The sequence below is a fragment of the Copidosoma floridanum genome, unplaced genomic scaffold (assembly GCF_036245765.1).
Source record: "Copidosoma floridanum isolate Cflo_tuat_1 unplaced genomic scaffold, Cflo_Japanese_pri ptg000019l, whole genome shotgun sequence".
NCBI classification, from domain to species: domain Eukaryota; kingdom Metazoa; phylum Arthropoda; class Insecta; order Hymenoptera; family Encyrtidae; genus Copidosoma; species Copidosoma floridanum.
In genome coordinates, this window is record NW_028321896.1 from 13447745 (window position 1) to 13585000 (window position 137256).

Consider the following 137256-nt stretch of genomic DNA (forward strand, 5'->3'; position numbering starts at 1 on the left):
TTGTCCGCACACGCGAATGTACAGCTCGTCCAACTCGCTGGCGCTGTCCTCCCGGGCGGGGCACTTTTGTTTGTTCCTCGTGGACATCCTGGCCGTGAACGTGGACAGTTTCGCCTTGACGTTGTCGAGCTTGCAACGCATGCGATCGTCACGCGCGGTACAAGCCGGGTCGTCCGAAGAATCGCGGACGTCCTTCGGGTGTTGGCACGACTTTTCTGGAACGAGCGCCCGTTCGTTTTGTTTGGACGCAACGAGACAAAAGGGACGAGCAAATAAATCGAGCGACTTCTCTGACCGGGAGCCGTCAAACCCAACCGGCTTCTCCCTTTTTCCTCGGGAGCTCTCGGCTCCAAGGGAAGCCCCACCCGGCAAACCTCGTTACCAACCAGCTTGAGCTTACTTCCGCCCTTGCTCTGGCTGCACTCGGTTTTCCCCGAAGAACCACGCGTTGGGTCGCTGACTTTCCTTTGATCCTTGGCCGGAGGGGAGGCTAGGGTATCGGGAGCGGGGGTCGCTGGGCATGTTCCTTTCGGGGGCGCATTATCTTTGCGTTTCGTAGGTAGACCGGGGTTGACCTCGATTCCCGGTGCTGGCGCGTAGTTTTCAAACCTTCCGAAAGTACATGTGATTGGTGTAAAAATCACTCTTTTACACGAAACAATTGGTTTGGGGAGTCACTATTGTTCGAAAATTTGTGGGGGGTGGCGAGGGGAGTGGGGGGGGGGGGTGGGAATGTAAATGAGGTGCACCAGCGTTTACCTACGTCGATTGATAGTGTTGGATCCAGTGGTCGAGGGAGGCGTACAAGTCGCACGCGCGAGTAAAATCGAGGTGTAGCTCGGGTACGGGGCAGCCGAGGCTCCCGAGCTCGTAGCCGAGCTTGTCCAACCGGTTGGGCAGGAGTATCGAGTCGACAAAGATGCCGGCGAACCCGTCGCTCCTGAACCATCGCTCGAGCGTTGTCGAGGTTACGAGGCACAGGTCCAGGCCGTTCTTCAGTTCCGCGGGTGTTTTCGAGGTGCTGGCAAAGTGGCCCGCGAGGCCGATGGCTCGGCGCTCGATAGTGGGCCGGAACAGACGGCCCAGCGCGTCGATGTACGGCTCGTAGCGCTCGATGTCGAGTCCGTTCGCTTTGTCGAGTAGGTACTTGCAAATTTTGCCCTGCGCGGCCACGGGGTCGTGTTAGGTTGAGGTTATTTTTTGGCGCTGTTTTGCAATGCTCACCAGACACTTTTCCGTCGAGATTTCACTATCCCCCTCATCTGACATGTCAACTTAATTTGGTGACATTTTTCTTTCTTTCTTTCTTTTTTTCTTTCTTTTTCATCAACGATAAAAGAAAGAAATAATTTGGATACAAGTTGTACTACATCAGTCGGTCGTGTCGCTTGAAATTGGCGATTTCAGGATCGTTGGAGACGAGGACTTTATAAGCTTTTGCGTTCAGGACACTATACTGATATTTATCACCGGAACGACAAGTGTGAGTGTAATAAACGCCTTCAGAATTGAATGTTGCGAAACAACTTTTTGGTACATTCCAAAAAAATATCGTTTCGAGCTTTGAAATTAGATTGTAAGGATGCGTGCACCATGCAAAAAAATAAAATCTTGTAAAGATCTACAAGTTTTTATTGTAGAACGTCGATTTGTTCTGACTTTTTACTATAATCGTATTTTTTTTTTCACCATACGTTACATTCTGTATAATACAAATCAATACATACAAAAAAGTGTTTTTCTTCAAATTTATAAAACTTTTACACTCGACATTTTTATTAGAAATTTTTCTTTTTTTTTTTTCTTTTCAAGCTTGGTATGGTAAATTGGCGAGGAATTTTTTTTTCTCCTTCTGTTAATTGCAAACTAAGTCTACAAAATGAAATCAATTGTATGCAAAATATTCAAATGAGTCTGAAAACTTGATTAAGCTGTGTAGAGCCGATTATACGTATATAATATGTTATTATTTTCGAAGTAGAAAAATTTAAGATACTTTCTTTAAAAGCGTCTTTACCGTAAAATATCGTTTAACAAGAAATCCTTTGTAAAATACACGCACCATAAAGCATCCAACGAAAATCAATGAAAAAAAAACAGCATGTACGGCATATTATTAAATTGTAACGGTAACCAAATCAAAGTAAAAAGGTTGGACGCAAATACACCGGCAACGCAAAGCCCCGCTCGGCCATCCAAACTCCACCCACGCCACTCTCGCTTTCTCTATTGCGTCAGCGGGGCATAATTACAACGCCCGCGCGTGCAGTATTTATACCGAAAAACAAGAGGTCCACTCGAGTGGTGTACGCGAATGATTTTATGGAAAAAAATACCCTCGCAGTCTCTCGGTTCGTTTTACATCCCCCCTCGGGCCATCAAACGCGCAATAAACACTCGGCTGTCCTCGATGAAATTAACACTTCTCGTCGAGCAGTGAGAGAAAAAAAAAAAAAAAAGGTCCCAGCCAACGGGTCTCCGGAGGGACAAACTCGTCGCGAGGGGAGAAGCGCGCACCGGCTGATGGAAAAAAAAAAAGGCGGGGGATCTCCCATTTTCTCGAGATTAAATGAAAAGGCGGCTGTGCGGAGCGGCTCGTTGAGATAAGGGCGAGGGACAGAGGTGGCCGAGATACGTAGAGGCGTGCGAGAGACGTTGCCGCTGTACGGTGATGCTGCGCGGGAGGGGATCGATGCCCATGCTCGGGAACTCGTGGGGAGGAAAGGGGAGAGACCGCAGCCTATTGTTCCTCCGCGTATGTATTGGGGGTATATATTCGATTGTGTTTGCCCGGTGGTGTCTCTCGCGATGCGTCGCGAGGCTTTTAGAGGTGCTCCGATGACCTCTTGCGTAACGCCATGCGGAGGTGGTGGTTGCTCATTGTCTGCGTAATATGTGTACTTGATGAATATTCGTAAAAATGTGGATTATTTCATGGATTTTCAAATAGTTCGAGGGGAACATTTCCCGAGTAAAGTGCATTTTGCTTGCTGAAACGCATTGTTTATTCATCTCTATTAACGATAATACAATTTTTCTAGCAGCTATAAGTTTCGGGTGCTAAGGTTTATTTTAATGTATTTTTTGTAAACTAATTTTTAGCATAAATGATGCAATACATTATTAGCAGAAAAAAAAAAAAAAAAAAAAATCACGAATATCGTAGTCTTCGCGCCCAAATCCGACTGAAGGTCCCCGTGTTACAACACGTCATTGTACTGTTGGACTTGAATTGTTTTGATGTGATATTTACATCGATATTAGGTACATTTTTCTCTAATCTAAGCCATTTCGTATAGAAATAATTACAATTCTCGGAAGAATGACTTATTTTTCTTTATTTGTCAGTTGCTTCAATGTATTTAAGTAAAATTAAAATTGGAGGTTGGAACAAGACTGTCGAGACGAGAGAAGATGCCTATCATAAAGAATATTCGTAAGAAGATTACGCTGGGCGTTTGGGGAATGGATTAAAAAAAAAAAAAAAAAAAAAAAAAAAAACGAAATCGGATTATCTGACTGTGTCATTCGTAACAGTCGACAGTTCCATTTGTATCATTAGTTTTGTTGTCTCTAACAAAGCAGTACTTCGAAACCATCCCAGACAAAATGTACAGGATTCAATGTAATAATTTTACTTTGATTGACTTACTAATGTTTAAAAACTAGTATTAACGAGAGAAAAAAAAAAAAAAAAGAAAAGCTTTAAAAGCATGGACTTTGAAATACTCCAGCGATGGAGGGAAGTCGATGAAAAGTGGTCGGAGCAAGGGAGAAAGAAAAATCCCGCACGCGTGTCACGTATTTCTCCGTCATACCTCCGAAGAGCGAAATCGAACGTGCTCCCGGCCAATTGCGACTTTCTCCTATACGAAACGAAGGGAGAGCTTTTTATGCCCTACAAATTGAAACCTCATGCCGACTCTCGAGAATTTCTTTTCTACAAGGCCCCACCGTTCGAAGCAATAAAACTGCGAATAGTGGCTTTGTCGATACTTTGCTCAAAGAGTCATGTGGGAAATAATATTGATTGCGCCATATAGAAGGGACGGGAGAGTGAGTTACTCGTACAAGAGTGTAATTTGAGTTGGAAGCTGTGATTAAGGGAGGTGAGTGTATTTGTAGGCAAAGCGACAAAAACTGAGTGGTACATAATACATACATCGTCGGGTGGAAATGGTCACACGTGACTCGCGCGCGTGGGAGAATGCCAGGCGTAAAGGACTCGAGACACTACCCTGACGTATACAAAAACGACAGATTCCTGCTTGTTTGCTTGACACGTGCCATCAACTGTTCGTTGCGTTACCTGTGCATCATTTTATTTATTTTGCTGGGAGTGTTCAATTTTTTACGAGGAATTTCACAAACATATTCGAGTTGGGAGTCCTCGAAAATTGGAAAAATAGTTTTCGGGAGAAACATTTTTAGCTTCCACGTGCCTTCGGGAATATTACGAAATTCTTGAATATGAAATAAAAGAAGTGTGACGCGTTTCAGTTTTTCAATATCTTGTTTTTATTTTATTTATTGTTTGATTTCTTGAATGCCATAGTTGTGTGTCACTCAGAACCGTAAGGGTTTAGAAATAAATCACCCAAATCTTTTTTTCCTTACAATATGATGTAAAACATTTATAATAACCATTAATGAAAGAAAAGATGAAAAAAAAACGTTTGAGTGTAATTTATAAGGATGAGCACTAAAGTATAAAAAAAAATTTATAATATCCGTCAGATAAAATAGGTAGATTATCAGAAAATATTGGATGCACACTTTTTTCTTTGTAAATAACAAGTAGATCACAGGATAGAGTAAGTTAAAGTTGTCCCATTAATGTCGCGTTACGATGATAAAATGCATATAATATGTACCCTTACGACGTCATTTAGAAGTTAATCGAGTAACATGAACCCGCCCTGTATATGATCTACTTATTTATAGTATGCTATTGAAAAAACAGTGCAATTTATCAAAACCGAAATACCATCAACTGAAAAAAAAAAAAAAAAAAAAAAGGCAACAACTACACGTAAGCCAAAGCTCCTACGCGTTTATAGTTATATTCTTGAGGGAGCGAGAGTACCGAGCGTTTGAACTGAAATTCTCCCTTATCTACTTTCCGCGGTTCGCGAGTTCTCAGTTTCCCTCGGCGAGGGTTCTGTATATCACATCATTTTCACACGACCAGCCCAGGTCGTACTATTCTGCCGAATTTGCTACAAAGAAGTCGAGCGTAATCATATGCATCGTTTTTGGGAACTTTTGCGCGGTAGTTCGATCACAGTTGCTCAAGAAACTATAGCTCCACGCGAAACATATCTATTTTCCACTCGAAAAGAACAACGTACCCAGCAAAGGCCAATTCGCAGGGCAAAACATCCATCATATCGCAGAGAGCGAGTGTTGAACAATAAATCAGCCCCCACCTATACCTGGAAGTTGCATTTGTCGAGTGTTCCGTAACATCTGAATATCGCGAAATTGTAGATAGGGCCCAACAACCACTCCAAGTTCTGTTTTTTTTTGTTTTTTTTTCACAGTAAAACAATTGTCACATGTATTATATCAATGATTGAAAAAAAAAAGAGAGAGGTTTGCGTTTAATTTCTGCGTAGAGACGCGTATCCGTTACGCAACACAAAACGAGACCGAAATCGAACGAAGCAAGCCCTCTCGCAACTGCGAATCATCATTCATGCGAGGGGAAGCCTGGATGTTTGAGCGTGGGTGATTTCATACATGTATATAATATATACACATACACGCTACACACAGGAGTGGCACGTCGGAGAGAGAGAGCCTCGCTTTGATCATCGGGAGCGGTTGGGGTGGGTGGGAGCGAACTTGGAAGTTATCCCACCGCCACATCGGGGACAGCCGCACCAGCCGCGAATCCACCTCCCCCGTTATTTTATGATGCTCGAATATTGCGTTAGCCACCGTAATGGGGAAGGAGGGGGAGGAGCGATGCCTCCACTGTTTGTCGTTACTCTGCGTTCATTACGTATAATTGTACGTAGGGATGTGTACTCTTTTTGGTGATGCGCAGCTTTTTAGGTGCTTCGGGAACGAGCGACGAACGAAGTTATCATGAGTTTGCAGTGGTCTTTTTTTTTTCTCTTCAAATTTTATTTTTACCAATAAAATCCTTATATTAAACAGGTTTTGTGGGAATGGCGCGATTATCTCTGTACGTATCCTCCCAACTGATCCCAATCTGCACCATAATAGGACGAATTAATGTATACGTGTGGCAGATTTTTCAAAAAAACTTACAGTTACGAGCTCCCTCGTAACTCCCTCTCCCCGAGCCATTAAAAAAGTTTCTTTCGAGGCGTACACTCGAGGTCAGGGCTGACATTTTCCGCATGCCTCTGTGGATACATGAATTTGGTATTCGGATGAATTAAACATTTTTTTGGGACGGGCACGATGTACATTGTCAAAGTTGAAAAAGCTCTAAAGAAAATGTAACACCGAGTATAACGTACAGCTTCACAAATTACGGAGTTTCCGGAGATGTAAAAAAACCTTTCCCCCCCCCCCCCCAAGGTATTTTTATGGATGTAACCGTGTATCCATGTAACATATTTAGGAACACGGGTTTTCTTGCGGTAAAAAAAGGTATCGATCCTCGCTTGCGTATTTCTTGAAGTATATAGAAAAAGAAATGCGCGAGGCGTCAAAAAAAATTTTTTTCACAAGGACATTTCGTGTGAAACGAAATCATTCGTTGAGATTTTGAACGTCAATATCTTTTTTTATCAAAGACAAGAGTAAGCTCGTCTCGTTGTGACGGACCGAGTTAAAAATTAGTATAAAAAAAGTCACTGATCAAACGCAAGACTTGCATTTACGATACGTATCGTGTATGTATCGTACAAAATGTTATAAAATGCCAATTTAGTTACGTAAACGGACCCTACGTGATATCAAGGAAAAAATGTACGATTAATCCCCATATGAATAAGGGCCTCGTTGACGATCGATCGGGCAAGTAACATTTTTTCACGCAAAAAAAAGAACGGAATATAATGTACGAGTGACGAGAGAAGAGTAGAGTATAAAACAACGCGTCGGTAGTCGATATGCGTGTACATGCGCGCGAGGGAGTTTTCTTCCACGAGTATAATATATATAGTTGCTACGGGCACGGAAAGGACCGATCAATACCCTGAGCCGAGGAATGGGTTCATGCGCTCTTCCGTCCTCCCGCGGCTGCTGACGCCACGAATGCGCGCGGCTTGCTCCTCCTCTCTTATTGCACAGAGCGAGCTTGCAAGCCTCGCCAGCTGTGACAACAAACACGCTCGACAGTACGTATTTTTCTAGTGTTTTTATAATCATCGTTGGATCAATCGGTGCTTAAAGTGCTTAAAATGAGCTTTGGAAGTAAAATCATGGGATTCGGTGGTCGAAAGCTCCGATTGTGTCCACCAGCCATACTCCAAGTCCAAGGTACTGTTCCAATCCGATTAATTGTTGGTCCTGGTGTATCTGTTGCAGGATCGTCTCGCAACTCTTTGAAATGTATCGGTACGTTCTCGTCATCGGTGCCATCGTTGGGGCGCAAGCTTTCATGCACGACATGATGGGCCTGAGGGTAACTATATATATATATAACTTTAAAAGAAAAACAATATAAAATACATTGATGATGACTCTGTGGTGTACAATACGGTGTAAGCACCCTATCATTTTAATGAATCACTGACTCACGTTTCCGTGACATTCGACTGCGCAGTCCGATTCCGTGTCCCCGTACTTCAACGTGAACAACCTGATGCTGCGCGAGCTGCTCGAGCGCATGGGTAGCGAGCTCGCGGCAGCGGAGGCCGGCGACCCTTACATGGACAGCCGGGAGTCGTCCTCGGCCCTGCGCGGCCTCTCCGACAAGGAGATCCCGCTCGAGCTGCCCTTCGACTACGACAGCATCGACGCGCTCAATCCAAAGGCCAGCATCCGCGACCAGGAGTACCTGCAGCACAGCAGCCTCTGGAGCAACCAAGCTCTCAACAACAACAATCACAACAACTACAAGACCAACGACAGGCACAACAAAGTCCAGCCCGGGGTGGCTGCCGCCGCCGTTGGCAAGCAGAGCAAGGACGAGAAGACGGAGAGCCAGCTGCCGGCTTACTGCACGCCTCCCAACCCCTGTCCCGTTGGCTACACCAGTGAGCTAATGCCTGATAATGATCGTATTTTTGTTTCGACTCTTTAGTGCAACGTGCGTTTCACGATTCGCAGGCGAAAACAACTGCATCGAGAATTTCGAGAACACGGCAGCCTTCAGCCGTGAATACCAGAGCGCGCAGGATTGCATGTGCGACTCCGAGCACATGCTCGAGTGTCCAAGTGTCCCGGAGCCAGATGACAATTCTCTGTCCGCGATGTCCATGACCAACGCCGATTTCGATCAGATCGTCGAAAGATTCCAGGTGATAAATAGTGGACGTTCAATTGATGCATTTTGGAACACTGTATGCTGAAATTTGGTGGTTCTTTTTTTTGTTGTAGGAGGAAAACCCGTTCTTTCACGGAGAAAAATTGCCAATCGCAGCCAAGAAGGGCATTAACGTCGGCTTTTAAAAGTATTTTTCACGAGAAGTGTATTTTTTTTATTATTTTTTTTTTTTTTTAATGAGCCAGGCATCCAACAAAAGTCAGCACAGACGAGCGAAAATAGCGAGTATTCCAGTCAGTTCCTCGGAATTATACAAGTGAAGTACAAGGTTTGAATGATGAGACCAATTTTCAATAAGATAAATTAGTTGTCGAAAAAAAAAAAAAAAAAAAAAAAAAAAAATACTGTATGGAACAGTTGAAAAAACGAAAATAATTTTTTTATATTTTTCTCTGCCTCGGAAGACACGTATTGTACTCTCTGATGAAATATCGCGATAAACATTTTTCCTTCTCCAAACTTTCATATCAATAGTTATAAGGCATAAATTAATACAAACATACGGACTTGTTGTATTTGTCAGTTGAATTTTATTTTTGTAGATTATGACCAAAGAATATGCAGAATTTACCTATCATATAATGTCCAAAAATACACATACAAATATATTTTCAAGTGAAATAAATAACCATTGTCTTATTATTAACTGAATTCAATACTTTCTACGTACAAATGTAGTATTTACAAATGCCTATAAATACACAGATTGGTCTTGTATGCAAATGTATCAAATCAATAACACTTAGACGCTACTGCTTTCTGAAGCTTCTTAGTATAGGATATATGCTTCCCAATGCATCTTTTAGTTCTTGGCGATTTTTTGCACCTGAAATAAAAGAAGTAAGCGTCATTGATAATGAAACAAAATTTGTTTCACACAGAACACATATTAACATTGATTACATATTACCTGTCAATACTATTTTTCCATTTACAAAAATAAGTAACACAACACGTGGCAAGATCATTCGGTATATCAAACCAGGATATAACTCGGGTTCATAGCTGGAAAACTGTTGATGCATACTGTTCAAATATTCAAGTTTAATTGGAAACTTTACATCTGCAGTTGCCACGATGTTTTGTATCTTGAATTCACTGAATTTCACCTAGTCAGTAAAAACGCATGCATAATCAAACTGTTGACTCATATCATTCAATACATAAATGTCATCTACACTCACTGGAAAACCAATCTTTTGTATTATTCTGGCAAACTTTTTAGAAGCTAAAAACGAGTCTTCTTCGCATCTGGCTCCAGTGCACACCAATTTGCCAGAGCGAAAGATCAAAGCTGTGGCTTTAGGATTGCGTATTCGCATGATTAGACCTGTGAACCTGGCAGGATTGTACTCTGAATTTCTAGTCCTCGTATTGATGTAGGTCAACCTTAGTTCACATCCCAGATTGACCGTTGACACAACATTTCTGTAATAATCAAATGTAAACGCTATGCTGCGATAGAGATGTCTGCATGATGCAATAATGAGGATATATATGTCGGGAGCACGCCGCACGTGGATTGCTACTGCAAGCAGGCTTAGTTCTATTTGTTTATGTTGTACTTACTCTTTAGGTTTATGCACCTGTACGTACTAGGTACAGAGACATATGGGCAAACATATACAAAAGACTTACTGTAATTGAGGCTCCACGAGTTCTTTCCCAGCAATTATGGACGGTACGACAGCAGATATCGACGTCTGGGGATTGACGGGTACCACGGTCGTCGCCTGGGACGAGGAAGTACTCGGCCTCGGAACATTTGGCTGCGAAAGTACAAGCACTGGAGTCCATCAGAAACGTCCGGCTTAACCTCAATCTTCCTGACAGATTTATAGGTACTTACAGTGAGCGGTGGAGCCATGGAACCATCTTCGATAGCATTTTTTTCCGGACTGGCCATTGTTTCATCAGGTTGCACAGACGTCATTTTTTATTGCCAAACTATGCATCCGCCAATATTTGTTCTCTTTAAACACTTTGCAGTAGGTATACTTTGTAGGGATCAGGTAGGGATTAGAAGGGTACAAGTACTTGGTATAATTTTACAAGTAAACTTGAAACAAGGGACAACCGACCGCACAAAGAACGCTTCCCAAATACACTGTATAACTCTGCTGTATACTATCATGCCTATTATTAACTAGCAGATAAGATTAGTAAATTAGTATGACTTGGCTTACGAACTTTCAAATTCTTATCGAAAACATTTCGACGCCAACGTCGCCGACGTCCGACGAGTCTTTAAATCTCAGCTCACGACTCACGACAGTCACGACTCACGTCACTTACTTGTCACGATTCCCAATAGGGAGCGCTGATTCTGGGGGCAAACTTTTAAAACATTTTTCCTCGTACTTAGGTACCGCAGGATCTTTTATTTGTTGTTAAATCCTTAAGTCTTAATCTTTTTGGACATACGTCTACACAACATTTGAGAATACAACATTGTTTTCTTTGAAAAATCATTGAAAATAAAGAATTAAATATATTTGTAGAAAATCATTGGAACCAACTGGAAGGGCAAGGTTTGATGTGAAAGTGGTTGCTGTTAGCAACAATGCTCTCACCCCCTACATCTGTTTGTCTACGTGTGCTGAAATTGTTTCCAACCCAATAAAATGAGTTGAGATTATACACTTTGGTTTTTTTTCTTCTTTTTTCCGTTAAAAACAAACAATTGCGGGACCATGACAATGAATTCTTTGCCCACTTCGAATGACAACTCGGCGAACGTCGTCATTTTCGATATCTCCAAAAACGAAAAGAAACTCAACGAAGAGTACAAAGTGCTGCAGCGGAAGTTAAAACCGAAATGGAAATTCATCGAGTAAGTCAATATTTTGGAAATACGATTCGTAAAATGTCGATTCATTTTATTTTGTTCTGGAAAATTCACAGGAACACAGACGTGTTAACGGCAGAGTTTCTGTCGACCGGGAAAATTTTAATGCTGGCTGGTCCGCGGAACAAGTTCACAGAGTTGGAAATGAACTCGATAAGAACGTTTATCAACTCAGGTGGAAATGCCTTGGTCACGCTCGGCGAGGGTGGCGAGAAAAAATTCAACACAAACATCAACTTTATCCTCGAGGAATTTGGAATAATGATTAATAACGGTGAGTCGCAAGCTTTTTCAAATACTTGGAACGCAATGAAAGATAATCGGTGAACTTGCAGATTGCGTCGTGAGGATGAGTTATCATCAAACTTTGCATCCAAAGGAGTGTACCGTCAGCAAGGGCTTGTCTCACAAGTCGGTGTTTTCGAAAAATCACGAAGACCAAGAGTGAGTTTTTCAATCCATTTTACACTGGGTATAGTATAATGTATATTTGGTTTTATAAAGTGTTGTTTTTTGTGTCTTTTTTTAATTCGTAGATTAAAGTTTTTGTATCCGTACGGCGCAACGTTGAACGTCGTGAAACCATCGATAGTTGCTGTGTCGAGCGGGACGATAACGATTCCCACCAATCGGCCGATTTGCGCGTATTTCTCTTCAAAAACAACATCAGGAAAACTTGTGGTCTTGGGCTCGTCGAAGGTGCTTGCCGACGCTTACATAGACAAGGAAAAAAACGACCAGCTTCGAGAAATGATCTTCGGGTTTTTCGAATCCGAGCCCGTCGAAACATCCCAGATGCAAAGCGATGACGCCGACGTAATTACATTGACTATGTTTATACATTTTTGCGACAAAACATGTACATTGAAAAAAATCCATATTTGTGCCCTCATCCTCAGTACTGGGAGTACAACTTTGTGCCCGACATAACCCAACAAGCCGACAAACCACGGGTCTGCACTCAAGACTTGGACAGCGTCGACATACCCAGGGAGTACACAAAATTGTTCGAATACGATTTGTACTCGATTAATCTGGATATGGTGCCAGAAAGCTTGAAAGCCTACGACGAGCTCAACGTCAAGCACGAGCCTCTGAGCCTGATCGCTCCGAATTTCGAGACTCCGTTGCCACCGGTCCAGCCCTCCGTGAGTCTCGTCAATCAAAGCATCGTCGATTGCAATTGATCTCTTTTCTTTTCCTTCCAGGTGTTTCCTCCAACGTTTCAAGAACTTCCACCGCCAGCCTTGGAGTTGTACGATCTGGACGAGGCTTTCAGCTCGAATTATTTGAAGCTCTCGCAACTGACGAACAAATACGTCACCGATACGGACGCAACCAGCGAACGAGAATTGGATTACTACATCCGCGAGTTCGGCGCTATCATGCTAATCAGTAATTTCGAGACCCTAACGGCCAAGGAAATTTTGAATCACGTGTTTTTGAAGATCAGCAGTTACAAATCATCCCACAATTGATACTCGATTGGCAAATATTCGTTGTTGCATTCATATTTGACAGATTGGTGAAGATTGTGAGAATAAAGATGGTTATACTTTATTATTTTTCAAAAACTGTGGTTTTGTTTTTTCGTGGTTCAAAGTTAAGTATTCAGTACAGCCTATACCTATATATGATTCTTCGAAATTACGCGCTAAACTATTGTCTGGCTCTACCTTACCGGTTTTGGTGTAGTCAGCGCCATCTGTAACTTCAATTACGAAGCTCCGAGACAACTGCGATTCTGTCGATAAATGTAACTTCTTACTTTATCAAGTACGGATTTTTTATACCATGTACTACATATGTATACCATCTACAGTACTACAAACTACAACAAAAAAGAAGCTCCGAATGCTCCGAAACTGTGTTTTTATATTTTGTTACAGTAGACCAGTTTATTTTTGAGTTACAAGTATAAAATATTTGTAAACAAGATAATACAGTCATGTTATCGTGAAACTTCAGTATTTGTAGTATTATAAAGTAACGCGACATGTCAGTTTTTTTTGTAAACACGTAGGTACTGACGCCAAGGCGTCACAAAATTAAGGTTACGTCGCTCAAATTTAATTTTAATGTATAAAACATGATTCTTTGACAGCTTATTTTTAAGGTTTTTTTAAATTTTCATTTCGTTCGATACAGTGTTAGAATTTAAAAAATGGAATTCTTCGTCAAGTCATTCCTTTGTTGTTTAAATCATTTTCGCTTGTTTGTCTGTTGCATAACCTCGTTTTTAATCAGCGGCATAATTTAATAAAATGCTTGTTTTCATTCCAATTTTCAGTAGCCAAGACAGCGAACCCGAAGGCGACTCCAATGGCGACTTGCAAATCGCAGCCGCCGGGAACTCCGAAGCTCAGCAAGCATTGGACCAATTCTGGCCAAAAGTCACAGAGGAAATTAAAAAGATAACCACGGTGTGTTTTGATTCAACCAATAGAATCGGTTCGTTGTGATTGTTGCTACTGCCACGGATAATGACACGAAATTTTTTTGTAGATGGACTTGAAAACACAGTCTCTGCCTTTGGCAAGGATAAAAAAAATCATGAAATTGGACGGAGACGTGAAAATGATAAGTGCAGAAGCTCCAATGTTGTTTTCCAAGGCTGCTGAAATATTTATACATGAGTTGACTCTCAGGGCATGGGTGCACACAGAGGATAATAAGCGAAGGACTTTGCAAAGAAATGACATTGCCATGGCAATTACGAAATATGATCAATTTGATTTCTTGATCGACATTGTACCAAGAGATGAATTGAAGCAGAGTAAAGCACAGTCCGAAAATGCAGTCAGGACGCCCATGAATTCGGATCAAGTGCATTATTATTTTCAATTGGCACAGCAGCAGGCATCAGCTAATCAGACTGTACAAAGTAGTGGATCATCGGGACAACCAATACAAATAGTACAGCCTGGTACTGGTCAAATACAGACAATCAACATAGGAAATCCAGTTGATCAGGTATGATAAATTTTTTTAATCAATTGATACTTGAACTTTCGAGTAATCAAAAAAAATCTCAGGACTCGGGTCAAACCCAAACTATCACTGTGCAAACTCCTCAACAGACTACTGGACCGCAAGTTATCCAACTGCAACAGGCACAACAAGCCACAACAGCAGCAACGGGAGGGATACAAATAGTGCAACAAATAGTCACACCAACTGGGGAAATCCAGCAAATACCGGTAAATATAAATTAGAGTAACACTTTTTGTTTAATTTGTGTAAAAGATTGTACTGTTGCAAACGAGATGCAACCGTTAGAATGAGAAAATAATTCTTCTATTTAACGTAATCCAGCTCTAGTATAGAAAGTTTTATTTACTATTTTCTAAGATCTGACAAAGGTAAATGATATTAAATTGTATAATTCGTCTTTCCCTCGAAACTTAGCTATGTAACAGTCAGTAACTGTGGTGTCATTTCAAAACTGCTTAACCGATATAAGGCAATAACGACAACGTTGTTTTGGTTGTATAACACAAGTAAAATTAAAATTCACATGTTACACGATAAACATATGATACTACAAAAAGTAGCTGCTATTATTAAATCATGCCAGTTCAAATCTCCAAATTTACTTATTGCTTCAATTAACTTGGAAAGTTTAACATTATAATAATGAAATCAGATTTTCATCACTTGTCAAAATTTGTTTTAGATTCAATTGACACCCCAGCAGTTACAAATGATTAGAATGCAAGTTCAAGGAGGAAGCTCGCAGCCTATCATAATTCAAGCTGCTCCGATTCAAGCTCAGCCTCAATTGATCCAAGTAGCTCAGAGTGGGCAGACTCCAGTTTTTCTGCAGGCCAGCACAGTTGACACCGAGTAATACTTGATTTATTATGCGAAACGTACGGCTGTCCGTTATTTTGTAAATTTAATTGAAACTATAGTACTATAAGAAAACCTCGAAGTTATTATGATAATCGTGTAGGAGAAATCTAGTGACACTTGTTGTTCACATAAGTCATTGTCTTTGATCTTGAGAAACAAAAATATTTAACTTGAATAAATATTTTTCTAAGTCAACACGTGCCCGCACTTTTTGAAATTTAACATCAGTTAATAAATTCACAAAAAGCGATGGCCTACCAGAAAAAAAAAAAAAAAAAAAAAAAAAAAAAAAAAAAAAAAAAAGAACAAAACTGATCCACGGATGCAACGCGCAGACTAATGCCCACCCAGCTGTTAAGAAGAAAGCGTTCTTGACCATTACAGTCGGCCGGCTTAATTCGATCACGCTCGAGTTGAGAAAAATCGCCGGCCGGACGCACAGGTACCCGCTCCCCGGGTCGTACCTGTCAACCCTCGGATGCGTCGATGCGAGATGAGGCGTAAGTTCAAAATGAAAACAAAAGAGCAGACGCGGGAAAAAGAAGCGATGGGATGACAAAGAGAAGAGAGAGAGAGAGAAGCGCTCCGGAATGAAGATAAGCGCTTGGGCATCGTGTGTATCTGCTGTGGAAAGAAAAAGCGCTGTGGAGGTGTAATCTGATTCGCGTGGCGTTTTTCTCTCTCTCTTTTTGCCTCGCATGGCTGGACCTCTCTTTCTCCTTAGCTCGGGACTCTCGGGAGGTATGCCTATAGCCGTACATACGGAGGACGCGAGGATAAAGAAAGAGAGTCGCGGAGAGGCTGGTGCAACTTGGATTATGTTTCACCGTTGCTGCGGTTCCCCGTCTCCATCTCACTCTCTTTCTTTTTTAACCACGTCTTCCCTCCTGTCTCGGATCAGACTCTGCACGCGCAAGTGTATGCCCCTCCTCTCTTTTTGCGGGGATTATCACTCAGCTAGGTTTCTTTACTTTCTTGTTTTATCGTCGTTGCACAAGTTTGCGGGTACAGCAAAAGTCGAGAGGATGTGGAACTTTTTTTTCCAATTGGGCCAAACTTAATTATTGAAAATGATTCGGGTGTTTTACCGACTTGCCAGGGTAGATCAATATACCATCCCTTATAAGGCTTTTTTTTTTTTTACAATAATTAAGTATTGGCAGTGCACTTTCTTTTTCACCCGCAAAATTTGCAATAAAAAATCAGTACTTGGCGGATTACCATTATTCGATGGAGAGAAAACCATAACGAACCCCCGCTGTTAATCTAGTGAGAGAACATAACGTAAGTATATTGATTTAATTTCATAATAATGCGACAAGCGCGAAACAGTAAATGGTTAGATGTTTAATCAACAGTTAACTAATAGTATTCGTACTCATGCGTTGAGGAATAAAACTGATGTTACGTTCGAGCTTCGTTAGCTTGGAATCACTTGCGCGTATTGTATTAATCAACGGTTGCAAATATCAATTAAAGCTAGGGAGGAAAAATCGTTGATTTTTGGCTGGATAAAGTTCATTGGAAAAAAAAAAAAAAAGAAAGAAAGTTATAGGTATAAAGAGGAAGGAAACAAGCGCGAGCTTTTTGCACCATGGGCCCCTCAGGTATTATATACATATTTACGTACGCGCAAGGTGGGATTGAAATAAATTAGGGTGTAAGGGAAAGAGGGGGTCCGTGGGGAGGGTTTGGGGGGGCGCGCTCGTGATGATAACATCTCGCGAAGAGAGGATGCGTCTACGCGCCCGGAGAGATTCCAAACTCGAGAACCTGCCCGACTCTCAGCAAAACACATGTGTATATGTATATTTTCATCTACTGGCCGCAGGGGGGGGGGAGCCACGGGCTCTTATTTATATCATTTGATTTCGGGAGATGCATCGAGAAATTCCCGAGGATTCTTTTTTTCGTTTTTTTTTTGGTTTTTTTTTTTCTTCATCCGCCAAGATTTGTAATGGAAAAAGAAAGACCATACCGATATCTCTTTGCAAATAAAATCTGCTATACAAGTTTTGTGTACACGGTGTGTCAGAGAGTGCCCATCGGAAGCTTTTCCTTTTTCCACGACGAGCTGAAGTTTGAGCGAACGGCAAAGGAGACGAAAAAGATGAGGGAAAATAAAGAGGGATCTCATACGTATGGTACATACGAGTAAAAGGGAGACCGATGGAGATGTATCGGGCGCGGGAGGAAGACCCTGGCATCCTATTGTTGGGTCTATAAGGTATATATATATATACCCACGTTTGCAGGGAGGGTGGAACAAAGATATGTGTGTGCCCCATTTAACGCGACGTCGTGGAACACTGCATATGGGTGCATCGTATCAACCTCACACTATATACATAGTTGCCAGGGGGGGGGGGATTACGCGACTAGAGAAGAAAACGTATACCTATATATGTGTGGCGAGCACCGGGACCAACTCATCCCGAATACAATATTGTACGAAGGTGTACCTCATGGGTAAACGTTTTTCTCCAACTCCTCCGAGACGATGAAACAACTCGAAAGCATCCCTTGGAAAAAAAAAAAAGTAGTATAGGGGTTATTGGGCTAATAACTTCGAGAAATGTGAAAACCACCCCCGCGCGTATAGACAATAATCGTACTCCCGTGGAATTTTTCTCGCTACTGTAAGTATATGTACCACAGGACTCACGTACTGCACCGCGGTGTATATGTACATATACGCGGAAGAGAAGAGGAGCGGGCGCCCCCGAGGAGCACCGCGCCATCGCGATCTCGGGATTTCGCCGGTGGAAAGCTCCCCTCTTCCCCCCCCCGCTATATGTATACCACCTGTGTATATTCGTACCGTCGCTCGGGGGGCCCGCAACGTGTACCCAACATTACGGCATAAAAGCCTTCAGGGGAGCGGAGGGAGGGGTTGAAGCTAGCCCTCTCTCGAGAGGTCCCCATCGCCACCCCCTCGCTGTCTCTTGTGTGCGGGTGCTCACGGGCTCCGGGGACTGACTGTATATACATGTATATATATACGCATTCACCGGCGGACCACGAAATATACTCGGATTTCACGACATGTTTACAAAGATCGTGCAGATAAGTTGGGAATGGCTCCGGGGGCCCCTCATCTCTCTCACTCTCGCTCCTTTGCCACGGGCGTGTGTAGGTATAAGGTGACAGCTGCCTGCGGCGTCCGGACGAGTGTATAACCAGGCTTGTTCTCCCTATAGTGCGTGTGTGGGTGCCTCATCCCTCGTCATTCGTCATGTATATATACGGGGCTGTAGGTCGAGAGCACACACTTATACACACACGACGCACGTGTGCGATAGTCATATAGCTTGTGCTCGTTTAAAGGAGCGTGGGTGTGCAAGAGAAAATATATATATATATATGCTTGATACAGACTGTATTATAACATATATATTATAGTCCATGTGCATCTAATACTAACTTCTTATTACACGGAGCGTGGGCGGGTGTACGTACGATTTGGCTAAATGGGGGCAAATTTGAGTCGATTGCCTTCTTTTTTTTTTTTCTACCCCTGGCTCATCTCTCTCTCTTTCTCTCTGCTCTAATTATTATTATTATTTTATTTTTATTTTTATTCACCACCTATACTCTGCTCGGGGGTTGAAAAAATGCCTTTTCGTCCTCTCTTTAGTCCCTATACATGTCCCTCGCCATATCAGGCTGCACATATTGTATGCACGGCACTAAAAAACCCGCCCGTAGCTCAACGCCCGTACCATTGACAACCGATCATCTTAATGTATGTTAGGTATACCGCACATTCCGCGAATAGAAACAGTAGACGAGAGCTGCTTGTACATGGGTGGTCTGTAGGGGTTTAACTACTTGCATGAGGTTGTACCTGCACTCGGCTTGGCTTCCGTGTAACACCTACTTATAAGTATTCATGCACAAGCGTGCAATAGCTCCTCGCACACATCACCTCTACGTCTGATTTCTCGGCTTTCCTTTATTTCCTTTGCTGTTTTTTTTTTTTTTTTTTTTTTTTTAGCCTTTATGCCGTGTATAGGTTGGTTCTTGAGGTATAAGAAAACAGGGAGTTTCAGACGCCACATTGGGGTGCTCGCGTCTTACCTGATAAAGTGGGCTATTTTACAAGCAACGCGAAACAATAATATGTAGGCTAGTCCTGCTCGGCCCTCGGATTTGATTGTATATATACCTCGCGTGAGCTTCTATCTTCGTGCAAGTCTTGGAGGATCCAGGGACCGCGCAATTGATAATGCTTAGTTGCACGTTGGATCGCTAATGGAAAATGTGTTGTGGATGGTTTCGTTTCACTCCTGGGGGAGCCAAATCAATAATTACGCTAAAATATACATTTTGCAATCGTCAAAGTTATAATATGTAGTGCGTTGGGGAAAAGTAGATAAAAGCCATAAAAGCCATAAAGTAGATAAAAACGACTCTGTACGTCGTATTAGTCGTATTAGTTTTTAGAGACGAAATATTTTCGTTTGATTTTCAATTCAATTACAAAAATTTTATTAACGAAATTCCACAAAGAAATAATATCAAAGCAATAATATCAAAAGGAATACAAAATTTTTTTAAATAAGTACCTTTTTGCTCAAGCTTTTCCTTCAACACTAGATTTGTCAATTTTTTTTTTGTTCGAGCATATCCAGTTCAGCTACCGGGGTTTTGGTGGCATCGCCGTCAACTCGTTCGACACCAAGGACATCTGGCACGTAAAATTGCAGCATATTTTGCACACCATTTTTCAAAGTTTCGACAGAATTCGGACAACTCGTACAAGTACCTCGCATTTTCAATTTAACGATTCCATTTTCAAAACCCTGTACACAAAGGAATAAAAATGGCTATATATAGTCCAAGCCCAGTCTAATCCAATGGCTTACGAGGAGTAATTGGGTTTAACTGAGTTTGTAAATTCAACACAATTATTTTGTAGAACCATTAAATACAAAAATGATGCGTACCATGAAAACTAGATCTCCGCCGTCTTCTTGAGCCCTTGGCCTTACTTTCGTATCAATTACTTCTTTGATCTTTCGAACCACTTCGTCGTCCTCTCCATTAACTGTTAATGATAATAAGTAAGTATAAATTGAGAAAAAAAACTTTTTTGTTGATCAATTCAATTGTATGCATGAATAGTTACATGTATCCGATGAATCTTGAGGTTTTGGTAAAATTGATAAACCACTGGCAAAGAAGTCGGTCATGCTGGAAATAATTTCAGGCTTTAAAGATTGCCATTTTGAATCGTCGGTCTTGATGACGGTGATGAAATCAGGTCCGAAAAATACGTATTTTATTCCTTTAATGTTGAACAAGATTTTAGCGAGAGGTGAGCAATTTGCGTCTTTTGCATTAGAAAATTCTTTAGTTCTTCCAGGACCCAAAACTTCGACGTCAGGAACGAATTTTTTGCTGTTTGGATTAGGTGTGTCACATGCTTGGATAAATATACTACTTTTTGGCATTTGCCAGAAATTTACGTTTTTTTGATCAACCAGTAAATGTAATTTTGGTTTTGAATGACGTAATGCTATGGACATTTTCCTTGCAGTGCTATTTAAGTTTGGAAATTTTCAACGATATATATTTATACTTTACTTTTCATTTAGTTGATAAAAAAAAATTAAGTACAAATTAAAGTATTAATACCTCGTGCATTTACAGGCCAGGTTTGTCGACACAAATTTCGTCAAAGATACACCCATCTTGAGAAACATCATCTTATTGTGCTTTAATCTTGTGTATTATAAAAATTCGTACCTAATTTCGGATGATATACACATATATTATTGTTAAATACAATAACGAAATATACGTTGTCTGTTAGTTAAAAGTGATTGATGAATAATAACTTTTTTATACTAGCTTATAGAAAATACTTGACAAAAGTGGAAAGCAAACAAAGAAACCAATCAAGAGAATACGTGCGTAGTGAATGCCAAGTATGGAATCCCGGTCGTCTTCACGCGCGTAACGTACTAATAGTGTCTCATCCTTATCCAGTGTTGTCATGACCAATATTAATATATAGATGTTACTACAGTAACATATAATACCCAACACACGTTATAATTGCCTTTGTTTTTTTAATTATAAAGACGTTCTTTAACTTAATGTATACGCTAGAGTTTCAAAAGAAATCGTTAAATGAAGTCTAATAGTCTAGATTTTTTTTTTTTTTTTTTTTTTTTTTTTTTTTCACTGATGAACAAACCTTACTATTGGTATTGGAATGTACCTACTTGTTAATAATTAATTTAAAACATTTTTCTGCTGAAGACTTTTCTTTACACAATAACGAACACAACGATCTTCTATGAATGTACTTGAATTACGGTTAATATGTTTTACGTCGTTTACAACGTTAAGTAAGTTGGTATCGCTCATAAAACATCGCTTGCACTTGATGTGGTCGTTATTCTTGGATTATTATCTAAAGGACATATTATATATTGTATATTTTAACGATACGGAGTTATCGGGCTATCAGACCGCACGTGGACACAATTAGGGTGATAAGCTCGGGCGGAACGTACGTAATTTTTTTTTTTTTTTTTTTTTTTTTTCCTAATTAGTTATCAATTTTGACATTAGAAAATATTATTCAAACATTAATGAAGTTACGAATAATACACAATGTATTGCATCGAGGGTAAGGCCAAGTTAACCACACATGGGTATAGTGACTGGTACATTTATTATTATTATTATTATTTCGAAAGAAAAAAGAAGAAAAGAACCATTATTGTGTAAAGGTAGCGCGTAACGATCGTACGATTGCGCATCATCGTCCTGTAAACGGCCAAACAGATTTCAATCCGGTGTGGATCTTCCACGAAAAATTCCCATCCCCTGACGGTACATCTCTGCTCGACTCAGCGATCTGGTAAAGGGAAAGAGATGGGAACAATGTACAAGTGCAGAGGGAACACATCCACAATATACAGGCGACCTCCTGGATCCTCGCATCTCGCCCGTAAAAACGACGCGCTCGATCGACGGATCAACGAGATTCTTTCCCCGATGCGTCGCTCTATTTTCCCAAATACAATGTATTATATTATGCATTTGGGCGCGAGCGTCACCCTGTCCGTAAATTGTGCAACTACGTGCGTAAAAGCCCCGTAATCCCCCCATTGTCCGTAAACGTACATACAGCCAGGTTTAGTCGCACAGTGTTCACACGCTGTAATCCTGTTGAACGTTCGCGTTACTCGCCCGGGGAAACGATATAGCGTCGGTTGTTGCGTTTAATTGTCGCCCGTTGTTCGGCTTCCCATTCGTCCGGATCACCCCGTGCCGCACAGTTTTTCCTCCCGTTGATCCTATACTCGTCCGTTACGTCGATTCGATCGATCCAACGGGGGGAAATCATTGGAGCGTGTATGAACCCAACAAGCTCGCGTTCTCGAAGGGGTTGAAAAACACGCAAGGTCAGCTTATCGATGGTTTATTCCAGCAACGAAACGACGCGGTAACTGTAACGTTAAAAAATAAAAGCCCACCCCCGCCTGGCCTAACGAAGCGAGGGGCATTTCTTTTCTCGTAAAACGGGATTTTTTCCTTTAAGCTCGTTTTTTTTTCTTTTCTTCTCCGTCGTTGTAGCTTATACACACGTACATATCCTTATATTATGCTGGCGGCAACGTCAACGTAAAACTTTTAGCGAAACACGAGAGTCCATCAAAGCGGCGGGTGCTGCCGTTGGCCCCTCTCGTGCAAGGAAGGAGAGAGGGAGGCAAAAAGAATAGAGCTGCCAAGAAAGTCGACGTAAGGAGGGGGAAAGCTCTTTGCTCTATCCTGCGTGACATTTTCTTTTTTTTTTTTTTTTTTGTTTCATATAGTTCGCGTGCTCTCGCGTCGCGCGGCAACGATGCTGCACCGTCGGCGCATTTTTTTTTTTTTTTTTTTCGCGTCGCAAACCTCGTACGTTTCGGAAAGCTCTTGTGTGTAATGCGTTCCAAGGCGGAGAGAGGAGATAATGGCTTCCACCGTCTCTCTCCCAGTCCGGACACACGATACGTTAGCTGGAGCGGGAGTAAAGTGGAGCGCGTCGCGTACAGAGACGCCGGCTTAGTGCTCTTATGGGAAAGACAGAGCTGCCGAGCAAATTTGTTTTTGTTTTCCATCGCCAGTGCAAGGCTGGGTTTCTCCCTTGTTTATCAATAAATCTTGAGATTTGATAAAAAAAAAAAAGAAAAAATCGACTTTTCTTTTTTCCCTAACGAACACTGATTTCGCTATCATCGACTATCTTTCTCGACTTATCCATCCAAACAGCAAAGTACCAAGTATAGGTATTTACATATGTTAAGCCCTTCAACGTATACAATCCTGAGACAAGTGACAAACGTACACGTGAAAGAAGTATAATACTAAGTGGGTAAAGTAATCAGATTAGTTTTCAGCAGATCTGCGGTTACCCAACCCCCCCACACATATAAGCTGTTCCCTCCAAAGAGTGCACACGTATAGACCTGAGCGTTGCAACGTGGACTAATATGAGTTTAAACGCCGCGCGAGATCCGTACAAGATCCTCCGGTACCTTTTGGAAACTCGTAATCATCCGGTGCGTGCAGAACAACGCAATCGCGATATCGAGTGGCACAGAGGGTGGCATTCGAGCGACAACGAGCGGAAGAAAAGGTAAAACCAAACAAGAAGCTGTAAAAAAGGGGACACGGGAATCAGGCCGGAGGAGAAGAAGAAGAAAAAAAAAAACGCGCTCCTCGCCTAGTTCGTATACGTATATACACGTATGAACGGCATCAGGGCGGTGGTGGGATCAAGTATATATGCGTGTGTAGATATATGTGCCCGTAAAAAGCAAAGCAAGAGGGCGGAGGAGGGAAGAACAAGTTGTAAAGCGAGACGACAGTTATTATGATTGTTCAAGTATATATTGGAAGGGTAAACCAGTTTGGTCGCGTCGAAAGGTCCAGCGTCCGATATGTGTGTATATGCAAACGCGACGACCGGACACACGCCGCTGTTGCGGTAAAGCGACAGGTGCCCTGTGTGTGTGTGCCTGCAACTGCGTTACATATTACGTCTCTCGTGTAGTGTATACTTATACGTAGATGCACGTGAGAAAAAAAAAAAAAAAAAAAAAAAAAAAATACAAATCCGCCAAGTGAGACGCGCTCGGCTTTAGTTTCCGATTCGCGTATCAAATAGCTGCTTCGATACATGGTTAAACTGGCCGAGCGTGACTGTCGTTGGATGACAATACATTAATAAAATGGCCCAATGTATAATCAAAACCACTCTCATACTTCGCAAGCGTTGTTGTACATATTTTTTTTTCGCAGTAGAAAACTGCTTCTCGATGGACCAAGCCGTCACATCGTTAATGGTACAGTGTGACAATCGACCGAGGCCATCACTATCAATTGCGTTTAAAACGTGGTATCTTCGACAGGAATGAAAGTACCATTTGCGGATTAATTTTTGTCATTCATTGTTTGATGAAAAAACCTACGGAAAGGAAAAAGAAAAGGCCCTCGGTATAGTAGTGATGCCCGAAAACAAATGCCAATCGGATGGGCATGCTCGGACGCATAGAGGATCGCCAAGTCTCTTTGTATATCTCCCGCAAGTGAGATGGACGAGAATTTCCAAGGCACCCACGTGATGAATAGAAAAAAAAAAAAAAAAAGGCACCCGAAACGAGAAACGGTACGGAAAAAGAGAGAGAAAGAGTTGAAAAGGCTTCTTCTTACTGAACTACTCCGAGATCTCGGCACCGATAAGAGAGCTGCATTCCTCCAGAAAAGGACTTTTTTTTTTTGTTTCTTCGAGAGAGAGAGAGAGAGAGAGAGGAAAGAAAAAATGGTCCTCGAAAGCAGTGTCGCGTGCGTGTATATATACGGACCAACGGAAACCCAAGCCAACAATTAAGACGGCGCACGCGTCAATTGTCTATACACACGCTCTCGAGTCGTTCAATCGGCGAATGCCCATGTACAACACGCGTAATGTGCACAAAGGGCTTGGGTGCATCAAGCAGGGGAATATATATATATGCATCGGTCTCGTTTTCCCCGCTCTCTCTCTCTCTCTTTCCGAGTGAATCAGCTCGAATGAACACCGCCAATTATTCAAACGAGGGACGCGCTAATCTCTACCGTCTGCTCGGCCGTCTCCTCGTTTTCTTCTTTTTTAACCCTCTCGCAACTCCCTACAACAATACATTCATCTCAAAGCGACTGGTTGGCTCATACATCTACACTAGTTCACGGTGTCAAAGACGCGCACATATATTATTATATGATGATAAGCTTTGGTATCCGTTGAAACGCATCAAAACAAAATTATTGAATTACACACACGCGTACAAATGCCGATTTTTTTGGGGGTGCGGGGCGTTAATGGGCATTTTGTGAAACGGGCATCAGCAACGAGAGCTCGCGGTCTGCGAACGAGTAATCCGATATTCCCGAAATCCATGGTGGAATTCGAGGTGGGTAAAACGAGATGTAAACCATCATCGCTGAAGCAACGCAATGATGCACGAAATTGTACGGGAAAGGAAAGGAAAAATAATCAAACAAAAAAAAAAAAAAAACAACGTAATATCTCGTAACCAGTTGTACTTATGGTGTTTAATGTGTACTTGTGGTGTAAAAAATTGATCAATTGGCACATTCCTTTCATTCTCCAACTCTGCGCGTCGTAAATTATAATAATGATGAATCCACGAGTCCCGATTGAGCTGTAAAAACATGTAGGTATATATATAAGCCATATACATCAGCCCTCCCGATCATCATTTTCCATCATGCACTTTTGCCCCCCATTCGCCGTGGGCGTCCCCTTTTGTCCCTTCCGTTTCAGCTACGACCGGCCCTTATTCCCCCTACTTCTTCGACCACGATGTAATAGGTATATGTATCCTTCCATCACGTGTAATGTACCAACGTGTGTATACTGTATAGTCGTCGTCCATCACCCTTCCACTCTTCTCTCGCTCTCTCTTTCTCCCTCTAATTAAGCGAGTCCTATAAATATATATATACGTGAACCTATATATACATGTGTCCGAGAGAATTGGACGAAGAGAAGAGGGTCCACGTGACGTATATACCCCGACGGGGCGAGGGTGGCAGCGGTGGATTCTCTCTCTCTCTCTCTCTCTCGTGCATACATGACGTATCCTGAACAAACATACAACGCGCTAAAGAGAGAGAGAGAGAGAAGGGATGTATATGTATATGCGTACGCATTTTCGCGTGCTCCACGGGCTGCCGGAGCGCAGGAGTAGCATCAGAGCAAGCCCGCTCGCAGCATCACCGCCGGAGAAGAGCGCCGCACTGCACACACACACACACACACACTTGCATAGCCAGATTCGTTTCTCTTGCTTGCTCTCCCTGCATTATAAGTATATAAAGCTCTTTTCAATGCTGCAGAGCTAGCGCGCGCTTGTGTATTCGTATATATAATATACATCGGAGTCCCCTCCCTTCTGTCCTTCGTTCGTTCCTCCTTTTTCTCCCTCGTCCGACGGCCTTTTTTACGGGCTTTTGTACACGCGTCGTCGTCGTCGTCGGTCGGTCCTCGTTGACGTGCCCATACACAACTCTGGCATACGTACCAGGGTTTTACAGTGTGTTCTCTCTCTCTCCTCCAGCCTCCAGCCTGTCAGGAGAGTAGGTGCACACACGTACATCCCGCGTATATATACCCACCACTCGGCTTCTTCCCGGCTTCGGAGCGCGGCACAACCACGACCAGTTGTACACACGTCGAGGATCGATTCGCACGCCGAGCGCGCACATAGTTCATCCCCCGAAGATTATACTATATACCACGGCAAATATCAGCTGCTTTGGTTGTTTTTTTTTTTTTTATTTTTTTTTTTTTTATTCCCACTACCTTCCTCCCCCCTCCCTCCCCGCCTGGGGGTGAAACAGACAAGAGGGGTTGGTCCTCGTCCTTTGTAAGAAGAAGAAAGCATCAGCAGCGCAAGGACCCATCGACCTTTTTTCCTTTTTTTTTTTTTTTTTTTTTTTTTTTCTTTTTCTTTTGCTTGTTGCCCGTCACTGGAGCTCGCTCACCCCTTTCTACCCGAGTGCGCGTACTGCCGAGGTGGTGTACCTATATGGTCCTTCGTGTGCGGTATACACGAGGCCCGTGTCCATATGTACAACTGGAGTGCTTCGGAAAAATACGAATGAACAAGGGCACGCGTGTGCAGAAACGCGACGATCGTAAAATAACAAGAAGCTAGAAAGTGCCCCAACGCGATATATCGTATACATGTGTGACAAAAAAATAGTGATTAGATTGGCACGATCGTTGAAGGGGTGGTGGTGGTGGTGGTGGTGAAGAAAAAAGCCCCCAAGTGTAGCATGTGTATATTATATGTGCGCGAAATCAATCCGTAGGTGTGTAAGGGGCGCGCATATCCTTCGCGCGTCAAGTGTGATAAGAAGACGAAGGAAGGAGAAGCCCCGCCAAGGCGCTATACATACACGCACAGCGCCAAGAACGAGGGAGTGATGGAGGCGACGAGCGGGCCATACTAGTATAGACCCTCCCCCTCGCGTCTTGAGCAACAGTCGACCATATATTGTATACGTGTGTGTTTATATTTTGTGTATACACCAACCAGCAGTGTTGGGTTTACTTGCGGCGCTTGTTGGTTGCTGCTTACTGTACTCGAGTATACATCGTATACCTTGCGCTGCGCGTTGATCAACCCAAAACCCGCGTTTGAGTCCGTGGGGGTGCTTGTGAGCGTACTTTGGTGAGCGTTAGCGAGTGCCGGGGGTATACGGGGCGCGAGGATGTGCCACAGGTGCGGGCTGTGGGAGGAGAAGGAGCCCTTATCGCTGCTGCCGAGGAGCTGCGCCGCTCGCGGCCGACGCTCAGTGACCCGTTGTTGCCCCACTGGTGCGCACTGTGCCTAGTACAACGAACGATAGCGCGATCGAACACTTGTTTCTTTCTTCAACCTTTTCTTTTTTTTTTTTTTTTTTTTTTAATTTTAATTACCCGTGCCCACATCCCCCCCTTGGACGGGGCTTTCGGTTTTCTTCGGCTCCCCGCGACGGCCTTGACATCGGGACGGCGGTACAAGGTGGAGGAGGAGCTGTCATCGTTCTCCACGACACGAGGAACGAAAGGTTAGTTGGTGGCTTTATATATACGTAAAATTTAGTATCTGTATGAACAAAAAAACGCGCATTTGACAAGGTTTTTTTTTTTTTTGAGGGAAAACAGGAAAACTGAACATTTTTCGTGGGAAAATAAACACAGGTGGTTGTTTCGGGCAAATAGAAAAGAAAATAAATAAATAAATAAATAAGGGTACGGGTTGATGCAAAAGAGGTTTCGACGCTGCTCTGCGTGACATTGCGATGGTTTTATTGATAAAAAGCAGCGCGGCGTCGAGTGTCCGCGTTACGCGCGTTACTCATTGTTTTTTGTTTTCGTTCGTGGAATCGGCGTTCGTTCACCGCGGAGGAAACGAAACACTAAACCGGCCGCCGATCGACTTTAGATATTTTTCCAAGCGCGCACATCCGCCCGACTGATTAAAAAAAAAAAAAAAATTCAAAAGCTCTGCCTGCAAAAAAAAATACATTTCTTGGCTCACACCGAGACACATTAAAATCAGGCGGGAGAACGAGTCCTCGGGATGAGCCAACGCATCTATATATAGGATACCGAGCGCGTGTAGCTCGTCCTTCGGGAATTCCTTTCCGAGGCACGTGTGGTTTTTGCGGAAACGCCGCTTTGGACTGCGAGGGTTTGCGCTCCATGTGTTTGGCATACGCGAGCCACACGCGATGGACGAAGGGCTACGTGGAGAAAGTTATGTCCAGAGCAAAGAAAAAAAAAAAAACAAAGAGGGGCGACAGGAAAACGCGGAAAAACACACGTGGGAGCTACATGTGCCCCGTGAACGATGTGCCTTGTGTTACAGCTGACGCAGGACTACACAATAATGAATAAGTATACATTATATATAGTTTCTGAGCCAACGCAACAGCAGTTGCTTGTGCTTTTATTTTATTTCCCTCCCTTATCTTATCGTCCATGCAACCCTTGGACCGATGTTCTGTCGTTGGGTTGTACTGTACGTATTGTTACGTGAAAAGCTAACCAATTGTTCGTCGCAAACACGTATAAAAATATTCTCCACGCCAACAGTGGAGATAAAAACAGACCAAGTAGAAAGGTCGAGTGGAAGGAAAAAAAAAAACATGATGTAACACACCGAGCGCGGGAAAGGAAGCGCGAGTGCACAAAAATATGCATATACGCACGCATAATGTACACGCTTGCATGCACCTTGAACGCGTGCGTGCGTATACGAGTGTACACACGCGCACACGATGGCATCGTGTTTAATTCGGCTCGTTAGGACTTCAATGTATTTTAATTGGCCGAGCGTAACAGTCGTCGACGCGTTCAAGGTGCTGGTGCGGCCCCAGACGACGACGGCGAAGACGTAAGCCCCGACAAATGGATTTCGAGCCTCATCTCAATCGAGGCGCTGTCGGCCTAATCCGATTAAACACTCGGGACTTTTTTTTTTTCCCCCTTCGCCACACGCCGGCTCGGCCGCAGTTATTAAATCAAAATTTCATTCGCTGCGCTCGGTTGTTTACGACTTTAAGCGCTCGCTCGAGAGATACAATTAAATTAGTGGTGCGACCATCACAGGGGTGTGTTTTTCCCCCCCCCCCTACAATGACACACAATAAAATAATGAAAGCAAAGCTTAAAGGGCAGCGATCAAAATATGTCCCATCCGTTGTGAATTTTCAATCAACGCTCGAAACGGTGACGATTCCGAGCCACACGCGCGTACGATAAGACTCGAGAAGTTTCGTTTGCGATAGTTAATCTTTAACTTTGACTCTCTCTCTCTTTTTCTCCCCTCCCTCGTTCGCGTCGCATTCCTATCAACTTTTTCTCGCTCGGCGTCTCACGTGCGGTAAAATCTTGGACGTGGGTTTTTGCGAGGCGTCACAAATTCATGTTGGTTACACATCACCCCTTTGAAAGCCCAGATTGTTTGACAGACACGCCAAATGTATTAAAATGTTGTGCAATTTTCAAGAGTAACTCTATAGGTGTATGTTTGTAATAGTGTTCGGCGGAGGGCCAAGACGTATATATTATATATATAGCGATGGGGAGCCCGGCGCGAAGGAAAGGGCGGAGCGCACACTTGCTCGTCCTCGCTGACAAGATAGTGACTTGGCAACGGGCCGAGACAAGAAGGCGCACGTCGGGCCCTCCTCGATTGGCTGGGGCCGCGCGCCTCCGCAACACGCCTACCCTACCCCGCCCTCTCGCCTCTTCGCCAACGCGCGCGTATACACGTAAAAAAACGCGATCGGGAGACGATTGCGGCTCATCGGCGCTCGGCAATGCTTTTGACTATATAGAGGCTGACACCTTTTTCGCAATAAGCTCCGAGTAAAACAAAAAATCCACTTACTTATTTGTGTATATATATGCGCGACGAATTGTCCATACAAGTTGCGGTGTACACCAAAGCGACGACGCTTTTTATTTTTCACGAGGATTGTCTTGCTTGTAATGCGACGAGATTTTTTTAATTTTTTTTTTTTTTAACAATGTCACCAAAACATAGAAGACAATATAAAAAACTATATGTACTCGAAAAAAAATTCCTAATTTTGTGCCGATGGGTAACCTTTTTCGTACCTGCACCTACGAGGTACGACTACAAACATTTTATTCACAAAGTTGTTTATTTTTGAGTTCGTTTCAATACGTGTATACGTATTTGGCTTTATACTCTGCTATAGGTAACGTTGAAAAATGATTCCATCGGCGCAACGTACATGTTGAAAATAAAAATTCCCTTGAAAAATGGGGCGCCTAATATACAAACAGCTTGAATGAAAAACTTGAAATGACGAACGATTGAATTGTCGCGGGATATGAAAAAGTAAAATAGAGATAATAATCGGCTTGGCTTGCAGGAGGAGGAGGGAGTGATATGTTAACCGAAGACAATGACCCGACAAAACCGGCAGGGGTCCTCGACAGCGCTGGCAACGTGTCTTCGTCGACGGAGACCTCGATACAGCACCCTCGCAGCGCAAACAATGGTAGATAACGGTAGCACCATATCATATATATATACACCACTGATGGCGTTATAGTACACCCACTTCCTCTCCCTCACTCCCTATGCTGTCCCCTTGACTTCCCTTTATTTCTCCCCCCCCCTACCCTTGCGCTACTCGCCCTTATACACTCTGTACACTTTTGCTTTTCTTACAATCGATAATACTGCTCTCTCTATCTCTCTGCTCTTTAACGCTATACTCTTAATTGACGTTTTCGTAAAGAACGAAAAAGGAATGCTATATATACTTGACGATGATGGTTTTTCTTTTTGCAAACCGTTTGACTGATTTCCAATAAATCGAGCGAATGCTCGTCAATATTTTAGAAACGGAAGTCAAAAACGAGGTGCAGGACTTTCCGGAGACGGACAGCGTGCCCGGGGGCGAGCTGTACATCGACGAGAACGCCGAGGAGAAGGATCAGGAGTATCCGGACTCGATGGACAAGGCGGACTACAGCGCTTATTACGGCGCCAATTCCTTTTACAATAGGTTGATTCTCTTTTTTTTTTTTTTATTATTCACCTACCTCCCGTGTTTTTTAAAAATCGTACAGTCATACGACGAAAAATATTTTGGAACGAATGACTTGCATTCGAAATAAAGATTTTTGTTTTTAAAAATTAAATGATTAATCTACAATTTTTTGTGATGAATAATTATTATTTTTACAATTATTACGCAATGACATTTTCAGTATGTATTACATTACGAAGACGATAAATATTACTGAACAAGATTTAAGAAAATGTTGATATTTAAAGATTTTTCAAAATCACAAGGACATTAAACAAAAAAATATCGGCTTGTATCGTTTGAGAATTTACCCGTATTGTTTTATCAACGCGCAATTTGATCTGACGCGTCAACAACATGTATTGTAAAACCGCAGCATGTACAACTCGCCAACTTACGGAAGCACAACGGTCTCGAAGGGCTCGTCGTCCCTGCAGAGCCCGTACTTAGGTTCCTACACGACGCCAAGCTCAATGACCCAGTATTCATCCTACGCCAGCTACAACAGCGGCTCGACTACTTTTCCCTCCGTACCCCAGAACATGTCCTCGGCGTCGCAGGTAAACATTTACAATATGCTCTGGGTTTTTTTATTTTTTTTTATTTTTTTCTTTTTATTTTAACAATATTCGATTGTTCTCTGTTTTCGTAGAAGATAGACTACACGGCCTACAGTGCGTCGATATACGGAAACGACAGGGTGCCCCTGCAGTACTCGGGGTACTACTCGATGCCCGGCTACCACGCGACACCAACTTCGTTCAATATTAGCAACTTTACCGGTGAGGAATCCATACATATGAATTTATAAATGAAAAAAAAAAAAAAAACAAAAAAAACAACAACAACGTTTATCGTAGAATTTATAGACTCGCGTGTGATGTACAAACAGATGTAACCAGAGTACGCGCTTTTATTGCAGATTCAACGAAATCGGCGCTGACGTTGGACACAACTACTCACGACGCGAATGACCCGACCGCGAGGGAAACCACGAACGTGGAAGGTGAGGCAACACTCATTAAAAACCAACAACCATATACACGTTAACGTATCCCTCTGTGCGCGTTATTTTCCATTGTGCGCTTCGAATATACGTAATATAGACGCACACGCTGGTTCGGCAAAATTCTTGCACTTTGAGTCATCGCGCGACAGAGTATAGAGCAGATACTTAGTTGGATGTACGACCAGGGATGGCCGAGGGATCAGTAGTTCCCGGGCACCCCTCGATTACCGATCCGATAAAAGTTGTCGCAGTCGCGCGCGTACACATATCACCAGTAGGATATATACATAGGGTTAAAAGCAGCGTTAACCAAACATATATAATGTGCGGGTCGTCGGGTCAAGGTTGTTGGGGGGTAAAAACGGGGATTATTAACGGGAAGGATGGTGCGGCAGGTGGTGGCGGTGGGAAGCCGTGCAAACGCGGCGGCCGCCGGCAGAGCGGGAGCGGAAACAACGTCGGCTCGGCGGACACGACGGAGGCCGGACCCGAGCGGATATTCATCTGGGACCTCGACGAAACCATAGTCGTGTTCCAGAGCCTCCTCAAGGGACACTTTGCCTCGACGTACAACAAGGACCCCGCCACCCTAGCCCAGCTCGCCTACAGGATGGAGGAGATCGTATTCTACTTGGCCGACAACCACTTTTTCTACAACGACATCGAGGTGAGGTGACCCTTCATTCCCTATTATGTTTTTTATACAATTAGTGATAGCCGCTGGGGGGGGGGATGGCAGAGTTTGCGCTCGCAGGACTGCGACCAGGCGCACATAAACGACGTGTCATCGGACGACACGGGCCAGGACCTGTCGACGTACAACTTCGCGACGGACAACTTTTTGCAGCGGGACATAGCGAGCAACGGCATCTGCCTGACCTCGGGGGTCAGGGGTGGGGTCGACTGGATGCGGAAGCTGGCCTTTCGTTATCGCAAGATCAAGGAGACCTACACGACTTACCGCAACAACGTGGGGGGACTGCTTGGGGCCGTGAAGCGCGAGCAGTGGCTCAACCTCAGGGCCGAGATTGAACAGCAGACCGACAATTGGCTGACGATAGCCGCCAAGTGTCTCAGTTTGATAGACGAGCGCAGCCACTGCGTCAACGTGCTCGTCACCTCGGAGCAGCTCATACCCTCCCTGGCCAAGGTTCTGCTGTTCGGGCTCGGTGGCCTCTTTCCCATCGAGAACGTCTACTCGGCTTTGAAAACCGGTTGGTAGACCGTTTGATCTGCACTACGACAACTCGATCTATTATTTATTTTTTTTTTTTTTTTCCCCAGGCAAAGAAAACTGCTTCAGCAGGGTGGTGGCGAGATTCGGGCGTAATTGCACGTACGTGGTGATAGGCGACAGCTTGGACGAGGAAACAGCGGCGCAAAAGCACAACTTTCCCTTCTGGAGGATAAACAGCCACTCGGACCTGCTGGCGCTCAACAATGCCCTGGAAATGCAATTTCTTTAACGCGCGATGCTTTCTCTGTTTCGGTGGACACGTTACTCACGACAAACAATGACACTTGATACAATTATAAATATAGATCATAGGGAGTATATATATTATATATAGTATGTATACATATACATAGTGTGTTAAAAGGGATCGAGTGCAAACTGCCCGTGGCTTGGTTGCAATTTCAGTTTAACGACTTTTATTGGTTGTACACATGCTGATTCGAAGTACAAAAGTGTGCGCATTTTTTTTCTTTTTTTTTTTTTCTTTAGTTTGCAAGATGCGAATGTATACGCTAAGGTTCAAAGATAATAGCTTAAATCTGAACGGTCGGGTCACTGATACGTATAATAAGATGTTTCGCAACTTGTCAGTGCATGACTTATTGTATCGATAATTTAGTTAATAATGAGGAATGATGATATGCAATGCAAGAGTATGTCATTTGGACAGACGAGACCAAAAATATATAAAGGAATCATAACGATGGAATTTTAGTTGAATTTTATTATATAGCTCTGAGAGTGTCTATGAAAGTGATAAACCAAAATGAAAGTATAAAAATCGAAAGTAAGAAAAAGTTTATGTAGGACATTTTTTTTTAAGCAAAGGATAATTTAGTGTTGTCGGCGAGTTTCTATCTATTTATATACATATCCATCCACTGTGTATGAAATAGACGAGGGAGAAAATTAAAATAAAATTTTTGAAAGTATAAATATCTTCGTTGTCTTTAGATGCAACTACACTGTACTTAAAAATAGCATTCATTACGAGGGCGTAAAAAGTCAGCGAAGAAAGTACGATTTTTTCAATTTATTTTTCCAGTGCAATAGTGCACTTTATCATTATTACCTAAATTTTTCTGTGATTTTATAAGATAATATATATTTCCCTGCAATGAATTCTCTTTGGCGAAATAAATAAATGAAAACTATTACTCGTATCATTTAATATTTAAAATGTTAATAATGTAAAAAAACTATAGTTTTTACCTAATTTTACTACGTGATGCGTGAAAATGAACCTAAAATAAACATTTTTTACTATTACATAAAGTGCAACATTCCATACAATGTAAAATAAAGTTTTGTAGAAAATTTTTAAAACTATATTGCATTATTAAAAGCATACACATCAGCTAAAACATTTAAATTGTTTTTAGTGTATTAGACTTGGGACTTGACAGGTTGGAAAATATAAAAAATTCGATACAATAGTGATTCATTTTGTTATTTTAGAGCCACTATAAATAAAGAATTTTCGACAAAAATAAGAAGAAAATTTCATTTACTGATCGTTATTAAAATTTTTATTGAATTATAAAAATTAAATACTCCCCAGTAACGAAAGAAAAATTAATTTTTTTTTTTTAATTTCAGCTCCTCCGTTACTTTGTAACTTAATTATTAAAACATTTGTTAATTTATAACAAATTTTATTCTATAGCCTCATGTAAGTTAGAAAATCGTACAAAACTAAAATCATCCAATGAATATCATCACATTTTTTTCGAAAACATAACATCGACACTAGTAGGATTTTGTTAATTTCTCCAAGATGATTGAGGTCTTTTGTTGATTTGATTTTATGCTGCTACTGCATACGTTGGCGCAGTCATAACTCCGCAATTATTATTTTTTTGAGCCATCAGGATGTATCCATCATTACCCCAATAGTTGGACCATGAATTTTTAATCAGCCAATAACCTTGACCATTTAAAGTTCCGTAACCTACAGCTAATACTGCGTGATCCAGATTTTCTTCAGTGTTTCCTATGAAAAAAAAAAAAAAAAAAAAAAAAAAAAAAAAAAAAAAAAAAAAAAAAAAAAAAAAAAAGAAATTTACTAATTGAATCCGAACAATTTGGCTTGATTGTGATATAAACGAAATTTGAGTTATTTTATCTCACCACATGACGGTTCGTAGTAAACACCATTGGAGTAAAACGAAAAAGTTTTGTGAGATGCATCAATTGCCACGGAAACCGGGCCATGCTTGAAAATAGCAAGTTTCAGCGCATCCAAGTCGTTAGCCTTGACATTAACGAACCCTTTTAGTTTAGCTACCTTAGCTACGTTGTCAATATGACAGAGGCCGTCCTACGGATAATGTATAATTAAAATTGAAAATCGTTATGCACACGGATATGATTTGTGTTATTTCCAACAATGTGTTTGCTCACTTGGCCAAGGTAACCACCGTATTCGTCTTCGGTGGGTAAGCCACCATGTTTCATAATCCATTGGTAAGAACGGAAATCTTCACCTCCGTCACAGCCGTTGTTGCCGAAGCCCCAAGAACAATCTATGAGGGCCTAATTCACAAATATAAATTATTTTGGAAACCCAATGTAATCATAATTTCAATGTAAGGTTAAATTTAAAGTTTTTTGTTACACCCTGTCAAAAATACCAATGCGGAATCAATGCTGAAATCGATCGTAAATTACATCGTCGATTCTACGTTATTTCCACGTTAAATCAATATAATAATAATCATTAACTATAAAGTAAGGCTTTTTTGATATTATCATTTCAAAAATGTATAGTTTTCAATTTTTACACTAAATTGTCATAGTTGATTCAGTATTGAAAGGGGTAATATTTTGGCACTGATTTATGACTGAAAATAACTTTGATTTAACGCTGAATCAACAATGTAATTTGCAACTGATTTCAGTGTTGATTCAGCGTTGATTTTATAATAGGGCAACATTACCTGTTGTGAAAGTCTCACTAATCTTTTGTGCTTCATAAAGTAGGCACCTTCAACTGCTCCTGTTGAGCCAAAACTCCAGCATGAACCACATACAGACTGATCTGTATAATCATTTTTTAATATTATAAGGAGTTACTTTCTGTTGGAAAATTTCAGTGATATGTGTCAACATGTAAAATGTTTAAATTACCTTTGACAGGTGTCACAGCTCCGCTGATTCTCCAATCCCAAGTTTCAGGAAGATCATCCTTTTCTTTTGCAACATTATGTTCGAATGGCAGTAACCCCTCGGTAGATTTTTCAGATGGTTTTGTGTACTGCTTTCCATACAAATGTCTTAACTCTTCATTGAAACGATCGGCAAGATGATTCATTTTCAGTTGGAAAGACAAGCCAGCGCGGTTAAACGAGTGTATGTATCTGAGATTGTGTTTGAATTGAATTTTACGTTTGTGGTGCTCTAATTCGTTATCGTATGACTTGTTGTGCTGAGTTTTAAATTCATCAAAGATATTATTAACATGATGATCGTAGTTGTGAATGAATTCGTGCATTGGATTAAAAGTGTAAACGTGATCTATACCCGGACCGGGAAAACTGACGCAACTCGAGTCTGTAACGTAAATATAACGGTAAAATCATTTCATGTTAAACAACATTTAAATGTCACGTCAATAATGAACTTACTCTTCTCCACTTGAAATACATTATCGTTCGGCACTTCAAAATCATAATAATCGTACGTCAAATAGTAATGATCATAATGTGACCCCAAAAGTGTATTAAAACCACGCATTTCGTATTTGATTGGAACTGGTTCTTTTAATTTTGGTTGTTTGGATGATTTCTGAAAAAAATGATTTTCATACATTCAAGTTTTTATGAGAAGCAAATTTTACAAAAATGGTAAATTACCACGTAACGAATCCATAAAGTGTATTCGTTCTTCTTTTCTTCAATAACTTCGGTAAACTTCCATTTTTCAGCCATTATGCCGAAGATCATTTCTTCTCCGTTACACTAAAAATATTGTTACTTGATATTTGAAATAATTGTCAGATAAGTAATCATATCAATTATTATTTCATGTACGTCTTACCTCCATTCCAGTGGTATCAGGTATAATAGTTTGTGGTAGAATTTTCGTTTCCTTAGTTCCATTGACTTGTAGGCATGTTTGCTTATTTATTTCGTTTTCGGTGGTTACTGGAGCTATTTTGATAGAACTTCCGTAAGGCCCTTCAGTCGACAACTGGTAAGTTTTGACCATATCTACCGTAAAATCAATTTTTTGCCGTAAGTACTTGATACGTTTAAAAAATATTTATTACTTGAAATTATGTTTTACCTCCATAGTAGTCGATTCGACTTCTGCCATTTGAACCATCAAACCAAGCATAAAATGGTTCTTCAATTTCAGCATAAGGAATGTACAAAGTTCCTCTAGTGGTATAAGTGTTACTAAAAACTGGAGTTTTTACCGTACGACCCCAGCAAAGCCCTAAAAAATTTATGTAAAAAACATTTTTATTTATTTTTTTCATTATATTAAAAACCGTACAACTAAAATGTGAAAACATTCGTTGGAAATATATCAAAAGATTCCAGCATTACAATATAATTGAAAAGCTAAAATTATAAAAGTTATTACTTACCACATAAAAGTAGGATAACGTTAAAACCAATTAGTAACATTTTCATTTCGCTTCTGAAAAAAAGCGTTTTGATATATTGTTTTAGTTCACGCAGATAATATAATAAAGTTAACTTTGAGCAAAAAACATATTTATCAACTATCAGTCGCAACAGTAAAAAACATCCACCAAAAGTTGATGAAAGAAAAAACATTTGTGAGATTTTTATTTGTATACATTCCTATGCAGAACGTGATACTTAATAGTTTGAAATAATATTTACAATACTGAAAAAATATTTATTTAAGTGATTTTTTAACGGTAATAAATATGATAATTTTTCAAATAAAATAACGGTATAATAAATTAATTGAAAACTAATTATTAAGATCTTTAAAAAAACAATTCTTAAAATTACAACAGTTTCTGTTGTTCTTACGAACAATTCCTAAATGGATAACCAATCTTAGACCTATAAATATATTTTAAAAATGGAAAAAATTGTCTTACCTCCGATCTACCAGAGAAGCCACTCTGCATCAAACTGTTGCTGGCGTCAGATGTTTTCCTTTGTTGCCAGTTTCCGAACATAAAACTGCTTAGCAATGTACGTCTGGATATACGATTCGGAGTGACTAATACAGGCATGCAACGCTTATACATGTATTTATATGTATCAGTGAAAGGGCACAGTGTTGGCCTTTATTTACGTTGGAATTGTTGGAAACTTCCACTACTGAACTGAAACGATAGTATTTACAGCTGTATGTGGCTCTCGAACTTCAATGATAAATCAAATCTGCAACAGCAACTCCAGAATTTAATGTATTTAAAATTTTACCGATCCAAGCACATTTTTTTCGTGTTTTACAATAAAGTAGGAGTTAAATTTTGCTCACAAATTAGCTAAGAAAATTTTATAAACTGCGTTTTTGAGTTTTGTTGGGAACGTTAGTCATTTTTTAAGTAATATAAATTTATTTTTGTCATAAACAGCATTCGTGAATTTTTTTCGGCATATAAGCCTGATTGGACATCTTAAATATTTCTGGAGGAGTAAAAAGTCTATTCGACGATGACAATGTATCCAACCAATTTTTATTTGTAAAACCGAAATTTAATATTTTTAATAAGAAATTAAAATCAATTTTCTACAAAAAGTTAAAATTTTTCTTTACTCATTCGATAAACATTATAGAATAATTTTTGAATAAACTTATTCGTAATACAAATAGTTCTCAAAAAAAAAAAAAAAAAAAAAAAATTCTAGTTTAGAAATCTGAATTTTTGTTAATTCTTAAGTGAGTAAATTGTTAGTAGATAAACATTTTTCAGTTTAATGAAGCTTGTCGATTAAATCGTTAATACTTGTTTTTTGATATTAAGTGGTATTCATTACTTAAAATGAATTTTACTATCCTCAGCCATGCAAAGACATACCCAACTTCAAAAAATTTCACTCAATCTCGTCAAATTGAGACCATTTTTCACAATAAATTAATTTTATAAACTTTCGGCTATACAACATCGATACCTACTGTCAATTCAGATAAAGCAACGCTTAAATCACATTACTTAGATCTGAAATGTATGTATTTATATTTATATTAAATTAATCAGTATTATTAGACAATGATTTTGATATCAATAAAACTTAATAATACAAAAAATGAAACACATACGAATGAAATCCAATACATTTTTTCAATACTAAAAAAAGAAGGACAATACTAACAACTCACACTGCTAAGCTGTATCTTCGATAGAGGCTAGAGACACCATTATTTGAAACGATCGATAAAGTAGTGAGTGGCGGAAGTTTCAAACACAAAAAATCGACCCCAACATTGATTTTTATGTGACTGTAAAATACTATTACTAAATACTTAAGCTAATGCACGTAAAAATAAGTTTCAGGAACCAAAATGTTTTGTAAATGCACTTTTTCGGACTTTAAAAAATTTTCGTTTCTCTGTAATTGAATGCGACTTTTTGTTAGTAAGATGATAAGGTCAATATATTGAGAGTTTGAAAATATCCTATCTATACTTTGGGATGACAAAAAATAAATTATTTTCTATATTCAATTTGCAATAAGAAGGTTACCACGTAATTAAGATCACAGGCAGCCATTGTGAGACAATTATGTTAGACCCTATAATTGAGATACAGATTTATTTTTATAGCAATCATTAACCGTTTCCGATAAGTCAAAACTCGTGGAGAGCAAGATTTCTTTAAAATTAACTAATCCATCTAATATATTTGAATGCAAGTATTCTTTTAATAAGTTACTTTGATATTTAGGACATTTTATTGGTGCATAAAAGATCATCCACAATCTCACCACACTTATCTGACAAGATGATAAATGTATGCGTAATGTATGTGGTTGTTGGTGTTGGGTCTTCTGAAGGTTATTAGTATACAAAGTTGTATTGATAATCTTTATTTAGTTTAATAATTATTTTCACATAAAAAAATCAAAAAAATTTTCAATGTCACAAAAAAGCAGAGTCCTACATCTTTACAAGACCGTAAGTCAAGTTTTTTAAAACATTAAATAATAAACTGCTTTTAATTAAATATTGTAAGTTACATTTGACATAATGTTCAATATAAATATGTTATCAGCTACTATTTATGGGCAGAGACTATCCAAAAGGCTATGAATATTTCAGAAGTAGACTTAAAAAGGTTTTTGAGAAAAACAGTGGTGAAACTAATCCAGAAATAATTGAAAAAATGATTGCACATGGAAATTTTGTGATAAAAGAGTTAGAAACCTTGTATATGTTAAAAAAATATAGAACTTTAAAAAAAAGATATTGCGATACTTAGAAACACAATGTATTAAAAAAATATGTTTGTTATTCAATTAAGTAGTTTTATATGATTATGAAAGATATATATTTTATTACCTGTAAAAGAATTAAATAAAATTATATTTGGTGAACAAAATTTTTCTTCTTTTTTTAATTCAAAATCATCTGATGCATCAATTATGTGACAGGCAGTAAATATAACGTCGAACGTTGTCAGAGTCAGATGTTCATGTGTTAAGCATAGTACAATAACATAACCTATAAAAGAGCAGTAAAATGTGTGCATTGTCAAAATCAAAATAAATAAATATTTTAAATAAGTTAACCAATTAAATGTCCACATTATAATCAATTATGGCAGTGTGTGTTGCGGTAATTGGCAAAGATGTAAGTTTTACAGTGATAAATAGTAAATACACTAGCAAATGTTCATAATATCTTAGAGACATGAATAATTGCTTAATATACGAGAATCATACATTTTTAATACTAAGAGTTATCAAAAGGAACTGTTTTCTTATTTGTAGAACTCCCCAAAGTACATAAAGTGCACTGATGAAACAAATGCTCTACAATTTCATTACAAAATCCATACTTCTATAGATATTGTGGAGGAAAAATTGAATATTGGAAATAAGACAGCAGCAGACGTTAGAGAATTATTTTTAGGAATGCTTTACTCCACAGAAGAGTATAAAATGTGATAAAAATCTGCACATATACATGTATGAAACATTCTTACATATACAAAAAATAACAATTGTTTTTGTTTCTCAGATTTGGGTATGCAACCAATACAAAAATTAAATTTATAGTAGTTTTGCAATCTTCAAATGCTACTTTGAGGGACAATGAAGTGAGAATGGTAAAAATTCATGAATATAATTTAAAAAATTAAACAACAATTGATTTTACTAATAATGTAATTGTTGCTAGATGTTTCGTAAATTGCACATAGCTTATGCTAATGCAGTGAGTGATCCATTTTACATTCCTGGTGATCAAATCAAATCCAAGTATGTGTATTGTTGCAATTCATTAACTCTTTTTACTCTTGTTTTATATAAGCCAATAATTAATGTATATCTTTCAAGATCTTTCGACTCTGCTGTGATGGACATGATGGGGTTATGAGAAAAACCAAATTGAGATATAATATTGCGTTTAATTAAGAATGACATGTAAAACTTGTAAGTAAATTAATTTAAATTTTATTTACTCTTAATATAGTTAAATATAATACTTTATAAAATTCTGTAAAAAAAAAAAATAATAAATAACTATGTACATGACATAAAAAAAAATTGCAGTTTTTATTTTTTATTTGCATATAAGCTTTTATAACTACATCAAATCCAACTATTCCAAAAAATCGAGGAAAAAGTACTATGTAATTATTAAGGTTCTTAAAGTTCTGAGATTTTCATTGAATCATTCAAAAATTGTATGTTCAGTCATAACAGATAGTTAATATGGAAATGCATTTCTATTGAACAAATGAGGAAGCATTTCAAGGTAATACCAGTATACCACGCACGATTTCAACGAACAAATATTATTTTTGAACGAAATTGTGGGTAAAAATGAGTCACACAAACACTTACTTGATGAAGTAATACTAAAATAATCTTATTTTTCATGAAAGTTTTTTATGGTTTTAAATAAAAATTTAACAGACTCTACAGATACATGCTGTTTTCGCTAAATCTTTTTTCATTATTTTATTTTATTTTTATTTATTAGTACAATGACAGCAACTGGTGGCATTTTTATTAAAAAAATTATGTTCATATTTCGTAAAGATCAGTTCTTTAAGTAGATACTAATACACGGAAATTACTTTTTTTGATAAAAAGAAGAAATAAAATGTATAGAATTCAATATTATAATTTATTTCAAACAAATTAAAGTTACGTGATTTTTCATTTATGTGCTTCTTGATACAAGCACAGACGCACCAACTTTTTCAGATAATTAAAATACTTAAGGTTATTTAAATCTATTTTCGATTTTATCCTATGCTATTATTTATCTGGCACATTCAATAAATATTGAATATTTTTCTTCCCTCGTATAGTAACACAAATAATAATGTTGCAAAAAGTTAAAAAGTTACTTATTACAACGGCATCAGTGAGGACCAAGAAAAATTTCACACAACTGATTGCCTCAAAATTTTTAGATTATTAAAACACTTAAGTTTTTTTAAATCGTTTTTTTCATTCAATCTTTATTTTTAAATTAACATGGAAATGACTTTATTGATAAAAAGAAGAAATAAAATTTACAGAGTTCAATTTTATGTTTCATGCCACGCAACTCTAGCTCAGCACTTATTTGTAAAATGTATACTTAAGTATGTACAGGAATGTTAACTTGAGTTTGCAGGTTAAAATTTTTTTAAATTTTAAGGTTTTTTTTCATATTTCTTTGTCAGAAACAATAATTTTCATTTAAATTTTGAATAAAGTAATCATTTGAGTAAAAAATTGTCAATACTTGAAAAAAATGTTTAAAATACTTATATTTTGGAAAATTTTGTTCAAAAATTAGAGAAAAGAATCTGTAAACATTTTACCTCTATTTTTGCTTATACTTATGTATGGTGCGGAAACAGTATATTACATAGCAAGAGTGCGAAGCAGGTAATTGTCGCACAAGTATGTATGTTGGCACCCAAGCCAAGCGAGAACACATCGCGCCCATAAGTAGCGTAAGCTATTTTTACTTTAGTATTGGCAAAAATCAATGTGCGAAGTGGTTATTGTGGCAAAAATAGACGTTATTAAGATTGTCTTAGAAACGTACGAGAGGGTGATATTAAGGGATGGCGAATCGGTTATACTCCCGTATCGAGAAAAGGATAAAAAACCCATGATGTGTAAATAAGCTTAGATGTATGTAAAATCAGTACACAACACAAGCAGAAGTAAAAAAATTTTATAATTTGTTAAGCTCCATAGTTTAGAGAAATATATTTTTATTCAAGCAATGATCCACAGTGACCAAAGTTTCTGTTCTCATTAGCATTCTCTTGGGATAACTTAATTTCGAATTAATAAAATGTGTGTCTTTATCTATTAGTCTAGTTAGATACGCATATAATGTGCATATTTATAAATGTTAAAACCTATGAGATTCGTCAACAATGATTTGTTCTCTAAGGAATTGTAGTATTTGTTTTGATGTTATCTTTAATTTTTTTAGATAATTACCGTGAAATGTTAAAAAATTGTTCTATTTTTTAAAAATTTTTTCAGTGAATTTTTAATCTTGACTCAGATAAGTTGACGTAATACATTAATCATAAGCAATAACGTGAAGGAGAAAGATAAAAAAATTGATGACGATACCAGTAATGTGCAATAAAAAACAAAACAGGAATTCAGTTTATCCATTAACAGGAAAATAAGTAATGAAAAGAGGAAAAGTTGTGCATTCAACGAGATTCTGTGAAACACGTGTGTACTATCGCTTTTCAGTTTTTCCCCCTTTGTATTTTTGTATTCAAATTTTGCAGCACGTGACGAATAACATATCAGCTCGATTGCTTTGAGTATACCCAATATACGTCACACACATGTTTAGTAATGACATAAAAATTGTTGTTATGCACGATGAATTATATGATGATAATGGTTATGAAATTTACAATCAAAGCAGTAACATTACGAGAATCATAATTTATATAATATAAAACACATTAATTATATTAACCCTTTGCCGTTTCTTATTTTGTCATTGTTTTGAACCGCGGTACAAACAATTTATTTAAAAAAAAATTAATATTTTTTATTCAAAAGCTACAGTAAAATATATCATACTTAAGAAAATTAACAAAAATTTAATGAATGCTATCAACGAATTTCAATTAAAAATTCAACTTTAAAAAAAAAAACTGAAGAAAAGTAAAAAAAATGAAACTGACGCGCGAAGTAATTAATTGTTAACACGAATTAGCGATCATACGCACATTGATTCGAATAAATCGACGAAATGAAATTTATGCGACACCTCCCACTAACCGACGTAAGCACATACACTTGGAACAAATTACTACGAGCATGACCATCCAATGATGAACAGGAGAAGCTCATTATAGTTCTTAGACGAGGAAGAAAAACTTGAAATGGTCTATATAAAAGACCGAGCTTCGGCTCGCCTCGTGTAGTGCGCTTCAGGTATCTTCTCGAGCGATAACCATGCCAGGTCTTTTACCCGCTGTACTCCTCGGGACGGTGCTTTATGTACTGTTTCGCTTTTACGCCCGTTACAAGCTCGACTACTGGAAGCGCCGAGGGGTCGAGCAGCTGCCCAATACCGATCTTGTGTTTGGCAATTTCAAGGACGGCATCCTCTTCCGCAGAGCTCCGGGCTATCATCTCGGCGTGCTGCACAACTCCGCCGTTGACAAGAAAGCGCCCTACGTCGGCTTCTACATCTTCCACAAGCCGTGCCTGCTGCTCCGGGATCCCGAGATCATCAAGCAGGTCATGATCCGGGACTTTGACAACTTTTCCGATCGGCACTTTGCCGGCTCCCAACAGAAGGACAGCATCGGTATGAAAAATCTGTTTGGTCTGAAGAATCCTGCCTGGAAGTATCTGAGGTCCAAGATCACCCCGACGCTCACCAGGGGCAAGCTCAAGCAAATGCTGCCTCTGATGATGCAGACCGGGAAGCCCATGATGGACCACTTGGAGGAGCAAAACATTCAGTCGGACCGCGAGACTGTCATCGATGCCCAGGAATTGAACTACAAGTACACGACTGATCTCATTGCCAACGTTGCCCTCGGCACTCCCATGGACTCGTTTCATAATCCTAACGAAGAGTTCAGCAAATGCGGTAACTTTTTTTTTTTTTTTTCTTCCATTTTACACATTTACAGTACAAATTTTTAAATTGCATCAAACAAAGCAATCGAATACGCAGTTAAAGATACTAAAATTCAAGTTTCTTTTTTTTTTTTTTTGTTTACAACTACCGAGTTACAAGGTAACTTTAACAATGATAATATTAAATGGTAGTTTTCGTCACATGGAAGTTATCGCCGACGGGGCTTTTTTGCAGCCCGAGGGATGTAAGGCAGCTACGGTGCGATGGCGCTTATTTGACGAATCTTTTTTTTTTTCCTACCGAGGGCACACCTGATCCTCAAAAACACCCGAGGTAGGAAAACAACTAATTTCCTGTTCCACCGCAAAATGGCCCTGAAGACGATGGCACTTAACAGACGAAAACTGCTATTTCCATGACACAAACTTTTATGTTTACAAACGAAAGCTCAGTAAGCATCTGATTGTTAAAAAAAAAGCCTGAAGTTAGATGAAAAATTGTTGTTTCTATTACAATTTAATTCAGGATTTTTCGAAGGGTGCAGGGCAGATATTACGTAACAAGTTTAAGTTTGATTGAGATGGATTACTGTAGAACAATGTTCACATCCAAAAACGTGGCAAGCATAATCTATAACTGTTTCGACGACGGATCTACTATAAATGGTATACCATTTCGACGGACATTACCTTGCTTTTCAGTTTTAGATATAAAATTCCAAGTATTATCATTTTAGTAAAAAATACATTAATATCACATCAAAATTTCTATGACATTGATTATCAATACAAAGGCTGTATCGCCTCAGCAGCAATTAGGAAGTGGAAAAAAGAAATAATTACGAGTACAAGTGTAGTACAAGAAAGTATACAATCACGTGACATATTTATTTAATACGCTCTGTTAATAACTAAAATATATTTATAAATCTATTCAGGGGGAGGGAATGATGCATTTATGTGGGTGTGAGTATCTATATGTAGTTGACCAAAAGGTATCTATTTGATAATCTTATAACTTTATAAAGGTAAATTTTGGGAAACAGTAACATAGTACTTATGACCAGGAATAAGGTATGTTAAGCAAATAATTTTTGCAAATTTGGCCAATTTTCGCCATTTTTCTTTTCCATGTTTTTTTTTTTGCATCTAGTCATTATAATTTAATATAATTTTTTTAGCTTTTACAACGTTGAATGTTCATGACAGATTTTCAATACCATAATAAAGCCTAAATTTTTAAAAAAATAATTAATTATTTTACTTTGTATGATGATAGTTATTCGTTATACATAAAATAAATCGGTTAGATAGTCACGTTGACTATAGAACTAAACTAGGTCAAAGTAGTACGCATGAAAAAATTTGTTTAATTATTTTTTAATGTGAAGCTATTAAAATAATGCTCTTTTGTCGAATATTTTTTCATTTCAAATTACAGTGAACAATTTCTTCCATGGTTTCAAGAGAATGGTTGCTTTGGTTACTGTATTTTTCATGCCAGAGTTGGTTGAACTTATTGGACCAAGTATGTTATTCAACTCATCGTTTGTGAGAAAAGTATTCTGGGATGCTGTAAACAGTCGCGAACAAAGTGGCATCAAAAGAGGTGACTTTATCGACTCACTTATTCAATTGAAGAACGGAGAGCAAAATCCCGAATACAGTAAGTCATAAGACTTTCACAAAACTTGTCATCAATTCAATAACCAAACAAGATAAATTTGACAAATTCAACTTCAATGAAATAACTCTACTTCCAAGACATTATTTTTAATTATCATTATGATGAACGACTCCTAACCATATAATATCATGTACGATATGCCAAAACGAATGTAAAGCAATTATCTTCGTGTATGATGCATAGGGGATGTCGAATTCGCTCCCACGACTCAAAAAAAATGACGAATCCGCTCCCGAAAGATAATGGAATTTCTTATTTGTAGTCAAATTCGCTCCCGAGGTGGTAAAGGTTATGATTATTTATAGCCAAATTTGCTCATAATAGTATACACGGCGCAACACATAGGTACCTATAAACAGTAGCCGATAGAAGTCGATGAAATATTGTATCACGGTAAATAAGTTGCTGTTCGTTGACAGCTTGCTGTCGTTGTAGGCAGTCTACTTGTAAAAAGAAATTTATTTATTCCGTCTTGTGATATTTTTTTAGTTTCCATAATATATTAAGCAACGATATTTATCGCTGGAAATGTATATCCGGAAGTTGAAAAAGTTATAATAAGTTTGATCCATGCAACACAATAGTGGAGCGATTCATTGACCATCGGCATGATTGCCTTGACAAAGGTATTTTATCCCTTAGGTTTGCATTTTTTTTTTAATTTATTTATTTGCCATTCTTTACGTAGCTACTCCGAAGCGGAAAGAGTTAAGAAATAAGTTAAAATATTACGTGATAAACTGAAGAATAGAAAGGATACAGGAGGTTTAATAATTCAGGATGTAGATCGTGCGAGGCGAAATACATCCACTTGTACATAGATATTCGGTTGTCGATTCCATTTGGGTCAAAGTTGGTGGTGCAAAATACAACAGTTAGGGTTCAGAGTAGAATACAGGTGGCTGGATAGAGTGTGACCGGAAAAATAAGAATTTTTTCTAATTTTCTTTCGACTCGGCATCATTTGGAACGTTTTCAATTCGGGAGCGAATACGAGCACACATTAGAAATTCCACAATATTTCGGGAGCGACCAAAATTTCTTTATCCATAGGGAGCGAAGTGCACAACGGCCGATGCATGTTTTGTCAAACTGCTCAACAGAATTTCAATAATTGCAGAGTTTGAGGGTGAGAATCTGCTTTATCAATCCGGCACTTTCTTCTCGGGCTTCGAATCGAGTTCCACGACAACTGCCTTTACTCTCATGGAGCTGGCAGCTCACCCAGAATACCAGGAGAAGGCACGTCGAGACATCGAACGTGCGATCAAGGAGCACGGCTTGACTTACGAAGCGTTCAACGACATGAAATATCTAGACCAATGTATAGCTGAAGGTGTTAGGCTGCATCCACCTGTATCGACCATTGATCGATACACCAGACAAAACTACACGGTTCGTGTATTTCCTATGATTGATCAATAGGTTTAAAAAATGTTTTTCACGTGTCTCTCTTTACATTACCAAAAGAACTCATCGATGATAAATTTGTCTGGTACTGTTAATCCTTACTTACTTCGAAATTATAAACTTGCTAACGATAGTCTCGCACTACTTGATAGTAATTTGATTCCATGCGTTAGTAAATGTATATGGTTGTTTTTGCAGATTCCCGGTACTAACATCGTTATTGAGAAGGGAACCCCAATTTATGTCTCGCTCTACGGTATGCAAGAGGATCCTCGGTTCTTCGAGCAACCGGAAGTTTATGATCCAAGCAGATTCGATGACGAAAATCAAGTATCCGATGCTTACATCCCGTTTGGAATTGGACCTAGAATGTGTGTTGGTGAGTATTAGCGAATGACTTGATTTTTTTAATTTTAACATTATGTTTTTTTCTAAAAAAAACATCAAAAAATTTTCTTCTCTTCATTTCATTGATTTTTATTATGTTTTCAGGTATGAAAGTAGGTCAATTACACGCCAAAGTAGTTTTAGCTATGATTTTAAGTGAGTACATCGTTGTTCAAAAACCAGAAAATAAATTAGTACTGGATCCTAGATCGACATTTACAGCAGCAGCAGATGGAATAAACCTTCATTTTAGAAAAGTCATCAGATAGTGCTCGTCTTTTTTTCTTTTTTCTTTAATGTTCAATCCATTTTTTTCATTAATACTTATTTTCACTTGCGCACATAATTCACTTTAATGTAATAGTAATTACCTATGTTAAGAAAATTCTTCTGAACGTCTTAGAGTAGAAAGAATGTCCATTCTGAAGTGTAGTTGAATTTTCATCTAAGTCTTGGCTCATGGAAAGGGACCTTAAATAGTATTTGTTCATTAAATGATTGAATGAGTGTAGTGATAATCGGATAATTGTACTGCCAATGAAGTTGTATGGCAACTTTTCATCATACTATAAACCAAACATTGTAAAAATCTTTTAATGCTAATAGTGATAATGAATGAATTTAATGTAAGCCAATAAAACCGTTAATTTTTTTAATTCAGCAACTACTGTAATTATGATGTGCGTAAATTGTAATAAAATTATTTTGATACTACATATTTAGTTTTTACCTTTTACCTCTAATATATTAAAAATGAACAAAATTTGTACATTACAACGTACAATAAATAAATAAATCTATGTTTATCACACTTGTCGGTCTCGTTTAAAAAAATATTTATTTAGTATTTTCTTTTAAAAAAACATTCATAATTTAAAGTGTTTTTAACTCATATTTATACTTCGATTTCGTTGGTAATTTGCTTAATGTGAAAAGATCTAATGGAAACAGTATAAGAAATTTGCAACTATTTTTATGGTATCTTAGATAATGTCCATACATATAGACAGATATAAATAAGAAACGGTTTTACTTGTCTTTCGTGATTAATTCCTGTGCTTACCTTGGATTTGGCATTAGTTACAGCTTAAGAAATAAAAATCAATTACAATCGAAACACATTTCTTGAAATTATTGGAATCGTTTATTTCATTATTAAATTAGTACAAAAATGGTAATTTAAAACTAAATCTTTATACACAAGATAAACAAAAATTTGGTGATACATTTTCCGTTCATCTTAAATAAAATTAAACAATAAACTATTATTTATCTACCACTAGGTTGTTTAATCCAAAATCCCCAAGGTGCGTATTTTTCCCCGTCTTCTTCTTTCAACTCACCACGAAATACTTTTATTTTGACACGAGGGACATCTATATTGGATAAAGTAACGATTAAAATTTTATAATGGCCATTAATAAAATACGCTTTTGTAACTGAAATAAGTAGTAAACCTTACCTTCATAATTGTACGCTTCTGAAGACACATCGTTACCTTTAGTGCCATTTATAATAAAAAAGCAGAAAGTTAAATAAACAATAACCTTATTCTTCAACATGTTTTTAAATAATGAGGCAATGTCGACGCGCTTCACGAATTTATACGTCGTAAATGGCATATATATATAGGTATGAAGACTGTACTAGTCAATTTTTTGTTACTAACCGCAAAACTCTCGCGTTCGATACACTCATGGTACATTACTTTCCACGGGCTGGCTCGAAGAATCTGTTTTGTTTCTCTCGAGAAAGGTGATCTGAGTTTCTAATGACGAAAAAAAAAAAAAAAAAAAAAAAAAAAAAAAAAAAAAAACAGAAAACATTGAAAAGAATTGGAGGAAAGGATTGATGAATGCATAGGAGAGTTTGTCTTTCGTATTATATTAGTCATTGAAACAAATAATTGGCAACGCTTAAAATTTCATTATTATATATTTTTCAATCTCATAATATGGAAGCCCTGTTACACTTGTACCTGACAAACAATGCCTATTACAATGATAGTCAACTTTAACATCAAGATTGCAATAATTTTTTCAATGTGTCCTTAAAGTCTCTGATTTTTAATAATAATAATATAATCAACATTTCTATTGATTCTAAAACTTCAAGAAGGGATAATCAATGGAACAACAGATTAGAGGAGTACGAATTGAAGGCTTTTGTGGACATGTTGTTTAGTTTTTGGTCTACAGCCCTAAATTCTTCGTTTTTTTTAATAAATAGACATTATCATCTTATTATTTTAAGGAATACACTATGTCACAATGCAAATAATTACAAAACACGGCTGCATGTATTGCTCGATTTTGTACACAGTGTTAATCTACCGTATTTATTTATATTATTTCAAGATAAGATTCGAGTTTCCACGCTTGATTTTTTTTTTTTTTTTTTGATTTTTACTCTATTTCTCTTACAATTGCATCACTTTACATTTTACCTTTAGCAACATTTCAAAAAAATCATTTATGAACTAAAGTTTTTGAAATAATGGAAATCCGCTAGGATTCAAGTAGAAATTCACTACTTATCATTTATTTTTAGATAAAGACTTTTAATTCATAAACGTGAATTTTTGCTGTATCTACGTTTTTATTTGTTAACATTTCGGAGTAAAGAATCATTTTAAAAGAATAAATTTTTACTCTCTAAATTCGAAACTAAATTATTGCGTACCACTTCAATTTTCGATATTTGGTAAACAAATTTAGTATGTACAGAGAAAGTGAGCAAAAGAGAAAGAAATAGACAAAAATCTTTTTTGCTAAGAATTTTTTTTTTTTTTAAATTAAAGTGCGAATTAGCACAAGGAAAAAATATACCAACTGTTGATGAAAATTATTTAAGCATTCAGTATGACTCAGCTGTCACGCATATACCTATATCATTTTTCGCTTTTTTATTATCTTTGTATACAGTTTACAACTTTTTACTATATATCCTTTTTCATATGTATAATTTATGTTTATCAACGTATATATATATGTATATTTTTATAATAATCATTGACATCATATCTTCTTGATTTATATTGTCAGTAAATCGCACTGGAAATATATATATATATAATAAGTGTACTTAAATATAATTACACTCAACACTCTTGTTGACATTTTTTAGTAGACTTACGTGTTTTGCTAGCGTAAGTATGCACACTCAAACAAATTGGAAAAATCATGTCTGTATGTAGCTTTTTGCATATTTTTCCATCATTTAATTTCTTTGGATAAGCAAAAATAATTATATGGAGTAACGTGAATTCAATGATTTTTTTATCACAGGAATCTCGCTATGAAGTTCCTACGGTTGGAAAAACTTGACACACGCTTGTATGGAAAAAAATACTTTTACATAAATCATAATAATATTGTATTAAAAAGATTTGCGAGTTAATATGACAATGGCAAGTTTTTGCTAAATTATTAACTTATTATCTAACCTAATACAATTTAAAGTATATTTTGCACGTACGTGCATGAGTCAATAAGACTGGAAGACATTGGAGTTTTTAATATTTTTCGTCTCATCATATCACACGAATAGATCAATTGGAAGACGTGTTATGTACATGTACAATTTCATACTTGTAAACGCAGTTAATGATTTTTATACACTAATTCATCATTTAAAGACGTTTACCTAATATTATCAAGCTTTGTTTAATTATTATTTTAAAACAACTCTGATGAAAGTGTTAAAAAAAAAAAAAAAAAAAAAAAAAACGCATTTTCATTTATAAATCTTTTCGCGCTGTGAATATAGTGTTATGTATTTAACAAGTGAGTAATTTTTCAAAGCATGTAAAACAAAGAGAGTAGAGCAAGAAATGCTTACATCTCGTATTGTCAAAAACATACAATATTATCTTAGATCTTTGCAAGCAAGGCAGTTTTTCCTAGATAGAAATATAAGATAAAAATGGTAATAGTTGGACCGAAGCTACATTTTTTATTGTCAACTGGCGATCAACGCTTATTATACGTAATGCAACAATTTAAAATACTACTCTAAGTATAATCTCAAATAAAATTGGTACTGTGATCATAAAAGTTGTTAAAATTTTTCATTTTTCCACGCGAAACAAAACTATTTTCATTTGTTTTTAAAAATACTGCTAAAAATTATACATTTTTCAACAACACTTATTTTTCATATTGATAACATTGACGTGTCATCTTAACGGTACGTTTTTTTTATTCACTCTTTCTCCGGAGTGGTGTTACAAAAATCTCTAATAACGATGATTTTTCTATTTTCATATAGTTATCGCACGTATGCACATTCACTCAATTTTGTTTATCATCAGAATCACTGCGACGACAATATTAATTTAACCACGAAATTGTAGTACTGGAAGACATCGATTACTCAGAACTCATATAACAGTTCTATTTATCATTCTCATTCTTTATCACCACGATCGTCGCGCGATGGCTAAAAGTCTACCAACAATTCCATAAATATTCTATTGGTTTTTTGATATTTCGTTACAGGTATAGGTACGAAGACATCGTCTTCGAGGAAGACTAGAAATTGACGGCAACAACGCCAAATATAAGCGATAGCGACGAGCTGTAGCTGATGCTCGACCGCACGCGGCACCTTAGTTTCCAACTACGTCGTATCAAATTTCAAAATTTCATTGGCTTATTACACATGACTTTCCTTGTAAATAACCCTATATCTCTATGTCATTTTGCATAATTTCTCGAAACCTTTTCGGCTTACTTTTAATAAAATAAAAACATAGTATATATGATCAATAAGCTTTGCATCACAATGAACAAAGGAAAAAACGTTGAACTTGATTTAATTTTGCCTAGTCTGGACATGGAGCGTTTATAAAATCTCGGAGGGTAAAATAAGTAGAGGAGGTGAGAAAAGAAAGCGCGAAACAGGCATGACGAGAAAACCATCGGTACCGAGTCGATCGATAAAGCACCAGGACAGCTCGTCCACGTGATCATCGTTACATCGTTACAGTGTAGGTACGGCGTTATTCGTTGAAGTATCCCTCCCACGTTCTTTGTAAGTATTTTATACCGGTCTTGCCACGGTCTGCCGCCTAACGGCGGTTTTACATTTTATACCTATAGCACCGTTTTTTTTTTCCCTCCCCTTTCTCATCTCGTACTTTCGGGCGCGACCAAAAGACGCTCAAGCGTGAACGAAGCTGCGCGATCTATCTATCTTTTATCATTACTTCTACTATCTAAATCGTTGGGGGGAAAGTTTAAAAACAAAAACAAGTATTCATACAGTTACCCGTATACCGTCTGCATCAATGTTCACTCGATTGGATGTTCAACGGGGCAATATAAAATAGCCGATAAAATAATCCCAGCAGTAATTTGTTATCAATAAATATTCGGCAAGTATACCTTGTATCAAATGTTTATCCGTGTGTCAATATGTATATAGACTGGAAGACGTTGGATCGTTGCTTCGTAAAAGCCGGTAGGTATATATTTATGTACTTGGATGAATAAACAACTATAAAAAGCTTTTAGAAAACATGTAAAGTATAGTCGCGGTGCGAGTTATCCTTAAAATGAAAATATTTTTTAAAACGAACGCACGAATGATCGTGCCTTTTTAGAGGCTATCCTGATTTTCAACGATTGCCGGTTGTACCGAAAATATCGAGTCAATCGAGTGACCCCGCGCTGTGTCGATGCAGACCGTATATATTATGTTACCACGAGACGCAAAAATAGAAGAAAAAAAACAAAAGAGAAAGAGAGAGAGAGAGATAGATATCGGCACGGTAGTACGGTACGACGCGTAGGTGGTACAAACGGAAGCGGCGAGCCTAAAACGGCAAGCCGATCTCGAAAGCCTTGATGAGAGCCCGACCCGAGTCGTAGACGCCGATGACGGCAAACAGGACCCCGAGGCTTATGACGAAGCAGTCAAAGGCAACGGCGCTCGTTTCCATGGAGTTGCGCTTGAGCTTGAGGTGAAAGTAGCACGGCCAGATGAAGGATAGCATGGTGCCGGTGAACGAGCCGATGAAGCCCATGAGGATGCTGAAGTGGGGTATGAAGATGGCCATGAGGATGGTAAACAGAATGACCCCGACGCGCCAGGCCAGACCCCAGACTTTGAGCTCCCGGTCGAGGGTCCAGATGGTCGGGAAGGGGGTCTTGGGCCGGCCCCGGAAGAGCGCCCGCTCGAGGAGCTCGCACGCTGCGTAGTATGGCAACGGGTACGACAGCACGGCTTTTATCACCAGGCACAGGTTCACCAGGCCCTTGAAGCCCGACGAGTGCAGGTTGTTCGTTATCACCTGCGCTCACCACATGAAAATATTTACATTATATATATGTGACCACCTTACACAATATACATGTGTATACATGCAACGAGATGAAGAGGGAAAAACAAAAACAACATGATGATGATGATGCGCATCTCGTGCAAAAAATGTGGATGTACGGGTGGATGCGCGCGTACCTGCTGGGTGTCGTTTTGAAAGGTCATGAAGCAGACCCAGCCGAATATCGACTTGAAGGCGGCGGCCGCGATGTGGCTCCAGTCGAGCATCCAATCGAACTTGCTGCGGTCTATCAAGTTGCCCTCGAGGGTGGGCAGGAAGATCTGGGACGTGTAGCTGAAGACGATCACCCCAAGGGATATGGGAAATGTTTCCATGTCGAGGCTCCACTTGACCTTCGACCAGCCCCAGTCGCCGATCTCCAGCATGCAGTAACCGAGTATTATCGCGTTTATGAACAGGTGGGCCATCGTGCACCAGAAGCTCAACACGGACACGTGGTGCAGTGACTTTAGGAAGCCGAGCGGTATCAGGAATATACCGATGAGCTGCCGATCGATAAAACCATGCGGTGTATACATTGTTGTGGATTATTTATGACTGCAGCGCCGAACAATAATTTGCTTAGGAATGAGAGGAAAAAAAAAAAAAAAAAAAAAAGGAGAATTACCATCATCCAGCTGCGCGTGTCGATAGCGCCCTCGGGAAAGCTGCCGATCATGAGGTCGCCGCAAACGACGACGTATAGTATGCAGGTCATGAGGAGCTCGATGATCTGGGCTATGTTGACGACACGTGCGCCGACCCGGGGCCCGAAGCACTCCTTGGCTATGGAGACGTACGAGTCGCGGACGCGCACCCGTTGGCCCGTGCTCGGGTCAAACTCGTACAGGCACTCGACCAGGATCTTGCCGGTGTAGCAGCAGATGTACGCTACCCCGACCATGGCGGCTATCGCCCAGTAGCCGCCTCGCAGCACCGCGAACGGCAGCGACACGATGAACATGCCCTGAGGGGGGAGGTTTTTTTTTTTTTTTTTTTTTTTTTTTTCGCACAACGAGGCAGTTGTGTATTATTCTTTTTTTTTTTTTTTTCAAAGACACCGATACCAAGCATTCAATTGTGTTTTAAAGTGTTGGATACGATTGCCGAAAAATTAAGCAGGGGTGATTGATTCGTTTTTCTACTCGTATGCAGTTGCGATTGGGGCAAACGAGACATTTAAAATTTAATTTATGGATAAAACAACAATGCCGAGTGTACGCGTGTAGAGATGCCAAACGACGACGCGTGTACGGAGCGATTATTGCTGGATGGTAAAAATAATCCATGGCATTCGCTCGTCATGATGGGTAACAGCTTTATTTTTCTATTACTATTTGTCCACTCGATATTGTTATAATGAAGAAAGAAGAAGAAAAAAAAATCATTGCATCATCATTTGTTTCAGATTTTCTTCAAATTCTTCAAAGTACGAAAGAGTAAGTAATTTTTTTTTCTTTTTTTTCTTTTTCATAGCTATACACTTGACAGTTTTATGAATTGCCGGAATAACCATTTCTACGATACAGCCATGCAAAAGTAAATAAAATCAGCAGAGTAATCAATTTGCATACGAGCGTCTTACCGTTTTCAATTAAATTTCGTTCAAAAGTCCAATAGAATTACCAATCGTTATTAATACATCTCCATTTAAATAATGCATGTGTAAAAAATTATTGGATCCGTAAATTAATCACGCGATTCGTTATACCTTTGTAAAAATCGAAAGACTCGATTTTTCAAGATGTAGCAGTGAGGGATGGTACGACAAAATACCGAAAATAAATCAAGAAATCATTTATATATACATGTATGCCTCGTTTCGAAAATTCCATACCTGGATGGCATTGGTGACGTTCCATGCTGCCTGCCATTCGTTGATTTTCACCCCCGCCGCACCGAATTCGCCACCCCCTTCGTCATTTTCACTAAATCCACTACTGACGCTTCCAGTTCTCACTTTATCCCTGGGGGGAAAAAAATATACATATTCAACATTTGTTCAACGGATAGCGTGTTGTAAAAAAAAAAAAAAAAAAAAAAAAAAAAAAAAAAAGGTAAAAACGGCTCACCCGCTTCTCTGGTAGCTAAACGACTCCTCGGCCATGGTGACGCGTTTCTGGTCCCCGTAGGAGCTACTGCCCGGCTCGTCGTTGAGAGCCGTCATTTCGGCCCCGTCGACACCTTCCCCGTACTCCCCGCCTCCTTGGTCAAAGTTGCCACGGCCACCGGGAGCCGTGCCCCTTATCAACTCCATGCAAGGACTGTTCTCCGGCCACAGGGACTTTACCGTCTCCCAGGCGACGTTCATCGTCGCGTTCAGGTCCGGTATGAAGAAGCCCCGAAATTGCGCCATCGCTCCAATCGATTTATCTGTTTGACGTGAACACACAAGCGCATATACATACATAATTGTTTATTACATCCTTGGACCAATTGATCCATACAATTTATAATTTACTTTGACCGAGTGTCCTCATCTTACACGAATCAATTGTGGGATATTGTATATCATTACATCGATACTTTGCAAAACTATATACTCGTTCAACGTCACGAGTGTATAGCTTATTGGCGCGAGGGCCTTCGAAAATCAATTTTTCCCGATCAAAGTGTTGAATCGACAATAGTACAAATGCACTTTGACAAAAGCCTCTCCGGTTAATATCGTACAACCCTGGGCTAAAGTTTCAAGCTCGAGTAGTACCGCTCCCTCCCCCCCCGGTAGTCGTGCAGTGCGAACAAGTATAGTACACACTGCAAATGACTGCCGCTTCGATAGTACAATGTATAAGCACACGCGCTTCCCTCTTGACGCGATATTATAATTAAAATGTATATATATATTATGTTTGTAGCACGCAAAAGCCGAGGACACGGAGTCATGTAACATCATACGAGTGTGACTACCTGTACAAGCGAATGAAACTCACGTTGGAAAAAAAAAAGAAAAAACAAAAAAAGGTATCAGGCCGTGGAGGCTCGTCGACGCGGCGATCCTTCCTTCATGAAAGTATCTCGCTTGTCCAAGCTTCCTCCACGATTGACTTCGGGCGAGGTGGTTGGGCGCGTTCGAGGCAAATAACGGGGCAACGCGAGTGGTGCGGGGCGATACACAGTCGGGGTAGATGTCTTCCTAGTGGTCCTCTCTTTTGGGCATGGCTGACGATAATCTGGCTTTACTACTGGATACGGGACACGAGCCGAGGAATCGAAGGGGGTGGCTGCTGCTTCTACTGGCGGTGGTGGCGATGTTCTGGTGCGCGCGGGGGTGACGGCGAGGCTGTAGTATCCGGGATGGCACGCAGCAGCACACTGTCGAGCGTGTGCGGCGCAGAGGGTCCACGGAGCAGCAGCATCCCTCTGTCCGCGCGAGAGCGGCGATCGATGAGAGCCGAGGCCGCCCTCGGGATATACCTTTTCGGGGGGGAGGGAGGTGGAGGCTGCGTGTGTATTATTATAACAATCGGGGGCGCGCAAACCACCCCCCCTCTCTACCATCCCCCAGTCCCTGATGTGCTTTTACTCTATTTCCGTTGCTCCCTTCGCGTCGGGAATACGCGGTCGAACCTGCGCATCGAGCTTGCAACGATTTTTTCTCGTGCACATTGTCACGAAGGGGAGGTTTTTTGGTGCGTTCGATTTTGAAAGTTCGAACGTCTAAGGAGAGTCTTGGAAGAAAAAAAAAAAAGAGGCTGACATTAATGGATAGAAAAAATCTTTATTTTCCTTTTTGCTTGTTCATGTTGTGTTACATGCCGCAATAACTATAATGGGGTTATTGGGATTTCACAAGTTTTCTTTTTTTTTTTTTTGTTTTTACAATTATCAGCTCAACTTACCAGAAGTAGGCTTTCTATCGATTTTTCCATTGTTTTTTTTGTCTTTTTTTGTTTTTTTTCATTCGATGCACACCGTAAAACTTTTAATTTTTTTTAATAATTAATATACAATGTATGCTGAGAAATTTTTTGTTTAAACTTGCACGATGCTTTTCGTTAAATGGTCAAAGGTAGCGAGCATGAGAAAAGTTTTTTTTTTATAATGGAGTACAATATACTCCTCGAAAACATGGGGATAAAGTTACGTAGCTGTCAAGCGATATGTAAATCAAATAAATTAATATCAACTAACAATGCGATAATACAACTGTCAACGTATTATCTCAACAAAATAAACTTTTTCTCTCCACCACACCATTTTAAACTCTTTGTAATAATTCTATCTTACGTGTAATAGCACAATAAACATTATCATTTAGAATACAAAGTTTAACTTCGCACTGTTTGGCATTATTCCCTTACTTTGTTACTAATTTTAAAAATTTTTTTTTTATCATTATTATTATTATAATATATGACAAACTGTACCATTATTTAAAAGTTTTTTTTTTCATCGTAATTTTTGATACATATAAAAACAAAAAGCGCCGAGAATGTATCTCAAATAAATTGCATTTGTGTTTTTTCTTCGTGTAATTGTCAGTCTTCTGTTCTTCCTCGTACACCCATGCAAATAATGCGTTGTTTTACGCTACACAGTTAGAATGCTCAACTTAAATGCCATTAATAAAGATGCACATATAAGTTCATGAAAGCGGTAGATGTTGAATAATTATTCAATTTGTTGTAAGGTACCCCAAAAAAAAGAAATAAAATTTGTGATTTCATCACCAATGCAAAAAGCTGATAAATATGTTACTAAATTTTTTCTAAATAAAGCTTTCTTCCCTTTGAATACGTGGCTGAAAAATCGTCTGGCTTGACTTTAAGATAAATCACAGATTTACCGTATTATGTTGCACCATTGCAAGCCTTGCTTGTAAAAGCCATATGAGAGGTGACGAAAAACATATTTTAAAGTTTCTTTTTTTCTTTTTCACAGAAAAATACATATGTACACTATACGCTTTTGATTTGGCAAAGACGCCAACTACTATGCATTTATCTCACTCTCGCTTATTTTTACAAGCGTTCTATGTTCATATACACAAATGTTCAATTTCAGTTGAATAAAATACTTTTGAATCTAAGCAATTAAAGAAAAAAAATCTTTGTCGTGTAAAACGTGAAAAACTCCATGCCTTGGAGGATTATGATTTCAAGTTTGTAACACTAAAGGCGCTGTTTTATTGACGTTGTCGATAACATATTCATAGATTGATTGATGTTTCAATGAATTCCACGAAATCCTAGTATTGTAAAATTACTAGAATGTAATGCAAAGTACTTTATAACAAAAATTATGTCTCTCGGCCCAATTATCGTACCAGGAAAAGAAAAATCAAATTGTCATATTATTCGAAAATCAATTGCCACTAATTTGTGGATTGTTAAATCATATTGGTAAAAAACAATTTATTTTTTAATAAATTGACATTTCATTTAGTTAGTCAGTGGCAACGAGCCGGAATTCATTAGAATGACACATGACATTGTAAATAAAGTTTTGACACACGAACGTCAATAAAGCAGAAAGAGGAAATTCTTAACTATTTGTTTCTTTAGTTACAAGTTGAGAATTACCCACAATCGTTATGGTATTCTCAACAGTAGGATTAATGTCTGTCATCGGTATCGACTCAGTACTTCTTGCAGTGGTCATTTGTTTTGTTTTAGCCTCTGCTAGCCTAGCTAATTGAGGATACAAATCTGTGAGATTCAGATTTGTAGTGGAATGTGTGGGTAAACTAGAATGTGCAGGCACTGGTCGCTGACACGAGTGAATCATCACGTTAGGTCCTCCACTGTATGTATTTACAAAAAATTCCCAAAGTTCGTCTGGTATTGGACCATAATCAGAACCTACAGGAAGCATAAAAGAATTTTGAAATTTTTTATCTTTCAATTTTTTTCAAACTTATCAAGCAGAATTAACAAAAAAAGATTACTCACCTGGCTTCAGAACCGTTTGACCACTTTTATTCACAACAATGGAACTGTTATCTATAGGTCCAGGAGGGAGAGTTTCCTTGACTTTGACAAAACTCTGCCACTGTCTGAACCAAGACATTGATATAGCAAAAAGTGCTGTTGGATTATCAGGACGACTTAGCTGATTGAAAACATCGAGTTCGTAGTTTCGACGCTTTTCTAATGCTTCACACTTTTCTTCGCAAGTAGGACATTGGTATAAATTAGTACAGCTGGGACCACCACCAAACCTGTAAATATTACATATATACTTATACCACAACGTACGTTACAGATGATGGAAATTTTGTGAGAAAAAAAAAAAATTTATCTACGTTTTCCATAGGTACTCCCAAACAGTCTGTGGTATGGGTGTACAAATCTTATCAACAATTTTAGTTCTCAATGGATTGACGCCTCCGTGCGGGCATAGAAAGTCTGAATTATCGATCAGCCCTGGCTCTGCGAACGTATTAAACCGGTTGATCCATTGTCTGCTGACGAAAAAGTTCAAATCCGTTGCATCCTTGGACGATATGTCCAACAACTCGACCGTTTTCTCGCGAAGTTGGATCATCTCATTCGACCACTTGCGATAGAAAAGAACATATGCACCGCAATTCTTGACCGTATCCGGCGATACGGGAGTCACTGTCTGGTCGTCGAACTCGAACCACTGATTCGTGATTCGATTTAAAGCATAGCAGACATAGTGGCCACCGCATGCAGTGCCATGATGGCAGATGACCGACATGAGATCGTAAGTGGTGACCTTTGACACACAGTCTTTGTGAAGGAAAGGCCGCATGTCAAGACCCTCGAGAGGGAAGGAAACGTAGTTGGCGATTTTTGAGCTGAACATGAGCTCGTGACGGAAACGCTTGAGGTGGATGCACAGGACTTCCGGCAGTTCTAGCACTTTGGAAAATTTGATACCGTTCCTAAGCTTGTTGCACTTCTCACAGCTATACATATTATCACCTTTCAGCTCATCAGCGCTAAAAAAGGCTGAGAGGCAGTCGTGGAGACTGACGACTGGGCCCCAGAACCATGAACGCATCCACTGGAAAAACCAGGAGAACCAGCCTGCTTGATTGGTCACGTAAGTAACGTCCGTGCATGGGCTTGCCTTCTGAGGCGTGAGCGAGCCCTGATGCAGCATGTCGATATGGTCACGGCTAGGTATAGGCAGCGACAGATCTTGGAAGGTCTCAATGCGCGTCGATATGCGATCGCACGTGAGGCACTGCACGCTGCTCAGCAATTTCCCGTCAAAGACATCGCTGATGACGCTACGCGTTTTGATTTGTTTTTTCGATCGATGCTTGATGGGCGAGCTGCCAGACTGAGAGCCACGCTCCCGCGAAAAAAAATTGACCTCGTGGGAGCTTGCATTGCTCTTCTTCATGCTTCGGCTTGTGAACTTGTTGCGCAGTTTCTCGGCTTGCTGGCTGATTCGGGAGTGTCGGCGTTTCATGCCTCGCTCGCCCTCGTCGCTGAGCGAGCTCCGCTCGCTTACACCTGAATCGCAGGTTTCGTACTCAGCATCCGACTGACTCGATCCTGTACCATCGCCCTCGGTCTCCTCTTCATCTGACGATGGTTCACAGACACTTTTCAATCGCACCTGACTCTCACGGTCTTCCTCTACGTGTTCTTTCAGCTCTTCGTGCAGTTGGTCCATAAAACACCTTAGGAACTCTTGGGTATCGTGCTGATGATAACCTACAACAGAATTGTGTTGTCGCTGAATTAGATTAAAAGACTGATACGAGCATTGAAAATCGATTGCTTAAGCTGTAATTACCTCGATACATTGGTTGAACTGTTCTTATGCCTGTTAATATTGCATGTGGCACCACATAGCCTAAGGATCTTTTGCTCCACATTTCTTTTATAAGATGCATGTAACTCAGACTTAAATTAGCCTTACGATCTTTAGTAATGTAATAAACCATATGTTCGCAATCCAAAAAATAGTGGGTTAAAGGAGGTACATTTGACAAAGCTTGAAGCGCTGCATTCATATAACAGGTGTTTCCAATGTTTTGAAGACCAACCAATCCTCTGGGCTTTCCGGAAGAATCTCTACTTTCATCTGTGTCTGTGCTATCTGGTGAATCTTCTGGTTTATCAACATAAGAATCTCCTCTTTCAGCGTTTGCCATATCATCGAGTACATTACTATTCTTGTATCTAAATGAATAATAAATTTGAATTAATTAAATGGTACATACATGCAAGATATCGAAATATAAGAATCATAAACGAACTTTTTTCGCAATCTCTGAAATTCATATTCGTCTGGCTTGAAGTCTATGTTGACAGACGAGTCACCAGTTAGTTTATCACTGTAAATCTTGAAATCAGATTGATTTGACGGCACATGTACCGTGTGAACTTCTATCTGGCAAAAGTAACACCAGATCCTATTTGATGAAAGATTCATGTGGACAGAGTGAGTTGGAAATTTTCTATTGTGAATGGTGCTGTGATCAAACTGTCCCTCTGCACAGCCTACGTAACGACACTCGGGATGTAGACATAACCAGAGGTTTGGACCTTTGTGTTCACATTCACTACATTTATCAAAAGTTTCCTGGTGAGCTATTATGTTTTCAACTACTATCAAGTCACCATGGTTGTCAACGTGTGGGCAGTTTATTGCAGCAAGAGGCATTTTGTGCTGTCAGGCTAAAATATTTTAACAAATTATTATTCAAAATGGATTTTTCACATTAAAAACTTAAGCAATACACTTTTGACAATTAAAATGAATCAAAATAAGGGAAGCTCATTACGGTACTTGGTAAGAATGAACAACAATTAAACAAAAGCCAACAAGAGAACAAAGTCTAAATGACACATGCTACGATCAAATGTGTCAAGTTGCAATGGCTCGTATAGGCACCATCTGTGTGCATTGCTTTGTTGCGTTTTTACAACAGTAGATGAAAAAATTAGTGTCAAAGGGAGTGTTAATTCAATCACAAATGTTAATTGTCTTATGCAAGCAATGGAAATTTGTAGAGGTTCATAGCTACTTGTGTAAAAACAATAACAACTGTCATGCATCTCTGTGATCAAGTGCTAATTCATTATAATTGTGTTTGCACAATGTTCATACATTTATATGGTGGCAGCTTGTCAAAAATTGGCTGTACAACTTTTAACTCCAATCTATAGATATTACCTGTTTGTATGGCTCGACCAGAAGATTTGCTGGGCGACGACGCCTTTTAATGCTTCGTCAGAGGTCTGTCACTTTGCCTCCGTATAATGTTGCGATCGCATGCATACTCTTCTCTCTCATTGAGCACACGCAACTACTTGTGTGTGATGTATAGTCGTTGTCTAACCCTTGAATAGCACAAATTTTCGTTGTTGCTCTGTTTTTGTGTGTTTAACCTCGGTAGCCTGAAGCCTCGGTTTTTTGAAGCATAGCACATGAGCACAGCAGACAATGGTAATTCTAACCTGATAACCTTGTCACATTTCATCAATGCCGTCAAGCCGTCATGTCATTTTGTCGTAGTCATATATATGTTTATGAAATGCAGCTACATTACATAGGGTGTTTTCCGCAATCGTCACCAGCAAGTAATTTAAGGTTGCGCTCTACGCTACCATCAGGTCGGTAAGTCAACTACCTTGAATTAACTGGCGCTCTGTTCCGTAATCTGGCCAGTTAAAATAGGCCAGATTACGGAATATACAGCGCCAGTTTAATTCATTCCACCACGACCTACGTAACTTTACAGCCTCTGATTTTATCATTCTGGTAAAGAGAGCACGGTGTAAGATGTACATGAAGTTATGCGTAGTAATTAAAGTAATTACTACTAAGTAATGTCATATGGTCGATTTTATTTTTATTAAACCATATGAATATCTCTATTTTTAGAGGTTGACTTTTGAGTAAAAAATAAATTGTAAACTTGACGCAAACAGCACAAACCACGTCAACTATCTATTATCTATTAACAAAATTATTTGCGGCTGGTTTATAATTATCAAAGTGACTTTGCTGTAAATAGCAATAGTTATTTGGATCAGCGCCATCTAGCGGTCTTGATTTTTTGGCCATTGGTGGCTCCTAAAATTCTCAATCAGAGCAATTTGGATTAGAGCCATTTAATCAATTATAAACCAGCCGCAACTCATGGTAATGCTATAAAATGAAAAAATAACGATACGTGTGTTTTAGGCGGCAAGTTAACAATTTATCTTATGCTTAAAAATATATCTTCAAAAGTACAAACACATAGGAGGTCGATTTTTTGGTAGAAAATAGATTGTTAACTTGCCGCCTAAAACACACGTATCGTTATTTTTTTATTTTATAGCATTACCATGAGTTGCGGCTGGTTTATAATTGACTAAATGGCTCTAATCCAAATTGCTCTGATTGAGAATTTTAGGAGCCACCAATGGCCAAAAAATCAAGACCGCTAGATGGCGCTGATCCAAAATAATTATTGCTACTTACAGTAAAGTCGCTTTGATAATTATAAACCAGCCGCAAATAATCTTATAAATAGACGATAAATAGTTGACATTTTTTGTGCTACTTGCGGCAAGTTTCTACATCAATATTCTACACATCTTATATGGCTCATAAAATCGACAATATTTACAAAATTACAATACTCTTGACCTTTTACCATTAACTCATGTAAGCACAAATTAATCAGTCCATTAAAGAGACAACCGAAGAAAAAAGGCCTGAAAAAGAAACACAGTCACACGAAAAGTCTCATACAAGAATGGAGCATTGGATCTCACTTGATCAGAGAAGGTTGGGTTCTTTGTTTACTTATAACACTTAAAATTTACATCTCTGTAATAAATGTATTTTTCAATTAGTGAGATCCGATGCTCCATTCCTAGGAGACTCTTCGTGTGACTGCTTCTTTTTAAGACCTTTTTTCTTCAGTTGTCTCTTTTCGACTGATTAATTTACGTGTATATTTGATCGTGATTTACGATTTCTGTAACACAAATTTTGTTATGTACATATTATATAAGTTAACTGTTTATTGGAAATCTAAAGTTAAAGGGCTGTGCTTCTGCGAGTTAATGATAAAAGGTCTAAAGTATTTTAATTTTGTAAATATGGTAGATTTTATGAGCCGTATAAGATAAGTGGAATATTTATACTTTTCAGGGTCCATTTACAGGTAAAAGACATATTGTAAACTTGCCGCAAGTAGCACAAAAAATGTCAACTATTTATTGTCTATTTATAAGATTATTTGCGGCTGGTTTATAATTATCAAAGCGACTTTACTGTAAGTAGCAATGATTATTTTGGATCAGCGCCATCTAGCGGTCTTGATTTTTTGGCCATTGGTGGCTCCTAAAATTCTCAATCAGAGCAATTTGGATTAGAGCCATTTAGTCAGTTATAAACCAGCCGCAACTCATGGTAATGCTATAAAATAAAAAAATAACGATACGTGTGTTTTAGGCGGCAAGTTAACAATTTATCTTATGCTTAAAAATATATCTTCAAAAGTACAAACACATAGGAGGTCGATTTTTTGGTAGAAAATAGATTGTTAACTTGCCGCCTAAAACACACGTATCGTTATTTTTTTATTTTATAGCATTACCATGAGTTGCGGCTGGTTTATAACTGACTAAATGGCTCTAATCCAAATTGCTCTGATTGAGAATTTTAGGAGCCACCAATGGCCAAAAAATCAAGACCGCTAGATGGCGCTGATCCAAATAACTATTGCTATTTACAGCAAAGTCACTTTGATAATTATAAACCAGCCGCAAATAATTTTGTTAATAGATAATAGATAGTTGACGTGGTTTGTGCTGTTTGCGGCAAGTTTACAATCTATCTTTTACCTGAAAATTTACCTCCAAAAGTTTCAATGTATAGGAGGTCGACATTCCCACCTTTGGCAATGTGCAGATGTGCTAGAGAGACAGATTTCCACGTTCAATGTTGTGTCTCCTACTTGTGCTTTCAGCGCCGTACATAAGAGCGAGCAGTCTATTTTTTTCTTGTATGTCTATATGCTGACAGCATTTGCGGAATACAGCCGCAGTACATACAAAAATTGTGAGGTTAGTCATTTCATGTGCAATTTGTAAAATAATAATAATAAAAAACTGAAGAGAATGGCTGGAAAAAGTACACAGACTGACGTTCCACAAATCCAGATTCGTCTTGTCACCAAACAACTTCAGTAAGTTACTTAATTTTCGTATACTCAGAATGAAAATGCAGTAATACAAAGAATAAAATGATTTTTCTTGTTTACGATCTTTGATAATTACACTGTAATTTCTCTTGATATTTTATTACAAAACACGAATTCTCAACTTTTTTTCTGTTAATAACTTATTTTAACTTGAAGGTTATATAAAAAATATTCTTTAAAAGTAAATGTATATTATTATTATACTTGTATGTAAAATTGAAAGATTGTTAACAATTTGACCTAATTATCACAATCACAGGTATGCTGTCCCAGACTACCCATTGTCAATACCCGCATCAGTATTTGTTTCAGAACTGAATAATCTGGTAAATGAACTTCTGAAAGGTAGGTGATTTTACATTAACAAAATCCTCACTTATTTCCTATTGTTTTGATGTTGTATGTTTTTAGAATCTGGTAATGTCAGTAAAGAGGTAGAATTTGACTTCCTTGTGTGTTCTGAGTTTCTTCGTACCTCTTTATTGGAACACATTAGAGAAAGAGGTATATCTGTTGAAGATGTAATTGATATCGAATACATTGAAAAACATCCACCACCAGAACCACAAGACTGTCTGATACATGATGATTGGGTGTCTGCAGTTGCGGTTTGTGAAAGATGGTAATTTTTCATCAATATATATGATGTACATAATAAAATGAAGCAATATTTTTGAAAGTCATGGGTAAATATTACAATTAGCTATTAATGTATATACTCATTAAATAGGATATTGGCTGGTTGTTATGATAACACTCTTCATTTATGGACTGCAAAAGGAAAACATCACTTGACTATCCCGGGGCATACATCACCAATTAAAGCTGTGGCATGGATATCATTAGATGAAGAAAATGGAACTTTTGTGAGGTAATCTTGTCTACATAAAATTAATACCCATTTTTGTGTTTACAAATGATTGCTTTTAATTTCTAGTGCATCTCAAGATCAGACTGCAATAATATGGAAGTGGAATGTTGAAAGTAACTCTGTTGAAAGTATACACACATGTAAAGGGCATGAAAGAGGCCTTGAAGCTGTTGGCATAAATACTACTAGTAATTTAATGGCAACTGGAGCTTGGGATACCATGTTAAAAATTTGGTCCACCTGTGAGCACATTTTTAAAAAATTTTTATAGTAACCAATATTCTATTTTCTCATATTTTATACATACAAATCAATATGTAACTTAATTTTGATGATTTTATAGCTTTGCACGATGAGAATGAAGATGGAGAATCATTTTCAAAAAGACAAAAAACTGACTGCAGTAAAACAAGAGCAAGTGTTTAAAATAAATAGTTGCATTAAAATAGATGAGCCATTCTATTTATTAAAAATATAATTTAATACTCAGGTACCAGTAAGGACTATGAAAGGTCATAAAGAAGCAATCAGCGGCGTTGTTTGGTCAAACAAAACAGAAGTTATCACATCTTCTTGGGATCACACCTTAAAAATCTGGGACACTGAACTTGGAGGAATCAAGCATGAGCTTACTGGAAATAAAAGTTTCTTTGATCTTGATTATTCAAATTTATCAAGGACCATAATCACAGCATCAGCAGACAGGCACATTCGTTTATATGATCCAAGATCCACAGGTAAATAATGTAACTTTTTTTATAATAAATAATAGCTATAATGCTACCTATATTTTTTAGAGGGTGCTGTGGTTAAGACTATGTTTACTTCACATACACAGTGGGTTCAGGCTTTGCACTGGTCAACAACTGAAGATCATTTGTTTATGTCTGGAGCATATGACAATAATGTCAAATTATGGGATACAAGGAGGTATAAATTAATAAATCTTTTTAAAATCTATTAGGATTGAAATAATTATTTGAATTGTCTTTCAGCCCCAAAGCTCCATTGTTTGATTTGAGTGGCCATGAAGATAAAGTTCTAAGCTGCAACTGGTCGAATCCCAAGTTTTTAGTATCTGGTGGTGCTGACAATACAGTCAGAATATTTAAATCGAAGTATGCAGTAAAATAATTGTACAAATAAACATTTTTTTAAATATTCATACAAAAACTTCTTTTTTTTCATGTTGAATTCAGCATTTGCAAATCTCGGTATTTTAACATTTACTTTTATCATATTTTTGTTTACCAATAAGTCCATGCTTGAGATAAATGTACATTTTGGAGATTTTAATTTTTTAACCATCCCAAAACCACTGCATTATATTAATCTTCACGAATTTATGCAGTAATGTTAACCGTTCTCGCATCATTCCACCTCTCACACGACATTCATCGGATCACGTTAAAACATCTAAACAAAAATCAAGTATACTGTGGATGAAGACCCTCAATTTGTTTGAAAAAAAAGTAATTAACAAATGAGCATAATAAAGCAGAGAAGAGTTCAAATTTCGACGTAAAGAGATGACAGAGAGAAACACCGAAAAGAAGAGAACTTACTCCCCCGCTTGCTGCCAATAATACAAAAGTAAAAACTTAAGAGACACATAAAACGTAGAGGCTAAACTAAAAAGGGTGGGGGAGTGAGTGAGTAGTCGCGACTCGTCGGTTGGTAGCGCAGGAGCGGAGGGAGAGTAAAGTAAACTGAACTGCATGAGAGAAGTGGTAGTAAGTAGTACAGTGCACGGAGAGAGAGTCAGAAGAGAGGCTAAACCAAGAATGTCAGTGCAAACAAACTTGGTGTTTAAAAAGAGTGTAAACTTAAAATTCTTACCAAACATATAGTAAGTAGTGCGATAACGATAAGAGGGAAGAGACAACACACAGGCATGACGCACGCACTAAACTAGGTAAGTGATAAGTAGGTAGTGGTTGAAGGCAAAAGTGCAGTTGTAGCCGTCAAAAAATATAGGTTTCAAAACTGTGTCTGTGTGTGTATACAGGCAGGTGCGGGAAGTGCGGGGAGGAGATCGAGGCGAAGAAGAGAAGAGAGAGAAAAACGTTATGCTTGATGGTCGCGAGAGAAAGTGAGAGAACAAATTGGCGCGTGCCGTTGCTCTTACAAAGGAGAACGGAGATAAGAGAGACACTGCTGGCACGATCTTCTTCCCGTTTCCTCTTGAATCAAAATTTTCAGGTTCAGTGCGCTGCGCGCAGCAAGAAAGAGAGTGTGCAAAAGAAAATAAAAACAAATATACCTATAAAAGGTATATCAAGCGAAGCGGGTACATATATATATATATACAACGACGTTTAACGTCGCGTGACGCGTGATACGATAGCGGCTGCTCTGGAGCAGTGTTTTAAAAAAAAAAGGGTGCGCGTCTTCTCTCTCTACAGATCTTCCGAAACAATATATTGTTCCGTGCTAACAGTTTCCCAACAACTGCGATCATTGTTTCTATTCACCATACCATTTCGGCTCATCTGGTGTGTGCTGATATTACTGCGAGTTCTCTACGTGATTATTTTTGCATTGTGTACTTGAAGCGTGCTTTAATTGTTTACCTCTGTTTGTGTTTGTGTATACCTTAATGTTACAAGTACTCGGCTCGTCCTTGAAGACGTAAAAATACACAAGTTAATCTGAGTTGAGTGTGAGGTTTTTAGCAAGATATACCTATACTTTGGTGCAAGTGCATTATCGTTTCAGCAGTTTCAGTGATTTGCTGTGCAGTACACGTATGCCTATTGTGTGCTCCTTAATTATCTTTTGCAGCATCAACAAGAGGGGACATAGCGGGGAATAATACATGCATGTACTCTTGAGAGAGATAGCAGAGCGGAACGAGAGAGATATAAGTATATTACAGAAAGAGACCGGAAGGAAGGAAAGGCGAGAAGAGGGAAGAGGTGGTGTGCGCTAAAAAACAACAGCTGCACCACCAACCTCGATGAGGAGTCGTCGGGGTGCGTCGGAGCTGTTTGGTCTTGGTGATGGATGATATCGCTGCTACGATGACGACGATGATGATGTTGCTCTTTAACAGCAGCTGAATGTTTTACCTCCCATTTAGATTATCTGCAAGTACGTAGCGTATACATCTTTACCTCATTCGTACGCCAATATTTACATTTACTCTACAGTATACATATCATGCGTTTTCTTTTTTTGTGCGACGGTTTGGCAATTTGTCTCTCTGTGTGATGTGATTCGTTCGCTATTTTTTTCTGAAGCCATGTTCGTTAGGTTGGTCAGATTTGCGAAAGATCATTCTGTTTTTCTTTAAGGTTTAGTTCTTCGATGGTTAGTTGGCTATAGGAAGTATTAGGGAAACGAATACTTTACAGTCAATCGTCAAAGGAGAGGAGAGAGAATGTTATGACTCATAAGCCAGGAGACCAACAGGTTTTTCGGTGTGCATTGTTGTGTGTGTCTGGACGGTTTAGAGCAGAACTGAAGCACCTTATAACTCGAATAGCCATACTACTTACATGTTTACGGAACGAAAGGGGTATGATTGAAAAAATAAAAAGAATTGTATGATACCACGAAAATTGTAAATTTATACTCATCGTTCTAAATTACTGTGAAATAATGGTATGCCAAAATTGATTGCAGTTATTGGCATGTTCACAGGTCACACCAGATTATTATTAAAAAAGACCTGATTTGCTTTTTCTACAAGTAAGATATTAGACAATAATATAAACTCCCACAATCATTCAAATTTATTAAGTACTTTGTGAAGCTTAAGTGTACTAATTTAGTTGAAAAGTATGCATAACCTTAAAGGTGAAATGTTTGTCATTTAATTTTTGCACATCGTCTATCCCCTCCCTGTAGTTGGTAGTTTGCAACCAAAATGTATTTCTCAGTATCCTTAAACTGTACCGAGTTTTTAAATAACTTACTTGAATTTCATTACATATTAAATCAATTGAAATATAGTCTTGTCATTTGAATAATTTACATAAGTACTCCTGTTGTGTATAAACTTACAGGAAACAAACTTATGTCATTACTAAGTTTGCTATTACTATTATTCGTGGACTTTGTTTGCTTCATAGGAGAAAATAACATTAGTGAATCAATTTATTAAAAACACTATACTACACAACAAAAATTATCTCATGTATTTTAATATTACAAATTCATTGATATCAATAAGTATTAATTCATACTGAACAATTTTTTCTCTCAAATATTAAAATACGGAATGTTCATCCCTTCAAAATATTTTTTCGTCATTTAAAAGTGACATTGTAAATATGAATCTAAAATTAAAAAAGTGTATTTGTCAAGCTCTACAATTTTTGTATTGTTGAATCTTTTCCTCTGTTTTCGTATCTTTATTTTCCCTTGTAAGGTATCTGCATCACGTCATGTAATAAAACTCGCGATACAAAAAACTTGTATTTCATCAAGATGAAGGACAGCTTTATCTTTTAACGTGGACTTGTAAAATGTGTGTTAAAAAACACTGGAGTTTTTTTTTCTATATCATAAACCAAAAATCTTCCAAATTTGAATTGAGTCGACAATTCATTGAATTAAGTAGTCTAAACCTTCAATCGTAACTATATATTACATACACCATAGGAATAACTTTTATGTTGAAAATAATTTTTATGCTCAAAACAGTATTTTTATTAAAGTATTGCACTCTGCATAAAATGTAAGACATTCAAACATATTCATATTAATTTTAATTTAATTCATGTTAATTTTACTCTTACAGTCTATTTGAGTTTTTAATGTCTTCGTCTTGTTGAGCCACTTTTTTTTTCTTCAATTAGATCAAAGAACTATTTTTTACGTCGCTTCTAATATAATAGGTACCATAGGCGCTCTTATCGGCTTAGGCTGATAACCGCGAGCAGGTGATTGCTTTACAGTCGGGAGATAACACCTGGGGCATAATGATATAGTAGACGGAAGAGCTTATTTGTTTCCGTCAAAAATGTTTTTCCAAAAAATTAGAGAATCATATATAAAAGATATTTTTGATATAACGTTAATTACGCTCGTAAACTGAAAAAAAAAAACATTTTCAACGTGATTTCAGTGTTTAATTATCACCGCAGTAACGACTTATCGATAAATTTTACAGATACGACGCTTTGTCCGCTGTAATCTGTCGTTATTTAGTCACGTTATTCAACGAACATGGGTCACGAGCAACATAAAATAAATTGATGGTTTCCGGACACTTTTTAATATACAGTGTTCTAAGGGGGTGCAATTGTTCAATGTAAAAAAATGAAGGTTTGTTCTTGCCACTGGTGCTTTATCATCAAGTGGTTTGTGTACTACAAAATTTACTGACTTTTTTTTTCTATGTCAACGTTTTGAAAGGTGTACATTTTTGAGCATTGCTGAGCGTTAATTAATTATTTTACCAGTGAAGCTTCGATTATACTGTTCGTTCCAAAAAAAAAAAAAAAAAAAAAAAAAGAAAACACTTCATTACAGCGTCCATACACTCGAGTGTAATGAGTTATTGAAACTTTTTCTCCGAAAATTAACAAACAAAGGTTCATTTGTTTTACGATAAGACGGGACGCGCTTTATTTTTTTGTACTTCACTTTTTAAACATGCTATACAATGTATGGGCTATACGTGATCTCATCCACGCGGTATTTTGTCAATAACAAAATTTGCGAAAGTTTGCTCTGTTGCTTATCGTTTTTTTGTATTTGTTTGATTGTAAAGATGTAAATCAAACGCCAATCATCTGCCTATTCATGAGATGTTGAATTTTATCCTTCTCGGAATGTTTCTTCGATAAGCCCAAGATATACCCAGTAAAGTTCAATGTATGAATGAAAAAAAAAAAAACACATATCGAGACCCAGTTTTTATTCTCCTCAATGGAAAATTAAAAAAAGAAAATACATTTGTTTTTTTCGTTTTGTTGTAACACTATTTTTTGAGTACTGATTTTTAAATATAGAAATAAAAGATAACGATTGACGAATGAGAGGAAATGGAATGAAAGTTGTACAGGTGCCGCAACCATACATTTTGTAAGTATACAATAAATACTTTTTCGATGGTTTTATTTTTTCTGTCCAATGTACAGGAAAACCCTCGTATGAATGAATCGACTGCTCGAAAATAATAATGTTCAAAACGACGATTGACTGTTAAAATTTGCAATGCACCCAAAAGCAATTTTCTTGATGACGAAGCGCTCGATCATCGCGCTTTCTCGTGTCTATATTATAGCGTCTCTTGAAAATCAAATAACGATAACCATCGGACGCGATAAACGCCTTGGATGTTATATTAATACAGGTGATAAATTTTCTCACTTATTTTTCCGAGACGCGTCGTGTCGCACACACGTACACACAGCGATACCATTTAGATATTATGACGTCACGGTTTTTTTAAATACGGCGTCGACAACACGTCGCGACACCAGCAGGAGGAGGAGGAGGAGCGATCATATAGCAATTAGCAAAGTCTTTTTCTTGTCTGGCGCGTTTCGCTGTCTCTTGTTGGATTCGAACAAAGATTGCGGGAACAGCGTAAAAATGATTGTGTGGACAATAATTGCGTGAAACGTCAACACAAACACACAATAAACATATTTGGAAACGAAAACACGTAAAAATGCGGGTAATTTCCCGTTGGGAATTAAAGAGGAAAAAAAAAAAAAGAAAAAAAAAGAACTGACGCAAACGACGAGGGGTGGATTAGAAAATATATTTTCCCGATCTTTGGACGATTCTCGTGCAAAGCATCAAAAGGAAACTAAGATGCATCATGGAATTATCATCAAGTGTGCAGCCCGTTATCGCGCAGTTGCGTAACGACGACAAAGACGCTCTTACGTTACGTTGTAAAATATTAAAATCCCTCGTCCTCACAAAGAAAAGGGAAAATCTCTTTTTCTCGCGTTTCGATGCGCGTTGAAACGAGAAAACAATTTATTTATTTTTTGATCTTTACGAACGAGCCATACGTACGCGTGGCTTTTATTCGTCACTCGATTTTATAATAAGTACCTCCCACAACAATATAAAAACAACCCATCGTGGCCTACGGTAAAAATAGGCCTAAACTTATACGCGTCGTCGTTGTCGTCGCCGACAGCACGCCTCCCCCCTCCCTTTCATTGATTCCACTCGAGATGATATGGTTTGGACTTTTTTTTTTTTTTAGTTCATCACGATAATGTCGGTGGGATGTTCTCGTTAGCGCTTGTTAGTCCGAAGTAGGTACAACACACAGCCAACAAGTGAAAAACGCTCTTGCAAAGTGCACCTACATTTGCACGTACCACATAATATATTATTATTATTATTATGTTATAAGAGCGACGACGCGTGCATTTTGTGAATCACGGGACTGTGCATCGTGTTTGCGATCGTAAATAAATCATCCAAGTAAAAAATCGTTTCCCTCTGCAACTACTTGCCATATAGAATATCGTATACGCTAACGCGGTCGTTGTTTTATGTATATTTATCTGGAAAATCGGCGCGGAATCGGATTTTTCATCGTTAAATTGAGAGTGTCCACGTGGGGGTAAGCTTTAGCCCAACACGCCATTGGACAACTGTGTATGCGTATATTATATACGCGCCGTGTCCGAGGCAGAGGAATCGGGGAGAGCCAAAGTTTATTTTTACAAGAGCCAAATCTGTTTTTTTTTTTTTTTTTGTTTTTTTTTGTCCATACGAACCGCGCATTCTTGGGCACGCTTGTCTCCCGCGGCCGCGTGGAACGCAAAGTAATCGCGCGAGGCTACCGAAAGTCCCGCTTTTATGATTTTGCGAAGCCGGTGTCCGGCTGAAATCGGCAAAACACGATAGCGCAAAGCGCCAACCGATCAATACTAACGCGACCTTGTTCATTTTCGCAGGCACAAAAATTTCGTCCCGGGGAGAAGAGGCGGAGGAGGAGGAGGAGGAGGAGGAGGAGGAGAAGATAAAGCCGATATTATTCGCACGCATAGAAAAAGAGGGACCGGCCGAGAGATAGAGTAAAAAAGAGAGCGAGAGCGGCAGCAGGGGCGACGGCCAAAATGGAAGTGCGGAGCGTGCACAGCAGCACCAGCGATATAAATAGTGAGGAGGCCGCCAAGACCGAACGTAAGTGCTGTCTTTACTTAATGTATTTGTTATACTTATATGTACACCTACTCTCTCGCCCTTCCTTTTTGCAGCAACGAGCAGATTTTTTTTTTTTCCTTTTTTACCGCGCAGTCTCCAACGTGTAGAGGCACAGAGAGAGGAAGCGAGGCTTTAGCGTAATGACTTGTAGCTATTATCCCATTGCGATTTCGTTTGGCTCTTGTATCGCTGAGGGAGAGGGGGGATTAAGGGGGAAAAAAAGCTCAACTTTCAATGTTGCAGTACAGCTGAGATTTTAACTATTGTATAGCGCACACGTGGTTCAGAAGGTGGTTGCGTTTCTTGCTTTTATCCATAATTCGTAAATAACTGTATTTGTACCTAAGTACATCTGTTGTGAACAACAGAGTTTGCATTTACACATGTCTATATGTATGTATACACTTTTTGTAAGGAATCTTTGTATACAAAGTTCCTTTTCGTTGGTTTAAAAACATTTTTTTTTTTTTTTTTTTTTTTTTTTTTCATGCGTTTTAGTTTGCATGCTATTCTACTTGTTCAAATGATACTTGTTGTGGCTTTGCAATAAAATTTTGCGAGAAACAACATTTTTCACGATTATTTTTCAACCGATTCGTCACTCCATCATGAGATGATTGAAAACGAGGCGGAAAATTTTCTGAGCCAACGCATTGCACATTTTTTTCCGATTCGAAGACATGATTCATTTGACGATTAAGGTTTTTTCTCCGGTTTTTTCCCACCACAGCTCTGCTGGTGATCTAAAGAAGAAAAAAAAAAAATAAAAACAAAAACAAATAAAAGTTTTTTCATCCAAATTTTTCACAAATCACTGCAGACTTGTGCCAAGCGCATTACAATTTTATACTCGACATGGACGCACTCGTTACTTAAAACAAATCGATTGATCCGTTGTATTTTTCGAAATCTAATTGTATCAATAGTTTGGAATATTATATATATATTACTTAGCTATACACCTGCAAAAACATACAAATACCGATTATGTGTACACAAACGTTTGTGACCTTGAGGCTCTATAGTCCCCCTAAGTTTTGTTGTTACATGTGCTAAGTATATAGACAAACACATATTATGTGTTTGTTTGTGGCTGCGAACATCAGTTACTCAAGTGATGTAGAACGGAGCAGTCGTTGCAAACTAAAGTATTATATTATGTTATAGTCGAGTCTAGATAATTTTCGCATAACAATGCGTTAAAAGTTAAATTTTACTAGCCAAAGTATTGGTTAACTGTACTTTCGGCTCTTTGTCACCAATCATTGGGATTTAATGTTAATGGTGGTGAAAATCGTCACAGGAGGTAATGCATGTGAATTTCGTTAGTGTCGTGAAATAATTTTCAAAAATTCTTTCATTCCTTCAAGTTGATGGTATTTGTGAAAGATTTGTGTACCTTATCATTTTTTTTTTTTTTTTTTTTTTTTTTTTTTTTTTTTACTTCTGTTCTCCAAGTTAATCGATACTTAAGTGAAGTGCTTTGTCTCGATCGGAAAACATGTGATTGCTTGATAATTTTTCTTTCGATCGACACGAAATCATTTCTCAGAAAACATCACGTGTTCTCATCTTCACATAATGTGATTTCCACGTCAACTGATAACTACAAACTCTGCGCATGGATGACTCTGGTGTGACATCTACATGGTATAAACGATCAAGATCCTTATTGCATAACGTGTATAATTTATCGTTTTTAGGTTTGATACCTCGTAAAAAGAGGATATGCCTCGTTGGTGCAGCTAACGAGGATCCTTCGCTGAGCCAAGCAGCTCAGCAGTTTGGTGTACCAGTCGTCAAATCGGAAACTGGTGTGGAATACATAGAGGACACAACCTATTGCACATATTTTATCCTAAAAAATTTCGAAGGGCAAGAATATGATCTCTTACACAAAACAGCACACAGGTGAACGCCTTGCCGTCATCCACTTGATGATCATTGATCTCAATAGGACGATTTTTTTTGTTACATAATGAATCGTACTTTGGTTTTCAGGATATTGGGACCAACAGCTTTACTACAGCTGGCAAAGGAGGAGAAACCGACGTTACCTAAAATACATCGGCCGATGTACACACAAGCTATGCTAGGAACCATTATTGTGTTTACAGGCTTTACGATGAAAGAAGAGTTGGTAAGCCATGAAACCTATTTTTTTTTTCTTCTGATAGCAATACATTTTGTCGATAATCCAACTACCAATTGATTGTGATGTTCCAGACCAAGCTAGTCAACATGATACATTTTATGGGTGGTAGCGTGAGGAAAGATATGAGTGAAAAAGTAACGCACTTGATTGCCAACTGTTGTAGAGGCCCAAAATATTGGTACGCAGTGACATTTCGCGTGCCCATCATGTCAGCTGAATGGGTGACGACTCTCTGGACCATGAGGGACGATGTTTCTAGCATCAGTGTTGATGAAAACACGGTGAGTCGGATTTTCTTCTTTCGTTAATGTTTTTACTCGATAAAATGTTTTTTTAATGTTTCTTCTTAATAAGTCGACTATTTTTAGTCAAATTCAAATGTACAATTAAAAGTGCCGACATTGCTCAATCGATTTTTCCTTATCTCAGATCGCCACGTTCAAGTTAAAGCCGTTCTTTGGCGCTCGGGTGTGCTTCTTTGGCTTCCCAGAAGAGGAAAAGCGGCATATGTGCGAGGTATTACAGCAGCAGGGAGGTGAAGCTACGGAAATCAGTGATCCAAATTGCACCCACGTGGTATGTACATACACAAATTCAATTTGGGTTTTTGCGATGCTTTATTAGAATGCAGCCCTCTTGTCTTGCAACACCAAACACCAAAGAGTCTGTACAAGCAAATTTGTAGTATTGATGAAATTAAGCTTTCAGGCTTCTTTGTATGCATGAAGTTGTAGAGGTACTAAATTTCGTATGTAATGACTAATACTCCTTTTTGCAGTATTTTTTTGTAAGACTTCATTGTACAAAATCAGTGGCTCACATAAGATGGTACTATTGACTAAATTTGATAGTACGTTTATGTGAAACCTATATAAACTTTATATAATTTTTTGTACCATTAATTGATCTGACATTTTATTGGTTTTGTTTGTTTTCTACCCCAATTCACGACCTGCTTACTTACACACGTACAACACCATTTACGTAAACGCTCAGGTGGCAGATTCAAGCAAACTTTGCCATAAGAGAATCGATGAAGCTAAGCAATCGCTGTCTCGCTATATATGTCGTAATACCAGTGCTTTACAACTAAAAGATGAGCCAATTAACGAGACCAACAAGGATAAGGACAGTATCGAGTGCAATAGGCGTTTATCATATTTTTTTGCTCATTATGACCCTTACACCAACACGATTACAAAACCCACGAATTCGTCATCTCAAGTATTACTGAGTCACAAGCGGAAACAGTCATTTGATGAAAGCTCGATTTTTGAAGTGTCTCCGGATACCGAAGATGAAGGGATTCAAGACGATTGGAAAGGAGAAGAAGAGGAGGATGAAAGATGGACACCGGAGACTATGAGCGTCAGAGAAGGCTCAATTAAGTCGCTCTATGATAATTATGTGTATGATGATGACAGATACAAACAGATAGAGCTGCTAAAAAATTCGGTATCTAAATTGATGAGTTACAAAGATAACTATTCCAATGAGCATTACAAGAATGTCGAGGATGATTACGTTACACCCAAAAGCCATGAACAATTTTGCCAAGTTTTTTCGCACGATGGCTACGTCAGGTGGCACAAGACCTCAAACTGCGATGCAGAATCCAAACAATCTCAGCTCTATGATCCCAGACAACGCTATTCTACACCACCTAGTCAATACGATTATGACATTGGCAGTGATTCGGTGAGCAGAGCGTCCGAAAGTCTTAACACCACGGTTATTTCGGATACATTGAGTAGTACGTCGAAAAAGTCTCTGAAAACTCCAAAAGCTCTTTTAAAAGCGTTGAAACACAGTTCGGCAATATTGTCAAAAATCAGGGAGATTGTGATTCCATCTGCGTTGAAGGACCCGAAGAAAAACACAAGATACCGTCCGAGGCAGCAAGAGGAAAGTAATCGCAAACGCGACGACAAAGTGGTTTCGATGACCCCTGAAAAATACACTCCGTTAGCAAGTCCTCTGCCTGTACCCAAAAAGTTACCCAGACTCAACTCAAATTCGATGCGCAGCTCGCGATTGACGCAGCTGCAACACCAGCAGCAAAGAAGACAAAACAAGAATTTGCAATTGCAACAAAAAAAGTGCTACTCGTTTTGGGGAGTGAAGAAGTCCGTTTCTACACCAAATATTATCGATGGCTGTTACAAGGATAACTCACGGCGGATGGTAGTGTTTCACATTTGTTGTTCACCGTCTTTTGATCTTTCGTTCTGAGAAGAACACAGTGATACCGTTATTGTCAAATGGATTGGGTGTGGATACGTCGAAATTTCATAATCCTAATTTTTATCTCTCATACGTAAATGTATACACATACACAAACAAAATCATCGACAGCCACGTTTCCTGCTTGTAGCATGGGGTTCAATGTTTTATCTCACAATGGTGCAAATGTGATCTTTGAATAAACACTTGTACATCCATTTTCAACATTTTATTATTTAATCAGAAACAATTATGTTTAGCTTACATTGTGCTTGGAACTTGTATGATATCTATTGCCATCGTTTTCATAATTTTCATGATTGCACGAATTGTAAACTCCTCATACTTAACATGTTAATTCAAATAATATCCTGCAACCCTTAAATCACTGGTGCATGTACTGTTTGTGCTAGTCTTGAACTTCTAAATGTTTTATGTAATTTTTAAGTGTGCAAACTAGACCCACAATTAACGATTGATTTTCACAGGTTGTAGATGAGTCGAACGTCAATTCGTTACCTGATCTTGCGTATGCAAAGGCACACATTGTCAAGGCTGAGTGGTTTTGGACATCTGTGCAAAATGAGGGAGCAGTTGACGAAAAAAACTATCTGTTTGAAGACGTAAGTTTCACAATTCAAGTAGTTTTTTTTTTTTTTTTTTTTTTTCATCCACATACGTGTTTTTTTACTTTAATTGATATTGCTTACGTGCAAGCAGTATTTGGAGTCCGTTATGTCACCATCAGTTGCTTCAGCACGCAAAGACAGCCTTCAGCAAGCGTCGACACCAACAGGCCCTCCCTCGAAGCGAAGACGCAAACGGCTCGTCGAAACTATATCGAACTACGTGACCAACGGCACCGACTCGCCGTCCCAGCACAAAAGACGCTCGAGTGTCAGTGATGCGGGTCACCTAAGTGTCAGTGGAAGTTTCCTCGATTGCACTGCGAGTCCTGACAAACGGCTTTTAGACGGTAAGTCGGTCAAACATTTTTGATCTTTATATTGATATGATTTTCTTGGGTCTTTCTTTAACTTATGGTTTATTGACAACTATTGTTTTTTAAGCAATGCTATAATCGCTAAGAATATTAACTTTTGTGTGTGTCTGCTAATGCTTTTTCGCTCTGTTAACCTTTATCTTCTTTACTCAGCTGTAAAATGAAAACAAAAATTAGAAGAAAAAAAAATTGTTTTTCACGTTTCTACGACTTTGCTGTGTGTAATGGACCATATGGAAAGGAAAGGCTATTTTGATAAGTTGAATTTTTTTAATAAACCACAGATATTCCAGAGGTAGAGGCTGTGAATCCAGAGTCTTCTAGGAAACTTTCCCCTCGTCACCAAGTATTTCTCGAACTAGTACAAACAGAGTCAAATTATGTTGGAATCCTCAGTACCATAATGACGGTTTGTTTTGTTATAAGTTTTCTTACTGTTCTTTGAAAGGACTAGTTAATATGAGCAGGATTCATTTACGGTTATCATTATTTGCAGCTGTTTAAATCACCATTAGAAGAACTTATTGAAACCAGTGGGGAGTTGTTGAATAGTACGGAAGCTAAAATAATATTCGGTAACTTTCCGCCAATCTTCGAAGTACATCAAAATATGTTGGAAGAGTTGCGCTATTGTGCCAGCAACTGGTCAGAAGAAAATAGTATAGGAAATATATTTCTCAAATACGCGTCTGATTTGATCAAGGCTTATCCGCCGTACGTGAATTTCTTCGAAAACACAAAGGAAATGTTGGATCAGTGCGACCAGAACAAGCCGCGGTTTCACGCTTTCCTCAAAATCTGTCAATCAAAACCTGAATGTGGCAGACAGAGCTTAAAAGAACTGCTGATCAAGCCCGTGCAACGTCTTCCCAGTATTAGCTTATTGTTAAATGGTATGTAACAAGTCTTTTAAATAAATTTAATGGTATAATTTCTTTGTAACTGTTACGTGACGAAGAATCGATTATTCCAGATATTCTTAAGCACACAAAAGAAAACAACCCAGATCACATGGCCTTGCAAAAGTCTCTAAGCAGTATAAAAGAAGTAATGACTTACATAAATGAGGACAAGCGGAAAACCGAGGGCCAACTCGCGATTTTCGACATATACCAAGAGATCGACAATTGCCCGGCGCATTTGGTCTCCTCGCATCGTTCATTCATAAGCAAGTGCGACGTGCAAGAGTTGAGCGAGGGTCTAAGCGGGCGAGGAGATCATCTCGTGCTCTTCCTTTTCACGGACATGCTAGAAATCTGCAAGAAGCGCTCCAAGGCCTTCAATTCGATGAAGAGCCCAAATACCGTCAATGGTCTCCATTCGTTGAAAACGAGCCAAGGTAAACTCTACAAGCACATCAAAATGTTGTCGCTCAGCACTGTGAAAAAAGTCTTCGACATTCGGGAAACGGAGGGTGAGTTGAATTTTTAATAACTTCAGAGGAACGGTATTGTGTAAAATTTACAGGAACATTGATTGTTTTTATTTATTTCAGAGTGTCGGAATGTATTTGCTTTGTTGGTTCGTAGTAACGAGGAGTTAAAAGAAAAATTATATTCCCTTACTATAACCGACGAGGAAGTTAATAAAACAAATTTTTTGCGAACGCTGTGTCGACAAATGGCTAATACTGTTTGTAAAGCTGATGCGGTAAATATTCAACTTTTTTTTTAATTTTTTTTTTTTAATTAGAGACAGCGCTGGATCCGTTATGAATTACACGTACGTTCTCTTTTCAGGATACGTTTCTAACAAGCCTTGATGCCCATCAGCTTCACATTGATTCTAGTGATGTAGCTGTAGGAACTTTGAGTAAAGCATTTAAGTAAGTAACTTCCAACTCTCTATTTGTGAATTTTATTCAATTAAAAGGTTTATTGCTATAAATTCTTTTGGAACTATTTCCATGTAGTATCAGTAGTTTTGTGGGTTTTTCATGCAATATACTTAATGTAAAATTTTAAAATATTCAGAGCAGTAACAATCAATTGACTTATTTCTAAACTGGTGCAGATTATTGTGAATTTATTAAGCACTAATATTATGCGCGCTTTCCTAAGCTTCAGTTGAAAATTTCAGTAAAAATTTAAATAATATACCAACACAATTGATGAAATGTTGTAGATGAATAAAAATATAATTTTTGAAATGCATGTGAACAAAATAATAATGGGGCAATGATACGTTTGATTACAGGAGTCTATTTCATAATTTTTACCTGGAATATATGGACTCGTATGTGTTCCTACTCAATAGCATGTGTGAAACTACGTTTCATGTCCCACTACCGTCAGTTTTTGCACCAGGCTGTTAAAAACAATCTTTTTTACTCGCTTCTGTCCGATTCGCTTATCCCCTCATCTGCTTCTTTAAAGCCCATCACTTAACACACTCTATAGAATGTTTTTTTTTTAAATCGTTTGATTTGCTTTTTGACCGTAGTTAGACCAGTTCAAGAATTTATATCCTTTCGCTCATCATTTTTCGTATATTCCATTAATGCACTTGCATTTTCAATCACCAAAAAAAATTTTTATTTTATCTTATCTCTTCACGCTGCATGACAACACTGCAGTTGCACTCCTCTGCTGATTAATGTTTCATTTTCAACTCGTTTAGTCCAATTTTAGTTGACTCGATTACGTGCAACAAATAATTTTTATCACTTTAAATACTTGAACTGGTTTGTGCATTTTGATATTCATTTATTAAGTTGTTGCGTTTACGACAACCCCCTTGTGGGAAAAAAACTTTTGTCCCCCTTGAATTTTTTTTTACTTTTGAGCTTAAATTAATCATCATTTATACAGTGTTTTTTAAAAGCAACAACTAGCAAACACTGAGATTAATACAACATTCTTACTTGATTAACTTATCAACCAAGTCTACAAAATTGATAAAACTGTTCTAACGTAACACACATATTTTCAAGGTGGATAGTTAGTTCGCATTTGTTACTTATTAATTAATTTTTTTCGTTACCATGAAAAATAAATGTATCATATGGTAATACCTATGTGTTGTTTTTTTTACACCAATTTTCGCAGGTTCGCAAGTCGCACGAAAATGAAGGTTCATCGAGCGTTTAGTTTCAACAAGACGCCAAGCAAGCTGAAACGAGCAATGTCGACGATGATGTCGCCCTTTGGCTCGACCACCAGTTTAACCCCGGCAAGTCAGCAACTCGCTCAAATGAGGCTCGCCAGCTGCAACAATATCAACGTTAGTTTGACAAATTGCATGAATTGACATTTACACATATCAAAAATTTATTAAAATAGAAATAAGCATGCCATGGTTTTTATTTTTTTTTGTTTTTTAGTAGGTGATTGATTTAGCTTTGATCCTTTTCTTTCAATTTTTAAGTAATGTTTATTTATATAATACAGTTTTTGATCGACACTTTTTGATTAATACTTGATTAATCTTGATCGATCTCTCGTTGAGCCTTATCGTTTTTAAAGGCACTCCACAGATTTTATGTTTAACTTAAAGTTGAAATTGAATGAGTTTGCACGAAATTTTTGAAAAAGTCGTTGGTTGCAAGTATTACAATTATAATTGAATACTTGAAATTATTCGGTACACTCGGATGCTCACAGCTTTTAAAATAAATTAAAATTCTGTTTCTTTTGTGATTATCTTACGCACTTGTAAACATACAGCTCCTTTTTATTCATCACTATATAAACGTTTACAAATTAAAACCATTTTTGCACATGCTATCAGATTGGAGTACCAAAGTATATTTCGTATTACATATAGTAAGTATTATAAGCCATATACCAATAATTTAGACACTGTTATGTACGAAAACCCCTCAATTTGGATGCAACTACTGATGTCTCGTTATTTTCTGAGCATTTTTTGCAACTGCTCTAAACATTCGAAGTATTGGTCGGTTGTTGAAGATAATGACTGAAAAAAAAGAAATTACTTTTCAAACAAAAGAGTGTAACATAATATCAAGTGATTATTAATAAACATTGAAACAAATTGAGGTGTTAAAGTTATGTGGTGAAAAAGCACTTAAATTGGTTTTCATTACTTATAAAAAAATACTAGTTAGAAATGATTTTTTACATGATTACGCAACTTGTTCCAAAAAATAAAATGGCTCTTATAAAAAGCGGAATCCGTATCTTTGCAGGAGCTGGGAAACGGTAGTTCGGGCTCGCCGTCGCGAGACGAGGTCCTCGTCGCACCCCTGTCTGTCCAGCCGACGCGCAAAGCAAAGTGCAGTACTCTCAGCATAGCCTCGTTGCGAAGGTTGTAACCTACGTGTAGTATTATTACCTCCATCATCATCATACCATAAAAAAATATGCCCCTGAAACTTCTTCTTCGTATCCCGATACTCATTGTCATAGTCTCACCATATATTATGATTATTGTTGTGTGTACAAAATAAGCCGATTAACAATGCAAAATACAATAACTTGTATTCTGTTGAAAAATGCTGATGCTCCCTCGCTTTGTACCCCCTACACGATAGATTACTTTATTCGACTTGTCTCCCCTCCCCAGCATTTACTTTCCTCTCTTTTTTTTTTCTGCGTCAATTACGTCCAATCCGCATCGTTAAATTTACTGTCATCGTCGTTGTTTTATTGTTACATCTTACCTCCCATTGTATCCGAATTAAAGCTTTGTTTTTTACCAACGCAAACCAGAAGGCAAAAACAAAAATGCTTTTGAGCTCCCCGACATATTCATCGGACGTTAGGTACAGTAAAAAAGGTCGCATCTGCAAGTGCGTCCTTCCCCCCCCCCCTGACGTTTGATGGATCGCAGGAGATTTTTTTATTTTTGCCTTCTTTTTTTTTTTTTAGTTTCGCCGTAGTTTATCGGCCAATTTATTATACCGTCGTGAGTTGATACATACATGTGCGCGGTTTTTGGTGGGAAAAAAATAAACACGAACAAACAGTTCTAGGAGTCGATTCTTGTCTGATGACAAAGTGTTCATTAGGACCACCATGTACTCCGTTTATTAGTACTTTTTGTTCACAGCGAGGTGTTTCGTACGAAGTGCCGTTACTGCCCAAGTGGGAAATCATCATAATGTCGATGCTACATTATTTTTCGTACAGTCTTTTCTCTCAGAATGACATAAAAGTCATAGTACATTGTTGATTTCTCAATGGGTGTTGGGCTCTGCTAAGTTTGAAATAGCAATGTCATAATAATATGATTTTTCGTGTGCGTTCCATCACATGATAACAATAATAAAACGAAACACCTTTTAGACCCGTCAAAAACGTGCACCTGTACCATTTCCGTATAAGAAAAAGGTTTTATTACAATTGAATGGCCCTTAGTGTGTTTCTCACAATCGACACTTGAATGGAATAATTGTAATGCGTATCGACACCCGTATGATTAATTAACGTTAATTAAAAATAAATTGTACCGCATAAATCGCAAGGCTATTGAAACAAAAGCTTCTCTTTTGTATTAAATAGAATTATTTCGTCTTTTTTTTTTTTAACCACTAATTTATTGGTAAGAATAATACTTTTGACACCGAATCCAAGTGTTTTATATATATATATATTTGTACATTAATTCGCTGGCGACTCTTAACAAATACGAATATTCAAGTATTAAATGTTGTTACACTAATTGTTGTATTTAATTAGTCTCATTGGTGTTTCATGAGAAATTAACAGCTTGTCACTCACTTCGCTTGATAATCAGTTTTCCACCCGTTGCTCGTGAATTTCCAATTACCAAAGAAATGACGATAGTTTTCTACCTGCAACAGAACCTGCTCTGATGATGTCCTGAAGGATAAATCCGATGTCTGAGCATCAGCGAAAGATGCATCAAGCTAGGAACGGCATTCGATCTGCTGACTTTTTTTTTTTTTTTTAAATCGAAAGTTCAGTAGGAGTCAAGAATTCATACTTTTTTACAAGTACACGCAACTCTTTTTTTTATACTCGGGTAAAGTAAATAATCGTACGACATTGTATTGTAACTATCTCTGCAAAGATAATATTTACATTTACTTTTCTTACATGGTACAAGTGTGTTTCTTGTAAAAATTGAGGAAAAAAAAAAAAATAAAATAATACGTAGTAAGTCATTTGTAATGTAATAGTCAAAAGGAGATTATTAGTTGAGTACTTGATTGTGTTGGATGGCCTGTCAATTTCTCAAGAACAACGATACTTTTGCCATTTTGATTGTTATAATACGTACAAGTAAAGCTGATGAAAAATTTTTCTGTCCAACGCTTTGATGCGTTTACCGAGCTAAGGCTCGCACACAAGAGCGAGAACAGATTTCGACTCTTTCTCTGTGATTAAGCACTGATAATTCTAATGCTTCCGTTCAATCGTACATTTATGTATAAACATTATTTTTAGATACGTATATTTTTCAATGCGAGTGCGATGTGTATACGCATGCTGATCCATCAAAGTAAAATACACATATTATACGATTCTGAAAAATTTTTGTAAGTAAGAGGTTGCAAGTGTCAAATTTGTACTGAGTATCATAATTTTTATGTAAAAACAAAAAAAAAAAGAAAAAAAAAAAGAACAGTATATGAGGTACACTAGTAGGCTTATTAAAAGTATAGTCGCGTCAATTGTTTTTTAATCATAATGTATGCATACAATATGTATAAATAACAGTTGGTGAAAAATAATTTTTCACTTTAAAAGTGACCTTGATAAACGTCGTCTAATGCAACAAATGAAGAAATACATTCTTTGCTGAAATATAAAATTTAATATTCTGTGCGTGTCTTAATATCAAATAAGTGATGCGTTTGATTTTCAAATTAATTTGAAATTTAAATTTTCAAAGCTTTATAGGATGTTACGTATTATATTTTATTTTAATTTGGCATTATTTTTTGATGAGTAGATTGGAATATGCGACATACATTAAGGCTTGTTAAGTGTATGCTTACGAGACGAGAACGAGAGTCTTCAACCTTGCCTTTATTGCCTTATAGACATGTAAGGTTTTTTTCTCACTTACGTTGTATTGGTAAGCTAAATCGAGTTAATACGGAAAAAAGTTATTTCTGTATTAGTGAGATAACTATGATTAAAATCTCTTTTGTAAATTACAATTACTTATAAATATATAGGTTCAAAGTGTACAGACGTAAACATAGATGGTTCTTTTTTTGCATAGAATTATTTCTTTGAATTCCTGCGTGTCTGTTTATCGCAAAGTTTTAGGTTTTGCACGGCAACAAGATTAATTGTGTTACTTTGATAATAAATCGTGTTCACGAAAATTGTAATTCGAATACAAGCATGTAAGAAAAATTGCAAAACCAAATGAAACTTGAAGCGCACGAAATCACCGGTTAATGTGTAAATAAGATGTACGAATTAAAAGCATCAAATTTTCTAGTATGTAAGTAATGATACTTTATACTTGGCACGGTAAAAAACACAACTGTCCTAATTTGTAAGCGATCAACTGTAAGGGCATCTCACCCTGCGCCGCTACAGTGATACCCTAAATTTTCCGTAATGTAAACAAACAACAAGATAATTTGTATTTTCCTTTTCTTTCACGCTATTTTCGAAAAAAAAATCTTCTAGATTTTAAGAAATACGGTCGAATTAATTTTATTATTATTTTTTTTTAATACGCACACTTTCGATTCAAGACTGAAAGAACAAGACGTTTCTTTCGTTGCGAGTGCTTGATAATAACTTCAATTTAAAATACGGATCCATATACATTTTATAAAACCTAATCATGTAAAATATTATTTTGATTAAAAATAAAAGACTGTACAGAAAAAAAAAATCCTTGATTCTAATTCCACATCCATCGAACCAAAAAAGATTTCATCATTTTTCTTTTTTCTTTTGTTAATCATTAGTATGAATTTTCAATGATTCATCGGTAAATCGTTTAAATTGTTGTTTGGATGATAAACTTATTTAAAAACGAACCAAAGCCATCACGGAGTTGGATTGAAAATATAGTATACGCCATCTCACCCGAGGATCCACAGCAAAGTTGAAAAAGCGTCAGCAACAGTGATCGAGTCTTACCAAAACTACTTTACTTTTGGAGCGAAGCCAATATTCATAAAGCACGCACATATATATTCGAGGAAAGTTGAACGTACGTCATCCACCCCCTTCTTTCGCGCAGTGCGGGCATTATTCAAGCTTCTTCTTTTGGCTCTTTGTCTCCTCTCTCTGCGCGAGAAGCGTAAGTAAGTACACGCTCACACACGCGTATCCATCTCTTCTATTTTCGTTATACCTCTAAATGTAAGCACATAATATTACACGTACATACACGCCGCACATTTGCACGTACCTATACATGTGCAAGAGTCTATCGTATAATGTGTTCATACGAACGTCCCGAAATGGCACGCGCGAGAATCCCTCGGAATCCGACGCAGCCCATCAGTGCTTGAAATATAAGAAGCCACGGCTTGCAGGGCTAGAGAGAGACAGAGAGCTTTTTTACATACATGAAGCACACACCCACTGAGTTATACACTGTATAGGCTATAACGCGTGTATTTCGTATATCTAGTTTTTCGAAGTATAGGTGTAACACCCCCAGCCTTTTATTCTCGTTAACGTTTCTTCGGCGGCTTACCTTGCAAAATGGTCCCTCCGCGCCCGTACCCACGGGCCATTTGCGGTAGTGGTCTCCTCTCCGTTATAAATGTCCCGAAACTCCTTTATTTTCGAATTTAAGGCACGTCTTTCCGAGCTCTTAGCCCCGCACGCGCTTGGACTGACTGTGTACAATACATATACACATCTCGGAGTCTATGTTTTATTTTACGACAATGGTTATAGCTTTGTCGTCGGATACAAGAAGCGCTTCCTTTTTTACCCTCTCCCCTTTTTTTTTTTTTTTTTTTTTTTCCGGTCCGATCGAGCTTATACTTTGAGTTTCTCTCCATATACGATGGGGAGGTGTACGTACTTGCTCTTCTCCTAGCATACATAATAAGTATATATTATACTATTATAACAGCTCGCTTTTACGGCTCCGGCAAACTTTTCACTTCAATTTTAGATTTTATCGGTATTTATATATGGCCAGGTTTGCAAGAGTACGGCATCTACGTGTTTTTATTCCCATTCAACTTTATGGCTCTTCGTGGTCAGGGTCTTCTGAATATATATTACACACATTTCGGATATAATATACTCTTCCTACATTGTTCGTGTAGCGAAGTCTTTTTTTTTTTTTTTACTTCCTCCTTCTAAGAGGATCCATTTTTAGGAAAATTTCAAGCTGTCAACAACATAATCGTTATCACTACACAGAGTACATTATTTTGATTGACAACATTTTTTTATCTGTTTTCTAAGATTCAATTTGTAGAAAAAAAAAAATAATAATAATAATAAATAAACAAATAAAAAGATTTTTTTTGTCAGTCCTCGAATAACGTGGTTGAAACGAGAAAATCTCGACATTGCTTGTTAAATATTAAAAAAAAAAGAAATCTATCTGTTTCACAAAATTGTTTTTCTTTTTCGAATCAATATTTTTATTTTTCAATCCAATCACAAAACCAAACTCCCTATGCAATACACGTGCACACGATTCTTCTATAGCAGAAAAAATAGTACAGCATATTTATTTCCATTTTTTTACATCCTAGGCGTGGAGAAAAATGTCACAAAGTTAATAAAGCTCGTAAGGGGAGAACGCGCGCGTTATAAAACCTCATAGATGTATATATATATATGCACGTGTACGAACCGGTACATGGTATGAATAGTCCTTGAGAGAAGAAGAGGAGGCGGAAAAGATCGGTACGCTGCCAAATCCACAATATGATTGGGTCGTGGCTACGAGAGCGTGACTTTCGTGGAAATAGAAGGATTTGAGGGTCTTCGACGTCGTTACCTGCTTTGGATACCCATATACGTATAGGCATACATAATACATCGAGTTTGCAGTTTCACTTTGATACCCGCGTCACTTTGCTTGCCTATGAACGTACATTTATTTTCTTTTTTTTTCTACCTTCGATTTCGTATCTAAGTATCCTTTCGATAAAGTATATGTACGAATAGTGCTTGGTTGCAATTTAACAGCTGTGCGCAAATTCAAATTTAAACAATAAACGCTTTTCTATGGCGACGATAGATCCTAGAATATTTTGCCAAAGTACGATTAGTAGACAAAAGAAAATAAGTTTTTGTTAGTTGTTATTGGTAGCAATAATGTGTTGTATACGATACCGCTGCAATACGTTACTTTGTCATCATAGCCCGCTGATATAGTGGCATCGGGCACAGGTGTGCATGTATTACATGCCTCGACCAGCCCATGGGATTCAGCAGTATACCTCTCCTACTGTCATATACTTACGTATATAATTACATACACAAAGAGAGAGAGAGAGAGAGAGAGAGAGAGAATGTATTACTATGTCTTGAATCTCCTTTGCGCGCGTCTCGTTACCCATATCATCATCCGGACAAGCTTAGCTATGGCTAACAGACTGCTTACATACGTCACCGACAGATATACGTACCTATGTATACGTATGGATGGGAATATGGGATGGCCATTCCCTTCTGTAAGTTTACCCTAATCTGATACGTGTGTGGGTACATGAGTCATTACACCGAAATTTGCACTCCTTGCAATAATACTTTTATCGATCGTCCATAGTTTTTCAGTGAAAAATTACGTTCATTTGAGTACAGGTATGTGTTTTGAAGAAAAAAAGAACAAAACAATAACTTCCATTTACAACGACAGAACTCGCGGTAGTGATAAAAGACTAGCAAGACATTAAAAATTTACTTATTTGGAGAAAACGATGATGACCATAAGTATTATACATTCAGGACGACAATGCTGTTATTGAATTATAAATTCAAATTTGAATGTACATTTTTATGCCGACGCCCGAGCTTGCGGTCAACTGCAAGAACTTTCCAGCGTTGGACGTTGTTTCCGACATAATAATTATACTCCTTGCTCTTTCTTGATTATCGCTTGTTTTAAGGATACCAACGGAATTAAGGTTGGAAAAAAAAGCTACAATCGAATCGATACCTGCGACGCTTCAAAATATGGTCCATCGAGCATTACAAAAGTTTTTTCACGGCAATGAAATTCCACCACCAGTATGTTACCCTGTGCCCATGCAATCAGTCATTTACTCAACAAAGTGAACAAAAAATCTTTTGCAATGAAACAAACGAACGAACGTCTAATAGAAACATTTTTGCGAATCGAGCCGTGTACGAGTCGGCGTCTCTTCACCCCCATCGGTACATATACCGTGCAATTGCAATCACTAGAGCGCAACCGTCGGTGCAGTCCACACACATACACACATACTGCACCGTTTCTATGTACCATCCCCGTAGTTGTTGTTGTTGTTGTATTGTGTGTGCCCGGGACTACACACATCATCTGCCAGCCACAATGGAATATACATATACACACCAGCCAACCGGACGAAAGCTCGTTACAAGCTCCAACGCTCTATAGCAAACGTTGACTTGTTTGCTCGCGATGTTCTCGACCGTTACACGCAATTTTCGCACTCGGCCTTACTTCCTTGTCTCGCTAAGTTTTCCCCTTTGGTACTTTTCTACGAAAACAATTCACAAACGGGTATAAAACATAGACGAAAGACTACCGCTTCTGTTCCTCCGAGGAGCTTGCTGCTATTTTATTCACGAGCGAAATGTAAATCCGCACAAGTATAGCGGCGCACTCGTAACGGTTTGCTCGCGTATTAATTAGTGACGTTGTTGTCTCTCGTATACATGTAGAACGTATATTTCCCAAAATCGCATACATACTTACGTAGGGAAACACAAAGTCACTGGCGGGTAAATCCAAGAGGAGTTGTTATCTGATGGTCGTATAGCAATAATCGCACCAATATACACTGGTAGACCGAGCGTTGTCCGTGCGGTGGTTTACCCGCCACTAATCCAGAGACTCGTTAACTGTTCGAAATTACTTTTGCCCATCTAATTTTCGGATTATACGAGTATATAAATGTGTACTTCTCGATATGGTGCATAATCGAGTTTGTCATGGGTCACCCGATGTATTTTGACGAACGACTGACGGCTCGCTATTTTCGAGAGGTAAAATGACGAAGGGATAAGTAATCGAAAGAGGTATCTTGATTGAGAAGTTGGTATACAATGAATAGAAATTGCAGCGAGATCTTTACGTAAGGGTTACGTTGCAAATGGTACTTGACATACGGGTATTTTAATCCTTAGCATACCCCAGAGGCGTGAAAACAAAACTACCGGCAAACAGGTCTAATAGCCCATCGACACTGAAAATCGTGGATATATATAAAATATACGGCTCGTCGTGTGTTCCCGAGTGCTTTTCGAGAATTTCGTTATCGATGCAGTTTTCCTCTCTCTCTCTCTCTCTCTCTTTCTCTGCATGCAATAAAACTTTATTGGCATGCCGCGCCGGTACCCTTTCATCCCCCACCCCCCAACCCTCATTCCTTTCCAGTTGCTAAAATTCCATTTCATCGTCTTTCGAACTTTCGCAATGCTAAACTCCCTCTGCCCTATACACCCACCCCTTTGCACTTGTATAATGTCTTTGCTAATGTGCACTTGTATACATATATAGTTTTTTTTCCCTCAATAAGATGTACCTACTCATTCTGCATTACACAATACGTACTTGAGTTGGCCTTGTTCGCTTAATTACTATAGTCTTGTAACTTAATCACGATGTTTGATTGTATCACCTCTGTTTTGCTATTTCATGCGCTTAAAGTTGCTTCGGTCGTAGGTAATCGTACAAAATATACTACTGATGTAAATTGCAGAGAGAAAAAGCTCTTGATGGCCACGAGTGGAGATGAGAAAGTACAATACAAATGTATTGGTCGTCGAGTAACTTGAAAACACGCAACGTTTCATCAATCGCTATTACCATTTATACATTGACGTGTATGTGCATATCCGATGTATCGTTATTGTTGTTGTTAAAAAAAACTTAGCTCCGAGTTTTTCACGATAGCTCGTGCTGTTATTTCCCATAAGCTGTCGAGCCTCTCGCGCTACGGGCTTGTTGCTCTTAAAACTAGTGATAAAAATAAAAGGCACCACGTGCGCTGTATGGCCTCTCGGCAACTCGTTGATTTTTATTAATCCGCACCGAAGGTGAAAAGTACAAGTGCGCCCGTGAATTCAAACACGTGATCAATATTTGAGGAGGAAAATTCGCTAATTAGAGGTATACGGTGAAATTTACGATTCGAGCCTTTTTGCCTGTGTATAGGTGGTATCTAATCTATTTTCGCGGAGAAACACGCGAATTTCCATTTGCTCCTTACAAAATTAAGGGCTCCTACGTGTAAACCAGTTGCAATTATACTTTCAAATCCCGTATTTTAAGTATATACGTGTACGACTCGTACACGCGTGTCGACAAAGGAGCTCGGAGTAGAGTTGAAATTATTAAAGCACCTCGATAAACGCATTAGTCGAGATCCGAGGAAACCAGGAGCCGCGTGCCATTGTCTGAGCTAAATCACCCTCCTTTCGAAGCGAAATTCAGTGCAGAGTAATTTGTGCGGCTTAACGAGAGCAATTGCTTCGCTTGCATATTCGACGAAATAAGTTTGTTACGATACGCCAACGACTGCCGCGAAATTATCTCCCCCCCCTCCCTCTCTTTGGATTTTATTGTACATCTTCGTGAATTTTCAAAAGCCCACAAGAGAGCTAATACGTCGAGTTGTTCGAGCATAATTTTACTTTTATTTACGCCGTTTAAAATCACGCGCAGTACAAAATTTCCTCTTTCTGCATCACCCAAACAACCAATCGTGGTTATATATATATGCTCGTCGTATAAAATCACATCCGTAGTTCTGAAGCGATTCATTGGGCTTATTCGTACGTCCCTTGGCATTGCTTTTACAAGTTTTTCATAAATTTTTTGTAATATCAATCAAATAACATGCGCACGCAACTGGGCGTTATACGTTAACATTCGAGACGAGCAGTTACTCCCAGTTTTTAGCTTGACCGCGCGCTTGGGTTGAACCAAATTTTAATTACTCCAGTGTCTAACATTACCAACAAATTGTTGAATTTTGTATCAAAAAAAAATTAATTATGCGTTTAATTTTACAAACGGTTCGATTAACTTTTGGTTTTGTAATTTTAAGTAATAAATATTAACGAGAAATTACTAAACTAGTATAATTAATATGTTTCCCTCTTTATGGAAAATTACGAAATAACAGGTAATTAAATTTATTCGATGAAACATTGCACTTGCTCTCGAGTCGAAGCGTAAATAATTTGAATTCGAAACAAAGTTCGGTAGCCTCCTCGTTAGTCTCTTCAAATGAACCATCAAATAAAACCCACACACCATACATACGTGGAATCCAGTCGATTCTCGCCACCCATCTTAAAAGACGCAATTAACCCAACAGTAGCCGGCACTCGTAAAGTGCAGCTGGGACCAGTTTTTTTCTTTTTTTCTCTCTGCACACTTGATATAGCCAAGAGGGGAGAAGAACCCACTGCTCCGTTAAGTAAGCACGAACGATTGTAAAAAAAAAATAAAAGTAAAAAAAGCTACAAAGATGGCATGTGTGTGTGGATAAGAGGTGGGCGTTAATTTTAATTGAAAAATTTGGTCAGCCAGACCGAATGAGATGTACAGAAAAATGAACGTTGAAAATGAAAATAAGAAGAAAAAATGGAAGAAGGGAAAGAACTGTAAGTACAACCTAATGGGCTGGACAGGTCTGCATGTGAAAGAGATGAGGTACTGTAAATTTTAACTAGCTTATATTTACACGTTTGCAACTCCATCGGCCCAATTGGCCATTGTTGATATTATCGAAGCAAGGTGCTATTACTTTTATGACAATATCTCTCAATTAATGCTTTTATTGTTTTAAGTATTAACGAGTTCCCAAAACTGTCTTGAGACTGCAATTTTGGGACTATTCATGAAATCAGTAGTACAACCTATGTTTGGTCAGACGCCCCAATGTCGGATAGTAATTTTGTACATAAATTTTTTTCTATCTCAAAAAAAAAAAAACAAAATGTATAAAGAAGTAAATTAGGATAAAAATGATGGGTGCGCACCTCTTTTGTTTCCTTTTGTTCCATTCGGTTTCTCTGCTAAGCTTTTGCACTACTTAATCGTGAGTTTTGAATGTTTTCAAGCGACGCTAATTAACACATCCCACTGAATTTTTCACTTCTTTTGGAAGAGAGCTGTCGCTCAAGATCCTGATGCTCAAAAGTTCTAGCTCAGTGCATGATGTAGCAAAAAACTACATTAAAAGTGAGAAAAAAAGTCGTGAGTAAAAAAAACCACCTTCGTCCATTGCGATGAGACGAAACATCTTTTGATAAATATCTAAAAAAAAAAAAAGAAAGGTTCAACAATTTTGTTTAATTTTCAAATTACTATAACTGCGAGACAGGGTGAACAACGATCGAACGGTTCTTTTGTTTGCGCGATATCCATTTGCTCTGCGTTGCCGTATATATATACGCTCCTTGTCCCCGCGAGCACGCCCAAATTTCCATAATCAGAAAGTTCGACTCCACGCCGGAAACTCCTCGGAGGCAGCCCGACAAAGTGACGTAGATCTATACGCCAAGTCACCGATACCCCTCGACCTGTCACCCATATTACACGTAGACGCGTATATGTACAGACACCACACGCTTAGATTGGAAAAACTCGCGCTGCCACTATACGAGTACAATTAGCCGAGCAAAAACGCGTTCGGGATCTCGTATTCGTTAGCCTGTGATATATATATATATATATATATATATATATATATTCATAGCAAAGTTGTAGCCGTGATAAAAGCAGTGCTCTCGCCACTGTCGGAAGTTCGTTAGGAAGGAAGTTAGTTCCAATGCGGATGTGTAATTCGATCGACAACAACAGTGAAGCCTCGCTCCTCTTGAAAATTCCATGGTAACGTCGTTAATTAGACACGAGTGCGGTACAATTTGATACCCGTGCATGAACGTACACCATCTGTGTATACACGTATGTAGCGCCCATGGATAGCGTCCGTATACATACCGTACGAACCTTGACCAGAATTATTAATTTTTTTTTTTTACTCATCGACAATGTTTCTCAACATACGGTCGTACTATGATATGTCGCGTGCGTTTATTGTCACGCTCGAGACTTTAGATAAACCTCCACGGATAAACCATATACTGTACGCATGGACGCTAATAGAACGGAATCGATAAACCGATAAATGTCAGGGAGTGTTTTATATAAATAATTCACCCATCATTATTATAAAGAGTATGAGCTCAAATTGTATAAAGCTCGAGTATTTTCTAGCTCCAGAGTTCTCTTTGCACGTGGAGTTGTGTCAGCCTCTAAGGGTGTCCATATCCGTCAAATTTTGTACTCCGGGCTATTCACATAAAATTGTACACCTGTCGCATGAGACGTTGCATTAATTTTTAATTTTCAGGCCCCAGGCTCGTACATGAGTTATCTGCGCAAAACAAGGCCCGGAGCTCTACCTACACCAATATGCTTGCGTGGGGTGCATCGTAAGACTTATCGTGCTTAAAATAGACGAAAAAAAAAAAAAAAAAAAAAAAAAAAGTCTTAGAACACAGAGTTGATGTTGCAAACTTGTAGTACACCCGTACATTTTGGGACCTTGGGGCAAAAGAGGAGGCATATATACCCACTGTCGTTGGATCCACACCCATGCGCGTACATGCTCAAGCACCGCAGGCGTTGCAAAGTCGCTCGATATATTTTTTCTCCCCCTTTGAAACCTAGAATATGCACCAGAGTATATAGATCCCGACTAGATGAGTTGCGGAGGAAGAAAAAAGTCACAGTAGCGGTAACGAGACCGCATCACCCCCCGCGGTGCAACTTCTAAGCCTCGTGTAACAGTTGTGGAGCTCGGCTTTTTCCATTTCACCGACCAGCCGAACGAATCGCATTATCAGGGAAGTTGCTCGTGGCAAAGCGCGAAACGATTGCCGCCGGCGCGTGCGAGGGCGGACTCTCTCGGCAACGGGGAACAGGAGGAGGGGGTGGCATGGCTGGGTACAGGTATAGTGAAAGCCCCTCCGGAAGAGCGCGATCGTTAAGCCGAGTCTCCCGCTCGATTTCCATCTTATTTTATTCCTCCCTCCACCCCCGGTGAGATGCCATTGTGATCTTTCTTTTAATTTTTCTAGGTGGCGCGGTGCGAGACTTCTTTTTTCCCTCTCCTTCTTCCGGAGGATCGCGAATCGCCGAGAATGGCCAATCGAATGAATTAATCGTTACCGATTTTAACTCCGAATGGCCTGGCTTTTTAACAATAGCCTCCGTTCGGGATGGGTATGGAGTTTAAGCTCGTTCTAGTCGGTGCTTTTGTCTCAAGTTACAAGTGACCTACCGTCACAACGTTATATCCCCTTTCCTTACACTTTGGACCACTCTTAGTTGGGCGCATCGTACCTACGGTATTACATCCTTGCACCCAAAGTACCATTTAAGAAAAAAAAATATAGGTTGAAACATCCCAATGTATAGTTTTTTTTTTTTTTTTCATGGCTATTATGCACGCATTGTCTGAAAAAACACACGCTGGGCCATCCTCGCTTTGAATATCCATGAAATATCAACCCCCCAAGGTATCAACCACACGCGCACGACAGGCAAAAAAGAAGGAGATGGAAAGGAAAGCTTCTTCGGCTCCCCCATCTCGCAACTTTCGGATTAGTCACGGTACCCTCGAGCCGTGGTCAACATTTATTCCATCATCGCGCTGCAGCCTTGCATTTGTGATTCAAATGCTCCTCGGGATATGTAGGTATGTATATATATATATGTATGGAAGAGCACCCGCAGTTGCCCGTGGCGCGTCGTACTCGTCGGGTTCATTTACATTCGTCGATTCCCACCATTACCACGGTATTTCGCTGATCGACATTCCCGCGTGGCCATATAGGCACGCGAGAGTGCACTGAATCAAACCCACCCGCCTATACCCCTCAAACGCTTTCCTTTACACGTGTGGGCGAACCACAAGGGGTAGGTATTATATTGTGAGCAAAAAAAAAAAAAAAAAAAAAAAATCATCACGTCTTCTCAACGGTACAGGTGGAAATGTAATCGAGCGTGAAGCTGTGTCCAAAATCACCAATCAAAATACCAACGTTTACCCACGAGCGTGTATTGTCGGGGGGGGGAGGGGTCGCTTCGTCGAAATCGCAATCCAAATCCCCACTCGGGACGAAACCAAAATAATCAAACTCCTGAGACGAATGTCGCGCCGAGAAATCCTGTATTATTTAAAAGCTCGTGGCCGTGGCGCGCGTGATTAATCTCCAGGGCCAGTTACGGCACTTCTCGCTCGCGTGGGAGAGCCCGTCGAAGCGCGGCTGTATATGCAAGGGGAATTCAATTTCAAAGGGCTCGGGCACAATGCGCCGAAATGAACGGGGGTCGGAGGGAGGGGGCAAATAATTCATAACACGCATTACCATAATGCCATCGAGCCGCAATATCGACCTGCTTACACCCGCACTGCCTGTGTATGTATACGAAGGTGACTACATACTCTTACCTTCGTAAGTGTACACCACCCGGGGCGTCCATTAACCATAGCCGCGTCTCCGAGGTTCGATATCGCGCGTCGCGTGTCCCAACGTCGAATCTTTGCGGTGAAATTAGATTACATCGCGCCAACGCAGGTGTGCGAAAAAGACGAGGCACTTTTGTCATTTTCTTTGAGGAGGGAGGAAAAGAAGAATAAATAAATAAATAAAGAAAGGGATGGACCGGGTCAACAAAAAAGAGCACTCCCGCGTCCAACGGCGCGCCGTGAGTTTTCTATTGTCGTGGCAGGCTATTGCACTTTTCGCCCGTCACATTTGCATTTTCATTTCCACTTATACTGCTCCGCCTTCTCTCCCCACCCCCCTACGGACTCTAAAGCCTTTCAATACTCCCTAGGACTCATATTTCCTTCCATTGTTCACCAAATTCACTTTTTTTTTTTTTTTTTTTTTTTTTACTTTCCTCTCTTGCTCTTTTTCATTTTGTCGAAATAAGATGCCTCGAATAATTGGACTTGGCTTTTTTTTAGCTTCGACTAATCGCAGCGCTTTGGCGTGCCTGGGGCACAAGCCGAGGGTGCGAGCAGCCCGCGAGAGTTCATTTGAGCTGTTGGATCACGAGGACGAATCGGTTTGAGAAACGAGGGCTGGGAAGCCGGTGTAACGCTGATGGAAGAAAGTCAATTTGTTCGATTGTCAGGCAGAGGGGAAGAAGAGGCCCTTACAAACTGATTGGGGTGGCTGGCGGCGGGTGGGTGGGGGAAAAGGAAGTTGATACACTGGTTTTTCGATATTCTTTGATTGACGGTACGTGTCTTGTTGGAATATGGAAACAATTCACATACGGATTTCCGTAAACGATATGCCGAGGACGCGTCTTTTCGTTGGATCGATCGCGCGCATGGAAATACAAATAAGTTTTCGACAATGTTTATTCAACGTTTCAACGTTTTTTTGCGCGCGCACTTCATCTCATGTGGATTTTCATCTCAAGCTTTACCACAAAGGAATACACGGGCGTACAAAAAATATCATTTTTATTTTCCTCAAAACTACACGTTATAAATAATATTATTCGTGGAATTTCCCATACACGCGTATCGCACGAAAATTCCGTGCTAAAAATAGAGTCTCTCTGAAATAGTTGGCACGTTCAGTTAAAAAAAAAAATTTACGCTATTCCTGCACGTTCTAATGAAAGTTGAACTTTTGTAAAATAAAAAAAAAAATAAAATCCCCCGCAACTTTGTTACCACGTTCACCTGCAGTGGTGTATATACACATGTACAAATAGATGTTCCTCGTTAACGCACTCAACTAGCGCAAAAAAAGGCTTGATGAAAATTTCATTTGCGTAATGAACGGAACACTGGTTAAACTGTATTCCCCCCCCCCCGTTCCAAGCAATCTCGAACACTGAGTTAATGGAATTCCAAAAAATCGTACCTACACATATAACCTTGTCTTATTCAAAAACAAATTACCATTCGAATCGTTTTCAACCAACTCGGGCGTTTTTTATACTTTCACAAATCGAGTGCATCTGTCAGTTTACCCGCTGAATCAGCGGCTGGTGGCTGCAAAAGAAGCATATCGCTGGCAAATAAAGAATATCGTATAGAAGGAGAATATTTCACACACGCGCACAATACGTTTCTCCCCGAGTAAATTGATACACGCCGTATGAAGTACAATATATAGGCACGGGCAGGTATATACGTATTACGCGTGGGTGCGCAGCAGCTGGCAATATCGTCGGTATATTACGCGCATCGATGGAAATTCTTATTCAAAGACCGCTTGATACCCGTGTGCATCGGGAGTTTGAAATTTTATGAAATTTCACTTTTAATCGTAAATTTGCGGAAAAATTGTACAGTTATTTTGCAACCATGAGATCGTTGAAGTGCTTTCTTGTGAATTAAAAAAAAAAAAAAAAAAAAATTAAGGCATCGCACAGTGTTGTTAATCATCGCTTTGCCCTTTGACTCTGATCATGGGCACGTCAGTTTTTACCACCCGTGTCACGTGTACCCCCTGACGTGTTGTTCGTGGAACTCGTGTAATTTCCGTGGGTGTAAGCAGAGCACCGCAACAGCCCAAGAAATTGGAGGACGGGACTTGTTTCGCGCAATAAAAATCCTCAACTTTGGACGTAGTACAGAGACATCGAGTGTCCGATGGGAAAAAACGAAACTTATTAAATTCCGTTTAAACGGCAACGGAATAATCCTCTCTGTACACGTGTATTAACCACCACCGTGGCGCCCTTTCCCTCTTCCGAAAGCCCTGGGCGTGCACATACGCTCGTCCTTTCTTTGTTCCTCCTCGCCAGCAGCACTTTCGATTCCCTGTAGCCTTAAGCTCCTCCACTCCCCCCCTTCGAGTAATTAATTCAGGCTGGAATTAACCCCTCCTTGGCCTCTCCCCCACCCCTTCGAGGTAAACTCGTTCGCTCGGGAGTAAGATTCAGCTGTTCTGCGCGCGACGTCTTTCCTACGCCAGCTTTTCCTTCTCCCTTCCTCCCTCTCTCTCTCTTTTTTTCCCCTGTGCGGATTTATTTTTGCTCCACTCGTTTTGTCACTGCCTCGCTGCTTGAGCAGCCTCCTTAGTCTCTCCGGCTGTCTATGCTCTAGGTATGTGTGTATAAGCTTTGTTACGCGTGTGTGGGTCTCTCCTCCCCTCCGAGTAGAGCTGCTTACACCTGAGATTCTTGAGCTGTAGGGTGCTTTTTTTTTTTTTTTTTCTAAAAGCATAATTGGGCTCAGGAAACTAAGTTGCATTCAACAATCGTTCGATTTTCGCTTCATTATGAGCTTCAAAAGTGAAATTAATCACGACTCTCCCTCGTAGGAATAAAATCGTACTTTTTTCCCCCCTGTTATTTTTCTCTCTATAGCGGAATGAACGACAAAAATATGGCACGCTCCTAAGAAATGTTATCACATTTCGTGTGTATTTACAAATATGGGATCTGAGTTTCACTTATTTCCTTTCGAGGCGTGTATCCTCAGCAAAAATCTCACCCCTTTTAGTTACAAAGGGTTGAAAAATAACATGTTGTATGAACTTGCTTCTTTAATACTCCGTCTGACCAAAGCGAGTTTGTACTACTTATGCATTGGTATACTAATGTATCAGCGTGTGTACGTACGTCATTTGGAGTTTCTCATTATTGATTGTAGTTGTTTGATGCTAAAATCTAAGAACCAGATGGCAGAATTTTCTCAATTTATTTCCTTTGGAAAATTCAACGACATCGTTAGCAAAATCTATTGAAATGCACGGAGTGGATGCTCCAAGACGACTCTCTTTGAAGTACATATTTACATCATTCAATTTTACAAAAGTGTCCCCAATTTAGTGGCAGATCCTGCCGTAAGTATCTAGTTATACATCTCTTTTCTCATTCGTTTTCTAAACACCAATTGTATGCGAAGGAACGAATGAAAGCCTTTACTTGACGCATACGAATGTGCGGTTTCTTTTTTTCTTTAAAAATATGAGACATAATGTTTTCATTGACCTATTTTAACGAGTACGACATTCAATTTAAAGCTACAATACGTATGACGTGACCTATTCACGCTTCTCTATACTCATTATGTGTATGTATTTGATTTTAAAACAGATGTTCAAAAAGAAAAAGAGCTGTTTTCGTTTTTTTTTAAACTTTAAAATAAACGAAAAAATTGTGTAACTCGTGTTAATAATTGTAATTATTCCACGCATAAAAAGGAAGAGGACACGAATTGCGCACAAATAAAGGAGGGTACAGCAGAGCTTTTCTGTTGATTATTCGAAACGAATGATAGTTAAATTAAGCAACCAAACGGTACTTACACGCAACGATATCCACACCAGGAAAAAATAATATTATCGATCAAAAACACGCAAACCCAACATAACACACTCAGCCAACCAGGTGCCGTGATTGGCTTTGGCGCAAATGCATGACGAACTGCACACGTGTATATGTATATACTCGTATGCTGTGCAGCTCTTCCCCAAGTCTCGTGCATCCCAACTAAAACCAACGCACTCGAGAAGTGAAGAAAAGAGTGCCTTCTGTTGTATTGGTTATTAGCTATACGAGTAGTGTTTTACTCATCTTGTATTTTTATCGTTGAACAAAAAGCGAACGCGAGAGATTTAGCCAGCTGAGAGAGAGATAAGGTCACGAAGAGCAGCCAAGGCTGGAACTTCGACAAATACCGCAGTGATGCCGCTGCAGCGAAATAATCCAACGAGTAAGGGGGTGGGGTGGGGGATTACAGTCGTTAGCTCATTTTCGTGCTGGCTCGCTGCTCTGGACCGGACGAGATGGTACGATCGCGTACGTGGGTGGGAAACTTTGTTGTTTTGGTGTCTCGTTGGTCATTTTTAAAAAGTATTTTGACCGATGCATAAATCGTCCTTGTCTTTGAGACATTCCTGCAGCTTTTGTTCGATGGTTTTTGGATCCTTTCAGGGTGAGAGTAAATGGTGTCACTCGGAGTGTATCTTATTTACGACGTTTCGAGTAAACCAGTGACGCACGTACAGCGAGGGGGCGGTAAGGGGACAAAAAGTTTGTTTTGCGTGTGCCACTTTTGCGAATGACGCACGCAGAAAAGGTGAATTTTGAACGAAGACGAGAGCACTCGATTTGACTTTTTCTCTGCTATTGGCAAATCCCGAATTTGGTCCTGTATGGTTTTTTTTTGTCCACAGTCTCCCGTTGCCCGTTTACAATGACTGCACGCTCGCAAGCACGTTCGTCCCATTTTTGTCTCGGTAAATTCTACTCAGTCCCTTGTTTATTGTTCCAAACGTTGATTCCTTATTCATACGGCACATATATTCCACGCCATCGCGCACTTTATCCTCCAAACTGTTTGTGCTCCCTTCCATCGCTACATCGCTGACGTAACAAATGAAGTATATCTCTCTAGCTTTGTGATTTGTTTCCATTACCAACTATCTTTTTTTTTTTTTTTTTACCTACTTGCGTGCAGCGTTTCCCGTAAGCTTTTCAAAATTTCTTCCCTCGTTAGAAGAGCATCGGAAAACACAAGAGAGAGAGAGACAAGTCTCGGCACGCGAGTAAGAGGCAGCTTTGTATGCACACGCGGCGGAACAAAGCGTAAGACGCTCGTCCTCGAGTGGAGCGCATCCTTACCTTTTCGCTCGTTCTCTCGGCCCCTTGGAGCTCAATCGTGAAAAATTCGTTCCGCGCGTACGCGCGCAATACCCATGGGCCGTAGAGCCGAGAGTTCAAGATGGAAAGTTTCGCAAAAGCCCCGTCGGGTGTATTAGCGAAGGGAGGAAAAAAAAGAGCTTTCTCGATGTTGGGCTCTCTCCTCAGAAACGTTTATCGCGTGTGTACGTTCGTATACGCGCGCGAGGCGCGTTTCCCCCCCGATGTTGTTCGGAGGAGCAATTGTTTTCTTTCCACCCTCTCTGCTGGTTTTTTTTTCTCCCCGATCGAAAGGCCCCGTCTTCTTTTTCCCAACATCCGTCACTTGTATACACTTTGCTCTCCATTGTTCGCACACACGCGTGTCTGCGACACCGAAAACAAACGTCCCGGCGAATTTGAATAAAGCCCAGTCGCTCTTTTGTACGAGTGCACTTCTCAAGCGGGGCTGTTACCTTCGTTTAGCGCCGTTTGTTCTTCTTCTTTAAATTGAAATCCACACCGGCTCGGGATTTCGTTCGATCTGTATTTTTCTTTTACTTTGCTCGCCCCGGGAAAATCATCGCGTGTACTTTTTGCCCATGGATTTTTCCAAGGTAATCTCGATGTACTGTTCATCAAAAAAATAAGCCTCGGATGGACAATGCAACCAAGGTCCTGGCTTTGATGTGCGAGGGACAACAGACAAAAATCAGGCCCACTCGCACGTGGACCCAACGAACCCGCCGCACGTAAAATTTAAACCTGTCCGAGTGACGGACAAACGCATGTCCCGTCCAGCGTCGCGTGCACACTCAAAGAGGGAAAGAAAAAAAAAAAACAGCGAACTCGAGCGAAATTAAATTTCGACCCTCCCTTCGCTTGATTATCCCGTCGTTCTCCACTCGTCCTTCCCACAGAAATGAAACGAAACGGCTCCACTTGGGCTACGGAGGATGGGTGGCAGAGCTTTAATTCGGGCTTCGCGTGCCAGGCAAGGATACACGTAGTTCTTACATCCCCACAAGTCAGCACGTAACGGCGTTCGTGACGGTCAACCATCACGCATGGGCATTAAATAGGAATCCACAGCTGCGTGGGCGCCAGTGCGTATTATAACCTTCCTCCCTTTGCAGTTGACGCTGTTAATGATGGGGCTAACGAAGGGGGCCTCCATCCGCAAACACCGCCGATCTGGAAATGACTAACAAACCGGACCGAGCAATTAGTCACGTCCGTGTAATCGCTCCCCGGGAACCAATCCTCGACATCCCCCTCTCCCTTCCCACCAACCCCACTGGTTTTGTTTTTTCCTGTCCTATTGTACCGCAACCCCAGTCCCCGCGGGCTTTTGCCCGTTTCTGTCCATCTCTCTTGTAACTTTTTTTTTTTTTTTTTTTTTTTTTTTTTTCTTCGCGCTTGCAAAATGTTTGTCACAAGTCTCTCTGTCCGAGGGCTACAGCGGTTGCTTGATTATTTCAACCCAACGCAAAAACGCCCGACGCGACCATACGTGGCTGTTGTAAAACGTGCAAAGTGCAGCGAGGGATTTCAAGTGCGCGTATATAAAACTGAACAATGCACACACGAGCACCTTGCACCCAATGTCCTCAAAGATCATTTAAAGATAAAACTAAACCCGCCAATTTGTATGTTCAATGTTTGCAAGTGCGTATAGGATTTACGCAACATGTAGATGTACAATCAAAGGGCAAAGTGCCCCCGGTGATACGTACTAATAATAACATACAGTCCCCCTTCTCTCGGCGCGCGTAGTTTCACGCGTCGGTGGTCCTCCAGCTTTCGATCAACCTCGCACTGCACGGCCGTGTGGGCATAATAATACAGCATTGGTGTGTATATATATATATACACACACGCGTGCCCAACCCCTGTACGTTGACCTGGACCGACCGATGAATCATTTATGAGGGCCGATCTTCCGAGTGTCGAGAGATCTCTCGTCCAACGGGGCAGGTCGCTGCTACACAACCATCACTGGGCCGACTCTCCATGAAACTCGATGGAAAATAGCTTCGTTAGGGAAGTCGCCCACCCTTTCTTTCCCCAAAGACTAAGAGAGAGAGAGAGAGATGGGGAGGAAATTATGTTAATTCGGGTGGCTCGCGGCTCGTCGAGCGTACACCCCTTTAGCGAGGATGTGTATTGTACTCTTCCCTCCTCTCTCTCGTGTGAATGGCATATTACCTACTTTGTGGAGAAGGAGCTTCAACTGATGTGTAATGTGGGGTACTAGTCGCGAGAGTCGACCATAGGATGATGCTGATGTAGAGTACGCGTGTACAACTGTAGTACATATGCATCCAAATTTCTTCAAGATGAGTGAAGGTTCCAAGAAACCTTCCACGCGCTACAAAGCCTCCCTGGGTGCATATATACGTATAATTCCAACTTTTTCCTCTTATTGTCCTTGTTTCAAGTGACAAGTTTGCCCTTTGCATTTTGAACGAGGTGTAACGAAATAACTCCAACGGTCTCCTCTTCTCCGTACCCTCGTATGCTGTACACCCCAAGCATTGGCTCATCCGTCCTTTCGTTGTTCTCTAGTTTTCCCACCCCTGGCGCTGAAATCGCTTCAGGATAATACATGTACCATGCGTATAATCTCGCGTGGCTCGAAGCTGCAGGGCTCTGTAAACTTGGGGACTTTTTTTCCCCCGTACGCGCCAACAGGGAAACCCGATGAGCACCGATTTGAAAATTCATGACCTCGAGTTGCACCCGACCCGCGCTTGCGGTCGCAGCAAAGTACAAACAAACGCACAATCACGGAAAAGCCGACCGAATGTGATCCACGTGCCTTTTATGAGCGAACGGGATAACGGGATCCCCTCCGTCGGACGATGACGGGCTTTCAATTTCACGGCGTCGCGCTCCCACTCGAGTGATGTTCATACGTGGTAAACTGATTTTCACGTTCAGCTGAAACAGGAGAGATAGACAGAGGGAAGGGAGATGTAGGTATAATATACATATCGGGGCTGCTGCGCCTTTTTTCTAAAGCCAACGACGCCCCTTCGTCTCCAAGATTGGAAAGCCCATTTTTGCATCAACTATCTCTTCCAAACGGTATTGGTACAGGGCAAGAAAAGATGGGCCCACGTAAGTTACAGCTGTATTTTGGTACAAGAGAGAGGGGCTCGGTCACTGCTCTCCAAACACGCGCGTGACGTCTCGTGGAAGATCAGTGTGGAGCTTTCACCCGTTGGCCAATCGCCGCGCGTCTCTCGGAGGTATATAGGTACAAAAGCTCCAACCGGCTTGGTGCTCTGTGTATATACTCGATGAAGGTGTACACAGCTGCGTCAACTAATATACATATATATCGAAGGCCTCGGCGTGCGCGACGATATGTTTGTCCATGGTCGGGTGGTTATACAACAGTACGTATAAGCTCGATGACCCGTGTATATACCTCTACACGCGTCTACGTGTATATACGCGCTATGTCGATGATCTTGCAAAGTGGCTCCTTGATTCGTGCCCGTGGTGATGTTTCGACTTTTTTTTCTTACGGCTGGCTCCGTCGATCCGTGCGTTTGTCGGGTTCGGTGAGTGGGTGTGCCACTCGCGTCTCCCTATACACTTGCCAATTCTGGGCTCGCTCGATTACGATTGTCGTTACTTGAGGATCGAGGAAAGGAGTTGTACGGTTGAAATTTCATCAACCGCTAATACAATAAATGAGCTTTCATATAATTACTCGATGACCCGCGATAAACGTACCTCATCCCATTAGAATAACTTTCCTTTTTCTTTAGAGCCTCCACAGCTAATCGACACTTTTTTGTATACATATACATGTACACCCTTCGATAGCGTCAAACAGCCCTGGATCGAGAGTCTCTCGTTCGGTACATGTGGCGCGCGATATTCACGCTGTGTACGTATATCTTCCTTTGAACGCAAAAGTCAACACTGAGCTTGCACGTCACGTCACGTTATGAGACAGGGCTAACCGAGGGTTGAAGCCAAATATAATTACCCGTAACGCCTGTAGCTCGATTATTACTTTCGCATCGGGCCGTGGATATACTCGGTTTTTGGTATATTCCCTGACTATGTGTTGTACTTACCCTTTTTTTTTTTTTTTTTTTTCTCAAACACCGGTATTGTATTTGTTTTATTTTTATTTTTTCATTTTACATCTCACATTTTTTCCACGTATAAATAAGTAATTGGTTCATCAATCCAGTGCACTTGAGTAATGGATATAATCTTTGTTTGACTTTTATGCAATGAGGGGTACCTACGATGTTGGGCCGGATCCAGTTGGTAAAAATCATTTTTTGTTTTGTTTTCAAACATCGATAAATCCCAAACGCAAATCCTTCCCGAGATATGTTAACCCTCGGACGTCTCTTCAAGGGTCAAAGCACATGCACAAAAACGCCCGCCTGCGTCCACGTACAGACGAGACGAAAGCTCGCAGGACCCGTCCAAAGGACAATATAAGTTCGTAGGGTCGAGCTCCGAAGCTTTCGTCACGCGGGTGCAGGCTTCGTTTGGCGCGCGCGCGAGTAACCTATACACGCACGTACACCCCGCGAGAGCTCGTTCTTCCCCCGCATATATATGGACGGTGCTGCGAGGGGGGGGGGGGAGAGTCGCGCCGGTCCTGCGCTCTGGTGGATGCTGCGACGGCGAGAGCTGGGAGCAGAGCGAGCAAAGAGGCGGGGGAGCGCTGCAGCCTCCCGTGGCCCCGTCCATCGGCAGTGAGAGCCAGGCCACCGCCATAGCCGCTGCTCCCGGGCCCGTATCTGCCTCGCTCGAGGAGGATTTTAGAGAGAGAGAGAGAGACGGGCAGTGACGAAGGGGGGGGACGAGATAGAGAGATCCTCCACCTCGTCGCACGCGACGCGCACGCTGCCCCGTGTGGCTGGGCATGTTGCTCGATACGCTGGGGGTTGAATGAGAGAGCCGTGTGACTCGAGGGGCTGCCGGGGATGAATAATAAGCCCTCGTCTCGGGGTCGTGTAGGTGCGCGTCTTGGACCGTCACCGTTGACCCATCCCTACGCTGGGCTGCCACATGATTTTCACGCCGCGACGCGAGTGCACCTTTGACGTTGCTGAGCTTTTTTCGTCCGAACTCACGGCTCCGGTCGTGTTGCTCGCCAAAGGAGAGAGAGCGCGTCGGTTGTTTTTTGCTATTACTTATTCGTTTGAATTGAGAATTCGCAAGTACGAGGGTACGGGCAAGAGGAGGAGGTAAAAGAAGAAGTGCTGGTGGGGATCGATGTGAAAATAAAGAGCGGTTGGTGCACCAAAGATTCGGTTGTTCCGTGTATAATTGGCCTAGTGCGCGTGTGTGGGCTTGTGTGCACAGTGAGCTGCGGCAAAGTGGATGAGAGAAAGCGCGATCGACCCGCATCGGGACAAAGTGTACGGGCTCCTTGCGTCCAGACGAGGCGACACTGGTGAGTATTTACAAGCTTGGAGGTGTACACCTGTGTGCGCCTCGGAGAAACGAGGGAGGGAAGAAAAGTTTGCGAAAAAAAAAAGCTCCCGGGGCTACTGATGACGATCGCAAAATCCTCGTCCCCCTCCCCTTCCTTGGGTATATAGTATACATGGAAGTTGGGAAAGAGAGTCGATCGGTAAACAGGGGCGGAAAGGGTAATTGGAGAAATTAATTATCCACGGCTACGAGTGCTCTCTGCCATCTGAAAATTACAGCCACGCTCGTTAAATTAGCCAGCTCGCTACGGAGCGAAAGCGCTCGAGCGCAATGAAATGGCGAGGAAGTGGAAGAAGGGGGGGGGGAACATATTTTTCTCGTTGAAAAAGCGTATCGGCCCTTTCCTTTCTGACAAAGTTTTGCGAAAAAAAGAGCGGCGCGCACGTGTGCACGGTATATACAGTCGATCGTGGGGGGGGGGGGGGGCGCTAGGGCGAGCTACCGGGTGCACCTGGTCTTTTCTCCGAGCGCGTCACCCTGTACGGGAAGGGGGAAACGAATATCTTAACCACGCAGAGATATTCCGCTATTTCCGTAATTGCATCGCTCTCCCGTGGACCGTGTGATAAAACACCGGCTCCCCTCAACTGTACGCGCACATGGACAGATAGAGCGAGAGTTTTCCTATACTCCTCCGTTTCGTCCTGCATCCCTAGCTCCCTCGTGCTTGACAGCCTCGGCCGATTAAAAATAGGTACGAATCAATACCTACCGCGTCTCCCTCTTTTGCTTTGCTCGTGATGAATCGCAAGCGCTCCTCTACCTTCTTCTCGCGGGATGCTTTTTCGCTCCCTTGGACACCATCCTGCTCGCTAGTTTTGCACGTTTATGTACAAAGTTGCTGTTGCTTGGCTGTGCTTTTCGGGGCGATCAAACAGAACATGGAAAAAGTACATTGTGTTTTAAATATCAAAAGATCTCGTTTTTCTAGCTTTTTCCTTACAACTGTCGATTAGTAACCAACATGATTGTATACGGTGTAATGGTGACTAATTTGCAAACAAACAATAATTTATCATCAAAAATTTATGGTTATTGCGTAAAAATTGAGATTTACTTTCCGTGAAGTTGAATGGATAAAAATAACACGTATTTATGGGACAAAACTTTCTTCCCGAGAATTTGAAATACGACTTTTTTTCCGTGAGACGTTCACGTGTACAAACACGCCCTTCGCTCGGAGGTTCAACTGACGTACCAACTGGCTTTTAACGGCGAGTACAGTTTATCACTGACTTTTTCAAACGATTGTTACTGGTTTCATAACTTTCATTAAATCTTCATTTGTTACATGCCAAGGGTGTTTCAGTAAAAACGCTGTTGGAACGAAATTAACGCATCTATCAATATTTTAAAACTTTTAATAGGTACTGTAGGGATCGAGTACCAAGAAATGTTGGAAGTACCAGAGTTGTTGAAAAAAAAAAGATTTTTTTAATCTACTAATTATTTTCATCATCATTTTGCGTAAGCGTAAAATATACCTAGAAATTATAGCGAAAAATTAATTTTAAAAGAATTTTCAATGCTACCTTTGATTATGAAAAATTGGGTGTATTTATACACGGTAAAAGTAAACGTTTTTACAACCGATGTACTCGATTATGAAAAAAGTTTCTCTCCCAGCTTGACCCCGAGTAACCTTCATTTTTGTAGACTTTTCGAACTCGATTTAACTCAAACTTTTTTCATAATCTACCGTACCAAAGACGGAGGCAACGGACTTGAACGTGTAATTAACAAACTACAGGCAAATTTTTCAAAGTTACGGTGGTATCGCGATGGTACTACAGTAGTAGCCGAGCAAGTTTCAAGTTTATTTATCCTACATGCACAGGGTTGAGCTAAAAAAAAAAAATTAAAAATAACTTTTTCCCTCTCATTATCTTGACAACAAATTTTTCTAGCCAACATTTTGAACTGGCAGGTTTATTTGCAATTTATTTTAGATAACAGAATACCGTACCACTTTGTACACAAGGAACGAATCTTTCATAATAGACGATGAACACGCCCATTGCCGTGAACATCGCTCCTCTCGCATGTTTTTTCTACCCTTAGTCCTTGACGTTGCGATAAATTTTTCGAAAATAAAAAAAAAACTGCGGATCGTGCTCTAATTTAATTTCCGGAGTAATGGAAAAAGCGAAAACCCGTCAGATCTCGACTTTTCCGCTGCTGCGCTACTGGCCTTTCTTGTGTCCCGCGCCTGCTTGCGATGGTGCGCTCAGACGTAGTTCGGAAAAATATCACACCAATGGACAGACTTATCGGTATGACGTGCCACATACATACGGAGCGCGGATACGTTTTATTGGGAAAGAGAAAATCGATATTGGCCTACTCCCCCTCTTCGTCTCTCTGTCCTTTTTTTTCCTCTTCTATTTTTCCCTCGCTGTACCGCCACACGCCCCCCCCCCATACCCATTTTCCAATAGGTCAGAAGTGTGCATGTGTTTTTTTACACTTTGTGGTCTCTGCTACGGCGACGCTGACGATACGTGTATGTGTGGAGGGTAGCTCAGTAGCACTGCTTACTCGGACAATCGATAGCGAAATATTTATACTTTCGACATGCATATCCGTCTCTTATACATCCTCCCCCCCTTGCGTTCTTTTTTATCATGCCATCTCTGTCCCGTTGGTCGCTTACGCGTTATCTTGAACTTTGTGCATCGTTTTAATTGCGTTAGGAATTTTTTGCCTGTGTTTTTATTTCCTTTTCCCTCTAGGCATGAATTTTTTTTGTTATTCATTGGCGTTTACGTTTGACGCTCGTTGAAAAAAAGGTGAGAACTTTATTGTTTGATGTCAAAAAGTTTTTATTTTTTCTTTGCAGTAGCGTAAAAGGTCGATTGCGGATGATGATGGTGTGAGAAAACATTGAAAGTCGAAATTGTTTAAATTGGTCGTTAGTCGTGAGCGTAACATTGAGCGCGCATTTTTACGCAAGATCTCGGGTAACGGAGCCGTGAAATTATCATTTTATGAAAACTAAGTACAATTGAAAATTCTAATTGATGCGCTTTCATTTTTTTACGAATTGAGTTTCTCCACACGTTTTTTTTCTGCGTGTAAAATGACGTTTAAGGTAGATCCATATTTACGATATTGAAATTTGTCTGACCAAAACGGTATTGTACTACTTGCGAAATTTTTTCCCTTTTTTTGTTCATGCTATTGTCTAAGGTATTTGTTTTTTTAATACATTTATGTTTGTCATGAAATACTGAGTACATATGCAGAAGTGAAACAATTCAGCCGTACGTAATACATGTGTCTGACCAAAGTGGCCTTTTACTACTTACGAAAAATTTATCTTATACAATAGATTTTTCATTGCAATTACGGGATTTTCGTCGATGAATCCATAAAAGAATCAGTGTACACGTACTCTGTATCTTGTTTATTCTTGGCATTAACAGTAAATTTAATGAATGCATTGTAATAAGCAAAAACATTCGCCGAAATTATAAACAAAGCTTCCAGGTAAATACGCAAACTAAACAAAACGTTACACCTATTGAAAACGCAATGTTATGGGGGGAAGTTCAATCCGTAGAGAGTAAGATGACCACTTGAATTTGCGGAATAATAGCTCAATTTTCAACTAAAGTGCATGATTGTGAGGGCAAAAACAAAGGATAACGCTTTCATTGTGCGCTCGTATAAAGAGACGGACCGCTATCAATTAGGTGAAACTCTAAAACAGTCCGGCCGACGTACCTTATTCCGAATAAAAGCTGATAATGCAGGGAAAGCTACGAGAACCAAAAGCTCTTTCCCACCTAACGAAGCGCGTAAAAGAGCAATCGTGCGATGTCTAGGGAAAAAAAAAAAAAAAAATCCACTCCAGACCAGAGTTTCACCGCAAAAACTTGGACGCACAGTCAGCTGTTGCAAGAGAGCCGAGAGATTTATCGGTGCAAAAGTCGCGTTTTCGAGGGACACCGCGCGACCGTACACGCATGAAAAGCCAAAACGATATAGGGACGAGCGTTCAAAGGCCAAGCCGGCACCAAAGAGATTTGTACCCTTTTTTTTGTTCCACCCTCCCCGAGGTGTGTCGGGTGTTTTGACCCGCTGCAGATAAACCAAGCTGGCAGGAGGGAGAGAGGGGGAGTAAGCTCGAGCTTATCACTACGCGAGCACATACCGTGTCCTTGGGGAATTGTCGCAACTGTGCGCGCCAACCGCCACTCGCGGCAAAGTTGTTAGCGCGTGAAAATGCGGAACGATGGTTCGTACGGGGGATTCGAGAGCATCGGCTGTTTTAGGGGTGGATGTTTACGAGTGTATTCTCTCTTTCTCGCCGATCGCTACCAAAGTATCCGCTCGACTCGAAGCTCCAGCAATACGAGAGCATCCGGTCAATGCGAGGAAAAGCTGGTACAGAGATGCGAGTAGGTACCGCATGCCCGGAAGGGGTCCGCGATATTTTACCTTTAGCCTCCTTTCCTTGACAAAACGAGAACAATGAGAGACGAGCAGAAAAAAAAAGAAACAGTGAGCACCGAGTGACGTAAAAACAAGCTCGAGCAAGTTGTTTTTCCATTTCATGTCTGGCACACGGCACAGATGAGCTCGCAAGATTTTCCGCAAATTTTGCAACCACCCCGTTTCCCCCGTTTTTTAAAGCCTCGAGCATCGTGATCTCTACTTTTAATCGTAAACCAGCGCCCTTTAGTGCTTACGCACGCGATTCTCCGCTCCGAGGATGGAAAAGGTGTTTATATATATATATACGTTTCAACGGCTGGGCTAATTTTTTAGTTCGACTTTTTTTTCCCTCTCTTTCTCGAAACGAACCAAAAAAAAAGCCACACCAAATTTACATTACAAAGACCACGTCTTCCGTTTGTTTGACTTTTTCTCCTCCCCCATATAAACACGAGATGCTCGTCTAACTCTGTTTTTCCTATTTTATTTAACTATTGTTTCTTCACCGTACTTTTAAAAACAACTGCAAGCCTCTCTCCAGAGCCCACTAATGGAGCTTCCTCCACGTGTACTTCTCCCTTGCGCCTCGAGATTTTCGATGCAGCTCAAATCAAAGGACAAGAGATGGAGAGAGTGGGAAATAAAGAAAACGGATTGGCGAGAATGAAGCGGAGCGGTAAATCTGGTAACGAACGAGGCTGCCAAAGAGGAGGAGGAGGAGGAGAGTCAAGCCGATTAACATAAGGAGATTCGAGCTCTCGACTTTCGTCGTTTGATCTTTGAAAATCTTGTTTCCGCCAAAGCAGCCCCTTCCAACTCTGTGTGTGTGTTTATATGGTGCTCTCTTCGTTACTGCTTTCAAGAGAAAGGGGCATTTGTAAAATTTACAGTACGCGCGAAGGGAAATTTTAAAAAAATAAATAAATAATTGTCCTATGTGTGTGCGTGCGATAAATCACCGTGTGCGTAAAAAAAAAATGCCGCTATCTCGTACCTCTCGGGTGTATCGCTCCCCAAACATCTAATCGGGCCAGCCGCGTTAACCAAAAACTAAACTGTAGGCACTTGTAATTCCGCTCTTCCTTATCTAAACGGCGCCAGGCATCGACTCGTTCTCGTAAATTTGTCGACGATCCCCCTCCCCCCGTCTCCTTGGCCTCGATATGCTCTTTCGATCCTCTTGCTGCCAACTCTTTTTTTCTCTCTCTCTCTCTCCCTCCCCCGAGTCCAAACAAACGAGATTCCGCCCCAGGTGTATCCGTGTGTAGGCTCGTTTTTTCGCCCTCTCCTCTCCAGTCCACTAATTAACAGTGACATTTTTAGTCTCCCACTCGCCTCGTCTTCGTGCCTCGGCATCTCGTTATCACGCCTCTCTCTACTGCTTCATGTAAATTACATCCCCGCACACGCGCGGGCGTACGTGCGCTTTCATTATATCCCATTTCCAAGGTGCACGGGCTGGATTCTCCCACCCCACCCCCACCTTTTCCTCATCTAGTACACGCGAAGCTGCGGAAAGACCACCAGACTTTTGCTTCTTCCTCTGTGTTATCTTATTTCCAAAGTGTAAAATTACAAATGATGTGTTCTTTACGTCTCAGCTGTAGTTGTCGACCCCTCGATTTGCCAGTGTGTCCTTTTTCTCTAGAGATCTGGATATTCATGGACAAAAAAATTTCGGCAAAAGAGTTTCCAAGGCGGGAGAGGTTTCATCCCTAATTCGAAAAGCCGATCAAAAAGGCCTTTAACCTCGTAGTCATGGGGGTAGGGCCTTCGCCCTTTCGTCCTTTCTTTGTTTCTTCTCCCTTCTCCACCCCCAACCCCACGAGTGGGCAAAGACTCTTTTTTTTTTTTTTGTACTCTCCACGCATCGCTTTTTTTCATCTCGTGCCATCGCCTCCTTTCTCCCCGTTTTATACGCGCGCACCGCATTATACATTTTTCCTCGCTATTTGCCTTTCTTGGCCTCCACCACGGTCCTCCCCCGCTGCTGTTGTTGTTGTCTGGCGTTTTCTTTTTCGTTCTCTTTGTGCTTTTTATCTTGGTGTACATTTTTTTTTCTTTTTCCATGGAAAGATCAAGACGAGTGGAGTTATTGTTTTTTTTTTTTTTTTTTTTTTTCTTCAAGGCTTCGTACAATTGACGAGTGTGCGTGCATGACGGTGTATTGTAAGGCTGAGTACACATGAAAAAGCCTTGTTAATTAACTTTTGTTGGTTTACAGCAAACTTCATCTTCGCTCATCTGCCCCTCGTTCTCTCGCATATACAATACACCCGCACTCGCAGTCGTACGAAAGGAAACACAAAAAAAAAATATCACACGTTAAGCGCGCACACGCTCATTCCGATGCTGATGGCGCGTATGTTCTATCATGGTTTTTTTTTTTTTTTTTGCTTTCGTTCCCAGGCAGCGATAACTGCGTATACACAGTCAGGCAGAGCTGAGTCATAAAAAACGGCAACAACAGTGGCAGCTTTCTCGGCATTATGGAAATTCACGCGTTAATTTGGCATATTTTTTATTATTATTATTATTCTTGCCTCCCTCATTATGCCAACGCACGCACGTTTTAATAATTCCTCCTCTACGTATCCCATACTGTAATTATTGTTGTGCACACGTGTGGTCTTGTTCTTTTTCCTTTTGCTCCTTGATCGGGTGCATATCAGCTTCCGGGACTGTGTGCCAGTAGTGTATGGATATACAGTTCGTGCGCAAAGGCTTGACCTGATTTCCGTCCTCTCTTCGCCTCGTAGCTTCCGAAACCACTGGAAATTAATGAATATTTACTTACCGAAATGAGAGCTGGAGATGAATCTCGAGAGCCTGGCCTTTGGCGAGGATGCTCATATACATGGTACAGAGAAAAGGGCAGGAAACAAAAAAAAAGTTGATATCGTCAAGATATCCCGTGTCATTATTATTGGGTGGAACTTATTTTTCGAGCTAAATAAATTGCATCGGATAAGGGTGGACGTGCTGACACCCACATACATATCTGGATTGATAAGTTTTTGTTAGAGTTTCGTCATAGTTTGATACATTCTTACGTGGCTACTTTTTTTTACTCATTTTCACAGCAAAGTGACACTAATGCTCTATCCATCAGATCGCTATGATATAAGGTGGGCTGTTGTATCTTTGTAAAATGGTGTTGCTTTTTCATTTGACGGACAGGATATTTATTGATGATTATTAGCTAGTGTGCAGTGATTGTTCGAATCTATGTCTGGGGGTGACCGTTGTTTCATGGACATTGATGAGTGACAAAATCTTGTACATTGATGGATTGTGCTACCTCGAGGAAACAAGACGTATCGAAGGAAATAAACGCCAAAACAATATTATGTTTTTAAGTAGTGCGTATCAAGTTTGGTCAGCCTCTGGGATTTTCGTAGAATTACGCCTCGAAATGGTTTTGGTAGGTATATTTGCCCATTGTCTCGTTTTTTTAATGAGTTTTACTGAAAATTGTACCTCAACAAATGACTCAATGAAAAATACCACGTTTTGAGAGATGTTTTCAAAAAAAAAAACTGTAATGACGTCGTTTAGCGAGTATTTTCTTGAATCTACATTTTGTCATAGGATGAAGGTTTATTTACTCTCGTGCAATAATAACAAAAACAATATTTTTTTCGTTGATTTCTCACTTTTTTCAGTTAATCTTTGTTAGTGTGAGGCCCTAATTCACAATAATATAGTTGGAAAGTAACGAAATTGTCTTCCATTCGAGAAGACTATACAAACGTTAAATCATAAGAGTTCGTTCCACACGTGATATAAAATACTCGAACCACACCTTCTTTTTGAAGTAAAAATTTGTCTTGTAGAGCTATGGTGTCAAAAAAAGAGTATAGGGTAAAAACAAATATTCCTCCGACTCGCTGTTCCAGTGAATCAAATTTGAGCACGTACTTGTGTCGAGCACTGTACTCTTGAATAAATTTCCCCACCTTGATCCATTGTCTTGTACATCGGGAGGAGGAAAAAAAAGGCGATTTCTCATAAAACAAAAAAAAACTCCCTCTTCCGTATAAAGCCGAGACAAATCTCTTGACGACAAAAACCCCGCCACCCGTAAAATGTATTTTCCAAACGATTTTGTCAAACAGCGATCAATCTCCGCTCGCCACAACGGTCGACCCGCCTCCTGCGAAGGTCAATATTATCGCCAAGCTTCCGGAAAAAAAAAGTATACCATCAACACGAGACTCGAGCGCTCGCAAAGCAATCCCGACTCTCAGGACCCACGCGTGCGACGATCCACCGAGGATCCACTTAAAAAGCTATCGAGACCTTACGCGATATGTCGCTCATTTTCCATACTCGAAAGTTAACAGTTTGATTGGGAATTGCGTAACTTTTCTGAAACAGCGTAGTTGGGGTGTATAAATCGCGTCCCAAAGGGGAACCCACCGAGTGAATAAACCACAACGACGCGTTACAGTGTGTTGTCGAGTAAGGGAAAAAACGAGAGAGAAAGTGGTCATCAGTGCAAGGAGGGGGAAGGGGGATAGAGGAAGAAATCGATGGGGAGCGAAAGGAGACGTTATAGCGCTGAAAAGAAGCGCACGCTCTCACTGATTTTTTTTCCCTTGCTGTTGCGGCTTCGTGGATGTAACAGCAGCTCGCAGGTTTTGGGGGATGCGGAGGATTCCCCGGAGCGATGCGAGAGGTCAAGGCGTGTCGCCGACGGATGGATCATGCCCGGGGCGTACAGTTGGCTGCCTGTCCTGCTTAATTATCCCATCGCTATAGCATCACCATCTCGAACAGATCAACTTGATTCATATACGTATAGCGCATATATGCGAGCTGTATATAACTATAGATAAAAATAGATTTACGTGGATGCGAGCAATGACTGTAAATGAAGGCGCGTTTTTCCGCTCTCCCGTAGCTAGCCTTTGCAGATCCATGGAAATAGAGAGCGAGCACTGCGGCGCAGCAGACTATCGCCGTCGTCATGGCAACTTTTTCGCCGCGCAGCAGCAGGAGGGGGTGGGACCCGCAAAGTCGGGCGACAAGGCCGAGGTCCGCGTTTCTGGCTGTCTTTTCTCTCTCTCTCTCTCTGTTTTTTTTTCTTCTTAAGCTTTACGGGGTGGTAGGAATGGAGGCGAGCAGTACAGCTGCTGCGTACGCGTATGTGTATATAAGTACGTTATAACGCGACCGAGGGCCGATGCCTGTTTTTTATCGAGCCACCTCGTGGGAGCGAGGGTCCGATATTCCCGTGTACGGTTTGGATGCTGGTTTTGTCCATTCGTGACTTTTATTCGACATCCGTTTGGGTTTTATTTGCTTTTGCGGATAGAGCGGGGTTATCGGGAACGAGCGTCGGACAAAGTGCCGCGATCCAAGAGTTGTGGTAGCCGGCCACTGGTGGGTGTGATTTGGAATGTATGGGATCGTCGCTTCTCACTGTTTGATAAACATCTTTTCTTCTTTTCCCCAAGTAAGCTGAGCCCCACTGGAGACATTTTTGAGGGAAAACCAAGTTTCGGCTCGTGTCCGCGAAAATTATTCAATTGCAGGATTACAAGCTGCCCAACGAACCGGTAAAAAATTACACCGAGCGAAGGAAAAATAAAGCGGAAGGGAAGCATTTCTTTTCTCCCCCCTTCGATTTCTTCGCTCGCAGTCGAAGCGTTTCTCAAATACTCTACGAGGTGTTTTCTTGCCTGCAAAAAAAAAAAAAGAAAAAAAAAAGGTTTCATCATCTCGACTGATTCCTACCGCGTCTGTGTCGGGGCAAAAAAATCGGCATCGAAAAATTCGACCCCCTGCACCTGTGAGACCGTGAATCGTTGTGGATGAAAGCACCAGCGAGAGCCGAGGAGACCGAGGCGTGAAATGAACAGTGCCTATACATGAGAAGGCCCAATGTGATTCCCACGCGCTCCTATAATACGTTTCAAACTGACAAATAAAGTTTCAAATCGGGCTGTTCTCCCTCCAGCTTCAATCGGGGATCCATTATCTCGAGATGCTCACTCGCTTTGCCTGTGGCTTCGACTCGCTACTTTCGTTGTAACGCTTGCCAATCTTTTTTTTTTTTTTTTTTTTTTGCAGATGATGGCTCATCTATTTTTATAAAATACCTTTTTACTCCTTCATCGGGTGACCTGCATATATGTGTACTACAGATGAAGCCACGAGCTTGACGAAACACGGGGTGGAAATAAAAAGCGAGTGTATAGAAGGGAGATCAATAAACGTGCCGGGGAGCACAGAGTCCGTGCGCGCGCGCGCGCTTGTTTACGAAGAAGAAAAATAGAAGAAATCGCGAGATTACGTGCATTCCTCGCGTGTAACGTCACGAGGGACAAGAGGGCAGGGGGTGAGGAAGGGCTCATTCGTCGGAGCTGCCGCGTCCAATTGGCTTGAGGTATTATTTTCAGCTCTTATTTGCCCCGTCACTCGTAAAATATACACGCAGAGTGCACCATGTACTCTGGCTCTCTGATGTTTCCCACTCGCGAGTGTACAACGTATATATACGAGCGGGATGAAACGTAGTGAAAGATGCATGGGAGCGCGTGTATAGGTGCAGACAGACGTACAGAAACTGGCGCGCAAAAGAAAGGGTGGCTGAAGGGGGGAGGGTGGAATTGATGGATGTTGGCGCGCTGAGACTTTAATCGTGGGGGATCGGGCCGGTTTGTTTTCGATTTTGTAATGATTAATCGCCCCATCGATGCAAAGTGCGGCTAATGCGATGAATAATTAACGACACGCTGGCCGAGCGATGCATCAACCGGTGTCGTTTGGTAAGGCCAATTTATCGTGGGAAAGGCAAAATTAAAAGACGCCCATTTATCTGATCTCGAAAATTCCACCCCTCCTTTGTCCGTCTCACCCCAAAACACCGATCAATCCAAACCTAAGCGAATAACAATTTGCAGTCATGCACATCCAAATCACCAGGACATTCGGTTTCTCTTCTGCTTTCAGGTCCTCTCGAGAGCCAATCGATCGTATCCAGGACCGAAAGAAGAACGGCAAGGAAACGAGAAGGAGGAGGAGGGGTACCTGTTGCACACGAAGTAGTCCGAGCGCCTCGGGTTTGGAAAATGTAGTGGTCAGGAGTGAAAGTGGCAGGACAGAGGGGGGGGGGCGAGCCATGTGGAACCGGTCGGTCTTTGGGAGCTCGAGGTGGAGGAGGACGGCCGATAGAGACGCGGCGCGAAGGACACGGGACAGGGCGACATGAGGAGGACGCGACTGCAACTGAAGCAGGGTTGCCGGCGGTGACGAAGCTGCCGAGGCTCCTTGCCGCGGCTCTGTCATCCTCGGGCGCGCGCCGCCACGGCCAAGACGACGATTACGACTAGGAAGAAGAAAAAAAAGAAGAGGAGGTGGGGGTACGAGCACACCCCAGCGTGGAGAAGGAGGGGCGAGAAGGGGCGCGCCGTGAGGATCGCGCGAGGTTAGTTGTTTTTCTTTCTGTTTCTCTTTTGCTCTTTTTTTCGGTGAAAGCCACTGGGGGTGCGTGCGCGGGCTTGTCAAATTCTCGCCCACAGAGTCGGGGGAGGGGCTGGGTTTTTCTTCATCTTTTTTTGTTCAGCAAGGCACGTCAGGTGCAGGAGGTGACAGATTGATGGGTCATGTCTCGAGGGAGGGCGGCTGGATCCTCAAGTGGGTGCCGAAATGAAGATGTACGGTTGGAAAAGTAGGGCACCAAGTTGTCTTTCCCTATTTGTACTTGCTAATAGTGTTCCGTTGAGATCGTTTCGTTGAGTGATTCGAGATGGAAAATTAATTTTCACCATGATGTCCTTACGTGATGAGAGTTAATTTTTGATGAGTTCCAGAAAGACGGATCGTTTTTCCTCGGTACATAATGGTTTTTTTTTTTTTTTTTTTTTTTTTATGTACATTATTTACTTTACTGAGGGTCTACAAAATTCATGTCTTACTCTGTATTGGTAATTCAGGTGACTGGCAAGAATAAGGGAGCAATACGATCTTACGACGCAAATCATTACGCGATTGATCACTTTGCATCGCGAGTATTTGTATTGACTCTTGTGTACGGATCAAAGCTTATCTTTTTCACTTGTATAAATTCATAGTATTACTGGACGTTTACAGCCAAGTTGCTGCCTTTTCGCCCAAAAGTTTTGGTTGTCTGCCCTCAGTTTCTGTTGATTCGAGTCGTCCCCATTTGTGTCACATATAGTAGGGTCAAGTTATTTGTATTTTTTTAAATTTCTTTTCTAAGCGGTTACCAATTTTTAAATACACTTATAAAAACTGCGAATCAAGTTTTATTTGTTAGAATATGAAAAATTTAATCAAATGTCCGACAAAATTGGAGTCTGGCTCAATATTGACCATGTCTTCTAAATTTTTGACAAATTATTCTATAATGCTGTAAAATACTGTTAACTTGTGATGTACGTTTGAAACTTATCTATCAAAGATATCTGGGAATCTGATACTCATCTCGAAAAATGAATGTCTGACTTTACGTTGACTATTTCTACTGAATCTTAATACAAATACTTTAAAATCTGGTAGCTTTCCATTTCGTTATATTTGGTAACTTAATTATCCAAGATATTTTTCAAATGAATAAAAATCTTGAAAAATGAACGTCTGATTATATATTGACCATTTCTACTGATTTTTAAACAAAATACCGTATATTTTGTCAAGTTGTACATCATATGGCAAACTTATCTCATGTATTTTGGAATCCAAAACAAGTCTTAAAAAACTAATGTCCTAACGTGTATTGACTGTTTCTACTAAATCTTGTATGAAATATTTTAAAATACTCCACTGCTAAACCTCTGAATTAATATTTCTCTGGCGAATATGTAGGAGTCTGATGATGTTACCATAAAAACGAATGCCTGACGCATCTGAATTGACCATTACAACTGCATATATTTTGTTTATTCATAACAAGGTAAATTGTATTTAAATTAAAGATTGTTTGGGCTGACTTAATATTGACCGTTTCCACTTGTTTTCGAAAAAATCGAAATTTCAATTGAAATAAGCATTGTTTAGATTATTAACGCTGTCAAATGTGCAAAGTACATATAAATCAGATGGAACCGAGGCACACGAGTACAGTTTGTTGTAAAAGTATGCATAACGTACGTGGAGAGAAAAATCGATCCACCGCTCGCTCGAGCACCGTCACTGGGAAATAAAGTAAAATTTCTAATTCCAGAGAACCGGCGGCCATAAACGGACCACGACGATCATCGCTCGAAGCAGCGGTGGCATCTGTAGCAAAGGGCCGGGGAGTTAAGGCTGGACCAGCTGCGTGGAATGTCCTCGAGCGCCAAGCGGCTGGTGCAGTCGCTACGTGGCCGCAGCAGCAGCAGCTCGGGTTGCGGAGGTGGCGGCAGGAGCGGCTCGGCGCGCTCGGACTCCCGGACGAGCGAGGGCTGCGGCGGCGCGGTGGCCAGCACGAGCGCGACCCGGCTCTTCCACTGCGACAGCGGCCACGAGCTCGACGAGATATCGGTAATCGCCCGCGGCTCCGAGGATCTCGCCGTGACACCGACTACGCCCTACCACTGCAGCGCCTCGGGTGGCCCGAGCGCTGGCAGCAGTGCCGCGGCCATCAGGTATGGCAGCGGACAGACCTTGTACAGCATCGCGGGCTCGGTACCGCCCGCGCCAACTGTACCCTGCCGGGTCGCCACGAGTGGTCAGTCACGACATCTTTTACCCCCTTTTTTTAATCCATATATGTTTACAATAATGAAGACAGGCGTTATAATTACAAAAGGCAAAATTTTCGGTTTAAAGGATTACAATTTCTCGCCAATGATTTTTTGAGATGGGCCAAAAACTACGACCAACACTTGGGCTGGGTTTTCTCGCTGGATTTTCGTACTTTGACAGCGCATGCACTTGTATTTGTTTCTTCAAGGGCACCTTACTGCTGAAAGTAAGATTCACCGACAAAAGACACGCAGCCCGACCGAAAGAAAAGCACGAGCTCTCGCCTCGTTTTGTTTACCCATCGCTGGCTCCCGAGCCGATGTGCGTAAAGCTTTTGACCTCGAGCCGAATGTTTTTTTTCTTTTTTTCCCATACCAGTGCGCCTCAAAGGGCAAACAGTCGCGGCCTTCTCCCGTGATTCACGCTTCATCAAGAAGTAAGCAAGCGAAGGAGAAGCCACGTACAGCCATAAAAAGAGCTCCGAGTTTGGCAGCGCGTACCCACAGTAGCGACGCACGATCAAACCGGCGCGCCGTCAGGTGTATACAACCCCCGAGAAAAAAAGGGGGCGAGAGTCCGTGGCTGGGGAGGCGGAAGAAATTTATTACGGAATCTCCCGCCGATGCCTCAGTAAGAGCTTGAATGTGTTTTCGATCCCGCTCATCCTCAACTCGCGAGCTTTCCAGCGGACTCTCCGTGATCTTGGCATCCAGTGGGCTTTTCGTAAAGTGACCTCTACGCGGCAAGTTCACATTTCAGAGCTATTGACCAATAAGCTTGCATATGAGGAACCTCCCTTCCAAAGGGTGGTAACGCCAAATGAAAAATATATGCTCAAAGGAATAAAGCTCCCTGCAGTGTAGACCATCAAAAGCCCATTCGTCACGTTAAGAGGGCTCCGCAATAATTTTCCCACGGCTGGTTCCCGCAAAAAGGGGAGCTGCGCTTGGTCAGTAATCATCCGCGCGCTGACCCAATTATTTCCCCTCGCGGCTCTCTCGGTGGAGTTGCTCGTTACTACAGCGGACCAAAGCTCGGCTGGCTCTTGTAACTGCCGCGATGCTCGTGCCTTTTGGTTATACGTGGAGCTTTGTGCATTTTTTTTTTTTTTTTTTTTTTTTTCATGCATGTAGTCGAAAAAAAGGGAACCAAAGAATTGAGAGTCGAGTGGTGGTCGGACGAAAGAAGAGAACCGCATAATCTTGTGGGTGCACCAGTGAGTAATTTTAGGTTTAATAAAAAAAATTCTTTGATGGACTGAGGAGCGGAGAGTGGGGGTAATGCGAGGATTATTTCCGCGGTAACGGTGGGGTAAAGAAGGAATAACGGGGTCTCGTTCCTCTCGACAACCTCGAATTCTCGCCTCCGTCCAAAAAGACCTTCCGCGTCTGATGGATCATCTTCTCCGTTGACTGTTTCCACCCCCCGATATTACTTCCATGGTTGTACTCTGGCATCAGAGTTAATCCTGATCGAGCAGTCATGGCCATCCCCGATCGCATCAACGGGATTCGAAAACACGCGAGCCCTGGGAGGTAACTATACACGCGCTCGTCTGTCACAAGTTTCGCGGACGACAAAACTACGACTACGGCCAGGAACAATAGCTCGCGGGAAACGAGCCACTGAGAGTATATAGCACCTTTCCATTTCAACGCGCGCACCGACGCGGGTGTGTTGTTTCGTTGGGTCACGGCTCGAAATCAGGTAACTTTATCCCAACTTGTCGACACTCTCGTCCCACGTAGCGAATCGGTGATTGTCCTGTCAAGAGAGTAACTTGGAAAGTACTGTCCTGGTACACAGAGTCAGAGATGTAACAAGGTGGTGAAGTACAGAAGAATGCCCGTATATGCCCTTTCTGTCGTCGTTACCTCGTATAGGGATGAGTATATTTTTCGAAATTTTTCAATTATTGTCCGGTGCTCCATTAACGAAGCAAAAGCCCAGCAAAAAGAATCAATACAATAGGTGTATATGTACATACACGGGTGTGTGCGCGCAGCCACGAGATGTGTAACAAAAGGCGTGGAGCACCGGTGCCCCGTAAATTTTCCGCTTCTTTTTAAAACTAAATAAAAAAAAAAAAAAAAAAAAAAAAAATTGATCCAGCTCGAGTAGAGCGCTCGTAAATCGTTCGAGAGTACACGCAAGGCCTGAGAAAGCGAAAGATGGATGAAAAGAAAAAAAAAAAAAAATCTCAACGAAGCACCCGTAGAGGCGAAGCTGTCTCCAAGGTTGGCGTAAATTTTTCCTTCCCCGCTCGCTCCTCCTTCATCTGCACCAACAGCCGTCGCCAAACCCTGTCAATTAACGCCCGGAAATCCCGAACGGCTACAATGTGGAGAAAACCAATTAGCTGGGAGAGTCCCGTGTGTAAAATCCAACTCTCTCCCTTTGAGAAACTTGGGTTCGAGTTGACCCTCTACCCTTAACTTACTGTGGTCGCAGTCTTTTCCACCTGCCCTGCTTTTCATCACCTCCAACCTCACACCCGCTGCAACTTTGCTTTTTTGCCTCGCTGCTTCCCAAGCCCGTGCCTGCGCCTCTTTTAAGTAGCCCCCCCCCCCCCCTAACTCGCAAATCATATCCGAGCTTCCTCCAAGCGAATTGATCCGCGTTTTGACTAACGCGTTTTGACCTCCTGCCAGGTTAGTATATATCAAGTTACCGGCGTTTGCTTCTTCGGAAGGTAATTTTTTTTTTTTTTCATAGAAGAGTGTGCGTATTGATTTACTTACAGTAATGATGATGTTTCATCTGTCACAATTGCATGGACAACTCAGCGGATGAAACGTTTCTTCTCTGAGACTCCGTATACAATTCAATTTCAAATCGATGAAACCAAGCGAAGATCGGATTTATCGGTAAAATGGGGGAGTGATCGAAAAACGATACTTATTTCAGTAGTAGTAACCGGGTACAGTCGGACGTAATGTAATTTCCTCGCGTCAGCCAATCTCGTGAAAATAAAAGTCCCGCGAAACGAGCCGTGCCTCGTAAAAAAGACAACATTCGCCCGAGCGTGTGTAAGTATAACAGCCCGAGTACGGCCGGACGCTTCATTCTCGCGAAAAGCCCTCTCGTGGCGCCTTATTTATTCATCAGCTGTTGAAAGTGCATAAAACCTCTGCTCCCCCCTTTTTTTTTACCATTGGGTGGAAGAAAAAAAAAGCATATCAACCACCTCTCGATCCGTCCGGTAGAGCCGCACCTCCCCCCGAAGTAGCAACGGTCCCCGTGCTTTTTTAATTGGATGGGGGTGGCAAGTCACAGCTTCGCGCGTCAAAATTAAAATTCATCGCTCCGTTCGCCGTGGTATACCTGGCTCCGTTCTGTGCGCGTACTCCGGTAATTTATAGTGCCAATGAAACGCGCATCGTTGAGCACTCTCGTCAGAGGAGCTGATGGAAAAGAGGTCGGGCAGCACAGAGGAGAAAAAAAAGAGAAAATCCGCATCGAGATGTAAACAGCCGTTTTATATCCCGTGGTGGTAGAGGGCGAAGCGTCCTCTTACCCCCTGATGAAAACGCGGGGCTGTGTGCGGCGGTGGAGGGCTATTTTTAAAGCTGATGGATAGCTTGGTCGGGGGGTCGTGGGGTTGTTAGTCTGTCCCAAATACGGCTCGCTCGCGAGGCCAAAGAGCTCGGCTCCCTCTCTTCTCACTCCCACCCCCACCCACCCTTTCTGCCGAGCGTTTTTTGATCCTTTGAGGTCGAGGCTTCCCCTATCGCGGCGATGCTGCCTTTTTTTCCTCTCCACTTCAAGCCCGGATCTTTTCCACCGAGTCGTACATATACAGCTGGGCTTTTTTTCATCAACTCGATTTTCACGGACTCGCTCTGGTCAAGGCACGCTCGGGTCAGCTTCCCTTTTTTTTTATGTAATATTCTTGAGGATAATTGCACACGATTACGTCATCAAAAAGTATTAACTAATCGAAGTTATGACGGTTTGGTTTTACAATCACTCAATTTTGTAAATTAATGCAGTGAGATGCAAAACGAAAGCCGTTCTGGATCCGAAGAAAAGGGGAAAAGCTGAAGCTGCACGTGAAAAAGAAATCCCCAATCAAGACTCGTCGACGTGTCGCTACTTGGACGAAAAAGGAAGAAAAAAAACAGCGCAGAAAAGACAGACAGGCATCTGGCAATTAAAGTCCTCGTAAAAAGTACTTCTAATCAAGATGCTTCTCTAAGAGAGTAAAACAAAAAAAAAAGAAGAAAAAAGATTGTACCTTCTCGCGCACAGTACACCCACGCGTCACCAGTTTCACGTACGCGCGTACAAATAAACGGAGATGTGCAGCTCGTAAACTCAACGCTCTGTGGTAGATAAAAGCGTTTACGACTTGGTTGATGCACGAAAAATGAATCACGAATGGATGGCCTCGCCTGGTATTTTTACCAGTGATAACGAGAGATAGAAAAAAAAAAGGATGCGTTTGGTTTTAGCTCCTGACGCTGAAAATCAAGTTTGACGGCTGTTTGGTTTTTCTTTCTCCATCTGCAATGCTTCACTGGTGCGAAATCTATTAGATAAAGACAACAACGAACGCTCGTCGTCATTACCATAACGCGTGATTAATAAGCGCGCCTATGCCGATGGAAAATTATTCGAGTTTGTCGGCCGCGTGAGCGGATGCTGTAGAATTTAATATTTTGCGAGCTTTGGAATAGCGTGTGTGTGTGGGTGGGTAATTTAATTTTGATGGATTAAAACGTGCACGTCAGGTACACCTGGGCGCGCATCAAATTGTTATTTCCGAGAATTACTGCAAACTTGGTTTTTTTTTTTGTTTTTTTTTTTTTTTTTCGAAAAGTCGCATAGGAAAAAATTTAATGCTATTCCTGGAAAGTGTAATTAGCACTTGGTGAGGTGAACTCGTTTCGCGATAGCGGGGAAAAAAAAAGTTTTCGATGTAAAACAAGTTTACACGCCATCCGAAGAAAAATTTCGTGGATAAACGTCAGCTCCCTCTCTGAAAATTAAATCAAGCTCTGCACAGAAAAAAAGAGAGACATATACGTAACACGTAACGTTCGCATCGCCAAGGACAGCTCGCACGTTTTGATAAATAGCACCAGGCGAGGATTCGTACTGTAAATCAATCCCCCCCTCGGCGCTATCGGACACCAACAGCTGCGAAAAACGGAAACGCACGTCCACCCTTTCTCGAACAGATTCGAGCTTTGGCACTTTTTTTTGATTGAAAAAAAAAAAAAAAAAAAAATTCCCGAGCTTCGATGATACGCGTCCCATCGTTCACTGCTTCCCATTGGCCACCAAGAAAGACACACATATTCCACCACCCACAGCCTCCTCCTCTGACCTACAGCTCGATATTTGGCAGGGCTTCGCTGCCAAGGGGAGTCGATCCCTTTCCGAGAGAAAAAAAAAGGAGGCGTATAGCTGAGAAAGCTCTTTTCACTGCGATTCCCGCTATGGTCGTCCAGAAGCAGCATCAGCAGCGGCCCTCCTCTCTCCGGAAATGAGCGGCAGACTCGTAACTTGGCCGTTATTACCTTTTCTTATTCGCGAAAGCCACCATTACTTGTTAGGACGACACCGTGGGGGAAAGGGACGGGACTCCTTTCCACGTTGCCTCTGCACAGACACACCTAATACCTATACGCGCGCGGCAAACGGACCGAACTGTCCACCGCTATACTCTACCATGTGGATATTGATCCAATCGCCATGTGTCGCTTGCCACGCGAAAAGATCGATGGGCCCAACTGAACTTGCAAAGGAAGATGTTGCAATACCTACTTTACAAAGGATATACCCGAGTTTATCAATTCTCTCTGGTGGAGAGTATAATGCACGTGGCCGATCCTTGGGTGTACTTCGTAACCCTGATCCATGGGACACGCAGTACATCCTCGTTGGGGTAACAGTAGCGCATAGGTTCTGTTTGTCCCTCTTGTCCATTTTCCACTTCAAATCGTGCAAAAGGCTCCAACGAGCTCGTCGTACACAGCGACCAACTCGAATAGCGAATGATACGTATGGGTATATATGTATACACATGGGCTTTCTCCAAAGTTGCTTTATCGTTTGTTTCGAGTTAGAGCAGCAAGCATCGGTGCGTCTTTTTATCGAGCAAAACAGAAGCCTATCAAGACGGAACTCTGGCTCGGTTTAGTTTCAAAGCCTCGGCCAGTCGATCCTCTCGAGCTCGAGTGGCTATTTTTAAGAACCCGGGGAGGAAACTTTTATCCCGAACTCACAACTACGCCGCAGGTGTGTTTTAGCGTCGGGAGGAAAAGTACATCATAGTAGTTGCCAATGCATATAGGCACTTGGCGTCGTTGTTGTTGTTTCGCGTGGAAATAGAAAGCTTTCGCTCGATTTCGATTGGCTCTGGCTAAATATAAATGAAATATCAAAATACACCTTCACGCAGGTCCGCTCTGTGTGAATTCCGCGGGGAGAAAGTAGACCATTAAATTTCGAGGATGAGCATCGACGCGGAATCTGTCACATTACTCGAGACGCCACGTGGAGAAGAGGAAGAGAAGCGTGTGCTCGAGGACCGGCGCAAACAATGCCTATGTGTTTTCCTGTCTCCCGACAACTTTCGATGTGCTATTTCATATACTATCCACGCGAACTTGACAACGTCTCGCGCTTTCGAAGCGATTCACTCATAGAGGAATAAATGGGTACGCCCAGGCTGTCTGACTACACGTTGAGATCGCTACTGCACGTGTACTGTGTAGTGCTGCATTATTTCCAGAAAATCAACCCTTTATTACTATTGTTTTTCTGTTTTTTCCCTTCCGAAGCTTTTTTTAATAATAATACCTTGAATATCGGTCACTCGCTTATCTATCGGCTCGAAAGAAAAGTGTACCTTTTCAATTATGTGCTCGAACTCTCCTTTTCAAAAATATGACGGAGTGAGTATGGTCTTGCGGAACTTTCGTTTAGTTGAATAACTCACGTGCAGGAAGTGTAGACAGCACACACGGTATAATTGATTATACGAAACGACAACATAACGAGCAAAGGCTCAAGAGGGAGTTAAAGGTAGCCCCGTACACGTGTACCACGCGTAGAGAGACAGACCGTCCAAATTTATTTGCTCTAAATTGCGCTTGGGTTATATTTGTGGACGGAAGTTTAATTAACCATTCTCTTGGCGAGGGCCAAATATTTGACTAGGCCATTTGCCCGAGTGAAATAACTCGGTGAGCGAAAATTCAAACAGCGCTACTGGCGACCCCTCCTCCCTCCCTCTCTCCCGAGAGCCCAGGGCCAAATACACGCCGCTCGAATATCAACGCGTGCGTGTTTGTTTGCATGTGTGTATTTACATGCACGTGAGTAGATTCGTTGAGAAAATTTTATCGGGTCGTGTTTGCTTGCACGGGTCATTTTGCGGGGCTCGAGAACTTTCGTCCTTACCGTAGCATTGATTATCCGTTTAAGGATCGTCACCAGTGGCTTGATCAATGCTTTTTTTTTTTTTAATAAAAACCAAATACTTATTCTAAAAGAAAAAAAAAAAAAATTAAATTATAGAAAAATACAACAGAGTTACGGGGAGGGCAGGATACGTAGTTAGACTCAATCGAGAGCGAAAGAATTGTAGCAGCAAAAAAAAAAAAAAAAAAAAAAAAAAAAAAGAGTAACGAAGATCGAGTCGATTAATCGCCACTAGTAGCAAAGTGTATTATCGCGAAAACGATAGCGAGAACCGATAATAACGTGTCGTGCCGTTGTTGCGTTGCTCCACGTTGATAATAATTGGAAGCTCCGCGGGGATAACTGGTTGCCTTCACCTATAGGTGTAAAGCTAAAAAAGTAGTATGTACGTGTGTGAATCGAATCCCTCCACCTGCGCGTGATATTGGAAAATACACGCGTACAGCCGATGTACTTTTTTCTCGTCCCGTGATTACTTTTTAACTTGGGCGGGGATGTAATTTACTTGGTACGTTCAGGGATCCAAAGTTAACAAAGTTAAAATCACCCGGGAACGATTTGAATATTCAAGCGTACAGCGTTACATCAAACGTGTGCGCTTTGATACACCCCGCGAATGAGCGAGCGGTAATAAGCGCTCCCTGCCTCTGCCATTAGAAATTCATGCGTACATCAACACGCTCAAATAATAAACAGCTTTGACGCATAATGTGTTATTGGTTTCATCGCGACAGAATCTATCTCCATTAGATTGGCTGTGTGTGCACATTTTGGTTGTATGTCTGACGCAATATTGAGCCCTACTACTTGATTGTGGATTGCACATTTTGGTTGTATGTCTGATGCAATATTGAGCCCTACTACTTCATTGTGGATTTCACGTTTTTGTTGTATGTCTGACGCAATATTGAGTCCTACTACTTGATTGTGGATTGCACATTTTGGTTGTATGTCTGACTCAATATTGAGCTCTACTACTTGATTATGGATTTCACATTTTTTGTGTATGCCTGACGAAATATTGAGCTCTACTACTGATCTGGGATTCGATTGTATTGTTGAACTTTAAATTGCATATTTGTCAATTGTATCGGAAAAAAGTGTCAACGTCTATCTTGTTCCAAAAACAATAGTCAAGAGTGAAAAATCACACGTGTACGGATTTATCGGTCGCATTAAATATTCAAGGAAAGGAGGTGTCTAACGTGTCACTGAGACCAAATAATGGATGAGTGTGACCAAGAAAAACATGCACTCTCCCAATTGGCTTTTGTTCTCACTAAATAATGCCCAAACGAGCAGCAAAGAAGTAAAATGCACGTAAAGGATCCACGTAAAATGCTCCGTAGAGGGCAGGCGTATATATGTTTGAACCGGAGAGAGACGGGGTTTTATTCAATTATTCAATGAGGATGGCATTAGGAGCGGCTCCCCTTGTCAGGGCTAATTTGTCATCGGATTGATTTTCACGTGCCGTGGCTCTCACGCGTCGAGGGTTGTTTATGCTCGTTGTTTGCAATTTCGTTTGAGCGGCCAGTTTTCGATTGCTCACCCGGTGAATGGGGCACCGCACTTGCTGTCACTTTGGATTTTGTTTGTTGGGTGGATTGTTTGTTCGTGCATTTTTAACAGTTTTTTCCGCTCCCTTGTTGAATTGATTCGTGAGTTCTTTCCTCTTTTTTTTACTTGCTCGTTTAGATAGATTGAATGTAAATTTGCTGTTGTTTACTCAAAGTGAATATTTCAGGATGAACGACGAAAGCTGTTACCGGAAATTCCGAGTGTTTGCCGTGGCTGGCGATACGATTCTTTACAAAATTACTCACACAATTATTCCCGAGTTTGATAAAATCTTGCTGTTTGCTTTGTTATGCTTAATTACGCAGCAAAATGGAAATTATGTTTACTCCATGATCGAAATTTTCGATATTAAATTCCGCTTGTGTACGTGGGAGTAACGAATTTCGGTTGATATTCAACCAACACGGCTTTATTACACGATACACTGCAGCTTTAATTTTAGATTATAACTGATGGATGTATATTGATGTAACAATACCAATCTCACATAGCACCTTATATTAAATAATGACACAATAGATTAAAAAAATTTTTTTTTTTTTTTTTTTGTAAATGGAACATTTACTTTATTGTTATCAGAGAAACATAACTTTTCCATGGATGTGTTGAAACTTTGCGTGTATTTGTATTCTTGACGGTGCAATGTATGCATAGTTGACATTTCAGAAGTCCCAGCTGCTTTTCAAAATGTTTCCATCCAAAGTTTGACTTACAACTAGGAAAGTATACTGGGAAAAGTTTTCGTTTGAGTTACAGTTCCACTAAATACACCAAAAACCATACTTATCATTTGTACTAAAAATTTATGTTAAATAAGATGCAGATTTATAAAAAGGTAAATACATAATTTCCGGGATTCTAAACATACTATTTATACGTATCATATTTATAATAAAACAGTACCTAATATTATCAGAGACAGAGTTAATTCAGGATGATGTTTTCTCATACTTTAACTTGACAACTACCTCGAGGACTTTTATTTATACATACGTATGGTTACTTTGGATAATCTTGAATTAAGTATAAGTCAGCTTCAAACTCCTCTAGACTCCGGATGAACCGTCAAACGGAAAAAAGTCCAAAGACAAACCAAACGCCGACTACATCGACGGAACAGTGTTTTTTTTTTCTTTTTTTTTTTTTTTTTTTCCCCGAGAACCAACAAGGCTCTCGAAAAAATCACGAGCTCCGCTCTGTTTGCTCGAAAGCTCGGGTCAACAAAAACATCGCCGCCTGGTAAAAGTCGCGAAAAATTTGTCTTCTCCCTCCTGGTCTTTTCTCCGCTACTGCCGTGAAAAAGCGACCAGCCCAACTATTTGCAAAGAGCTGAGTAAACCCCCCTCTTCTCCTGCACCCTCCTCGCATACAAACAGCGACCGAAGAGGCTCGGACGAGGGGGGAGAAAAGAAAATGGCCAAGTTAAGAAGTTAAACGGCTCTATATGCGCACCCCGGGTGGGTGCGAAAAAATTTGGATCGGCGGGACAAAAGTGCGCCCTTACTCTCTGGAGGGGGGGGGGGATCAAAGTCCCTTCCGTCTCGTATACGCGGGAGGGAATTTGGCCCGGAATCTCGGGAATTCGAAGACTGCGGCTAGCACCTCTTTAGTTCTCTTGGTCGGGAGCCCTTAGCCGTTGCGAAATTTCAAGGACCATTAAATTAAACGGCCCCCAGCGCTCCTCCTGGGGACCCGCGTTATGTATCGTGCCTCGGGGCATCCAAGTTATTTCGCTGATGGATGATGGATGGACCAGCGTGAATATATTCCGCGTAGGTGTGTACAATACCCGTTGGTAGGAAGAAATGCACCGAGAAAACTGATGGAGGCGAAGAGGCTGTCGTTTTCTTCGTTCGAGTGGCCCTTGTTGCGCTTGGAGCTGTACATTGGCAGGCGTTACTTGGCTCCCTCGCCTGTCGTTGGTACGAGGAAGATCGAACTTGTTGAGCGAGCAAATCGAACGGAGGCAAGGGAGTTTTCAACGAGGCTGAGGACTCTACGTTCACTCTTTTTTTTTTTGTTCCCTTCCATCCTTTTGAGTGATGGGAAAAATTGTCGACTGCTTCGGAAGAATTGGTGACTTCTCCGAGAAATGTTTTGAGCGACTTTTTCAACTAAGAAGTTTTAATAGGAATCGAGAGTTTTAATGGCAGACTATGCGAATGGTCGCTCGAGCGAAAGAATTTAATTGTGTGAGTGTGCAAGATTTTTATTCAATCAGTGGTTGTAACTCAATAAAATTATCTCACAATCGAACGAGCAAAAGTCTTATTCAATCACCCG

General features: G+C 40.1%; 15 protein-coding genes across 32 annotated transcripts in view; 10 read left to right on the top strand and 5 right to left on the bottom strand.

Moving 5' to 3' along the window:
- The first annotated feature begins 7257 nt into the window (after positions 1-7257).
- Positions 7258-9093, top strand: 7B2 (Secretogranin_V domain-containing protein 7B2). Of its 2 annotated transcripts, XM_014357707.2 has the most exons (5): positions 7258-7319; positions 7510-7606; positions 7748-8180; positions 8254-8444; positions 8524-9093. In XM_014357707.2, exons 2-5 carry the CDS (start codon positions 7532-7534, stop codon positions 8593-8595), a joined length of 771 nt encoding a protein of 256 aa, XP_014213193.2. In that variant the 5' UTR covers positions 7258-7319; positions 7510-7531; the 3' UTR covers positions 8596-9093. The 2 variants fall into 2 exon arrangements, with proteins under 2 accessions (XP_014213193.2, XP_089449668.1); XM_089593542.1 differs by lacking the exon at positions 7258-7319 and having other exon boundaries at positions 7532-7572; positions 7732-8180.
- Trf (TATA-box binding protein-related factor) lies at positions 8993-10703 on the bottom strand. Its single transcript, XM_014357718.2, has 5 exons — positions 10320-10703; positions 10109-10239; positions 9655-9898; positions 9381-9579; positions 8993-9296 (listed from the first exon to the last, which is right to left on the bottom strand). Exons 1-5 carry the CDS (start codon positions 10401-10403, stop codon positions 9220-9222), a joined length of 735 nt encoding a protein of 244 aa, XP_014213204.2. The 5' UTR covers positions 10404-10703; the 3' UTR covers positions 8993-9219.
- A 362-nt stretch (positions 10704-11065) lies between these two features.
- On the top strand, positions 11066-12900 carry IFT52 (intraflagellar transport 52). Its single transcript, XM_014359562.2, has 6 exons — positions 11066-11303; positions 11375-11592; positions 11654-11762; positions 11855-12134; positions 12218-12466; positions 12527-12900. Exons 1-6 carry the CDS (start codon positions 11164-11166, stop codon positions 12794-12796), a joined length of 1266 nt encoding a protein of 421 aa, XP_014215048.2. The 5' UTR covers positions 11066-11163; the 3' UTR covers positions 12797-12900.
- Positions 12901-13170: 270 nt separating this feature from the next.
- Nf-YC (nuclear factor Y-box C) lies at positions 13171-15368 on the top strand. 3 transcript variants are annotated; one of them, XM_014359279.2, is made up of 5 exons: positions 13171-13337; positions 13609-13741; positions 13824-14291; positions 14354-14518; positions 14995-15368. In XM_014359279.2, exons 1-5 carry the CDS (start codon positions 13315-13317, stop codon positions 15166-15168), a joined length of 963 nt encoding a protein of 320 aa, XP_014214765.2. In that variant the 5' UTR covers positions 13171-13314; the 3' UTR covers positions 15169-15368. The 3 variants fall into 3 exon arrangements, with proteins under 3 accessions (XP_014214765.2, XP_014214773.2, XP_089449066.1); XM_014359287.2 differs by having other exon boundaries at positions 14399-14518; XM_089592940.1 differs by having other exon boundaries at positions 13824-14282.
- Positions 15369-19204: 3836 nt separating this feature from the next.
- Positions 19205-21111, bottom strand: LOC106642524 (NFU1 iron-sulfur cluster scaffold homolog, mitochondrial). Of its 5 annotated transcripts, none has more exons than XM_089593119.1 (5): positions 20814-21111; positions 20305-20717; positions 20123-20223; positions 19742-19978; positions 19205-19462 (listed from the first exon to the last, which is right to left on the bottom strand). In XM_089593119.1, exons 1-4 carry the CDS (start codon positions 20882-20884, stop codon positions 19778-19780), a joined length of 786 nt encoding a protein of 261 aa, XP_089449245.1. In that variant the 5' UTR covers positions 20885-21111; the 3' UTR covers positions 19205-19462; positions 19742-19777. The 5 variants fall into 5 exon arrangements, with proteins under 5 accessions (XP_089449245.1, XP_089449247.1, XP_089449246.1 ...); XM_089593121.1 differs by lacking the exon at positions 19205-19462 and adding an exon at positions 19465-19488; XM_089593120.1 differs by lacking the exon at positions 19205-19462 and having other exon boundaries at positions 19662-19978; positions 20814-20924; positions 21017-21111.
- A 7095-nt stretch (positions 21112-28206) lies between these two features.
- Positions 28207-35444, top strand: eya (eya transcriptional coactivator and phosphatase 2). 2 transcript variants are annotated; one of them, XM_089592537.1, is made up of 9 exons: positions 28207-28295; positions 31137-31265; positions 31613-31778; positions 32179-32362; positions 32455-32584; positions 32725-32808; positions 33207-33478; positions 33551-34025; positions 34096-35444. In XM_089592537.1, the coding sequence occupies exons 2-9, from the start codon at positions 31154-31156 to the stop codon at positions 34275-34277; spliced, it is 1605 nt and encodes a 534-aa protein (XP_089448663.1). In that variant the 5' UTR covers positions 28207-28295; positions 31137-31153; the 3' UTR covers positions 34278-35444. The 2 variants fall into 2 exon arrangements, with proteins under 2 accessions (XP_089448663.1, XP_089448662.1); XM_089592536.1 differs by lacking the exon at positions 28207-28295 and adding an exon at positions 28490-28500 and having other exon boundaries at positions 31150-31265; positions 33207-33483; positions 33553-34025.
- Positions 35445-35562: 118 nt separating this feature from the next.
- Positions 35563-39342, bottom strand: 26-29-p (C1 family peptidase 26-29-p). 2 transcript variants are annotated; one of them, XM_089592535.1, is made up of 11 exons: positions 39132-39342; positions 38643-38695; positions 38336-38488; positions 38087-38259; positions 37906-38007; positions 37675-37834; positions 37178-37600; positions 36988-37088; positions 36452-36583; positions 36179-36368; positions 35563-36041 (listed from the first exon to the last, which is right to left on the bottom strand). In XM_089592535.1, exons 2-11 carry the CDS (start codon positions 38686-38688, stop codon positions 35854-35856), a joined length of 1668 nt encoding a protein of 555 aa, XP_089448661.1. In that variant the 5' UTR covers positions 38689-38695; positions 39132-39342; the 3' UTR covers positions 35563-35853. The 2 variants fall into 2 exon arrangements, with proteins under 2 accessions (XP_089448661.1, XP_014215878.2); XM_014360392.3 differs by having other exon boundaries at positions 37903-38007; positions 39132-39340.
- A 1673-nt stretch (positions 39343-41015) lies between these two features.
- On the top strand, positions 41016-41487 carry osi (electron transfer flavoprotein regulatory factor orsai). Its single transcript, XM_014359551.3, has 2 exons — positions 41016-41158; positions 41256-41487. Exons 1-2 carry the CDS (start codon positions 41120-41122, stop codon positions 41460-41462), a joined length of 246 nt encoding a protein of 81 aa, XP_014215037.1. The 5' UTR covers positions 41016-41119; the 3' UTR covers positions 41463-41487.
- A 189-nt stretch (positions 41488-41676) lies between these two features.
- Positions 41677-42627, top strand: LOC106644112 (trafficking protein particle complex subunit 2-like protein). Its single transcript, XM_014359494.2, has 5 exons — positions 41677-41833; positions 41974-42146; positions 42224-42311; positions 42383-42462; positions 42541-42627. The coding sequence occupies exons 1-5, from the start codon at positions 41801-41803 to the stop codon at positions 42578-42580; spliced, it is 414 nt and encodes a 137-aa protein (XP_014214980.1). The 5' UTR covers positions 41677-41800; the 3' UTR covers positions 42581-42627.
- Positions 42628-45591: 2964 nt separating this feature from the next.
- On the top strand, positions 45592-50484 carry LOC106642889 (cytochrome P450 6k1). Its single transcript, XM_014357817.2, has 5 exons — positions 45592-46294; positions 47726-47950; positions 49092-49366; positions 49580-49760; positions 49874-50484. The coding sequence occupies exons 1-5, from the start codon at positions 45649-45651 to the stop codon at positions 50035-50037; spliced, it is 1491 nt and encodes a 496-aa protein (XP_014213303.2). The 5' UTR covers positions 45592-45648; the 3' UTR covers positions 50038-50484.
- A 5044-nt stretch (positions 50485-55528) lies between these two features.
- VGAT (vesicular GABA transporter) lies at positions 55529-59386 on the bottom strand. The gene is made up of 6 exons (XM_014358435.2): positions 59027-59386; positions 58166-58466; positions 57931-58060; positions 56722-57060; positions 56231-56599; positions 55529-56063 (listed from the first exon to the last, which is right to left on the bottom strand). The coding sequence occupies exons 2-6, from the start codon at positions 58447-58449 to the stop codon at positions 55587-55589; spliced, it is 1599 nt and encodes a 532-aa protein (XP_014213921.2). The 5' UTR covers positions 58450-58466; positions 59027-59386; the 3' UTR covers positions 55529-55586.
- A 408-nt stretch (positions 59387-59794) lies between these two features.
- Usp20-33 (Ubiquitin specific protease 20/33) lies at positions 59795-65507 on the bottom strand. Its single transcript, XM_014357695.2, has 6 exons — positions 65199-65507; positions 64279-64699; positions 63813-64201; positions 62341-63730; positions 61988-62256; positions 59795-61897 (listed from the first exon to the last, which is right to left on the bottom strand). Exons 2-6 carry the CDS (start codon positions 64683-64685, stop codon positions 61581-61583), a joined length of 2772 nt encoding a protein of 923 aa, XP_014213181.2. The 5' UTR covers positions 64686-64699; positions 65199-65507; the 3' UTR covers positions 59795-61580.
- A 2427-nt stretch (positions 65508-67934) lies between these two features.
- On the top strand, positions 67935-70256 carry LOC106644622 (ribosome biogenesis protein WDR12 homolog). The gene is made up of 9 exons (XM_014360237.2): positions 67935-68211; positions 68486-68571; positions 68638-68848; positions 68957-69097; positions 69164-69339; positions 69441-69511; positions 69588-69834; positions 69895-70027; positions 70093-70256. Exons 1-9 carry the CDS (start codon positions 68144-68146, stop codon positions 70229-70231), a joined length of 1272 nt encoding a protein of 423 aa, XP_014215723.2. The 5' UTR covers positions 67935-68143; the 3' UTR covers positions 70232-70256.
- A 582-nt stretch (positions 70257-70838) lies between these two features.
- On the top strand, positions 70839-90399 carry pbl (epithelial cell transforming 2 pebble). 9 transcript variants are annotated; one of them, XM_089593367.1, is made up of 19 exons: positions 70839-71012; positions 71106-72190; positions 76981-77209; positions 78934-79141; positions 79232-79370; positions 79457-79666; positions 79815-79961; positions 80382-81569; positions 82097-82231; positions 82329-82584; positions 82896-83020; positions 83108-83504; positions 83585-84025; positions 84107-84261; positions 84351-84436; positions 84808-84900; positions 85659-85833; positions 86762-86880; positions 88379-90399. In XM_089593367.1, exons 3-19 carry the CDS (start codon positions 77143-77145, stop codon positions 88419-88421), a joined length of 3984 nt encoding a protein of 1327 aa, XP_089449493.1. In that variant the 5' UTR covers positions 70839-71012; positions 71106-72190; positions 76981-77142; the 3' UTR covers positions 88422-90399. The 9 variants fall into 9 exon arrangements, with proteins under 9 accessions (XP_089449493.1, XP_089449497.1, XP_089449495.1 ...); XM_089593371.1 differs by having other exon boundaries at positions 70839-72190; positions 84808-84846; XM_089593369.1 differs by having other exon boundaries at positions 70839-72190; positions 82905-83020.
- Positions 90400-125542: 35143 nt separating this feature from the next.
- LOC106642513 (uncharacterized) overlaps positions 125543-137256 on the top strand; it is a 110813-nt gene continuing 99099 nt past the window's right edge. Inside the window, exon 1 of the mRNA XM_089592739.1 lies at positions 125543-125941. Within this exon, the coding sequence (XP_089448865.1) occupies positions 125557-125941 (385 nt within the window). The 5' untranslated portion in view covers positions 125543-125556. The remainder of the gene's footprint in view (positions 125942-137256) is intronic.

Coding starts and splice junctions, on each gene's coding strand:
- osi (XM_014359551.3), top strand. CDS start 41,120: ATGTCACAAAAAAGCAGAGTCCTACATCTTTACAAGACC. Junction 41,159..41,255: donor TCCTACATCTTTACAAGACC/GTAAGTCAAGTT, acceptor ATATGTTATCAG/CTACTATTTATGGGCAGAGA.
- LOC106642889 (XM_014357817.2), top strand. CDS start 45,649: ATGCCAGGTCTTTTACCCGCTGTACTCCTCGGGACGGTGCTTTATGTA. Junction 46,295..47,725: donor CGAAGAGTTCAGCAAATGCG/GTAACTTTTTTT, acceptor TTCAAATTACAG/TGAACAATTTCTTCCATGGT. Junction 49,367..49,579: donor ACACCAGACAAAACTACACG/GTTCGTGTATTT, acceptor TTGTTTTTGCAG/ATTCCCGGTACTAACATCGT.
- eya (XM_089592536.1), top strand. Junction 31,779..32,178: donor GCCAATTCCTTTTACAATAG/GTTGATTCTCTT, acceptor GTAAAACCGCAG/CATGTACAACTCGCCAACTT. Junction 32,809..33,206: donor GGAAACCACGAACGTGGAAG/GTGAGGCAACAC, acceptor ATGGTGCGGCAG/GTGGTGGCGGTGGGAAGCCG.
- 7B2 (XM_014357707.2), top strand. CDS start 7,532: ATGTATCGGTACGTTCTCGTCATCGGTGCCATCGTTGGGGCGCAAGCT. Junction 7,607..7,747: donor ACGACATGATGGGCCTGAGG/GTAACTATATAT, acceptor TCGACTGCGCAG/TCCGATTCCGTGTCCCCGTA. Junction 8,445..8,523: donor AGATCGTCGAAAGATTCCAG/GTGATAAATAGT, acceptor TTTTTGTTGTAG/GAGGAAAACCCGTTCTTTCA.
- LOC106642524 (XM_089593119.1), bottom strand. CDS start 20,884: ATGATGTTTCTCAAGATGGGTGTATCTTTGACGAAATTTGTGTCGACA. Junction 20,718..20,813: donor CTGGCCTGTAAATGCACGAG/GTATTAATACTT, acceptor AAACTTAAATAG/CACTGCAAGGAAAATGTCCA. Junction 20,224..20,304: donor TCAAGATTCATCGGATACAT/GTAACTATTCAT, acceptor TATCATTAACAG/TTAATGGAGAGGACGACGAA.
- IFT52 (XM_014359562.2), top strand. CDS start 11,164: ATGACAATGAATTCTTTGCCCACTTCGAATGACAACTCGGCGAACGTC. Junction 11,304..11,374: donor CCGAAATGGAAATTCATCGA/GTAAGTCAATAT, acceptor GAAAATTCACAG/GAACACAGACGTGTTAACGG. Junction 12,467..12,526: donor TGCCACCGGTCCAGCCCTCC/GTGAGTCTCGTC, acceptor TTTTCCTTCCAG/GTGTTTCCTCCAACGTTTCA.
- Usp20-33 (XM_014357695.2), bottom strand. CDS start 64,685: ATGCCTCTTGCTGCAATAAACTGCCCACACGTTGACAACCATGGTGAC. Junction 64,202..64,278: donor TTTCAGAGATTGCGAAAAAA/GTTCGTTTATGA, acceptor TTATTCATTTAG/ATACAAGAATAGTAATGTAC. Junction 62,257..62,340: donor TGGGAGTACCTATGGAAAAC/GTAGATAAATTT, acceptor TAATATTTACAG/GTTTGGTGGTGGTCCCAGCT.
- Trf (XM_014357718.2), bottom strand. CDS start 10,403: ATGACGTCTGTGCAACCTGATGAAACAATGGCCAGTCCGGAAAAAAAT. Junction 9,899..10,108: donor CTCGTGGAGCCTCAATTACA/GTAAGTCTTTTG, acceptor TGATTATTACAG/AAATGTTGTGTCAACGGTCA. Junction 9,580..9,654: donor TACAAAAGATTGGTTTTCCA/GTGAGTGTAGAT, acceptor TTTACTGACTAG/GTGAAATTCAGTGAATTCAA.
- LOC106644112 (XM_014359494.2), top strand. CDS start 41,801: ATGGCAGTGTGTGTTGCGGTAATTGGCAAAGAT. Junction 41,834..41,973: donor TTGCGGTAATTGGCAAAGAT/GTAAGTTTTACA, acceptor TCTTATTTGTAG/AACTCCCCAAAGTACATAAA. Junction 42,147..42,223: donor TCCACAGAAGAGTATAAAAT/GTGATAAAAATC, acceptor TTTGTTTCTCAG/ATTTGGGTATGCAACCAATA.
- Nf-YC (XM_014359279.2), top strand. CDS start 13,315: ATGTCAGTTTTTTTTGTAAACAC. Junction 13,338..13,608: donor TCAGTTTTTTTTGTAAACAC/GTAGGTACTGAC, acceptor TCCAATTTTCAG/TAGCCAAGACAGCGAACCCG. Junction 13,742..13,823: donor AAATTAAAAAGATAACCACG/GTGTGTTTTGAT, acceptor ATTTTTTTGTAG/ATGGACTTGAAAACACAGTC.
- VGAT (XM_014358435.2), bottom strand. CDS start 58,449: ATGGCGCAATTTCGGGGCTTCTTCATACCGGACCTGAACGCGACGATG. Junction 57,061..57,930: donor ACGTCACCAATGCCATCCAG/GTATGGAATTTT, acceptor CTCCCCCCTCAG/GGCATGTTCATCGTGTCGCT. Junction 56,600..56,721: donor ACACGCGCAGCTGGATGATG/GTAATTCTCCTT, acceptor ATCGATCGGCAG/CTCATCGGTATATTCCTGAT.
- 26-29-p (XM_014360392.3), bottom strand. CDS start 38,688: ATGAAAATGTTACTAATTGGTTTTAACGTTATCCTACTTTTATGTG. Junction 37,835..37,902: donor CTTTATGGATTCGTTACGTG/GTAATTTACCAT, acceptor CATTTTTTTCAG/AAATCATCCAAACAACCAAA. Junction 36,369..36,451: donor ACGGTGGTTACCTTGGCCAA/GTGAGCAAACAC, acceptor CATTATCCGTAG/GACGGCCTCTGTCATATTGA.
- LOC106644622 (XM_014360237.2), top strand. CDS start 68,144: ATGGCTGGAAAAAGTACACAGACTGACGTTCCACAAATCCAGATTCGT. Junction 69,835..69,894: donor ATATGATCCAAGATCCACAG/GTAAATAATGTA, acceptor TATATTTTTTAG/AGGGTGCTGTGGTTAAGACT. Junction 70,028..70,092: donor AAATTATGGGATACAAGGAG/GTATAAATTAAT, acceptor ATTGTCTTTCAG/CCCCAAAGCTCCATTGTTTG.
- pbl (XM_089593367.1), top strand. CDS start 77,143: ATGGAAGTGCGGAGCGTGCACAGCAGCACCAGCGATATAAATAGTGAG. Junction 79,667..79,814: donor TCAGTGTTGATGAAAACACG/GTGAGTCGGATT, acceptor TCCTTATCTCAG/ATCGCCACGTTCAAGTTAAA. Junction 85,834..86,761: donor CCAGCTGCAACAATATCAAC/GTTAGTTTGACA, acceptor GTATCTTTGCAG/GAGCTGGGAAACGGTAGTTC.